This window comes from Lampetra fluviatilis, chromosome 33 (genome assembly GCF_964198595.1).
Source record: "Lampetra fluviatilis chromosome 33, kcLamFluv1.1, whole genome shotgun sequence".
Classification (NCBI taxonomy): Eukaryota; Metazoa; Chordata; class Hyperoartia; order Petromyzontiformes; family Petromyzontidae; genus Lampetra; species Lampetra fluviatilis.
This window is the reverse complement of record NC_136307.1, coordinates 9,454,157-9,597,773: the sequence shown is the minus strand read 5'-3', so window position 1 is coordinate 9,597,773 and position 143,617 is coordinate 9,454,157. Positions and strand designations below refer to the sequence as shown.

At 49.3% G+C, this 143,617-nt stretch overlaps 6 protein-coding genes across 10 annotated transcripts; 4 read left to right on the top strand and 2 right to left on the bottom strand.

The window, feature by feature from the left end:
- Positions 1–13,387: 13,387 nt before the first annotated feature.
- Positions 13,388–33,029, bottom strand: RBKS (ribokinase). Of its 4 annotated transcripts, XM_078872071.1 has the most exons (11): positions 32,862–32,964; positions 29,494–29,561; positions 28,646–28,696; positions 25,399–25,527; positions 23,221–23,353; positions 21,371–21,434; positions 19,732–19,794; positions 18,469–18,633; positions 17,246–17,337; positions 15,024–15,212; positions 13,388–14,316 (listed from the first exon to the last, which is right to left on the bottom strand). In XM_078872071.1, the coding sequence occupies exons 4-11, from the start codon at positions 25,455–25,457 to the stop codon at positions 14,134–14,136; spliced, it is 948 nt and encodes a 315-aa protein (XP_078728197.1). In that variant the 5' UTR covers positions 25,458–25,527; positions 28,646–28,696; positions 29,494–29,561; positions 32,862–32,964; the 3' UTR covers positions 13,388–14,133. The 4 variants fall into 4 exon arrangements, with proteins under 4 accessions (XP_078728197.1, XP_078728199.1, XP_078728198.1 ...); XM_078872073.1 differs by lacking the exons at positions 28,646–28,696; positions 29,494–29,561 and having other exon boundaries at positions 32,962–33,029; XM_078872072.1 differs by lacking the exons at positions 28,646–28,696; positions 29,494–29,561; positions 32,862–32,964 and having other exon boundaries at positions 25,399–25,891.
- A 509-nt stretch (positions 33,030–33,538) lies between these two features.
- LOC144944044 (uncharacterized) lies at positions 33,539–42,103 on the top strand. The gene is made up of 4 exons (XM_078872069.1): positions 33,539–33,942; positions 35,638–35,766; positions 37,834–37,941; positions 38,469–42,103. The coding sequence occupies exons 1-4, from the start codon at positions 33,811–33,813 to the stop codon at positions 39,195–39,197; spliced, it is 1,098 nt and encodes a 365-aa protein (XP_078728195.1). The 5' UTR covers positions 33,539–33,810; the 3' UTR covers positions 39,198–42,103.
- Positions 42,104–65,932: 23,829 nt separating this feature from the next.
- Positions 65,933–68,688, bottom strand: LOC144943885 (uncharacterized). The gene is made up of 3 exons (XM_078871723.1): positions 68,557–68,688; positions 68,157–68,258; positions 65,933–66,283 (listed from the first exon to the last, which is right to left on the bottom strand). The coding sequence occupies exons 1-3, from the start codon at positions 68,686–68,688 to the stop codon at positions 65,933–65,935; spliced, it is 585 nt and encodes a 194-aa protein (XP_078727849.1).
- An 18,172-nt stretch (positions 68,689–86,860) lies between these two features.
- LOC144944043 (solute carrier family 35 member F3-like) lies at positions 86,861–109,141 on the top strand. 2 transcript variants are annotated; one of them, XM_078872067.1, is made up of 9 exons: positions 86,861–87,114; positions 87,480–87,601; positions 88,557–88,678; positions 91,658–92,060; positions 97,054–97,273; positions 98,848–98,973; positions 100,758–100,947; positions 103,721–103,810; positions 106,669–109,141. In XM_078872067.1, the coding sequence occupies exons 1-9, from the start codon at positions 87,100–87,102 to the stop codon at positions 106,947–106,949; spliced, it is 1,569 nt and encodes a 522-aa protein (XP_078728193.1). In that variant the 5' UTR covers positions 86,861–87,099; the 3' UTR covers positions 106,950–109,141. The 2 variants fall into 2 exon arrangements, with proteins under 2 accessions (XP_078728193.1, XP_078728194.1); XM_078872068.1 differs by lacking the exon at positions 86,861–87,114 and having other exon boundaries at positions 87,419–87,615.
- A 1,457-nt stretch (positions 109,142–110,598) lies between these two features.
- On the top strand, positions 110,599–121,735 carry RBM34 (RNA binding motif protein 34). The gene is made up of 11 exons (XM_078872224.1): positions 110,599–110,768; positions 112,770–112,971; positions 114,440–114,609; positions 115,249–115,507; positions 115,707–115,766; positions 116,635–116,678; positions 117,311–117,394; positions 118,007–118,070; positions 118,612–118,654; positions 120,149–120,267; positions 121,151–121,735. The coding sequence occupies exons 1-11, from the start codon at positions 110,740–110,742 to the stop codon at positions 121,625–121,627; spliced, it is 1,551 nt and encodes a 516-aa protein (XP_078728350.1). The 5' UTR covers positions 110,599–110,739; the 3' UTR covers positions 121,628–121,735.
- Positions 121,736–133,270: 11,535 nt separating this feature from the next.
- LOC144943884 (uncharacterized) lies at positions 133,271–138,853 on the top strand. The gene is made up of 4 exons (XM_078871722.1): positions 133,271–133,477; positions 134,049–134,163; positions 134,326–134,505; positions 136,443–138,853. The coding sequence occupies exons 1-4, from the start codon at positions 133,271–133,273 to the stop codon at positions 138,062–138,064; spliced, it is 2,124 nt and encodes a 707-aa protein (XP_078727848.1). The 3' UTR covers positions 138,065–138,853.
- Positions 138,854–143,617: the final 4,764 nt, after the last annotated feature.

Sequence of the window (143,617 nt, the reverse complement as noted above, 5' to 3'; positions counted from 1 at the left end):
CACTAACCTGGTTGACCACGTATTTCAAAAGACTGCTAAATTTTGTGTTCATCTTCTGGGCCGATTTACTTAAATTTTATTTTATTTCTACATACGTGACTTTACCGAAAGAACCAATGAGTATAGTAATTCCTGCAGTCACGAAAGCTTCAATTCTGGATAGTAAGTTGTCTTCGATTGGAATAATTATGCTCTTGAGTAACAGCTTAACAACTAATGACTGATGTTAATGCGAATTGTGCAATTTAATTACTGCCGCATGGTATTAATGTGCAGTGGAATCGAATTGCATTATCTGTTGTTATTACTGATTACTCTAAACCAGGGGCTCGGCAACCAAGCTAAACAGGAGGAGCCAATTTATTTATTTTCGAATTCGGTAAGAAACTCAGTATTTCAAGAGCCGCAATGCACACGAAAACGAGACGGTGGTGGTCCTGTTTAAAGAGCTGAAGGCTACTGGCCCCCTGGTCTAAACTATAGACTCTGATTGAATGGCAATCTAGACTATGCAATCCAAATTCAGTGTAATTATAGACCGTGGATTGCAATAGCATGTTTCATGCGTGCATCATATTCATCATCAGCTGGTCATGAATATAAGGTTTCTGCTGGATTAAGGTTGATGCTGGACTTTAATGCCTTGCCAAACCGCTGCCACCTGTCACTTCATCTATAAATAAACTATAAACTAAAATGTTTTTATTTTACCAAGACCTACTGAGCTATATTTCTATTTTTCAGAAGCGACCTGGCCACAAATGATAACTCAACGAAGTGGCTTATCACGTGAAAATGTATAGCTGCCAAACACTCCGAACGCGTGATGTTGATTCCAAATGTGGAGGGAAAAATCGGAGGCTAATCCAATGAAACGAGAAAAATCCACGCGACCACGGGGCGAGAGACACAAATATACAGCAGCAGGCGTCAGGGTCGGGATCGACCACCACGACCTCCTGCATACCAGGCGAGGGAGTTAACATTTCGCCACCACAGCGCCCCTTGCACATGAGCTGCACCTGCACACGAGGTGGTTTCATCGCTACATTTCCACGGTGGATGTACTGTCGGGCATGGTTTTCCCTCCTTTGACTGCCACTTCGTCCTTAGTCTCGACCCCAGGCTATCATTCCTTACCAATTGAAAAAAAACCACGTAGATCCTTAGACAGGCACCATGTATCGTCGGCTTAATGGGCGATATTAATCCCCTAGATTAAATGTTGGGTTACAGGTGTAGTGACATAAATGATGTCACTACACCTGTAGCGACAGTACCGAGTGAAGAGTGTTACTGTATGTGTGGAGCCTCTCTCTAGCATCAGAGGGGGCGTCCATAAATGACGTCACGCACCTACAACATCAGAGTGCAGCCACGCATTAAATACGCACTACAATTACAATAGTTTTGTGACGTCATATTTGAGGGGGGGGGGGTCTGACTTTTTGTGACGCCGTGTGACGATGGGGGGGGGGGGGGGTTAAAAAATCGTCCAAAATCGCGTGACGTCATTTATGGACGGCCCCAAAGTGAGTATGCCATGGAAAGGCTCAATAGAAGGAATAGTCCCGGTGGCAGTGAGAGAGAGAGAGAGTTTGGGTGAGGACGTAACAGTCTGGGTGATCCCGAGAGGGCACGTGACCGGGCGAGGTGGCTAACGAGGGCCAAATAGGAGGTGAGAGGGACACGTGATGTGGTCCCTGAATCTCCCGAGAAGGATCTGGAAAGGCCGAGTCCCGAGAGTGATCGGAGCAATTCATATCTGGGAAGAAATCTGCTGTTCTGGTCCGATTGAGTAGTTATCCCGTCAAGTGTGTACTGTATATAGTTAGAGGCCGTCCATAAATGACGTCACGCACCTAGGGGGGGTGGGGGTCAGACATTTGTGACGATGTATGACGAGGGGGGGAGGGGGGATTTGAGAAATCTTTGTCGAACCAGACCTGGATAATTGTATTGACACGAGTTTGGAACGCGTCTTTCTTTCCTAGTGCATCTTTTAATGCGAATAATAACGGTAACCACAGCCGACACACACGCGCGTCAATCACATCCGTCAGCGTCGCCTATCGACAACAACAGCAGCAGTAACAGAAGCAAATTGCGTTCGGTCGAATTATTTCCGGCGATTTTAATTGATAAAAGGGTGCCAATTTGTCCGGAATTAAACAATAACAAAAAAAACAACCAACAACCGCGCAGAGCAATTATTGGCGTGCATTATCAATTGGTAAACAAATGTGTGTGTGCCTAAAAAGGCCGGTGGGGATTGTGTAGACTCAGCCACCATGAACAAAAACACATGGTCGGGGAAATTTATTAATTTCGAGCATAATTCAAGCGTCTACTTAGGTCAAGGGACTAATTAGGCCATTTAACGGCGTTACCGTTTATTAAAATAAAAAAAAACATGCGGTAATTAAGCTGAGACAAATTAAGTGCCAAATTACGCACTGCGGGCGGCTGTTAATTGATAAACTTGAACAGGAATCGTGGTTAACAAAAAAATATTCAGGAATTAAAAGCCGACGTTTATTGGACTGCAGAGGACAATAACAATCTACGGCCCTTTGTTAATCCACTGCTGGATGAAGCCCACCCCATGCCGTGCCAGTTGATGAGAGTTAGTTTTCAATTGAAGCTTTCGTGACTGCAGGAATTACGTAACTTTACCGAAAGAACCAAAGAGTGTGAGAGTTAGTTTGACCATATATTTCACCTCGCTGGCCGGTAACGGGTTGGTGAATGTGAAAGGCGAGCAGGCAGCCCAGAACCGGTTCAGACTTCACTCGCAACTGGCGTCAGCCGTGGCCAGGACTCTAACTCAGGTCTGCCAGGTTCGTCGTGCCGTGTGCCAACTACTGCGCCACCACTCCGGTCGAATGGCGTTGACATAGTTTGATGAATTCTACGTTTCTTAAGTCCGTCTCATCCAGGGGTCGGAAACCTTCGGCTCCGGAGTTACCATGCGGCTCTTTAAGGACCACCACCGTCTCGTCGTATTCACCACGTGGCATTGCGACTCTTTATATATTGATTATTTAAAAACATTTTTTTTACCGAATTAGAACAAAGATGGCTCTTCTTGTTATTTTGGTTGCCGACCGCTTGTCGAATACATGCGAACTAATTTCCTGCCGTCAAAATAATAACTGATTCCCTTATATGGGTTCGATACATCACGTCGCAGCTGAATATTGATAAACATGACAAGAAGACTATTTTTTGTCGAGATAGATGACTGACCAACCTGTAATTTGTCTTACAAACTTGCAAATAAATAACATTGAACGTTGGCAGTAATACGTGTTACGAGCGACATCACGTATCTTTGGGTGTTCAATTATTTTAAAGTTGTATTTCAATAGACATATTTTAAGTATTGATCCGAATGCATTTCCGATTAACGTGGCGGCCTCTAGTGGCTGGAAAGGTCACGCGAACCCCATAATCGCGTAACATATACGACATAAAAAGGCTGACTTTACAAACGAACTACTTTTATGCTTTCATCAGGAGCTTAATAAACACTGTGTAACAATCTTCTTGGTTCTTTCGGTAAAGTCACGTAGAATGGAAATAATAAAATAACACAAATAAACCAATAAAATAATTCTCACGACGTTTCGGCCACAACGCAAGCAGCCGTCCTCAGGTGGAGAGCAGGTCTGTCGAGGAGACAGAGTCTGAATGAATATTTTATTATGTTTTCTTTTTATTATTTTATTATTTCCATTCTACGTGACTTTACCGAAAGAACCAAGTAGATGATTCACTGTGTAACAAGACAGTATATTTTTTGTTCCTGGATAGTAAGTGTTATTTTCTAATTTCTTATGCCTCAAAAGTACAGAAAATGGCTATGACTCCCCACAAACTTTACTTTTGTGACCAGGCCAGTGATGTTTTGAAATGTATATATTTTCAATGAGAAAACGTGGTGTGCATTTGTGTCTTTTCGTTCAGATAAAGTCCTGGTCACAAAAGCAAAGTTTGTGGGGAATCATAGACATTTTCTATACTTTTGAGGCATAAGCAATTAGAAAATAATACTTACTACCCAGGAACAAAAATCGTGTTACATAGCGTAATCAATAGTAACCGATTATTAATCGACGGATCGTTACACCTCTTTGGTGTTCGGTTTGTGGTTGGGTTTACACCATGGACCAGCATATCTGAGATCTTGATTTGAAGTTTTCGTGACTGCAGGAATCCATACTCTTTGGTTCTTTCGGTAGAGTCACGTGGGTAGAAAATAAAATAAATCACGACGTTTCGGGCGCAACACAAGCGTCCGTCATCATGTGGGAAAGCATGCTTACCGAAAGATACAAAGAGTAAGGATATCTGAGTTTGAGTCCCGGTCACGGCGAACACCTGATGTGGTCTTAGACACATCCTCTTCATCTCTACCAACCCGCCCTGACCAACGTGGCGAAGTATGGTCACACAACCTCTGTCACCAACAATGCGTGGCGAGACCTTCATCCAGCAGTAGATTGACAAAGGGGTATGGGGCCGTCCATAAATGACGTCACGCGATTTTGGACGATGTTTTACCCCCCCCCCCCCCATCGTCACACGGCGTCACGAAAAGTCAGATCCCCCCTCAAATATGACGTCACAAAGCTCTGCCCCCCCCCCCCCAAAATATAAAACATGCTTCAAATCGCTTTAAACTATTGTCATTGTAGTGCGTATTTAATGTGGCGCTGTACTCTGATGTTGTAGGAGAAAACATGTATTAAAAAGTCCATTTAATTAAGTAGAACGTGTTGTCTATATTTATTTAAAGTTGCGCATTTTGACGTGACGTCACATTTCTCACACCCCCCACCCTCGTCACACATCGTCACAAATGTCTGACCCCCCCCCCCCCAGGTGCGTGACGTCATTTATGGACGGCCCCTATGAAGTACATTTAACTTAATCAACGGTCTGAGCTCTGTAAAATCGGCAAGTGCTTTGATGAAGATTCATAGCATAGCTCTCCGATGTGTGTTCGAGTTTAATCGCGTGTTGTTCGGCATGATGTCCGACGTTTCGCTTAACATGCTGGGGATCTTCTCCAGGAACTGAATAGCTCAACGGAACCATATGCAGTGGCAAAGCGAACGATATAATTAGTTTATGACCTCTTTTGGCCAGCAGGTGGCGATATTGCCATATATAAACTTCAGCCAAAATTTCCCATACGGAACCTTTGAGAAAATCCGACCACATTCGAATAAAAAGTTGTCCAAAATAAGTCGCGTGACTTTTACAGCTTTCTAATCACACTTCACCGCTGTCTTCGGTGCGGGTTTGTTGGAGGGGGGGGGGGGCATAGCATTACAGCACGGTAATACCCTGGTTTACGTCGGGGTATGCGTTCCTAAAAAGGGTCGTGACAAATATCAAAACGACGTAAATCAAAGCGATCCACAGGATGGGTGGAGGCGAAGGCTGGGGCGACGGGTCCGAGAAAGGGCGGATGATGCCGTCAGCGGACGTGCAAGCGTGGGATTGAGACGATGCACATCAGGTATTAATAATAAACTCAATCAAGTCTCAAGTCTTAATTTCTATAGCATGATTTCGTGCAAAGGATGCCATTCAAAGTGCTGTACAGATTAAAAAAAAAACATTGTTAATAGACTTAAGCACAACAAGAATAAAAGCAAATGCCATACAAAACAAAATTGCATTATAATGAATTACTATTGAAGGCATATGAATAAAAAAAACACTATTAAAGAATCTTAAGTAAAAGCAAGTTTAAAAAGGTGAGTTTTTTAATATTTAACTTAAAACTGCTAAATTATTGTGAAGCCCTCCGTGACGACGTATTTGCGAAACGACGTAAATACGACAATGGATTTTGCTGCACTGCCCACAGCGTTGTCTTGCAGTCTATAACAACCACAGTGATGCATGGTGATGGCCCGTCCAAACGTTACCAGGCTCAAACCTGCCTAGCTTCTGAGATGTGACGAGGCGGGCGGGCGGGGGGGGGGCATTCATGGTGAGTTCGTCGCGAGCGATTGAACACAATCGTGTGGATTATACCAGCAAAATGGTTACAACGTATTTTTAAAGTTTTAAAAAACTTTATTTATTTTACCAGGTCAGGTCCATTGAGCTATCTAGCTCTTTTTCAGAAGCTACCTGGCCACAAATGATAGCTCAACGAAGTGGCTTATGTGGAAATGTATAGCAGACAAATACCCTAAACGCATGTTTCTAAATGTGGAGGGAAAATTTTGAGGACCCGGAGAAAAAAAACCAACGCGGCCACGGGGAAAAGATGCAAACTCCAAATATACAGCAGGCGTCAGGGTCGGGATCGAATCCACGACCTCCTGTATATCAGGCGAGGTAGTTAACATCTCGCCACCGTGGCGCCCTGACATGGTCCTAGTGATAGCGCGTTCGCCACTTGTGGCAGATTCGAATCGCGCGGCCGCCCCGATTATTACTGCGGGTGTAATGATCACAGTGGAGTACTTGGCGCCGTTTGCTTCACGTTGGACGCTAAAGATCCGTTGACGTCATTCGCAAGAGGAGGCCTGGTGTGTGCCGGCATCAGGGTCCTAATTTTCCAAATTCGAGAATGACACCGCAAATTACTCCAGTTGGATTATGCATAGCTGCAGTCACCGCCCCCCGACGAGTAGACTCATGCCCCAGGTCACTCTTTCAAATTAGACTAATTATCGTCTCCTGAGTTCTCACCTAGTTAAACAAAATTCACTTTATTTTTAATGGACTTCAAACGACGTTGATAATAGTATAGTTTTGGCACATTTAGGTGGTGTGCTAACAACTTCAATACCACAATGCCAGTGGATGACTCTTCCCTGTAGTAGTAACAATACTACTAAAACGTAATGCTCTTTATTTATCCAGAAAAGCTTCACAGAGTCGCAAGACACGTGCTCAGGATGGTCTTCCTTCATCAGGATGCTTGACAAATTACATTCATGAGCAATTTTGGAGGAAACAGGATTACACGGAGAATCCCACCACACTCTGGATGATACAACTCAAAGCTCCACACAAATAGATTTAGGAATCTACGTCTCGACAACCATCTCGCGGCCACCTGGCGTTACGAAAGTCAGCAATGTTCGTTTAATGTACCACGCGTGGTTGACCACAACATTCGTCCATTGGGGTTATTTGTTTGACCGTTGTCCATCACGTGAGTGGTCTGTGCTGATTGGTGAAATGGATGTGGGGAGGGGTTGGTGGTGGAGGTGGTGGGGAGGGGTTGGTGGCGGAGGTGGTGGCGGCAGGACCGGTTCAGATATAAATTGCCACGGATGTTGACCGTGACCGATAACCAACCTCATTTTGAACAGTTCATAGCGCTGCGCCCGCCACTCCCAATCCATTAATTCATTATTACCATCCACAACGCCGCGCTTATATTTCCCAATAGGGTGCCGTCCATAAATGACGTCACACACCTGGGGGGGGGGGTCAGACATTTGTGACGATGTGTGACGAGGGGGGGGATTGAGAAATGTGATGTCACGTCAAAATGCACAACTTTAAAGAAATAGAGACAACACGTTCTACTTCATTAAATACATGTTTTCTCCTACAACATCAGAGTGTAGCGCCACATTTAATACGCAATACAATGACATTAGTTTAAAACGATTTTAAGCATGTTTTAGATTTTTTTTTGGTGGGGGGGGGGGCAAAGCTTTGTGACGTCATATTTGAGGGGGGGGGGGTCTGAATTTTTGTGACGCCGTGTGACGAGGGAGGGGGGGGCGGTCAAAAATCGTCCCAAATCGCGTGACGTCATTTATGGACGGCCCCTAAGTAAGTGCATGCTACGCGATCAGCTCGAATGAAATCACCGCGTGCCACACCACCACGCCCTAGTTCCAAGCGACCGGGCGGAAACGGCGGAGACATCGCGGACAGGATGGGGAGGTGAATCATTTGAGATGAAAAAAAACACGCGCGCAAAGAAATTCAGTCTCTCTGCACGTTGCAACCCTCCCTCTGATCCACGCCCACGAACCTCAAGACAACAGCAGCAATTGTCTCCGTTTTGACAGACACGATTGCCTTAAGGTGTTATGCAGTTCAAGGTTGCCTCTGTAATTTGTCACGCTCAGCGCACGATCTAATATCCACTGCTGGATTAAGGCCTCCAAACCGTTGCTAACATCGCACCGTCCCGAGATACAGCGATGCGTCAAGCTCCGTCTCTCGCGGACCTGTTGCACCTCCTTTGACTGCCACTCCATCAAGGCCGTAGCCATGGAGTCAACATTGGGGGGGGGGGGGGGCAAATCTTCCAGGGTGTCTGGGGGTCCCAACCCAGAAAAATATCTAATTTTGAAAACTAATTTCCTGCCTAAAATATTAAAAAATGCACTAACACATGGGATGGACTTTTTATTAATTGTTCACAAAGTCTAATAGTGTATTGCATTACATTGCTCTGTTTTGATTTTTTTTACCATTTCTTGTTTCATTGTATGTAATGGCAGAGATTAGGGATTAATAAAGTACAACCATAACCACAATCATATAAACAGAAATCTATGCATTGATTTATATGAAGACAAGTCCAGATATTGTGGCCAAGGTTTAGTAAATTGTTGTTTTTATTTACATAGCATAGCAATTATTTTATACTCTTTGGTTCTTTCGGTAAAGTCACGTAGGTATAAAATAAAATAGATCACGACGTTTCGGGCGCAACACAAGCGTCCGTCATCAGGTGGGAAAGCACGGTCTGCTGCTGATGCAGACTTTTAAAACAGTCTGCGGTGGATTTCACACCTGATGATGATTGCTTGTGTTGCAGTCGAAACGTCGTGAGAATTTGTATTGTTTCATATTCATATTATTTTATTATTTCCCTTCTACGCGACTTTACCGAAAGAACCAAGAATATGAATCCCTGCTGTCACGAAAGCTTTAAATCTAAATTTAGCCTGCGGACGCTTGTGTGTGGATTCCTGCAGTCACCAAAGCTTCAAATCAGCAACAAATTCTTTTTTATAGCAATATATTTGGGGGGGGGGGGTGGATGTGTATGTGTCCCAATATATATCTATACTAGCAGTAGTACCCGGCGTTGCCCGGGTGAAAAATATATTTCTTAATAACCTTACATATATACACACCCTCACCACTCACCCTCAGCATTCACCCTCACCACTCTCCCTCACCACTCTCCCTCACCACTCATCCTCACCAATCACACCCTCACCAATCACCACTCACCACTCACCCTCAACACTCACCCTCACCACTCTCCCTCACCACTCTCCCTCACCACTCATCCTCACCAATGACACGCTCACCAATCACCACTCACCACTCACCCTCAACACTCACTCTCACCACTCACCCTCAGCATTCACCCTCACCACTCTCCCTCACCACTCATCCTCACCAATCACACCCTCACCAATCACCACTCACCCTCAACACTCACCCTCACCACTCTCCCTCACCACTCATCCTCACCAATGACACGCTCACCAATCACCACTCACCACTCACCCTCAACACTCACCCTCACCACTCTCCCTCACCACTCATCCTCACCAATGACACGCTCACCAATCACCACTCACCACTCACCCTCACCACTCTCCCTCACCACTCATCCTCACCAATGACACGCTCACCAATCACCACTCACCACTCACCCTCAACACTCACTCTCACCACTCACCACTCACCCTCACCACTCTCCCTCACCACTCATCCTCACCAATGACACGCTCACCAATCACCACTCACCACTCACCCTCAACACTCACTCTCACCACTCACCACTCACCCTCACCACTCTCCCTCACCACTCATCCTCACCAATGACACGCTCACCAATCACCACTCACCCTCAACACTCACCCTCAGCACTCACCACTCACCCTCACCATTCACCCTCACCACTCTCCCTCACCACTCATCCTCACCAATCACACCCTCACCAATCACCACTCACCACTCACACTCAACACTCACCCTCACCACTCACCATTCACCCTCACCACTCTCCCTCACCACTCATCCTCACCAATGACACGCTCACCAATCACCACTCAACACTCACCCTCAACACTCACCCTCAGCACTCACCACTCACCCTCACCATTCACCCTCACCACTCTCCCTCACGACTCATCGTCACCAATCACACCCTCACCAATCACCACTCACCACTCACCCTCAACACTCACCCTCACCACTCACCCTCACCATTCACCCTCACCACTCTCCCTCACCACTCATCCTCACCAATCACACCCTCACCAATCACCACTCACCACTCACCCTCAACACTCACCCTCACCACTCACCACTCACCCTCACCACTCTCCCTCACCACTCATCCTCACCACTCTCCCTCACCACTCTCCCTCACGACTCATCCTCACCAATCACACCCTCACCAATCACCACTCACCCTCACCACTCACCCTCACCACTCACCCTCACCACTCTCCCTCACCACTCTCCCTCACCACTCATCCTCACCAATGACACGCTCACCAATCACCACTCACCACTCACCCTCAACACTCACCCTCAGCACTCACCATTCACCCTCACCACTCTCCCTCACCACTCTCCCTCACCACTCATCCTCACCAATCACCACTCACCACTCACCCTCAACACTCACCCTCACCACTCACCATTCACCCTCACCATTCACCCTCACCACTCTCCCTCACGACTCATCCTCACCAATCACCACTCACCACTCACCCTCAACACTCACCCTCACCACTCACCCTCACCATTCACCCTCACCACTCTCCCTCACCACTCATCCTCACCAATCACACCCTCACCAATCACCACTCACCACTCACCCTCAACACTCATCCTCACCACTCTCCCTCACCACTCTCCCTCACGACTCATCCTCACCAATCACACCCTCACCAATCACCACTCACCACTCACCCTCAACACTCACCCTCACCACTCTCCCTCACCACTCACCCTCACCAATCACCACTCACCACTCACCCTCAACACTCACCCTCACCACTCACCCTCACCAGTCACCCTCACCACTCAACCTCCCCTCACCACTCACTAATCACCACTCACAATCGCCACTCACAACCGCCCTCACCATTATATTTTTGCCCCAGTCAACGCCGGATTTTTCCCATTCGTAGCAGTTTATATCAACTCTATAAGCAACTTATATTAAACAGGAAGCGCGATCCTAAAGTAATTTACAACCTTCGATTAGTCCTTTGTGCGATTCAAAGAATCGATTCCTGGCATGTTGGGGGTTTACATTTTGAATGATAGAGTTTCATTTTCATTGTTATTTTATTTTTATATTTTTTCAGGAGTTTTTAATTACATTTTTGCCCCGGTCAACGCCGGATATTTCCCGTTCGTAGCAGTTTATATCGACTTTAAGCAACTTATAGTAAACGGGAATCGTCCGAATCTAAAACCTTCGATTCCTTTGCGCGATTCAGAGAATCGATTCTTGGCGCGTCGGGTTTAAAAGTAATTTCACAGTTGTTTTTTCATTGGTATGTAATGTTTGAAAGTTTTCATAAGATTTTAAATGTATTTTCCCCCCGGGCAACGCTGGGTATATCGAGTTTATACCACAAATGCGTGCGCATATTTTTAACGGGAATTAAAAATGGCGTCCACCCGGCAGCGAATGCGTCGCTACCCGTTGCCAGGGGCAACCGCCGTCCAATGAAACTGCGTATGGTCCGGCGACACACAGACACACACACAGACAGACAGATTTGCGATTTTATATATATAGATTACGGCCTTGCACTCCATCGTTCGTCTCGATCACCGGCCATCATCCCTTGACTATTATGTAACGCGTTTACATAAAACTACGCGTGGGCTATGGAGGTACATTTCTTTTCTTCTTCTTCCTCCAAACTGGGTTCACTGTTTCGCAATTGGCCAACCGTGGGACTGTGCTCACGGCGTCTGTACATGAATCACCGCCTTCCGCTACGGGCAGGTGAGAGCACAGGTGAGGTACGTACTGCATGCTGAACTTCTTTCGCACCGTACGCAGCCAACCGTGCTCATCTGCAAACGTCTACGCCTCCTCCCCCTGGGGGGCGGGGGGGGCACAGAGGGACGGGTGGAGTCTGGAGCTCTTCCTCGGGACATTTGCGCAACCACCGAGGGCTGAGTAACCCCCAGCCAACACCTCCATGGGCAGGGCCCCCGGATCCTGTCGGCCTGGCGTCTTACGCAAGGGCACCGGGGGTCAGTCGGCCATGTGGGGGCGCGGGGGGGGGGGCATGGGGGTGTGACAGGGATACGGGTTCAGGAGGATGGTAGCCCTATAGCGAGAGTAAAGTAAGCTAAAGCAAAGCGCCCCAGGTAGCTCAAGAGGATTCGCGTCAAATAGCTCAACATCATATCCTACGAAGCATAATTAATATGAACAAAATAACGAATTCATCTAATCTCTGTCTTCTCTGTAGCTCCCGTTTCTCGTCTAACATTTGTGTAAGGGGCCGTCCATAAATGACGTCACGCACCTGGGGGGGGGGGTCAGACATTTGTGACGATGTGTGACAAGGGGGGGGGGGGCTTGAGAAATGTGACGTCACATCAATATGCGTAACTTTAAATAAATATAGACACGTTCTACTTAATTAAACAGACTTTTTAATAAATGTTTTCTCCTACATCAGAGTGCAGCGCCACATTAAATACGCACTACAATGACAATAGTTGAAAGCGATTTGAAGCATGTTTTATTTGGGGGGAGGGGGGACAGAGCATTGTGACGTCATATTTGAGGGGGGGGGGTTGGCAAAAATCTTCCAAAATCGCGTGACGTCATTTATGGACGGCCCCTAAACAATAGATTCCCGCTCACGGCCAACAACCAGTGACGATCATCTGAACCGGTCCCGATGCTGCCCTAGGTCGACTCGGCCTCAAATGAGTACCTGGTGCGCACCTCCGATTAGCACGGTTGGCTACGTACGGTGCGAAAGAAGTTCAGCATACATTTCCATTTCGTGTCTACACCTCTTCTGTTTGTTTACCCTTTACTGTTTACTCTTTAGTTTAAAATGATTCATGCTCGTTTAGTGCCCTTCCCCTTTCGTTTTTAGCATTCCACTCACAATAACTTCCGAGGAGATTGAGTGATGAAATGAGTTTCGATTTAAAGCTTTCGTGACTGCAGGGATTCATCTTCTTGGTTCTTTCGGTAAAGTCACGTAGAAGGGAAATAATAAAATAATAAAAATAAAACATAATAAAAATAAAACAATAAAATAATTCTCACGACGTCTGAATGACTCTGTCTTCTTGACAGACCTGTTCTCCACCTGAGGACGGCTGCTTGCGTTGTGGCCGAAACGTCGTGAGAATTATTTTATTATGTTTTATTTTTATTATTTTATTATTTCCATTCTACGTGACTTTACTGAAAGAACCAAGAAGATGATGAAATGAGCTCGTGTGTGGGTGCTGCGTGGATTGTTACAATGACAGGATCTATAGAGTTGGTGGCGGCTTAGAGAGGCATTCATCCAGCAGTGGATAGACCATTGATGATGGGTAAGAAGTGACTTGTGAGTGACACGACGTCTTACTAAAGCGTTGTTCATGTCCAACCATCGTTCGGAGAGTGACGTGATGGCAAACCTCCCCCCACTTCACACAGACACTTTCAACCCTACTTTTAATGTATCTATGCATGTTGAACTTCTTTCGCACCGTACGTAGACAACCGTGCTCGTCGGAGGTGCGGGGGAAGGTCAACAAAAACAGTTGATACATTTCGATTTAAAGCTTTCGTGACTGCAGGGATTCATCTTCTTAGTTATTTCGGTAAAGTCACGTAGAAGGGAAATAATAAAAGAATAAATAATATATTATATTATTTTATTATGTTTTATTTTTATTATTTTATTATTTCCCTTTTAGTTGATACATTCACAAAAGCACCAGAACAAGCTTTTGCGCCTGACATTTATTCCTCAAATCTCAGGATAATGTCTCCATCCTCGCAATCCACCCTTTGCGCGAGCAAGCGGCGGTTGAGCGTGCGGTGGATGGATCGAGCAGTCGGGCGGACGGTTGACTGAGCGAGCGACCGGCCCGGGAGAGCTTCCTCCGCTTCCGTCACTGCTCCTGGAAGAGCGCGGCGGGGAGGGCGGCGCGCGCCGGGTAGCTGCTCTGCGTGCCGGCTGAGCGCACGCTCTCGGCCGCGATGTGGCACGCGCGCCGGGCCGCCTCCGCCAGCGGGAGGCCCGGGAGACGCGCCTGGAAGAACGCGAGCGAGCCCACGAAGCTGTCTCCGGCTCCCTGGGATGCCACGACGACGATGATGATGATGATGGGAGAAAGGGGGATGATGATGATGATGATGGAGATGGTGACGATGCGAAAAGGGGGATGTTGATGATGATGGTAACGATGATGATGGGAGAAGGGGGATGATGATGATGATGATGATGGAGATGATGGGAGAAGGGGGATGATGACGATGATGGAGATGATGATGGGAGAAGGGGGATCATGATGATGATGATGATGGAGATGACGTTGGGAGAAGGGGGATGATGATGTGAAGGAGAGAGTCAAACAAAGTCAGTCGCAGTTAACGCCAGGGGTCTCTGGAGCATCGAACAATTCGCGTGTCTCTTTATTTGTATTTACAATCTAAATGGTCCGTGACCAAATCACCTGGAATTCTCCCGATCTCCTCAGATCTCAGGGGCTAAGCAGGGTTGAGCCTGCACAGTGCTTGAACGGATCAGCACCATACATAAGGCAGGTGTTTACAGCAACCGCGTCCAATACACATTTAAGGCCGAGGGGACCTCGGGGGAGGCCCAGGACCGATTCAAACATTCGCCACTTGTTGATCGTGCGCGGGAATTGAAGGCAGGTCGCCACGCTAGCACCGCAGTGCGCTAACCGCTGCGCCACCGCTCCAAATCTAGTCGCAGCGATAAAGACGGGTGAGAGTGAGCGCGCGAGCGTGCGAGCAACAGCAGCATCCGGCTCACCGTGGTGTCCACAGCGGTGACGCTGGGCGAGGGGACATTGCGAGGAGACGGATCGGATCGGCTCGCGACCACCGCTCCACGGCGCCCTAGCGTGATGACGACGGCGCCGCAGCCTCGCTCGAGCAGCAGCGTGGCGGCACGGCCCGCCTCCTCCACTCCGCTCACCACCACGCCCGTCAGCAGCTCTGCCTGCCACCCCCCACCAACAACAACAACAACAGTAGTAGCAGAAGCTCTGCCTGCCACCCCCCACCAACAACAACAACAGCAGCAGCTCTGCTTGCCACCCCCCACCAACAACAACAACAGTAGCAGCAGGTCCGTCTGCCCCCACCAACCAAAGCAGTGAGCAGCGGCTCCGGCTGCCCCCCACTAACAACAAAAGCAACAATTTCAGCTACCCCCCCCCCCCCCACCAATAACAGCAGCAGCAACAGCCGCCGTTCGCCACTAAGTGGCGGTGACGTCGCCATGCTGTTTGTGCCAGCGTAGGTGCACGTTGAGGCCACGTGAAGCGTGGAAGGCTCGCTGCTGGCAGGAGGTCACAGGACACCCAGGTGCTATGGGTTGACTAACTTGGGATGAATGGAAGATGCACCACCTGTGCTCCCCACTGTGCCAACTTGCATTTATCTGCCCGGCGCTTCGGTCGTTGTTGTGAGCGTCACTCTTTTACTCTCTGCTGTTGTTGGAGGGTGACTGCCTCCAACTGGCCAGTAGCGTCCTTCACGAGCCTCCTCCCCAGAGGCCGATTTTGACACCGCTGATACCGGTCATCGGCAAGTTCACTCAGCTACACATCCTTCTGTACGGCATTTGTCCATCTCCTCTCTAGCCCATGCCGTGTCCATTTAGCGCCCTCTATCAGGCCAAACAAAAGCTGTTTGGGCATGCGGTGGCTGAGCTACATGCCCCAGCCAACGCAGCCTCGCCTGTACCCCCACCCCACACACTCACACACCGGCCCGATGTTTTTTTTTATAATTGTGAGCAGTTGTGGTGAACTGGGAAGCCCTACATTCAGCAGGGAATTGACCACTCCAATCGTCTACATTCCCCAGTTCCTATATTCCCCAGCACCTCTGATTAGCACGGTTGGCTACGTACGGTGCGAAAGAAGTTCAACACACATACAACGTACATAATCTTGCCCAATTCAAGACACGTGTCTTGTCATTAGTGACCCCAAGCGCCGGCCACAGGCCTTCTGGCTTGAACTCAGCAACCGGAATATAAACAAGTAGTATTAAATTTCGATTTAAAGCTTTCGTGACTGCAGGGATTCATCTTCTTGGTTCTTTCAGTAAAGTCACGTAGAAGAGAAATGATAAAATAATGAAAATAAAACATAATAAAATAATTCTCACGACGTTTTGGTCACAATGCAAGCAGCCGTCCTCAGGTGAAGAACAGAGAACAGGTCTGTCGGAAAGACAGACCTGTGAGAATTATTTTATTATGTTTTATTTTTATTATTTTATCATTTCCCTTGTACGTGACTTTACCGAAAGAACCAAGAAGAAGTAGTATTAAATATATAAGCAGATAAGCGGTGGCTCATTCCTGTAAACACGTTGGGGAGGGGGGGGGGCACTGTCCCTCGCTACCCCGTGTATTCCCACGCCAATGAGCAGGGGGCTCAGCCATAGTGTGGCAGAGTTCAAATCCCGGTTGGGGGTGGAGTTGTCCCATCATTCCTCCGGGGTCATTGTGGGGAAGTGAGCAGTGGTTCTCCTACGGAGTGACTCTCCGCCACCATTGCAATGTGAAATTTCCATCGCCGGCTCAGAGATGAGCAGCAATGCCTCAATGTTCTTAGCTTTTTTCGGTAAAGTCACGTAGGTAAAAACATTAAAATTTATAAAAGTAAAATAAAATAAAAATCACGACGTTTCGGAGGCAACACAAGCCTCCGTCTTCAGGTGGAACCGTCACAGCCACGACAGCTGTATCATTTACAGCCACGACAGCTGTATCATTTACTTGATACAGCTGTCGTGGCTGTGACGGTTCCACCTGAAGACGGAAGCTTGTGTTGCCTCCGAAACGTCGTGATTTTTATTTTATTTAACTTTTATTAATTTTAATGTTTTTACCTACGTGACTTTACCGAAAAAACCTAAGAATATGAATCCTTGCAGTCACGAAAGCTTCAAATCTAGAATTAATGCCTCAATGCTTATTTAAGGGTTGGGTGGGTGGGGGTGGGGGGCGTCACAAACCTCGGTCTCGTTTGGGCAGAAGATGTCAGACAGCTCGTAGAGTTCCGGGTCCAGGTCCGGCACGGCGGGCGCGGGGTTCAGGATGGTCCTCACTGCCGGCACCACGGACAGCAGCGGCGGGGCGGAACAGCGGAGTGAGGTCACAGTGGGACGGTCCAGCACATTGCAACATCGTCAGCCCCACCCAGCCACACGCGCGACTCCGCCGGTCACTAACGCGCATCGTGTGTGTGTGTGATTGTCCCACAACACCTGGAGCATGGTGGCGGTGGCGGTGGCGCAGCGGTCTGTGCGCTGTGCTACGAACCAGGCGACCCCGGGTTCGGTTTCCGCTCACGGCCATCAACACCTGTGACCAATATCCGAACTGGTCCTGGGCCTCTCCTAGGTCCACTCAGCCTCAACTGAGTACCTTGTGCAGTGTGTAAACATCAGCACTGGGGCGATAAGGTGGCCGGATGTGGTGCCAACCACCCACCCTCTCGTGTGTCGAGCTGGCCAACATAGGTGCTAATGAACAGCACTTGCCCCAATAGTCTGTTAAGGCTATATCGGTGATATTTGTATTTTGTGGCGTTGGTAATGGTGCTTAGAATGACGGCGGTAGTGCTAATGGTGGTGAGGTTAATAATAATTGTGGTGTTGGTGGTGGTCATCATCGCCAACCTCATCCATCAAAACGGGACGTGAGTTACAGGGAGGAGCAGGAATGCACGATGATGCACGGGGCGGTGTAGGCTTGTGCAGTGACTCGGCAGACACGGGCAGCATCTAAAGTGCACGTCATTTAAGTATTTAATTCCATTACTTTTGGTGAGGAACCTCAGACACCTTCCAGGTACGTGTGATGAGTTGCGGCGTGGTGTGCGTCCGTGCGGAGAGTTTCAGTGAGGTGCCAGCCTGTGCAGCGGGTTAAGGCGAGGTGTAGCGTCCGTGCGGTGAGATGCGGCGAGGTGCCGGTGAGGTGCGCACGTGCGGTGAGTTGCGGCGAGGTGCCGGTGAGGTGCGCACGTGCGGTGAGTTGCGGCGAGGTGCTGGTGAGGTGCGCACGTGCGGTGAGTTGTGGCGAGGTGCCGGCGAGGTGCGCACGTGCGGTGAGTTGCGGCGAGGTGCTGGTGAGGTGTGCACGTGCGGTGAGTTGTGGCGAGGTGCCGGCGAGGTGCACACGTGCGGTGAGTTGCGGCGAGGTGCTGGTGAGGTGTGCACGTGCGGGCGCCGCTCACCGCCGTGCTGGCGGGCGAGGCGCAGCGCCTGCGCCGTGGTCTCGGGCCGCACCTCGAGCTGCGCCAACACGACGCGAGCGCCCGCGATGGCCGCCCGCGCGAGCGCCACGTCCTCGGGGCCCAGCGACAGGTTCGCTCCGGGCACGATGACGATCGCGTTCCTCCCTGACACGTGACGCAGAGACGGGCCGTATCCCCCACCCGACCGTTTTACTTGCAATTACAAATATGTTGCCCCCATTACAAATTGCGGTTTTTGTGATCGGTAGCCGAGTATCCCGCACCTACGACTGGCAAGGTTGGCGACGTACGGTGCGAAAGAAGTTCAAGTTACACGTGTAATTAGAATATGTAGTTTCATTACAGCTGTAATTTGTAATTGTAATCCAACTGGTAACATGCATCTGAATTACAAATTGGTCCAGTAATTTGGGTTTCTAAATCTGATTACGCAAATTAATGCACCGTATGTTGCCCAGCAATGGCGGCCGTGGGGGGGCACGTGGACATTTGAACAAGGGGCGGGGAGAGGGGCAGGGGTGGCAGGCGCTACTCTACCTCAATAGACTTCATGGAACCCCTTGGCGACTTTTGACTTCGTTTTTTTTTTATTATCGTCTGCCACGATCAATCCACCGCTGGTGCATTCGTGCCTCCCGTCGCCGTGTGGCACGGTTCTGCCGATGCGACGGAGAGCGACGAGCACCTGCAAGCGCGGCGATCTCATCGCTCCGTCTCCTTGCACGAATGTCCCCTCCTTGGACGCCTTCCCCTCATTCGGCTGCCACCCCCGAAATAACGCGAAAGCTCAACGTGCCGGCACGATGAGACGCGTGAATTAACTCCGGCGTTCCCGCACGTGCCCGACTACTTCTGATGCAAACCAGGGGTCGGCAACCAAACTAACAAGAAGAGACAATTTTTTTTCGAATTCGATAAAAAAAACTCTATATTTCAAGAGCGGCAATGCATGGGAATACGAGATGGTGGTCCTTAACAAATGACGTCACCAAGCAGTTCTTGAAGAACCACGTGCGGCTCCTGAGCCGCAGGTTGCGCGACTTTTTGTCGACTTTTCAACCTCGTCCTATTCGGGGACCCAAAAGCTCTAAAACGCATCGCAACGGAAACGGCGAATCACGTCGCGGCGATTCACCCAACATCTGTCAGCGACGCAAACACCGGTACTTTTTAGTTTTATATCTATATATATGGGAAGCAGCCTGCGGGCACTAGCGGAGAGGCGACACGGGCGCACATCACCTTCATCGTCCACCGTGATGGGAGCCACGCCAGTGGCCGCCTCGGAAACTTGCCCCACGTGATCTGCGTGCTCGCGCCGCGCACAGGAAGAGACACACAGCCTCCCGCTGAGCAACGCGAAGCCACGCAGACTACACAGCGAGCCGGTGCTGTTGGTGAGCGGCCAGTGATGTACGTATACACGTACGTCATCGGGAATGATTACGCACGTGTACGTCATCGGAACGGATTCGAATTTTTTTTTTACTTTATCAGTACGTCTTCAGGTCGGATAGACATACCGAGGCTCCCACAAGGCCATGCCAGGAGAGCGTGTGGCACGGTTTTGGCGAACAACCATTGCAGAGTGTGGTCGTGTTGCTATGGTTATCAGTGGTGAGTACAATGTCTTTAAAAACGACGACGACGATACTACGACTCGAAATAAAATTGACGCTGAACCGCTTGCGTGTTCCGAAATTCAGCAGTGAACGGGACACCCGCCCTGCCACTCGCAGACGCCTTGGAACGGGAGAGGGTCAAGGTTGGCAGGGTGCACACCAGGGGCTGGCGTGTCCAATGGCACCACGCACGGTCGACCTCCTGCCTCCGCAGCGCTGTTTAACAAGTACTTATTTAAGGCTGAGTCGACCTAGGGGAGGCCAAAAGTTAAAGCCTTCAGATAGCGTAGCCACGCACGAGAATTGAACCTCGGGTATGTATGTAGGGCAGAAAGCAAACAACTGCACTATCACTCTACACACAAAGGCAAATATCCCCCATGTAGCCTTCAACAGGCTTTTGGTTCAAGTGCTTTACACGAGTAACTATGAAGGCAGACACGGCACACGAGGGGCTGGGTGGCCAGCACCACGCCCGACCACCTTAGCCATTTAAATGGTGGTATTTATACACCACATCAGCTAGTCATTGATGGCTGAGTCGACATAGAGGAGACCCAGCACCGATTCAGATATTTGTCTCCGATATTGATACCTAACCATGAGCAGGAATCAAACTCGTTTGGCCGGGTTCGTAGCGCAGCGTGCACAAAAGACAAATATCCCCTATATAGCCTGTAACAGACTGTTGGGGCAAGTTCTGTTAGCGAGCACCTATGAAGGCTGGCACGGCACACGAGGGGGTGGGTGGCCAGCATCACACCCGACCGCCTTTGTCTCCCCAGTGCCGATGTTTACACACCGCACCAGGTACTCATTTGAGGCTGAGTCGACCTAGGTGAGGCCCAAGAACGGTTGAGATAATCGTCACTGGGTGTTGGCCGTGAGCGGGGAATCGAACCCGGATCGCCGGGTTCACAGCGCGGCGCGCTAACCGCGACACCACCGCTCCCCACAATTGCACAATCACACACACCCAAGAGATAAACACAACGTATTGCGTTGATGCCACCACACCTTAACACATCACTTGCTCCCCGCTGCCAGAACCCTTGGGCTTGGCAATGTCAGCGAGAGTGCGGAGGTGGTGCAATTGCACCGGGAGCCATGGGCCAGAGTAGACCAGGTGCGTGGCTACGAATAGTGCGGAATGAATCGTGTAGGTGGGGATCCCGCCGCCCCCCCCCCCTCCCCCCATTTCATTCCTCGCACTGGGACCCACGCCGTCCACGCTATGGCACCACCGGGCCTTCACACACCTATGTTCACTCCGTTATCCTTGAAATTCTGAATGTAGTTGTCTCCGAATGTGTCCTTTCCGACCTGCGCACCGCAGGGTGGAGTGGAAAAGAGGACGAGGCAGGAGAGGGGTGGGTGGGGGGAGAGAGAGAGGACGTGAGCTGGCTCGACCCCGACTACTGGCTCAGCTCCTGACTTCTGGCTCGGCTCCTGACTCCCTGCTTGGCCCCGACTCCTGGATCATCCCTTGACTCCTGGCTCATCCCTTGACTCCTGGCTCAGCTCCTGACTCCTGGCTTGGGCAGTCGCGCAGCTACCGAGTGTGCACGCGGTGCAATTGCACCGGGGCTCCCCGTGGGCCGGGGGGGGGGGCTTGTTGGTGCCGGGGCTACGCAAAGTTGAACAGGGAGCCCCTTTTAAGTCCTTGCACCAGGGCCCTTGGCAACCGCGCTCCGCAACCGCTCTTGGGAAATGCGCGTTGCGCAAGTAACATTTTGCAGGCACATTGGAACGTGACAGAGCAAGGTACAGTTGTAATATTTACATTTCAAGTTTATGTAACAGGGAGAAGACTACAGGGCTTGTATGTTTAGCTTTAGTCTGCAGCCTTTTGTCAATCGACGGCGGGATGACGGCCTCCCCACTCCGTGCCAATTCATGGGGGCTTGACCATACTGCAGCATTCACATCTATTATGTACAGTTTGATAATAATTGAGTCTCACACACACACTTCGATGTGTGTATCGTGGGCCTAAGAATCGGCTTCATTCAACAAATCAATGCTTCGTTATTATTATTACGGCAAATGTCAATAGTTGATGTGACCCTTGCAGCCACTACCAATTCTACATCATCATCATCATCATCTGCCATGGTCAATCCACTGCTGGATGAAGGCCTCCCCAAGCCGCCTTGTCCCGGGGGTCAACACTTTAGCCGAGATGAAAGAGACGGGAGACAACAACAGTGGCACTATGTCTTCTTGGTTCTTTCGGTAAAGTCACGTAGAATGGAAATAATAAAATGATAAAAATAAAACATAATAAAATAATTCTCACGACGTTTCGGCCACAACGCAAGCAGCCGTCCTCAGGTGAAGACCTCTCCCCGACAGACCTGGTCTTCACCTGAGGACGGCTGCTTGCGTTGTGGCCGAAACGTCGTGAGAATTATTTTATTATGTTTTATTTTATTATTTTATTATTTCCATTCTACGTGACTTTACCGAAAGAACCAAGAAGATAAACCAATCTTGATTTGAAGCTTTCGTGACTGCAGGAATCCATACTCTTTGGTTCTTTCCGTAAAGTCACATAGGTAGAAAAAGAATCACGACGTTTCGAATGCAACACAACCGTTCGTCTTCAGGTGAAAATCGTCTCCTGCTCACAGCAGACATCGCAGCTATCACGATTTTCACCTGAGCACGAACGCTTGTGTTGCGTTCGAAACGTCGTGATTTATTTTATTTTATTTCTAAACTAAACCATCAAACAATGTTTTATTTTGCCAGGTAAGGTCCACTGAGCTATGCAGCTCCTTTCAGAAGCAACCTGGCAGCAAATGATAGCTCTTACGAAGTGTCTCATCGTGTGTAAGTGTACAGCAGCCAAATACTTGAAACGCATGTTGATTCTAAATGTGGAGGGTAAATCCGGAGAACCCGGAGAAAAATCCACGCGACCACCACGGGGAGAGAGAGAGAGAGACACTCAAACTCCAAATATACAGCAGCAGGCGTCAGGGGTCGGGATCAAACCCGCGACCTCCTGCACACCAGGCGAGGTAGTGAACATCTCGCCACCGCAGCGCCGAATTGGCAGAACAGAGTGAACCGCTGGTGACCTCGTGGGCGCGCGGCCCTGTACCTTGGCCACCATGGCCGTGCTGGCGCCGAGCCGTGCGGCCTGCACGCACTGGTTGGCGCCCTTGCCCCCGAAGCCCACGGCGAAGCGGTGTCCGTGAACCGTCTCCCCGACCCGCGGCAGCCGCGGGGCGTAGCTGGGCAAGGGGCGGCAGAAGGGGCGCGGGGTTTGCAAGGGATCGTTGGGTGTTCAAAGCAGAAGGGCACAGCGTGTCTATAGATGATTACGATGAGTGTGGTGTCAACAAGTGGGGTTATAACGAAGGTCTCGACAAAGAGAATTTTATTTGGATTTAAAGCTTTCGTGACTGCAGGGATTCATCTTCTTGGTTCTTTCGGTGAAGTCACGTAGAAGGGAAATAATAAAATAATAAAAATAAACGTCATGAGAATTATTTTATTATGTTTTATTTTTATTATTTTATTATTTCCCTTCTACGTGACTTTACCGAAAGAACCAAGAAAAAGATAATTTTACTAAAGAACATAACACAAGGAACCACGAAACTGTGATTACAGATTTTTGGTCAATAATCTTCAATCACATTTACAGTGTTATTTATGTCTCCATTGAGGCCTTATTGAGTCTCAATACTGGTTTTTTTTTCTGGAGGGTCCTGCCACAATGGAATGTTGAGCCAATTTTCATTTGGGATTAAATGAAACCCATACACCTAACAGGATTATGACACAAAGATTATTGTAAAATTGGCTCATAAACCCACTTGCTGTACTGCAGTTGTCCTGGCCAAATCGTGGCTTATTTGGTTCAGAAGTTCAAGACAAATCTCTCGGTGATTCGCCAACCCTTACCCCCAGCACTGGTTCACAGCAAGGCCATAGCCATGGAGTCAACATTGGGGGGGACCAAATATTCCAGGGGGTCTGGAGGTCCCAATCCAGAAAAAATAAATCTCAATTTGAAAACAAATTTCCTGCCTAAAATATTTTAAAAATCACTAACACATGGGATGGACTTTTTATTTATTTTTTTACAATAATGTCTAATAGTGTATTGTATTACATTGCTCTGTTTTTTATGTTTTACCTTTTCTTGTTTCAGTGTATGTAATGTCAGAGATTAGGGATTAATAAAGTACAACCCAAACCACAATCATATAAACAGAAATCTATTTTAAAGAACTATATTGGGGGGGGACATTTTGAGCATATTTGAATTGATTAACAGGCCGGCATAGCCGCCGCATCACAAAGCGACCAGCAAAGTTGAGTGCAGAGCTCATCGCGCGAAAGGCACAGGGCATAACACAGCTCCTCGACGCACAGCACTGACACGAAGATCAAAAAAACACTCAACACAATTGTCAATGACATTGTGGCCTTTTATGTAAAAGATATATAATAGGTGACGATTCGGGCAATGGACCCTTCTTCATGGCACATGTCATTGACGAATTTGTTGAGTTGTCGCTCGTTAGTTTTCAAGAAAAAAAACGTCTGGTCGTGTGATGTCGTGCAGGGTCATCGGTTAAAACGATAAGTAAATCAAAGTCCGTCTCACTGTGAACACGGTCAATCTCTAGAACATTGCTTTGTAAACATTTTACTGCAGCCTGCACCCCCTTTGGTTCACAACCGTTAAAAAATAATAATGTTAACACACACATCGGTTTGATAAAACAAAGTAGTTGGGTCTAACGGGCCCCGTGCCTAATTTGTCTTCTCGATTATTTACCTTCGAAAAAAAATCTGGCGACGTCTCGCACCCCCAGAAAGAACATATCGCACCCCCAAGGGGTGCGTGCACCCCAGGTTAAGAAGAACCACTGGTCTAGAGATAAGGGAGAGGCAGCCTTTTTTTTATATTTCACACATCATCAGAACATATTACAAATCGCAGGGCACTAAACGCATTTAATCACAGTCGCAACGTGGAACACAAAGTGCAGGGGGGGAGGGGGGCATCATAACACAGCCTATCGCACAGAACGCAAAAAAACATCTCATGGCGATCACAAATGCAACAAAACACACAGGACGACACAGCTCATCGCGTTGGGCAGCACAAAGTCAAGGGCACAACACTGCTCATCACAAATCACGCACGATGGGGAAAAAAGCACGGGCGATGTATGATACCGCTCATCATAATAAGCGAGGAACAAAAAAACGCACAGGGAATAAACGCGGCTCGTCGCCACGCGCAAGGGGCTTTCCGCACCTCACCAGATCCGTCATGCATGAGCCCACCACGACGATCTCCGCAGGTGCAGAAGCCATATCGAACCTCGCTCAGCGCGCCCGGGGTGTGGGGAGCCGCGGTCGAGCAGCGAGAGGAGGAAGCGGCTCTCTGTGCGGGGTGAGAGGAGAGGAGCCACGGGGAGAGAGATGAGACACAGGGAGAGAGAGAGGAGACGCAGGGAGAGAGATGAGACACAGGGAGAGACAGGAGCCACAGGGAGAGAGATGAGACACAGGGAGAGAGAGGAGACGCAGGGAACGAGATGAATCACTGGGAGAGAGAAGAGCAGAGAGCAAGGAGCCACAGTGGATTAAGAGGAGCCACGGGAAGAGAGAGGAGCCACTGGAAGTGAAACATTCGTCTGTCTCCCTCTCGGCCAGAGGTCATGCCTCTGTAGGGGGCAGAGTGCGCGGGGCGCGTCACTGACCACGCTCCCCACCCCCCAGGACACAGCGCCAATCTGTTGACACGAGAAGTATTGAACGGATTTGGTGCAGGGTGTGGTGAGTGAGAGGGCTGCTACTCGTGGCTCGTCGTTTAGTTGGTTAGGGTTAGGAGTAGAGCTAATACGGTCCTTGTGATTGAACGGAGAGTTGGTTACAGCTTATACGAGTGGCTTGTTCGCTCGTTGATTAGTTGTATGAGTAGTACACGTGACGTCTATGGGTATAAAGGTCGAGATAGTGTTTGGTTGATTAGTCTGGTTAGGGTTCGTGAAGCGAGTACTCTCAGTTGGATAGTTGGTTGGCGTTCTATTTCGTACTCGTGTTTGATTGGCTGACACCACACTCTGTAGACACCCGTGATCCCTTGTGAGCCCTGCGCCCTTCTGCTCTGAAGACCCAACGATCCGAGCAAGTGTTTACATCGCGGTGTTAGCACCACTCGTGTGCTGTACACTGACTAAACTGAATTATTTTTCATTTTACCAGGTAAGGCCCTTTGAGCTCTTTAGCTCTTTTTCAGAAGCGACCGGGCCACAAATTATAGCTCAACAATGCGGCTTAATGTGTACTCTGAATGCACGTTGATTCTAAATGTGTGTGGGGGGGGGGGGTGCGGAGGGCCCGGAGAGAAATGCACGCGACCACGGGGAGACAGACACGCAAACTCCAAATATTCAGGCGCCAGGGTCGGGATCGAATCCACGACCTCCTGTGTATCAGGCGAGGTAGTTAACATCTCACCACGCTGTCGCCTCGCGACGAGGGGGGTACAGAGGGAGCGCTAAGGTGTTATCAGTACAAGGAGCTCGTGTCGTAGGAAGGGCAAGGAGGGTGCCCCAGGCGAGCCTTCCAAACGGGGCCCACCGCCCTCGTGGGTAGTAGCCGAATACTCGGATGTGAGCAGTAGCGGCTCCAATGTTTAAGTGGGGTATAGTCCCGGTGTCTCGGAAGAGATGGGAGGGGGGCAATGGCTGAAGATGATGTCGATGAGACTTGGGTCGAGATAGTGTTTGGTTGATGAGACTTGGGTGTTTATATGGATCGTAATTATCATCCGAATTTTCCTGTGGCCAATGAATGGACGGAGGGCGAGGGGGGGGAGAGTGAGTCGGGATGAGTTAGAGGAAGAATAGGGAGTGCACAGGAGGTAGGGAGTGGGAAGGTGGGGAGAGTTCAAGGAGGGACTACGTTGGGACAGCGTGCGTGAGTGAATGGAGAAGGTGAAAAAGTGATGGAAGGAAATGGAATCATGGATATCGGGAGAACGGACGGATGTAAAGAAGGAACACAGACGGGGGGGGGGGATACGTGTGTGGGCGGATGAAAGTGAAGAAGGGGATGGGGAGGGAGGGGATGGGGTAGGGGAGGGAGGGGATGGGAAGGGGGGGGAGGGGCCGCTCGGGACGAGGTGAGCAGCATTGTTGTAAAACCCTACCCCGCCCTCGCACTCACGCACAGGCACGCGCAAGCCGACCGCAGCTCGTTCGCACTGGTTCAAACCCACCAAACCCTTCCCTCCCTCCCTCCCGAACAATCACCCCTCGAGGCGAGAGACGCCAGGAGAGAGAGGGAGAACGCTAATGAGCAAACATCGAGCGTAGCCTGTGATGTAAGCGGCGTGCCGAGAGCTCACGTCCTCACGTGCACAGTTCCGTCGTCAATACGCGACGGACACTGTTGACTTCCCGTACGAAGTGGTACTTTATCGACCGCGGAGGTGTAAGGGTTGGAGGAGGAAGGATGATGATGATGGGCTGTGAGGACCTCGATATTAACTCGGCACGGTTCAAATAATTACAGCAGCATTATTCACAATCATCATCGTCGTCGTCGTCGTCAGCCGTGATTAATCAACTGCTGGATTAAGGCATCCCTTGTCGAGGGCAACATTGGCGTCCGTTGCTTGATCATACTTCACCACGGTGGTCAAGTGCGAGTTCGGTAAAGATGAAGTTATCCCAAAACTGGTTCGTGAAATTCTGCATCATAATCATCGGAGGGCAATCCACTGCTGGATATCGGGCAGCCAACACGGTTGTTTGACAATGTCCCACGGTTCTGCCACGTAATCATCCGTGCACAGGGATTTATTTTTCGACTTAAAGCTTTCGTGACTACAGGGATTCATCTTCTTGGTTCTTTCGGTAAAGTCACGTAGAAGGGAAATAATAACATAAATAAATACAATTCTCACGACGTTTCGGCCACAACGCAAGGACGACTGCTTGCGTTGTGGCCGAAACGTCGTGAGAATTGTATTTGATTATGTTTTATTTTTATTATTTCCCTTCTACGTGACTTTACCAAAAGAACCAAGAAGAGGGATATATTTCATCGCTCCATCTCCGCTGCGGCCGCTAGCTCGGGTGCGTTCCCTCCTCTGGCTACCACTCCGTTCTTAGTCTCGACCGCCAACCATCATCTGGCCATCATCATCATTACACTAGCAACATACCCGGGTGGAGCGGTGGCGCAGTGGTGAGCGCATTTCACAAAAGAACCCGGCCACCTGAGTTCGATACCCGACCCACGCGGTGGTTAATATCAGTGCCGAGCGACATCTAAACCGGTGCTGGGTCCAACAACTCAATCAACACCCACTGACCAGCGTGGTGTAGTATAGTCAAACATTGCAGGATCCAGTAAACACAAGATACTCAGCGAGACAACACGTAAATATTACGTATTGGGGGGGGGGGGGGGAATTTTCGACTGCACTATTGCTGCGGCATCTGGCATGAGGAAGGAAGTGATGGTGCGGTTTTGTGCACGGCACCGACCGTTATAAACTCTTGAACTTGAGTGCAATCTCCGGCCACCACAAGCTCCTTCTAAAAAGGGGCACGCAAAGGGGGTTGCGGAGAGGGGGGGGCACTGCTAATCATTAGGGGGTGGGGGTGGGGGTGACACGGGTACCCACACAACCTCTATAGAATCGCCACCGGCGATATGGCAGAGACATTAACACGAGAGGACCTCGTCTCTCCACGGAACAAACCTCCCTTTTACACGATTTTATGTAACTCACACCGTATGTTGTCGTATCCTTAAAAAAATCTTGTAACTCAGCTTTTACCCACTTCCCAATGTGCTATTGACTGCAAACTTGGTATACTTATGTCATACTGATGACAATAATATATTCTATCATACAAAAATTAAAATTTATATATTTTTTACATTTTACACGCTTTGATTTAACTCACTCTGTTGTAGTATCCTCAAATCTTGTAACTATATTTCAACCGTCTTCCCAATGTCGTATCGACGGCAAACTCGGTATAGGTATGTCATACTGATGACAATACTATATTCTATCATTAAAAATTCAAAATATATATTTTTAAACAATCTTTTGTACGGGTCTAATTGTCCACGCTCAACTCACGTTGCCTGTAAATCACCACGGGCCCCTTACGCTGTGGCAAGCTGCGGGGCCACTTCCTGGAGTCGTGGAGTTCTGACTTCCAACAAAGTGGGGCACACATGTTTATCGAATCTGGCACGGGCGATGAGCTGCGTCAGAATTTCAATTCACGATGTGTGACCGCAACGTCGGTTTTCGGGTTCATTTACGCTATTTTGTGTGCTCGTCACCATCACCATAAACATTGCAACCTCGACTTACATTGGTTCCAAGTTTTGGCTTGCTATCGTCATCGTTTGCCCGAGTCGACTGGTAACGAAACCCGGACACTGGTAAAGAAACGGGAAACAACAGCTGTAAGTACGCACACGATGCACAAAGCGGTCGGTGAGCTTCTGCGAGCCACGCGAACAGAAAGAGGAACACGGACAGATAACGTGCGCATGTAGTGGCATCACGTGCGCGCCGTTCAGAAAGTTAAGTCAAAGCGTTCGTCAAAAACACTGCCCTAAATGGGCAAGGACAAAAACATACATATAGCTAGCAGGAGACGTTTCTGAAAATGTCACTTCTTCATTCAATAAGGGAGGGCTGCGCACGAAGGATCATTGTCCGAAATGTTGCCTGTTTTAAATATATACAAAAGAAGACAAAGATCCCCCCGTATAGCACCTCCGATTAACACGGTTGGCTACGTACGGTGCGAAAGAAGTTCGACACACAAACAGTACATGCATAGCCTTCACAGACACTTGGGGCAAGGGCTATTAGGGAGTAGCACCTATGAAGGCTGGCACGGCACACGAGGGGCTGGGGGGGGGGTGACCAGCACCATACACACTCGTGGTATTTACCAACATATTGAGTTCGTTGCCCGTTACCCGTGCTTACGCACCACGGCCAAAGCAGTATCAATCAAAACAATAACAAACATTGTTTCAAAGAAAACTTAGCGGACTGGGGCAGGCCACGTAATGCCTAGAAGGGATGGCGCGCCGCTGGTCGAGCCAAACGACGGAGTGGCAGCAAAGTCAGGAAGGTGGGGGGGGGGGTGGCAACGCGTCTCGAGATGACGAACACCGTGGAGGTGGCAGCGATGTAATCAGCTCGTGTGAAGGCGCGAGATTGGAAACGTTGCATGTGGCGAACCCTGAGAGATGGCGGTGGATTGGGGGAAGCCTCGTCCAGAAGTGGAGAGATTCTTGGCTGATGATTGTCGATAATGTTATCGCATTGCCTTCGTGTTTTGGTCGTTTACACGTGGCTGCCTGGCTTTAGGTATAAGCAATGTCTTGTGGTCAGTGTTGAATGTCAGCTGGAAGAGTCCGGAACGCTGTTACCGGGAATTAATTTCGCACGCCACATCCATCTCGCATAATAATTAATTAACTAAGCTATAAATTAAACTTTTATTTATTTTACCAGGTAAAGCCCACTGAGCTATATAGCTCTTTTTCAGACGCGACCTGGCCACAAATGATAGCCAAAAACAGGACTCTAAACGCACGTTTCTAAATGTGTAGGGAAAAACCGGAAGGACCCAGATAAAAATACACGCGACTACGGGGACAGAGACATGCAAACTCCAAATATACAGCGGGAGTCAGGGTCGGGATCGAACCCACGACCTCCTGTATACCAGGCGAGGTAGTTAACATCTCGCCACCGCAGCACCCAAAATCATCCAATTCCTCGAGTAAATCACGCGACTGCTGTGTGACCACCCCCACTGTGAACCCTGCTGGGACAGACGCCGAACCGGGCAGCTCACCCTCGGTTCCTCCTTCCTCGTCTCTCCCCTCTCATCCCCAAAAATCTTGGCCCGGTCACCATTCTCCCCCTGCTCCCATTCCTGCCCGGCGATCCATCTTCACCCTCGCCTTTCCCAACCCTTTGCTCCAGTTGTTCAATTCTTTGTCCACGCGTTCCCTCGTGTTTCTAATAATTTTTCCCGCTTCTTTTTAGTTTGTCCATACATCATTAACATCATTAACATCCTTAACTCTACTCCCCCTTCCCGTAGTATTCCACGGGTACAGTTTCATTGGGTACCATAATAATATCAGATTGTGGACAGGTGTATTATATACCCTGTCCTCTAGCAGTAGTAGTAGTACCTAATGCCGACAATCCCTACTCAAATCCAGCCTAGCAGCGTTCCGGAAAACACCGAGTGAGGAATGTAAGGCGTAATTTCTTGTGGTGGTTCTTGTGCCCTTCGGCCCGTGGTGTTAATTTCTAGACAAAGATCTCCCGTATAGCCTTAACACACTGTTGGGGCAAGTGCTGTTAGCGAAGACCTATGAAGGCCGGCACGGCACACGAGGGGGTGGGTGACCAGCACCACGCCGCCTTTGTCTCCCCAGTGGCGATGTTTAAACACACCGCAACCGGGGTACTCATTGAGGCTGAGTCGACCTTGGAGAGGCCCGGGACCGGTTCAGATAAGCCTCACTGGCGGTGGCCGTGAGCGGGAATCGAACCGGGGCTCGCAAAGGTTCGTAGCTCAGCGAGACAACTCAGTCGCTTGGCCTTTTGATCTCTCGGCCCGATCCACGTCACTCACTTCGGGGCGAGTTCACGTGGTGGTGGGGGTCCTGAATAATTCATCAGAGGACCATTCTGCTTCAGTTGTACACAGCGATCGTCGTCGTCATCATCATCAGCAGCAGCAGCAGCCGTGGTCTATATCCACTGCTGGATGAGCACCCCACGCAATCATCACGAGTAGCAAGCAGCAGGATTGACAGTCCATGGTCTATTCACTGCTGGATTCTCATAGAGCCTCCTCCATTGCTATCACGGTCAGCCATAATCTCTCCACTGCTGGATGAAGGACTCCCACCACGCCTTCCCTATCATCAGCAGCAGCAGCCAGTGTCTATTGAATGCTGGATGGATGCCTCCACGTGACGTAAGGGACCGTCCATAAATGACGTCACGCGATTTTGGACGATTTTTGACCCCCATCCCCCTCGTCACACGGCGTCACAAAAAGTCAGACCCCCCCTCAAATATAACGTCACAAAGCTCTGCCCCCCCAAAACATATATAAACATGTTTCAAATCGCTTTAAACTATTGTCATTGTAGTGCGTATTTAATGTGGCGCTGCACTCTGATGTTGTAGGAGAAAACGTTTATCAAAAAGTATATTTAAATAAATAGAACGTGTTTGTCTATATTTATTTAAAGTTGCGCATTTTGATGTGACGTCACATCTCTCACCCCCCCCCCCTAGGTGCGTGACGTCATTGATATACGGCCCCCTGATCACAATCATCACTACCAGCCGTGGTCTATCCACTGCTAGATGGAGGCCTCCCCACGGCGGTCACGGCGCGACAACTCCACCACCCTCCTGGCGCCATGAACAGCGATCTCGTGACGTTCAGTCCCCTTTCTCTGGCTGTGCCATTCCGAGCCCAGCGCCTTCTTCTAACCACGACACATCCTTCCACAAGTGCCACTCCGCGTCTCTTACTAAAGCGTCCCCCACACCACCCACACCACCGTCGTGTCAACTTGAGCTGTAACGCGCCTCGCATTTGAAACCGAAACTAACTTTACGCGCGGGGGCGAGAGAGCAAACGACTGCGTGTTCGTTTACCAAGGTGTGGGCCAATTTACCACGTGTCAACCAGACAGACAGACGACGATGTTGATGATGGAGGCTCTACACAGGAGCTGTGAGACACGTGGGGGGGGGGGGTAAGGGGGGCCCACGGACCACGGAGTGGCGAAGTTAAAAATTTCCTCTCCGGCGAGCAGCAGCTTCAACAAGCCGCCGGAAGGAACGATCCGTCGCCTGTACGTCACCGCCACTTGCTGTGGATACGGAAAAGCCCCCCCACCCCACCCCACCATCACCACCGAACGACAACGACTCCTTATATGGGCATGTACGTCAGAGGAACTTTCCTCTCTCACACACACACACAACATGGCTGTACCATTATCGCTTTCGAAACAGGGGTGGGGTGGGATGTGTGTCTGTGTGAAGGCGCGAATCTCCAAACGACGCGTTCGCTTTGTGCTCCCCTGCACCGTGGGGGATGCACCAGTCGCGCCGTCGTTTCGTTGAAGTTCGAAGCGTTCAGCGTGGACATGGTCTACGCGAACGTAGCCGCTTGGTTCCGGGCGCGTTTTCTCACTTTCGCTTAAACACCCCCGCCGCTGTTGGTACAGCCCAGACTCGTCTGACGTCATCGCACACCAACCTCCCTTGACCCCGCCCAGCGCCCCCCCCCCTTCACCACCCAGAGCCTCCTATATAAGAGAGGCGCGGTCGCTTCCACTTCACTCGGTGCACGATAGACGCTCTCTGTTTAGGTTTGTTGTGGTGTCGTGAGCGGGCTCTGTCGTTCACAGGCGGAGGAGGAGTGGGGGGTGAGGAGGTGATTTGTCAGGGTTAGAGCTCGTAAGTGTGCCAACCACACTCTCCCCGCGTCAAGTGATTCGAATTTTCTGAGCCAGAAACAGCAACAGGGAGTGGGGGGAGTTAATAGCAAACACACGCAAGGCAACCTTTGCCGGGCACGCGTGAGACGGCAAGTTTTGTTTTGAGTTGCGCTGGGGAATGTACCAGGGGTCGAGCGAAGTTCCTGGACCCACTTCAAGCAGCAGAGACTCGAGGCAGCAGGGCACGGATGAGCATCGATACCCTTCGGCGGTCGGAATGGGTGGTCCCAATGTTGTCATCACGAGCCGGGTAAGACGTCTTTGAGATCTCGTTCAGTGATCGTCTTTTTTATCCTTATTCTTCTTATTCTGTCTCCAGGTCGTCGGTGTTTCTGTACTCGAATTTGTGTGTGTACTACAAGCACGTCTTGTCTGTATGCTACGAAGAGAAGGGTCGTTACCCGAAACGTCGCCCGTTGTATACTGTTTCAATGTGTCGGGGCAGTGTTATTGAATAGTGTTTGGGGGTTTTTGTTGTTGTTGTTGTTGGTTTTTAGGTGCCACTGCCAACGCAGTATCGCAACAAAACGTGTTCAGTTCGTGATGAAAGACATAGTCGGGTGAGGCGGCCTTCATCCAGCAGTGGATTTACCATGGCTGATGATGATATTAGTGGTGATGAATGGTAGTGGATGTGTAACGCTTCCCGTAACTGACTGAAATCGTAAAAAAAAACATCGACGCAAAACTCGCTACCTTAAAATAGACGTGCATCGTAGGCTAACGTTTCGGGCGATGGGCCTTATTTAGCGCCAGGAGATGCGCCGCATTAGCATGACTCATTGTGTCACTCGCAATGCTCTTAAATACACTCGTCACGTCAGCAGTTGCCGGAGGGCTCTCTTAATCGCAGCTTCAAAAAAACTTTGTTTATAACCTAAGGTGTCGTCTAACTCCTGTCAAAACACACGCAACACACGCGCACGTTATATAACGTTAGATGGGTGGGATGATCGCTTGGCAGAGGCGACTACCAGTAAACGTTTTACTAACTCCTCTGCGAGAGGCTTTTCCTACTTATGTCGGGTGTCACTTAAAAAAAAAACACAAGTGGTGTCGCTTTATCGGCCACGTCGCGGAGTGATGATGGTGTGTTTTCCTCGTAGCTTTGTTGACACACAGTATCTCTCACTCTCTCTCTGCTACTGCTGCTGGCCCAGTGCCGCTCAAGCTTTGCGCATAGTTGGAACATGCTCGAAGACGCGGCCGCCGATGTTTTCTGTGCTGTTGCTATTTCACTTGCGAGAAAACCCCCACGGCACCCAAGTTGAATCGTTCTCCCGCGGCAGAGGGACGAGCTCTCGCCAGTATTTAAAACACCGCGCTCACCGTTTCACGACAGTACTGGCAGTCACCACCACCACCACCGCCAAGACTCATCACGTCTTAGCCTGCCCGAGCGCAGTGAATTCGCTCGGCAGTTTTGGGGGGGGGTCTTCCTACCCCCTCCTCCTAGAGACACTCACTCGCTTATCGATAATTTAGGAATCGCCCACAGTGCGACCACTGCTACCACCGGTCCTGTCATTTACGTTTTGAGTGTTTATGTGCTTGATGGAAGTCTCTCTGCACGTCTGTGGGTCTCTGTGTGTGTGTCGATGGGTCGATTCGTAAATCAATGGGCATCTATGTGATTTTATGGGTGTCTGTGCGTCTATGGGTCTATCTGTGTGTCGATGGGTCTCTATTGTGTGTCGATGGGTCCGTGTGTGCGTCGATGAGCGTATACGTGAGTTTACGGGCATCTGCTCCTCGATGGGTATCTGTGTGTGTGTGTCATTGGGTCTCTATGCGTGTCGATGGATCTCTGTGTAACGATGGCTGTCTATGTAACGATGGGTATTTGTCCATCTGTTAACTCGCCCTCCCGTACAATAGAGAGATTATCCCTGCAATAACGGTTACCCCCCCCACCCTTCTCTCTTTCTGTCTGCTTTTCTCTTAGGGTTTCAGCAGCGGAGGCAGTGGCGACGCTGGCGCTTCTGGCTGGGCGCCCAGCAGTGGGGGTCGTAGGGGTGCACCCCCTTACAGCCGGGCCGGGAGGCGTGGGGGGCGGCCATCCAGGGATGAGATGGTAAGAGCGACTGACTCGCACGTGCTGCACGCATACAACTTGAAATGTTCACGACCGGGTCGTTCGCTCATTTCTTTAATTCAATGTGGGGTTTTTTTTTTTAGTAAAAACTCACCCCCACGTCGCAATGGTTGACGGTGTAAATACAACTAAGGTAGTCGTAGCTATAAAATGAAGACGCATGCAAAAAATAGCAAAATGAGAGGACGCATTCAAGGAAAAGCTAAAAGGAAAAAATGAGTCTTGCAGAGTTTCCTGAACTGTTTAGTGCAATGCCTCGACTGATCGATTTCACGTCGATTGTAAGAGTCCTTTATACCGGTTTCTTTAGTTGGTATGTGGCGTAACCCCGACGGTGCAGCCTCTGGAGGCCGCTAAATTCACGAAGGCGTTTTAATTGGAATCGCGATGTCCAGCACGCTCTCTTTGACTCTTGTCGTTTGCCGTTAGCCGTGGCCTCGGAGTCGAACCCAGATGGCCGGGTTCGTACTTCGTAGTGGGGTGCGCTAACCACTACGCCAACGCTCCCCATAGCAAACGCACACCTTCACACCTTCACATAAACATACGCAGCTACATGCATACAGTACAAAAGACAAAGATATCCCGTATAGCCTTGAACAAACTGCTGGGGCAAGTGCTGTTAGCGAGTAAAACCTACGAACTCCAGCGCAGTACACAGAGGCGGGGGTGGTTTGCCACACCTTTGTCTCCCCAGTGCTCCTATTTAGACACTGCTCATTTTAGGCTGAGTCGACCTAGGGGGTGGGCCAACACCGGTTCAGATATTCAACACCGCACACATAACGTGACATGGGCATTACAGTACAGAGGAGGGGCACCTTTTATTGCTGTAACCGCATCCTGGGCATAAGACGCACGCTTGTGTACAAACGTAACCCAGCCAGCCGTGACCGAGCCCCGTTTATTAGATCCGCAGATCAAACTGGATCGCCTGCTTGCCCCGACTTATTGTTTGACATCGCAAACAAACAAACACCGTGCCGCATACGACGCGGCGGTCGTGAATGGTCGTGAATGTAGAAGCGCCGCCGCTGTGCAACCGGTTAGTCATGCAGCGAGCCGTGGGCACGCTGGTAGCCCTGCGATCGACAGGAACTGTCGTTGGTAGATGGTGCCGCTTACACACGCAATCGTACCCGCGCCTCCGATTAGCACGGTCGGCTACGTACGGTGCGAAAGAAGTTCAACGTGCGTACGTACATTGTACGGCGAAGTGGTCCATCGGTAGCGTGTCCGCCCGCTTGTTGCAGAGGTTCGCGGTTCGAATCCAGCCCTGGTTAATACTGCGGTTGCACATCAACCCCAGAATACCGTCACGTGCCGGCACGTTTCCACCACCGCATCGGTTTTCGCCGCTGTGCCGTACGGCTGTCCGTCATGCGTGTCCGGGATGTCTGGCACTGTGTCGGACGTTTTGTCTGACGTTTCGATCTCCACATGCTGGGAGATTCTCCCAGGGTTTGAATTCTGGCAGACACGTGGAACGAAATGTTAGACGATATGCGGCACGTTCGAAAAACACATCGCTGTGGATTTAATTGTCCACCTATTGTGGACTAAGAAGGGCCGATGGGGAAACAGGTCTGGGACCTGACATAGGACGAACTGGTTCGGCCGTCAATGGCTGGGTCTCGGACCAAAGGCTTTTTCGATCGCTCTTTGTATTTATGTCTTGGCAGTAAATAAATAAATAAAACGCTTCTTTCCTGTAGTACATTGATGGAAGAGTTCCACGGTGGTCTGACAGTCATCACAGCAACCTGTCAAGCCAAACACATTTATGTCACTGTCTTGACAAATAAATACAATTTATCCGTCGTTATTGTTGTTGCAAATCAGCCAGTTGTGGCAGATCTCTGATTTGGCCACTTCACTGGCCAAGACTTGTCAAGCCGTTCGACCATTCGGCATTTGCCAACCGCCGAGCGGGACGCCGAGGTTGCGATCCGGGTCGTTGAAATCGACCTCGGTCAACGTGGCCCCAGCTGAAATTGTTCGCTAACCCCCGCCGCGTCGTCCGTCTCTCTCTCCCTTCTCACGCAGCTCAACCCGGAGGAGGAGGAGAGGAGGATTGTCCGTCGGGAACGCAACCGGCAGGCCGCTGCCAAGTGTCGGAACCGGCGACGGGAACTCACGGACCAGCTGGAGGAGGTGAGGAGGAGGTCTCTGCTGCTCGTAGCGTAGGCTGCCGCTGCGGCCTTTGTTGTTGAAGGCCTGGGGCCTCTCTCTGTCTCCCTCGTGCTCATTTAAGGCCGAGTCAACCTAGGTGAGGCACAGGTCAGATTCGTGTCCCAATCGAATCCGACGTTGTGTGTGTCAGTTAGTATCGTAGAGCAGAGTGCGAAGCGAGGAGTCCTTGAAAGAAGTCTTTATTTGCGTTACAACAAATATTACAAAAACACCATAAGAGTGTCAAGTATAGGTACGCTAAACAAATCACACGAAAAATGTATGTACAAATAAAACGAAACTCGTTTTTTATCTTGCCATGTGAAGCCCATTGCCCTATCAACTTAGTTTTCAGAAGCCACCTGGCCACAAATGATAGCTTAACGAAATTGATTCGTCATAATGAAAATGTATAGTAGCCAAATACTCTAAATAATGTAAGTGCTGGGGCAGGAAAGGGATTGCAAAACCCTAACCCGGACTCGCCCCCACCTTCGTTTTCCCCACAGGAGACGGCCGAACTCCTTCAGCAGCAGGAGCTGATCAAGTCCGAGGTGGACAAACTGCGCCAGGTGAAGGACCAGCTGGAGCTCGTCCTCGCGACACACGAGCACTCGTGCATGCTCGTGCCGTCACGGGACGACCAGAACGTTCCGTCGTCATCCCCCTCCTACCTGGCCGCGACCGCCTCCTCGTCAATGTCATCGTTGTCGGCATCTTCTGCGGCGGTGGTGGCAGCGATGGCAGTGGCACCTTTGGCCACCGTCCCCCAAGTCCCATCGATAACGGTGACATCATCGACATCGTCATCGTCGCTGCTGCCACAGCCCATCCCCTACTCCTTCGACGGGGCGTTCGCGACTCGGGCTGGCGGTGTGGCCACCACGCAACGGCAGCAGCAGCAGCAGCAGCAGCTGCGACTGCCCACGTCCTACATGGACGCGACGGCCAGTGAATTCGCAGCCTTCCCCGACCTGCTCGAGTGCCTCAACACGCCGGTGGTGACCACCACGCCGGGCGGGGGGGGCCCCCCCTCGCTCATGTTCACCTACCCCAGCGTAGCCGGGCCCGAGATGCAGACGGCTACCACCATGGCCGCCTCCACCGCCGCCGCCACCACCACCGGCACGTCGTGCTCAACCGCCTCCACCAGCTGCGGCTGGGCCCAGCGGCTGAGCAGCAGCAGCAGCAGCACCGACCTGGACGTGCTGCTGTCCCCCACGCTGCTGTCCCTCTGAGAAGAAGAGTGACGCGTGTGCGTGTACGTCTGTGTGCTTGCTGTCCACGTTGTGGGGAGCGGTAGCGTAGCGGTTAGCGCGCTGCGCTACGAACCCGTCGACCCGAGTTCGAATCCCACTCGCGGATAATCGACACCGGTGACGATTATCTGAACTAGTCCTGGGCCTCCTCTCCAAGGTCGACTCGGCCTCAAATGAGGACCTGGTGCGGTGTGTAAACAACGCCACTGGGGAGACAAAGGCGGCCGGGCGTGGTGTTGGTCACCCACTCCCTTGTTTACCGTGCCGGCCTTCATAGGTGCTCGCGAACAGCACTTGCCCCAACAGTGTGTTAAGGCTATAGGGGGGATCTATACGGGGCATTGTTGTCTTTGTTTGCCCACGTGTATCTGTCCCGTGGCCTTAAAGTGCACATGGCCTGGCACAAGCACTTAGTGGCGAACGGCGGTTGTTGTTGTCCACGTGGGCCATCTTAATTTGTGTACGATAACATCGACTAGGCGTACGGCGTTTGCGAGGTGTGCTCTTGGACAGCGTAAAAAAAAAAATCTTGATCGTCGTTCTCGCCATCGTAGTTTCTGCCGTGCTGATGGAATTGTCGTTGTTGTTGGCGTTTCGCTCACCGGGCTGCGGGGAGCTTCAGTAGCAATGTGTGCGCAGGGCGTCAACGTGACGGAGACGTAGCGGTGGAGACGATGGCAGCTTTCCGTTCGAGCTGCTTGCTCGGCTTTCGCAACATGTTTTATTTAGTTGTACAAGTTGGAGCGTCGTGAAGATGTGAATTTCCCAAAACTTTATTATTTCTTTCTTACATTGGGCACTTGGTTGAGAGGACGCTCCTGATATTTCTGCCAGCGCTCGAGGTTGTTTGTTGGCAGAGTGTTGCTCTTCAGATCCCCTGCACCGTCGTGTGGGTCCCAACGCAGTTGCACCGCCTGCGTACTCTGTTGGGCTACGCCGCCGTTGGCGATGATGCCGACGGAGGGTGTGTTCGTGATGGTGTTGCATTTTATTTATTTCGGCACGTTTGTCGTTCGTGCACTGTATACTGCCAGGTGCTGCTAGTGACGGTGCCTGTCGGTTTGTGTTCGAGCCTCGAGAGTTAATCGTTTGTGCTGAGCGCGCCTGTATTATCTTGGACTTGCAGTTACCTGCGTGGGCTCGCGTACCTGCGTAATTCTGGAGAGCTACCACCCGTAATATTTGAGTAACGGCAGCGAAATGCCTGCAGATATTTTACAGAGATTTTTATATATTCCCCCCCCCCTCATCACCCCCCCCCCAAAAAAAAACTACTTTAAACCAAAGATTTATTGCAGCTTGTTAGTATATATATGAAATATATATGTGCACGTGAACTTTATCAAAGAAAATAATATATTAGACATAAGAGAGAATATAAATTATATTTGAAAGGAAAAGATTTTACGTATACTATTTTATTATGCTACTGGTTGGCACGTAGTGTTGAACACTATTTGCCGCATGCTGTGATTACTGAAACCCGTGGAAAGAAAAATGCCCTTTTCTCACGGGTTTTGTCTTTAAGAGGGGACTGTCGGGACTGGCTGGAACCATTCGCGTTAAATGGCACATGGCAATTTGCCCCCCAAAGTCATCAGTTGGTGAAAGGCGTGTGGGAGGGGGGGGGATGCAATAAAATAACGAGTGAAGGGTGAACCAAACGCTTTAAAAAAAAAAAGGGGGGGGGGGCGCTTGGTTAGAGGCTGGGATGGGGGCATTAATTGGAGATTGATTTTTAGCTGGAAACTTTGACCCGGATAATGCATCCAGACCCGCGACACCATGTCCAGTATGAACCCCTCGCTGTGGCTACGAGCTACGTGCCACCACCTCTCAAAATTTGGTACCAGCGACTTGGGAAATATTTGGTGAGAAATGTCAGGCCTGGTCGGAGATTCGTAAGTGTTTGGTTCACTGGTGTGGTTAGTGGAGGTGTTTTGCGTCTGGATGGCGAGTTGGGTGGCAATAGGTACCCAGGGATCTAGCAAATTATTGTGTTACTTGTGTTCTCCGCTTTAAGTATTGTATAGTTTTGCATCGAACTTGGACCCATTTCTGTCAGAGAGGGCCCTTGCTTTTTAAACATCAGGCAGTTCACGTACCTGTCAACCCCTTATCAGTGCCTACCCTATTACAGACCTTATTGGTCACCCCGTGCCCTTATAAATTTCAACGTTCATCCTACAAAGTGCCATCACGTGGGAGACACAAATAGACCCGTATTTCAACGGCTGTACGCTGTCTGGACCTGATCTCAATTTCCCTGTACAAGAATGCAGGTAGACCGTATGTATGGGTTGACAGGTATGAGTTCACCAGCATTTGGCTTAATTTGCTTATATTAAACCAATGCTGCTGAAAAGACGCACTCCCAACAGGGCTGTATGGTCAATGGGATGTTAAATATATATACACAAAGTACTTTAATATTTATTTCATGCGGAGAGGATATATGGTAAGGAGATATGAAACGTCTGCCCAGTTATTTCAAAGCCTATGTCCTGGCCAATTTCAGTTGCCCACTCGCCCGGCTGCCCCGACGATGACCATTGGCCCCAAGTATCCATGCGAATTGCCGTGTGATCACGGGAGTTTCCTGTGCGCGCCAACTGCCCCGACGATAAGTGACACCGACTGTAAGCTGTTGAGCGATGTAGCAGATGAGTCATTGCTGGCCCGCGTGTAGTTTACAATTTGCTCCGAGGCCAAGGCCAGTTGACACGGTATCGTGATCTATTTAATATATATTTTTTTGTGAGCATAAGCTTTCGTAAGAGTGAAGGCATATATTTGAAGAAGAGCATTATTTTTGTACCACGTTATACGGATATATAGTATTGTCTTCGTCTGATGAAATAAACAATGTTATTTGTAAAACTTTACCGGATGCCCCCTGGTGTTTTTTCACCGTCATTGCCGTAATGCTCGTCATTCCTCCAGGGTTTTTCATGCTGTGACATTCCACCAGTACCACAGGAACGTGAAGGCAGGATGTGATGATGATGGCGAGCATGATGATCATCTGCATCATTAAACACCTCCTTTGAAAGCTGCATCCCTGTGCCGGAGGAAGTGCTGATGATGGAGCCACTGGGAGGCATGTTCCAGTTACTAAAAGCCGAACTTGAATTTGACCAAGTAACGCCAACTGAGCTATTCGCATCTTTTTTAGAAGCGACCTGGCCACAAATGATAGCTCAACGAAGTGGCTAGTAATTTGGAAATTTACAGCCGCCACGTACTCGAAACGCATGTTTCTGAATGTGTGGAGGGGAAAACCGGAGGTCCCGGGGAAATGTTCACGCGACCACGGAGAGAGAGCCATACAATCTCTAAATAAACAGCAGGCGTCCGCCTCGGGATGGAACCCCCCACGACCTTCTGTATCTCAGGCGAGGGAGTTAACATCTCCCTCAGGTGAGCACTTCATCACATTCCAGCACGGGGCATCGCCTGACAATGGGAAACCCCGGGGTGGACTTTGTAGCCTCGGGAACATAGGGTGGAGCGGTGGCGCAGTGGTTAACGCGCTGCATCCCCTGAATGCTGCCACCTGAGTTCAATTCCCGGTCACGACTAACGCCGGTAGTCGAGTCATATCTGAACCGTTCCTGGAATTCCCCTCTTCAATAACCAGCAATAAGCCAGGGCGGTGAAGTATGGTCAACACAACCTACGTGACCAAACGGCATGGGGAGGTCTTCATCCAGCCGCGGATTCATCGAGGGACCGTACGACAATACGAAACATCCACCACGCGTGCCGACAGTGGGTCAAAGGGCTTGCTTGGTTCGCGCTGGGGGGAAAAAAAACTCTAAATCAAAACATGACTCGGCCAAAGGCAAGCTGCATTGCGCAATACCAGGGAGAGGCTGCGTCGTCGTCGGCTCCACGTGGCTTTTACGACGCGGTGACCACGTGAAATAAACAAATAAATGAACAAACAAACGGATGCAGTTAATTTCCAATACCGTACAGGAAAGCATGGATGAATCAGTCTCAATTATATTGTTTCCATGAGCGTCCAGCATTGCGATGTTTGGACAGTTTTTTCCTTACAGAACAAGATTGTTCATTTACCCGCAGCGAAAGTTGAAAGAATGGGCCAAGTTTCCTGAATCTCTCCGCGTCTGTCCACCCGGCAGTTATAAATGGGCACAACCACGGTGACTCGATCGGCAGAACGCGTATGATGGTGGTGGTGGGGTAAATTGTGGGTACCCCAAACGCGCGGAACAACGTGCCAAAAATACTCCCCAGAGCTCCGTCTCGAGTCATACAATAGCCGTGGTTCGCCACTAAGTGGCGGTGACGTCCCCACGGCGCTTGTGCCAAGCTAGGTGCACGCCTATAGGGTGAAGGCCCTTCCACCAGCAGTGCCGTCAGCAGGTGATTGCACTGCTGCGCTTTAAAAGCTGCACCTAACATCAGTGGCGAGGGAAACCTCACCGAGTCTCAAGATCCACTTTTTTTCAGGAGGGACCTGCCACATTCGGATATTTGGCCAATTCCTCGCATTTTGGAGGAAACGCGACTTATCGTTATCATCATCAGCCATGATCAATCTACTACTGGACTAATGCCTCTCCACGCCGCCTAAATCTCCCGCGATCATGCGATGTCCATGATTGAAAATCTAAGGAGTCGATTTCATCGCTCGATCTCCAAACTGAAAATAATCTTTGGACGGCATTCCATCTCCTTGGCTGTCATTCCGCCGGTATTCTTGTTTGTCCGCCCATCACCCGTTCCAGTGACGTGTCCTAACCCAAGCAGACCCACTTAATTTCAATGATCTCATGAACCAGCGTATCACGTTCTCTATAATCCGCGTGTTAAAACTGGAATCCCAACAGACGATCTGTACGTTTCGTTTTTTGTGACTTATACTCCCAATATGTTGCACTCCTATCGGCTTTTGTATTCTCTGTTGTTGTAACTTTCTGACCCGCCCCTGCTGGATATCTGTGAAAAAGAGCTTCATAGCTCATCGGATTCCTCCAGGAATAAATATTATGATTTTGATACACCCCCATCGCGGGACATTGATGTGAATATAACACTCAAAAGCTTCAAAATAGGGACACCACAACGGGCTCAAGAACCTACTTGCTGTACCGCCACAGCTGTCAGCATGATGCGGGTTTGGAAGTCAAACGCTCTTTGCATGATCCACCCACCACGCCTTCGAGAGAGATGGCTGCGTGATGAATCACGGGCATGCGCTGCTACCACGCCCGGATATTGAGATTCCAGATTTCTGCCGCTTACATCAGCGAGTGGGCAACGCAACGCAGCGGATTTGGGACGGTCGCATCTTGTGATGCCGCGTACGTGGTTTTAACCACGTGACACGTGGAGGGTAAACGCGGACATCATAATCTTTAAAAAAAAAATCTGAATCTATATTTAGACTGGAAGAATACGACGAGGCGATGCGCTCTTTATCACGTGCCCTGGAGCACATTAAGGGGAAGTGAAACTTTCAGGGAAGTTGACAAGGGTCATCCGTTTAGTACGTACGCATGGAGGGGGGAGGGGGGTTAACCTAAATGCGTACACTTGCGTATGGGGGGTCTACTGGCAATGTGCGTACGCATAGGACACGGGAGGGGGGGGGTGAAGCCTCGATAATAATTTGTCTACATTGGACTTCAAATGAGTTAGATAGTCCGGCGGTGGACTATCTGTTTGTTTAAACACGTTAATATTATTAATCCTAGATCGTTTCTGCGTGTATTAAATATCGGTCGTTCTATAGGATTGCAGGCGTCGTACGCAGGTGGGGTGGGGGGTGTAAAAAGTCCGCGTGCCTACAGGGAGGAGGGGAGGGGTCAATTGTTGACAGATGTTTGCGTACCTACTCAATGGATGGCGCCCAAGAACGCAAGGTAGCATCGACAGAGAGCGGCACGCGTACAATGACACCACAGCAGCAAGACGAACACGTGGATTAGAGAGCCATACGCAGCTTTACATAGATTTATTTTAACACGTTTTATTGTCTTAATAAATGTGTCAAGAACACTTTAGGCCCTTAAAGGAAACATAACATTTGACGTTTCGGGCCATGGCCCTTCTTCATAGCACACGAGATATAACATTGGTCTTCGTCCAGCAGTGGATAGAGACCGTGATGGTGAAATCAATTTTAGAGACGCGTGCTGGGGGATGACACGGAGAGACGGGGGGAGGCGCTGAACTTGATGTTAAATCTAGATTTGAAGCTTTCGTGACTGCAAGTATTCATATTCTTAGGTTTTTTCGGTAAAGTCACGTAGGTAAAACATTAAAATGAAAATTAATAAAAGTAAAATAAAAATCACGACGTTTCGGAGGCAGGTGGAACCGTCACAGCAAGCGTGCTGTGACGGTTCCACCTGAAGACGGAAGCTTGTGTTGCCTCCGAAACGTCGTGATTTTTATTTTACTTTTATTCATTTTGATGTTAACTACCTCGCCTGGTATACAGTAAGTCATGGTGAGTTCGATCCCGACCCTGACGCCGGCTGTATATTTTGAGTTCGCGTCTCTCTCGCTCTCTCTCCCCGTGATCGCGTGGATTTTTGTATCCGGCTACCCCGGTTTTTCCCCCTCCACATTTAGAATCAACATCACGCGTCTGAGAGTATTTGGGTTGCTGCAATACATGTCCACGTGATAAGCCACTTCGTTGAGATGTTATTCTGTGGCCAGGTCGCTTCTAGAAACTGAGCTGCAACAGATCAAGTGGGGCCTTGCCTGTGGGGGAAAAAAACCCCCACATAGTTTAGTTTCGTGTTCATACCTGTCAGCCCATAATCAGTGCCCGCCTTATTAAAGACCAATGCAGACCGTATTGGTCACCCCGTGCCCTTATAACTCCCCCCCCCCCGTATTGAAACGGCTGTACGGACCTGAATACTAAATATCCCCTGCACAAGAATACGGAGTAAGGAGCCGTCTATAAATGACGTCACGCGATTTTGAACGATTTTTGACCCCCCCCTCGTCACACGGCGTCACAAAAAGTCAGACCCCCCCTCAAATATGACGTCACAAAGCTCTGCCCCCCCCCCCCCCAAAATAAAACATGCTTCAAATCTCTTTAAACTATTGACATTGGAGTGCGTATTTAATGTGGCGCTGCACTCTGATGTTGTAGGAGAAAACATTTATTAAAGTTTAATTAAGTAGAACGTGTTGTCTATATTTATTTAAAGTTGCGCATTTTTATGTGACCCCCCCCCCCTCGTCACAAATGTCTGACCCCCCCCCCCCCTAGGTGCGTGACGTAATTTATGGACGGCCCCTAAGTAACCCCGTATGGGTTTGACGGGGGGATTCGATTTTAATTCAAACATGCCTCTGACGAGCGCGCGATTCGATTCCTCGTGTCGCGATTAGGCGTTGCGATTGTCGGCTGAAGAATCGATTCGTTAGAGTGGAGGTCCCTCCCAATTCAGTGAATTCACCGGACGCAACGCCTCCCGCAACTCCTGCCGGACGCAGCCGCCGACCTCAATTGGCCGCAATAAATGTAACGCACGCAACAAAAATACATCTATCGATACTTGAACCGATATCGTTGCATTCGATCGAGAAATCGATAGAATCGAGAAATCGTTTGAATCGCCGGGTTTCGCGAATCGTTCCGCCGACGGCGATGACGCGTGTGACAAGCGCATTGTCGTCAGTGTCTTGACGCGAATCTGCGTTACTGTACGCACGGTGGGACTTTCTTCGCGCCGTACGTAGCCAAAACCAACGCTCGCCGCATACCGTGTCAACCCCTACGGGTTTAGCCGTATTCTTGTGCAGGGAAATTGAGTAAAAAAATAAAATGTTTCGTCTATTTGTGTTTTTCCCCTTGCGATGGATTTGCATTGAGATGTTTAAGGGGCATTGGGGTGATCAATAAGGTCTGAATTGGTCTGTGATAAGGTTAAGGGACACTGCAGTACAAGGGTTTGATAGGCGTGTCATCGGACAATAACGAATTCCATCTCTTTCGCAGTAGCGTATTAAGTTCGTTGAGCGAGCTGGCAAAGGATTGGACACAACTTATGAGCCCACTTTTTCAGTTTATTTTTCATTTATTAGGTATAGCCCTGTGTGAGCCATTCGGCTCTTGAATCGGGTGCAACCGCAACAAACAAAAACACATGAACAAGAAAACATCTTCAAGTGACTATGCGCAAACAGAAAAATCCAGGAAAAAAATGCAAAGTCTTCCATAAAAAAAAAGTGTTCGTGACCTAACAGTGAAACTTGACAATACGGGAACCACGCGAAAGCCGAATGGCTCTTTGCACGCTCGCTGTGCAGTACTTGTACTGAACCTTCGTGTCACTCCACTGCTGGATGAGGACCTGCGAGTCGTGGGGAGTTAATTGGCAAACCTTTACGTCTGCTTCGTAAGGAACGATGTTATACTGGTATAGGAACCTCCTGGTTACACCAGCCCACAGGGGATTATTGTGTCCGTCCGTCCGTCGTGGATCAAAAAATGGGAGGGGTGGAGCTGGGTGGAGAGGGGAGGGTGGGGAGGGGCTGGGTGGGGAGGAGCTGGGTGTGGCTGGGTGGGGGGTGGGTAGGGTGGGGCTGGGTGGGGAGGGGCTAGTCACTCCGTGGTGCCCTTATAAAACTCAACGTTTAACCTACTCACGCCGGCTTGTGCCCGCCCTCACAGTCGGGCAAATTTGCGGAATACATCAATGGCCATTGACCGAGCAACCCAACGTTCCTACCAGCTCCCTCCGCAGGAATGTGTTGTACCCCATGTTGAATAGCAACCCACATCCCATGTTGCTTTTCCCTTCATTATTTATTTTCACATAGTTAACCGTGTAGCTACCCCTCGCAGTAGAACCAGTGGACGTTTAGTGTGTTACCCTGTTGGGGAGTAAATAAATAAACGTGTTCCATCAAACTCCAGTGTGTGCCTCCGTACAACACACTACACATACATGATGCCCCATCCTTCGTGTTTGTTAATAGGCCATTGAGTATAATTTGGAGTTTGCGGTGTCTCTGCCCGTGGTCGCGTGGGGTTTTCTCCTGATCCTCCGGTTTTTCCCTTTCACATTTAGAAACATGCGTTTTCGAGTATTTGACTGCAGCCAATTTTCACGTGGTGAGTCACTTCGTTGGGCTATCATTTGTGGCCAGGTCGCTAAAGGAAACAGAGCTACAATAACTCAGTAGGGGGCCTTACCTGGTGAAATAAAAACAAATAGTTTAAAGTACAGCACAATATACAGGTTTCATACTCGCTTAATGCGGGTTCGGTTTGTGAGATTTGACGTGTATGCGGCTAAACCTCTTTTTACACGCTTTTATTTAACTGTCTGTTGTTGTTGTATCCTCAAATCTTGAAACTCAATTTTAAACCACTTCCCGATGTGGTATCGACTGCAAACTTGGTATACTTATGTCATACTGATGACAATACTATATTCTATAATTAAAAACATATATTTTAAAAACATTGTTTTTTTAATATATTATGTTTCGGCTTGGGTCTAATTGTCCACTTCCTGGAGTCGTGGAATTCTTCCATTACTAGTACATTTCATTAAAGCGTGTTTTTAAAAAAGTTTTTTTTAACATTCGGCCTATCGGACTGATTTGTCTCAACCACTCACTCCACCCCACCACTCACTCGCTCACCAACTCACCCGATCACTCACCCAGTCACTCACCACACTACAAATCACAACAACAACACCCCACCACTCACTCGCTCACCAACTCACCCGATCACTCACCCAGGCTCCCACTCTACACCACGCTGCAGCTCACCTCACTTCTCTCTCTTCCCCCGTACTGCTCCGCTTTGGAATTCCTCCCATCCCCCCCCCCCCCGCAAAAGCTCTTATAAGAATAACCTCGCTCAAGTAAAAAAAAACGTGTTACACACTAACCCATCGCGACTTGTATAGCGGTGTTCGTTGTTGTTTGGGCCTTTGAGCCTGTGCTGCGTATAAACTGTTATTAACAAAAAACTAAAGAAATCGAGATTCTGGAATCGACTTTGTGATTCCAGGATCGTGGTTTAGATGTGGGGGGGGGGTTATGAAGGACGCTGCTGCTGCTACTGGGAAGTTGGAGGCAGTCGCCCTCCAGCAACAACGGAGGACAGAGGAGCGACGCTCACAACAACGAGCGGAGCGCAGGGGCGGATAAAACGCAGCAAGCTGGCACGCTAGGGGGTACAGCTGATGCATCTGCCGGTCGTCACAGCCAACCCATGGCACCTTGGTCTGCCCCGAGACATCCTGCCAGCCAGCGAGCACTTCGACACGTTCACGTGGCCTCAAAGTGCACCTAGCCTGGCACGTGGTGACGTCACCGTCACTTAGTGGCGAATGGCATTGATGGCGTTGCCGAGATTGAAACGACTCCCGAAATAAATGTTGTATTGGGTGGGGGGTAGGGTGAAGGGGGGGTAGGGTGAGGGTGGGGGTAGGGTGAGGGTGGGGGTAGGGTGAGGGGGGGGTAGGGTGAGGGTGGGGGTAGGGTGAGGGGGGGGGCACGTGAGTGCATCGGTGATTAATCAGTGACGCACGCTCACGTGCAGCTCGCAGTCTCGCCGGAAAAGGGCGGAGTCACGAAGCGCTCCCCGCTCACAATGCGGCATCACGTGCAGCTCACTGAGCGCTTCCGACTCGCCCCGTCGACTTGTTTTCTCTCCCGAGCGAGGCAGACGCGAGAGCCAAACGTGCGCGTGTGTTGGTGTTCAGGGGCCGTCCGTCAATGACGTCACGCGATTTTGGACGATTTGTGACCCCCTCCTCCTCGTCACACGGCGTCACAAAAAGTCAGACCCCCCCCCCTCAAATATGACGTCACAAAGCTCTGCCCCCCCCCCCCCCCGCTAAAAAAATAAAATGTGCTTGAAATCGCTTTAAACTATTGTCATTGTAGTGCGTGTTTAATGTGGCGCTGATGTTGTAGGAGAAAACATTTCTTAAAAAGTCTATTCAATTAAGTAGAACGTGTTGTCTATTTATTTAAAGTTGCGCATTTTGACGTGACGTCACATTTCTCACCCCCCCCCCCTCTCGTCACACATCGTCACAAATGTCTGGCGTCATATTTGAGGGGGGTCTGATTTTTTGTGACGCCGTGTGACGAGGGGGGAGGGGGGGTCAAAAATCGTCCAAAATCGCGTGACGTCATTTATGGACGGCCCCTTATACGTGGGATCTTTGTTATTTATGCGTTTGACTTTCAGACGGAAATTGTCGAGACATGTCGCTGCTTGTAAAAGTGCCGATGGATTGGGAAGCGAACCAAACCGCCTCTTGGTTGTTAAAAAAAATATTGAGGCCCGGCACAACAAAAAACGACCCTGAGCGGATGTGTTTAATATGGGGGAATTGTAGCGGTGTTCGATCCACCGCTGGATGAAGGCACAAGCCCATCGCTAGCTCGCGAGCCTGCTGCGATGTACGGTCATAATCCGCAGTATTTTAACTTATTTTGGGACCCCCCCCCCCACCGAGTAACCCCCATTCACCATCCCGGTCAAATGGCCCAACTTCACCATACTGCGTTGACCAGCGTGGTAAGGGGTCGGCCATAAATGACGTCACGCGATTTTGGACGATTTTTGCCCCCCCCCCCTTCGTCACACGGCGTCACAAAGTCAGACCCCCCCTCAAATTTGACGTCACAAATCTCTCCCCCCCCAAAAAAAAAATGAAACATCCTTCAAATCGCTTTAAACTACTGTCATTGTATAGCGCGTATTTAATGTGGCGCTGCACTCTGATGTTATATGAGAAAACATTTATTAAAAAGTCTATTGAATTAAGTAGAACGTGTTGTCTATATTTACTTAAAGTTGCGCATTTTTACGTGACGTCACATTTCTCAAACCCCCCCTCGTCACACATCTTCACAAATGTCTGACCCCCCCCCCCCTCCAGGTTCGTGACGTCATTTATGGACGGCCCCTAATGTATGGTCAGAGGCCTCCGTCAAGCAGTCTGCTAACAGTGTAACTCATCACGTGATGTTAATCACGTCACTATGGATTCTATTACACTGGTCTACAAAAAAAACTATTTCTGGCCTGGACTTTTGCAGCTGTTTTAGACTAGTTTCAGGGTGCTGATTCCAAATCTGATCTCAGATTTGCTCCATCACATCTCATTTTTATGCTATCGGCATACCCCATTTTCATTGATTTTACCCGAAATTAACTCCTGTCACTTATGATTGCAAGTTGTTGCGAGTCAGTGACTGCTTTAGTGTTAAAATATGGTGCTGTATTTTTAGGATAGTGTGTTTATAATATCATTTTATGTAGAAATCCACATTTATTTAATATTTTTCTTCTGTAGTTTTTATTGAAAATGCAATATTTGATATCTCAAAAACCTGATGTGATAGACAAAAACTGATGCCAGATTTGGAATCAGCACTCCAAAATTACATTGAAACCGTTGGAATACCTTATGCCAGAAAAAGTGTGTTGACCAGTGTTATAAGCGTATCGAATCGTATACTGTACACAATAACCGGTCACGTCCTGAATAAGAAGGCGTGTAAAAATTTAATTGATAGAAAAAATTGATTCTTGTGCCGAACCAACATTAATGGAATTGACTGAAACCGGACGGAACAGACGAGACTAATAGACAAACATCGATTATAATCGAATGTAGCCAATTCTTGCGGATTATAAGACGCGCAATTCCCCCCCTGCATTTGAAAGCAAAGTTAGTAGGTGCGTCTTATAATCTGGTAGGCGCGTGTGTGAGTGTGGCCAGCTGTGTTAAACTGTATTAACACCAAAGGGACACGGCGTTTTGGGTGCGTCTTATTTTCAGGTGCGTCTTACTTTTCACAGTGCGTCTTATAATCCGGAAAGGGAAATGCTCGAGGGAGCGCGAATTCTTAAAAGGCCGTCCATAAATGACGTCACGCGATTTTTGACGATTTTTGACCCCCCCCCCCCCCCCTTATCGTCACGGCGTCACGAAAAGTCAGACCCCCCCTCAAATATGACGTCACAAAGCTCTGCCCCTCCCCCCCCCAAAAAACGCTTTAAACTATTGTCATTATAGTGCGTATTTAATGTGGCGCTGCACTCTGATGTAGTAGAAGAAAACATTTATTTAAAAAAAGTCTATTCAATTAAGTAGAACGTGTTGTCTATTTATTTAAGGTTGCGCATTTTGACGTGACGTCACATTTCTCACCCCCCCCCCCTCTCGTCACACATCGTCACAAATGTCTGACTCCTCCCCCCCTCCTCAAGTGCGTGACGTCATTTATGGACGGCCCCTAAGCACACGAGTTGTGTGAGAGGACACCGTCTCGGCGCGTTACGTAACGAGCGGAAGGCGTGTCACGCCCATGTCCACTACAATCAGGTTGGGCGAGTCGCGAAGGGAACCCTCAACGGTAAGTAAACGTCACAAAACACAACTCCATATAAGGGCATTGTGAGGAAGGAAACACCCTCCCCCCACCCCCATTTCTTGGTCAAGCCCCGCCCCAGTCATGGGGGAACCCATCCCAAGTTCGGGGGCCAAACACAACCACGTGGTCTCGCGGCGACTTACGTAACCATCGTGGGCCCCGGAGTGGCAACCAAATAACAAACTCGTGCTTTGCACGCGTACTCCGTTGCCATGGGCGACGTTTAGATTTGGACGTGCTGAATAAATTATGTAGATTTTCATCGTGAAATAACAAAAAATCTTTGGGTTTAATAACGTGTTTTGCAAGAACACAGGGGCCGTCCATAAATGACGTCACGCACCTGGGGGGGGGGGTCAGACATTTTTGACGATGTGTGACGAGCGGGGGGGGGGGTGAGAAATGTGACGTCACATCAAAATGCGCAACTTTAAATAAATATTGACAACACGTTCTACTTAATTAAATATACTTTTTAATAAATGTTTTCTCCTACATCAGAGTGCAGCGCCACATTACATATGCACTATAATGACAATAGTTTAAAGCAATTTGAAGAAGCATGTTTTATTTTATTTGGGGGGGGGGGGGCGCAGAGCTTTGTGACGTCATATTTGAGGGGGGTCTGACTTTTTGACGCCGTGTGACGAGGGGGAGGGGGTAAAAAATGGTCCACAATCGCGTGACGTCATTTATGGACGGCCCCATACCTGTCAACTCCTTATCAGTGCCTGCTTTATTACAGACCAATTCAGACCGTATTGGTCACCCCGTGCCCTTATAAATCTCAACGTTCACCTTACAAAGTCCCATCACAAGGGAGAAACACAAACAAATAGACAAAAAAAATTGGCCCGTATTGAAACGGCTGTACACGCCGTGTGGACCTGAAAACGCAATTTCCCTGTATAAGAAAAGGGCTAAGGGGATGGAGCGTGATCGGTTCAGATGACGCCAAAAGGCGCACTATGACTGCAGGTATTGTGGTCTATGCAAACATGACTCCTTGTAAAAAGGTGCCAGTTTTGTTGCCAGATAGAAGGGTAAAAAAACATTTATCATATTTTTACTGGCAAATGAGGTTCTAATGGTGATCTTGGGTAGTTGGGATCATAGCCCGGGCGAGCCGACAACCACTCTCCTTGCGTCGCTCTTCAATAAATAGGTGGAGGATGTATAATGGATTGTAATGAACCATTGTGTAGATTAAGTGCACCCCGTACACTTCCGGAGATTTTGTCAATCCACTGCTGGATGAGGGGCTCTACCACGTCGTGTCAGGGCATTATTTGACCATTCTACCGCTGGTCATTGTGATTTACGTGCAAAAAAAAGGGCCATTTCTCAAAACGTCACCTGTTATATACTGTGTGGGTTGGTGAAGGTGGAGGGGGGAGGGTGCATAGGCGTGGTAGGATAGTAGAGTACAACAATAATTTGTCTTTGCCCTCAACGTGCACTGATGGAATGAGTTTTAAAATATAGAGGCGCAGCCCTGCAATTTCTGACTCGCGCCACTGCTGTACAAGGGGGAGCTCTAAAGAGCTCCTTAAGAGGATATTCTGGCGTACTTCACCATGATGGGTAGACGCCTTGCTTCAACACACTGCGTCAACTACCCTGCCACTCGCAATTCCATGTCCTCGGTTATGCGAATACGGCAGTAATGATTTTGGTCGCGATTACATTAAGAATCAACTCGTTAGTTGCCCGGTTTGTATTGTTTCGTAACTTTTCCTGTTGTAATTTATGTTCATTGTTTTGCGCGATTAGTGTAAATGTTACAAACGCATAATTCGTAAAAAAAAAAACACAAATCATTGTTAAACACAGCATCCGATGTATCGTGACCGTACGAGTCAATATAAATTGTATTAATCGATGCATCGATAAATACCTACAAATTCCAGAGCTCGTTCATAACTACAGTGTGCCACTATGAGACCTCCTTTACCAGTGGCAAAATATAGTAATCGTTTTTAACCCTTTCAACTGGTACAAAAACTGACACCTTTATACAAGGGATCATGTTTGCAATAACCACAACACAAGCAGTCAAAATGCAAACAAAAGAAACAACTCTGATAATGATATGCACTGTCCTTGAAGTTGATTGGTCCACACCCGAGACAGCTTTCCTTAGAGCATAGGGTGTGGACCAATAAACTTCAAGGACAGTGCATATCATTATCATTATCAGAGTTGTTTCTTTTGTTTGCATTTTGACTGCTTGTGTTGTGGTTATTGCAAACATGATCCCCTGTATAAAGGTGTCAGTTTTTGTACCAGTTGAAGGGTAAAAACCTACTACTACAGTGTGCCATTCACGGCACGGCGGTCGAAGCGAATGACGGACGGACAGAATTCGCAACGACGGGGGCCACCTTAACAAAAAGGGGCCGTCCATAAATGACGTCATGCACCTGGGGGGGGGGGGTCAGAGATTTGTGACGATGTGTGACGAGGGGGGAGGGGTTGAGAATGTGACGTCAAATCAAAATGCGCAACTTTAAATAAATATAGACAACACGTTCTACTTAATTAAATCGACTTTTTAATACATGTTTTCTCCTACAACATCAGAGTGCAGCGCCACATTAAATACGCACTACAATGACAATAGTTTAAAGCGATTTGAAGCATGTTTTATTTTTTGGGGGGGGGGGCAGAGCTTTGTGACGTCATATTTGAGGGGGGGTTCTGACTTTTTGTGACACCGTGTGACGAAGGGGGGGGGGGGTCAAAAAACGTCCAAAATCGCGTGAAGTCATTTATGGACGGTCCCTTTTACATCTCGGCGTGTTTCTCGACAGCCTCCGAACACCCAAAGGGGTTGTTGTTGGCTCCGACGTCCTGTCCCACTTCTCTGCCAATTCCCCTTTGGGGCGCCAGTTGGCCCCCTGACCGCGTGTGAACACGCGGTCTCCACGTGGCTAACACGTGGCCGACACGTGGCCAGCCGTGGCAGCTGAGGATTGAGTCATCCGGCAGCTCCGCCGAAGGTGACGGACGGACGACGGAGCCCCTTCTCTGCATAGACACCGCTACCCACATATTTGTCAGTAGGGGGCACTGCAAAGTCAAGCCAAAGCGATTTTCTGCTCAAATCTCTTGTTATCAACCAGAGGTCGCAAACGGGTTTTGATTCCTTACCCGTACCCGGCCGCACCAGGGTCGCAAATGGGTACCCGTACCCAACCCGTACCCGTACCCTACCCGAAATGAGTGACAAACGGTTACTCACCAGTGACTCACGGCCTACCCGTACCCGGCCGCACCAGGGTCGCAAACGGGTACCCGTACCTGGCCGGGTACGGGTAGCCGGGTATCGGGTAGGGTACTGGTATCGGGTACCCGGTTGCGACCTCTGTTATCAACCTCTGATTACGTGGTAGGAATACCACATTCCCATAGCGGTGTGGGTAGGTGGGGTCTAATCTATCCAAAGAACATTCACTGTTGGTATAAGTCACACAAAGTGGAACTCATTTTATCGACCATGGATGGGCTGAGTCCACCGACCAACTCGTATTCCTAATAACTGCGAAGCCGCTCGCTTTACCTCTTGGGACCAGGACACGTTCAGTGCAAGCTCTCAGATGCGGTTGTGGCGCGTGTCGTTCGGTTTGATGTCCGACGTTTCGCTCCGTGTGCTGGGGAGCTTCCTCAGGCCAGTTCCCGTGTCTTGGGCCCACAATAAACACATTGAAATGTGCGCGTAAGAATAGATTATTTACTGTTTAAGCAAGTAAATTATGCAAATCCTACACTCACATTACATGTAATTGGGGTAAACATTACTGTAGAATTCATAATAAAGGATGATCGCGTGAGTATCAATGTGTCGTAATCCTCCACCACCCGACACAGTAAGGTTTGTCAAGTAAACAAAACGCCAATTAGTTACTACTTCAGCTCACCGGTGTGTTGGAACGTAAACCCACAACATTTACAATTTGAGTACAACGTCGTGATTATGACCAGCTTCATCAGGCGATTTGCCAGAATTGCAAATTTCCAAAGGTAACACCAAACGCAGTCCAATACCCCCCCCCACCTCCTCCGCCTCTGACCTCTGCACCTGATGGGTTCAGGTGATGACGTCGTCCTGCTGCTCGATTTAAGACCGGAAGCACGTGGGTTGCTTCACTATTCTGGAAAATTTCCCGATGATGCTGGATGTAATTACCAGCGAAACGTCGGACTAAAATTTTGAATGTTGTGGGTTTACTCTCCAACACACCGGTGGGCTAAAGTAGTAACTAATTGGCGCATTATTTACGTGACAAACCTTAATGGATGTGTTGGGTGGTGGAGGGTTACGACGCATTTATACTTACGCGATCTAACCCCAAAAACCTTTATCATGAATAATACTGGTCGCGAAAGCCTCCGTGTTACAAACCGTACAAGTGAGCGAAGCAACGGACATGAGAAACTATGCGGTACAAACGAATCGTGACGACGATGATGAGATCGAACGATAAACGAACACATTCCGTGAATCGCAGGGGGCTGATACAGTGGAGCGTTCATCTCATGGAAGCGAAACTGATATATATAAATATTCTCAAAGCCATAATGTTGTGAAATTAAAGTGTAGTGAAACAACTATTTATACAGTCAACCCGCAGAAGTGAAATAAGGCAGCTGTCATGTTAACACTTTTCATACTCGGGAGCACTTAAAGTAATTGGCTTTTTAAATACAGTTGTAATAATAAAATGGAAAGATAATACGTACCGTTATGTGTGTTTTTGTATTCTCTATGGTTCAAAGAATATTCTGGCGGACGAATTACATTCAAAGGAGCACACATTAAACATTTATAGCGATTTTAAACGAACTGTTGTCAGCGTTCTGTGTTCGTTACTCCCACCTCTTAGGTGTCGCCATCTTATTATTACGGCTATTCTTCCGCTGTTTCAATTCAATGTTGATTTGTTATACGGAAAAAAGCCCCGTGTATCAAGTTACCCAGCTAGCTTCAGTGGCAATGTCTCGCAGAGAGGGCGGTTGACACCGGAGAGGAACCGAGCAGCCAGCCAGGAGACTCGAGGGCACACACAAATAAATATACCAAAAAGAGCATTGAATTGTTACTCGAGATTCTGACATGAATTTAACATGAATACGTGTGATAGACTTATAAGGTTGAGTTTATTTGTGTATGGTATTTATTAGGTATTCTCGAATTATCAATATTTTTTTTACATGTCGTCCATTCACTATAATCAATCTGATTCGGCGTTCAAAGCCTAAGAAGAACGTTTCCAACACAGCTGTCTGGATAGATGATGACACGGCAGCATTACCAATACGATATTTAAGTTCTTAGAGGTCTCTTGGTTAGCGAGTGTAGACTTTGAAAAAAAGTCGGGTGAATGGGCGGACTTGTCATATCAGAAAATGGGGTGTCTCCTGAAACAGAAATGAAGTACCAAACGATATTCACAACAAACTAAAACGTATGTCTAATGCACGTGTAGGACTTGGAATATGGCGCGCCACGCGTTCTCTTGCGCTGTTGCTATGCAAGAGAGCAGTGTACAGCGGGGGGGGGGTATTTGAGGACGATGTTGTTGTTGCTGAGGCACGAGGGAAACGCCGTTAAGTGACGTAACAGGTGTTAAGGGTAACCGGGGATACAGGCCGGTGATTGGCTAAGATGCTGAGGGCTTAATGACTGGCGTCGCCCAGGCGAGAACAACAAGGCCACGTGAGGCTGGGGGCCTGGGGGGCGAGGGGTAATCGGGGGGTGAGATAATTAATGTGGACTAATTGGGGTGGATATAAAAGGCACAGCATAACAGAGAAACGGGAGTCTTGGTCGGAGTCTTGGTGGAAGCTGGAGTCTTGGTTAGAGCTGGAGTCTTGGTTAGAGCTGGAGTCTGGATAGGAGTTGGAGTGATGGTGCCCGGAATAGCGAAGAGCAGAAGTAGAGAAGATACGATAAGGGTAGCAGTGGAGAGAGATAGGACAAAGTACGGTAGCAGTGGATAGAGACAGAGTGAGTGGTAGCAGTGGTAGCAGTGCATCGGAGAGATACAGAGTAGGGTAGGAGCGGAGTTACGGACTCTGGGAGAGCAGGAGAGAGAACGGAGAGACATAGAGCGCCGTTGATGGCGGATAGCGTGACGAAGCGAACGGGGAGACACGGAGCGGTGATGAGAAGGTGTGGACTTTAAGGAGCAAATAAACGGAACGAGAAAGCCAACCCGAGTACGAGTCCTACACATATATTCACATCAAATGTATGTCAGTACCTTGAATAACAGTAAATCTATTCAACTTTATTTTTGGTATATACATTTTCGGACACCCTGTATTTTATATATATCTTTTTTTTCGCAGAATGATTGGTGACCGGACCGAAACCATTAACTCACTGCACTGGAAAAGCAGGTTTCATCGTGGGTGGCTGAAACCCGGAAGTGAAACCTGAACATCATACGTAGCCGGCTCAAGTGGCTGTGGCTTTTGAGGCTTGCGGCCACTTCTGATAATTATCTTGGGTCCTGGCCACCTCCTATCTTCAAACATCTCTCGTGACCAACACGGCATCGGGGAGACCTGCATCCATCCATCCATTAGTGGATTGACATTGGGATTAAAAGCAGCGCTTACATTCTTACTCGATATTCTCCGGAACGCTGCTAGGCTGGTTTGAAGTAGGGATTATTGGCATAAGGCACTATCACGAGAGTACGTGGTACCCCTGTCCATAGAAAACCTATGTCATTGTACCCTGTAGTCATATAATAATAATATGAGCATGTGTACAACCAATATAATACTTCAAACATGATATTTCCAAAATAATTTCCCGAACAGTGCTCCAGAACTATTCTGGCAGAAAATACGCAACGGCTAACGCTGTATGCTGTACTGTAATACTTCTGTTTGCTTGGCGCATGCAAATATATGTTTGAAAGTTAAGATGGATTTAATGAAGAGTTAAATCGATGGATGGATTGCGGGAACGAATGGGACCATGGCCGAAGGAAGACATAATTGAAGAGTTCAATAGATGAATAGAGAGTAATAGAGAAAAATAAAACGAAAAATAAATTAACGTAATGAATAGCCTCCGCTTTGGGCCGGAGACAATGCTTTTTTGCTGCCCAAATAACACAACGTGCCTGCCGTGACGTCACGCAGAACCTGACGCAAACTCCCAAACATCACCGTCGGCATGGCAACGGCCGTCTGGTCCTCTCGCCTGGCCGTGGTTACTGCGCGAGACCCCCCCCCGCCCCCCCCCATGGGATTTGGGGCTGGAATCGTGGCAGTGTTTGGGGTCAGCTTAGGGTCAGCGTTTGGAGATTTGAGATGGCGCAGATTTGGGTTTTTATATATATAGGGAAAAAATGAGGATTTTGAATTTTAATGAGTTTAGACAATATTACAAATGAAGATTTGAGCATTCAAAACTGGACAACGGATTTAACAACAACAAAAAACTGACCTGCCAACGTAAAGCTGGAACATCACGTGACAGATGGGCGAGATTCAGCGCGGAATGGAAGCCGATGGAGGGAATAAGACAGAGAAGTGGACGGACAATGAACGAAAACTGACTACAAACCAAACTATTCTTATTTTACCAGGTAAGGCCCACTAAATATATAAGAGCCGTCCATAAATGACGTCACGTACCTAGGGGGGGGGGGTCAAACATTTGTGACGATGTGTGACGAGGGGGGGAGGGGTTGAGAAATGTGACGTCACGTAAAAAAGCGCAACTTTAAATAAATATAGACAACACGTTCTACTTAATTAAATCGACTTCTTAATAAATGTTTTCTCCTAAAACATCAGGGTGCAGCGCCACATTAAATACGCACTACAATGACAATAGTTTAAAGCGATTTGAAGCATATTTTTATGTTTTTTGGGTGGGGGGGGGGACAGAGCTTTGTGACGTCATATTTGAGGGAGGAGGTCTGACTTTTTGTGACGTCGGTTGACGAATGGGGGGGCGGGGGGGGGGTCAAAAATCGTCCAAGATCACGTGACGTCATTTATGGACGGACCCATAGCTCTTTTTCAGAAGTGACCTGGCCACAAACGGTAGCTGAGCGAAACGGCGTATCATGTGCAAATCTAGAGCAGCCAAATCCTCTAAACGAGTGTTTGTAAATGGTGACAATAAAACCGGAGGACCCGGAGAAAAATCCACGCGACTACGGGGAAAACATGCAAACTCCAAATATACAGCAGCAGGCGTCAAGGTCGGGATCGAACCCGCGACCTCCTGTATACCAGGTGAGGGAGTTAACATCTCGCCACCGTGGCGCCCCAATGTGATGGAGGTACGAGAGATAAGAAGATTTGGAGGGGCTCGCTGCGTGGAGGTGGCAGGAGATGGAGCAGAGCGGAAGACAACATTGCAGATGGCCGTTGTTCTGCACTGGAAATAGTCACGGTTCAAAAGGAGACGGAACAAAGTTTGGGGATGAGGAGAATTGAGGGTGGGGTGGGTTTATAACGAGGCGTGTCTGGGATGGGCTGGACTGAGTTAGGTCATAGGTGTTTTTAATCCTTTATATTAAGTTCGCTTGCTTGCGTGCTTGCTTGCGTGCTTGCTTGCTTGCTTACGACCGTGCAAATCTTTCGGTCGTTTTTTAACCCATTTCCCGTGATCCAATCGAGCTGACATTTTCCACACAGACTCGTTGTGCCAGGCAATTATTGTTCGTGAAAAAAAATTCCCAAAATCTTACACTTTTTAGGCAAAAACATTTTATTTTACATATATTTAAATAGAACTCATTCATGGCTTTGGCTGAACGTCACAGTGTAAGAGCCCAGAGCGTAACCCCTCCACAGGCCGTGGCGGAGTAGCGCAGTTGGTAGTGCCCTCGCTTCCCATGCCAAAGGTCGCGGGATCGATCCCCGCGTCCTCCACAGGCGAATATATTTTTAAATCCTTTATATTAAGTTCGCTGCCACGCATATAAAGGATTTATAGTGAAAAACTTTGTTTTTACGGGTTATACTTATTTATTTACCATAACCTCACCACGTTGGTTCGTGTGGAATGGTGAATGCGGGTGTTAGTGTACTATAATCAAGGTCGATTTAAAGCTTTCGTGACTGTAGGGATTCATATTCTTGGTTCTTTCGGTAAAGTCACGTAGAAGGGAAATAATAAAATAATAAAAATGAAACAGAATTAAATTCTCACGATCTTTCGGCCACAACGTGAGGACGGCTGCTTGCGTTGTGGCCGAAACGTCGTGAGGATTTTATTATGTTTAATTTGTATTATTTTATTATTTCCCTTCTACGTCACTTTACCGAAAGAACCAAGAATATAATAAAGGTATTTGTTGGGTTAGAAACCATAAATATAAATGTGTCGTTAACCTGCCCCCACGTGACAAAGCCCATTCGTAAGGTTTGTCCCATAAAGACAATTTGCCAATTAGTTACTACTTGAGCAAACCGGTGTGCTGGAAAGTAAACCCACAACGTTTACAATTTGAGTACAACGTTTCGCTGGTAATTGCGACCAGCTTAATCTGGCGATTTTGCCAGAATTTCCAAATTTCCAATTCGCATGTTGAAAATAGGAAGGGCCCCATGACGGGCCCCCTGTTCGTCGCCCAGCTTGACCACGATGCAGGTGTGTGACTCAGTCCAGCCCAGTGCCGCACCCGATACACCGAGCCTTGACATTAGCCGCCCCATGAGTATCGCATCGTCAAAGGTGAGAGAGAGATCGAGGCCAACCAACTGCACTTCTAGATTTGAAGCTTTCGTGACTGCAAGGATTCATATTTTTAGGTTTTTTTTTTATTTTATTTTTGACTTTACCGAAAAATCCTAAGAATATGAATATCAACTGCACTTCACCACGAAACCTGAGTTCAATTCCCAGCAACTGACTGACGTCAGTGGCTCCTGACATCTGCACCAGTCATGCCCCCCCCGCCACCGCTTCATCAACCCGCATTGACCAGCGTGGGAAAACGAATTTAATGAGACGGTGCTTTTTTTCCCTTGTGCGGTCATCGGTGTCTAGGCTGAGGGCCATCAACTCGCTACACTCCAGAGAAACCCCGGGTTGGGGGGGGGGATTTTTGTTGTTGTAGTTGTAACCACAACTTTTTTTTCATTGTTTTTCAAGAACCCAGAATGCAGTAGGAATATCAAAAGCAGGGAGGAACAATCCGAATGAGAATATTTCTGGACACTGGAGGAATCCGATGAGCCACAAAGCTCGTTTTCGCATTATAACGTTTAACAGACCAGGCGTAATGCACCATGAAAGTTCGGGAAATAGCGAGGGGTAACGAAGGGGAGGGGGAGAGAACCCAGTTTCAACCGCGGGCGGCGAAAACCCCAGTTTCGAATCCCCGGGATTTCAACAGCGCCGGCTCAGCGCTTCGTGTCACCTCTGGACCACACCACGATTGCCTGTCTCCGCGTGATCCACCCAAACCGTCCCTGCCGCCGAAGCATTGCGTCGCACGTGCTGCGCTTGAGCAAGGATGTCGCAATCTTGTGAGGACAAGAAGACCACGGGCCACTTGGCACGGATGGTGCAAGCTGCTGCTGTGGTGGCGGCGGCGGTGTGCAGCTGTCGCTCGTTTGCCCGCTATACTCCAGCGAGCAAGTGTCGTCGAAGTGGGAACTCGTCTCCAGAGTACGATTTCACCACGGGGCATCTGTGCGTGCGAACGTTACGCAACGCTCGCGCCCATAAATAGGACACACAAGCCACCGAAATGTTCAATGTAATATATTTAATTAATAATTCTTGTTATTATATTATCACAAGACACGTGATGCCGATTTGCAACGTTTTTTTTTGGGATGGGATTGTTCCTGTTTTGTTTAAAAAAAACAATACAGAACTCCGTTGAACAGCACACACTTTAAATCCCAATTGGCTGTAAAGTGGTTTAAATAAAGGATTGATAATCACAACGATAATGACGATGATCATCATGATGAGTGGACACGTCCACCAGTGGACAAACGGAACAAAACAGTCAATCAAACTTTATGTTTTTATTCTGCTTTCTTGTTATAATCGTCCCATATCTGGGCTGAGGCCTGCCTCAATGTTTTCCACTCTCCGTGACCCCTTGCCACCTCAATCTCCATCCAGTGCGGTCCTCCACATCCTCGAACTGCGTTTCTCTCCAACGTGTTTTTTTCGGCATGTACCGCTTGAGTTGTGGGCATGGTGTCCGACGTTTCGCTCCACGTTCTTCAGGAACTGAACGTTCGAGTTGTGCGTGTGTTAGAGACCGAGGACACATGGGGGACTTATAGCGGGACCGACACGTTTAACACGTGTAGGCTTTCGCGACGGATACAGTGTTATGATTCACATTATTAATCATAATCATAATAAATTACACTTATAAAGCGCGTTTCATCCAGAGGTCGCAAGGAGCTGGCACAGCGCAAAAAGCAAGTAAGTAAAAGATAACTCACGCAATTCTAAAACCTAATATAAGCACGCAGGCTCATGATTTAACCACGGATACAAATACCCCCCCCACCCCCCTCCCAAAACACATAACAACATTCACAGGGAGGAAAGGCCTTTAAGGAAAAAAATGTCTGAAGGCGGGATTTTAATAAACTGAGGGACTCAGCAGATCGAATATCGGACGAGGAGTGAATTCCACAGCGTAGGGATCACACGGAGAAAGGCCCCCATTGAGCTGAGGTGCGACCTCGGCACAGGCGATAGTAGCCCACACTCGAGACGACCCAAGACCTCGCGTTGGGCCGTACGGGTGGAGGAGGTCACGGATGAAAGAGGGAGGAGGCATCGTTGAGAGCCTTGTGGGCGAGACGTATGATCTTGAACTCCCACTCGTAAACTGACCGGTAACCAATGGAGAGACTCATGTGCAGAGGCAATGTGCTGCATTTTGCACGTGCTTGGAGACGGTTTTTAAAAGCTTGAGAGGGATGCCAGCTGATAATGCATTGCAAAAATCGATGCGTGAAAAGGCAACCGCCGGAACCAGCTTCTGAAGGTGCGATAACGAGAGAAATGGGGCGCAAACGTGGAGATATTTCCGAGGTGAAAGAAGGCAGCCTTAATGACTTTGTTCGTGTGCGGTTCGAAGGTTGGGGAGGGATCAAGGACAACACCGAGGTTGGCAAACTGTCTGAGCAGCACCCCCATTGTGGCCATCAATCAACACACTGATCGAGCCAGTCTTAGACAATTGATGGCGTCGGCCAACAAGAGCGATCCACAACAATCTACCGAATTGCGAAATGAATACTGGTAGGAACCTCCTGGTTCCACCAGCCCACAGGGGATTATTGTGTCCGTCCGTCCGTCGTGAATCCAAAAATGGGAGGGCTGGGTGGAGAGGGGAGGGTGGGGAGGGCCTGGGTGGGGAGGGGAGGGTGGGGAGGGGCTGGGTGGGGAGGGTGGGGCTGGGTGGGGGTGGGAGGGGTGGGACTGGGTGGGGAGGGGCTGGTCACCCCGTGGTGCCCTTATAAAACTCAACGTTTAACCTACTCACGCCGGCTTGTGCCCGCCCTCACAGTCGGCCATATTTGCGGAATACACCACGCCGCCGTTGACCCTGGCCATTGACCGAGCAACCCAACGTTCCTTCCTACCAGCTCCCTCCGCAGGACAATGTGTTAATGAAACGATCATGGGGCGGGGCTACCTGAGGAGTGGGCAGGTTAAAGGCCCGACACAGCAAATCCGCTCGCCCTGTGGGCGGTGCTAGTGGACCGAGTAGGCGTGGTTATGTAAAATGGGCGGGGCCAACGGTCGGCGGGACACTCCTCGTGTGGGCGGCGCCAGCAGGCGAGTGGGCGTGGTTATGTACAGGTGGGAAGGTGGCTTCCAGCTGGCCATGTGTTCCAGTTGAACCTCCCAGAAATGTTGAATGTAACTTTAAATGTAACTTTAGTTGTAACTTTAGTTGAACGTTACCCATAAACACGTCTAGCGGGATCATAAATGCACGTACCGAATTATCAGGATTATACGACGCACCCCCCACACCACACCCCTGCATTTTAAAGGAAACAAAGAGTGAAGGATGTGTCTTATAATACGGTCGCTGTCTGCGTGCATGACCAGAATGAGTGCCACTTTATTGACACGTGGCACACGTTTTTTTCCATGTTTCCTAGTTGTTGCCGGAGCGGGTGGCTGGGTGCGTAGCGCCTCGCTCACTGGAGCGTCTTACAATGCGGCGTTATACGTACGGTACAAATGCTCCCCCCCCCCACCACCACCACGGTGACTGCTCCATCCGCAAGTCGATGATGCTGCCATGGATGGCGCCTGCCTAACTGACGCCGCCGCCGCCGCCCTGCATGACCGCGAAGCTCCCCGCGGATTCGAGCCCCGCGGCCGAGTCAACATCAGCGGGCGCGTATCCCAAAGCAGCGCCCGGGGGGGCCATGAGGGGTGGTGCCAACAGGTGCGGCGACACGACGGGCTGGTAGTGGTGGTGGTGCTGCTGCTGGTGGTGGTGTTGGTGGTGTTGTTGGTGGTGGTGGTTGGGCCCCGCGGCTGTCAGGAGGCAGGAGCGGGCTTCGTGAGCGCGGATGACGCCGAACAGGATCTGCGCCTGCCTGCTCAGCGCGCGCACTTCGCGTCTCAGCGCCGCGTTCTCCTGCTCCAGAAACTCGCTCTCCTGCGCGACGGCGTGGGGGGGGGGGGATGAGTAGGTGGTGAGGACAGGAGGTGGGTACGGTGGTGAGTAGGTGGTGAGGACAGGAGGTGGGTACGGTGGTGAGTAGGTGGTGAGGACAGGAGGTGGGTACGGTGGTGAGTAGGTGGTGAGGACAGGAGGTGGGTACGGTGGTGAGTAGGTGGTGAGGACAGGAGGTGGGTACGGTGGTGAGGACAGGAGGTGGGTACTGTGGTGAGTAGGTGGTGAGGACAGGAGGTGGGTACGGTGGTGAGTAGGTGGTGAGGACAGGAGGTGGGTACGGTGGTGAGTAGGTGGTGAGGACAGGAGGTGGGTACGGTGGTGAGTAGGTGGTGAGGACAGGAGGTGGGTACGGTGGTGAGTAGGTGGTGAGGACAGGAGGTGGGTACGGTGGTGAGTAGGTGGTGAGGACAGGAGGTGGGTACGGTGGTGAGTAGGTGGTGAGGACAGGAGGTGGGTACGGTGGTGAGTAGGTGGTGAGGACAGGAGGTGGGTACGGTGGTGAGTAGGTGGTGAGGACAGGAGGTGGGTACGGTGGTGAGTAGGTGGTGAGGACAGGAGGTGGGTACGGTGGTGAGTAGGTGGTGAGGACAGGAGGTGGGTACGGTGGTGAGTAGGTGGTGAGGACAGGAGGTGCGTACGGTGGTGAGTAGGTGGTGAGGACAGGAGGTGGGTACGGTGGTGAGTAGGTGGTGAGGACAGGAGGTGGGTACGGTGGTGAGTAGGTGGTGAGGACAGGAGGTGGGTACGGTGGTGAGTAGGTGGTGAGGACAGGAGGTGGGTACGGTGGTGAGTAGGTGGTGAGGACAGGAGGTGGGTACGGTGGTGAGTAGGTGGTGAGGACAGGAGGTGGATAGGTGGTGAGTTGAGATTGTGAGGGTGATAAACACAATGACGTCGCGTTTTTCATCTGGAGGCGTGCTCGCGCGGTCGGCACGGTTGTTCGGGCACCCGCGCAACAAACCCAGCGACTAGGGTTCGATTCTCAGTCACGATCAACGTCAGTGTGCGAGAGATATCAGAGCCGATGGCCATTTGCCTCCGTGTCGCTCTTCTCTCGCTACTGCCACGGTTACTTTCGCCGTGAAAGTCACTCGTCGATTCCTCCGCCCATGTTACCGACTCGGTTAAACAAAAAACGATATTTCAAGACCCGCAATGCAGTGCGTGGTGAATACGAAACGGTGGTCCTCAATAAATAACGTCACGGAGTAGTCGATAATGAGCCGCATGCGGCTCCGGAGACTCAGATTGCCAAACCCCCTGGTCGTTTTTGTCTCATCAACAACCATGCACACTTTAGGTCGAAACAACACACTCACCCACTCACTCACTCACACACACACCCATTCACCCACTCACTAACCCACTCACTCACCCACTAACCCACTCACTCACCCACTCACTCACCCACTCACGCACCCACTCACCCACTCACTCACCCACACACTAACCCACTCACCCACACACTAACCCACTCACCCACACACTCACCCACTCACGTATCCACACACTCACCCACTTTCTCATCCACTTAATCATCACCCACACACTCACTCACTCGCCCACTTTCTCACCCACTTACTCGCGCACACACCCACCCACCACGCTGCAGATCACTGTATCTACTTCTTCCCACGCACTGCTCTACTCTCGAATTCCCTCTTCCCATCATCATTACCCAAGGTCTAATAATCATAACAACAACAACAACGATAACCTTTCTCAATCCAATAAACGTATTCGCCCGTAGCTTTTTGCAACTTCGAGAACGCCGCCGTTTGTTTCGTCGGCCTCTTGACACAGTTCGTGGGGGTCTCTTAGCTTGCGCCATGGCATTGGCGTTGCGGCTCACCTGGTGGAGGCTGTCGGCTCTCTGAGTCTGCTTCTCGCGGCTCTTCTGCGCAGCGATTCGGTTCTTCTCTCGCCTCGTCGCTCGCCTCTGCTCGTCCGGCTTCTGGTTTTGAGATAGAACGAGTGGGCAATTTGAGATTGTTTAGGTTATTCGATCCCGACCCTGACGCCTGCTGTATATTTGGAGTTTGCGTGTCTCTCTCTCCCCGTGGTCGCGTGGATTTATTCTGCGGGTCCTCCGGTTTTTCCCTCCACACTTAAAAGCATACGTTCAGAGTATTCGGCTGCTATACATTTCCACGTGATAAGCCACTTGCTTGAGCTATAATTTGTGGCCAGGTCGCTTCTGAAAAAAAGAAGCTAAGGGCTCAGTGGGCTGTAACTGGTAAAATCGCTCTCACCTGGGGGCAGCCGGAGTCTCTCCGGGGGCTGCCCTTGCTGCTGCCCTCGCTGCTGGTGCTGCTGCTGCCCCACTCTGTTTCCGAGCCGAGCGCAGTGGAGTCGGGGAACTCGCCACTCACGCAGTCGACCATGGCGCCTCACTGTCTCTGGGTCTCTCTGTCCGTGCCACTGCCCCGCGTCTCCCCACAGTGCCCCCGGCAGACGCCACTCATACGGGCTCGGCCGCGGCAGCGACTCTTGCAATCGGCTCTCTTTCTGTGCGCGAGGCTTCCCCATCGCGGCTTCCTTCTACGGACTCCTCCGTCCACCCCCCGCCCCCGCAAAATGCAACGCCGTGAACTCCCCCCCCTCCGCCGCTTGGAGCTTTGCGGTGCAGGAGACGAAGCGATGTCGGTGGCGAGGGCGTTGGAGTGGGGATTTTGGAGAGAGGGGGGAAGGAGAGGGACGAGGCGCGAGCAGGAGAATAGAATTGGAGAGGGAGGTGGAGTGGGAGGCTCGTGCAGAGAGTGTTGGTAGAGCGGGGTCGTGATGGAGACTTTTGACTTTTAAACAACTTTTATTGCCGCCAGCAGCAACAGCACTGGAGGCGATTTCGATATGAAATACACAAAGTCACCAGCAAACACGTGAAAATAAACGCTACAAATCCACGCGCTGTGGCGCTAAAAGCACCGCGCACAACACGAATGAAAAGTCACCTGGTGGTTGTGGTGGTCATCGCGCACGCCACGGTGACGAGCGAGCACTTCAGAAGGTGAACACGAGGGTGCCGTCCACGCTGGTACAGACAGGGGCTTGTCCGGCCCCCCAGCGTTCGAAGAGGACGTGCACATCACCGACATGTGTGTGGTATGCGTGATCCAGCCGGAGCCGCGCCTTAAGCAGGCCCCTGAACACTGGAAGCACAGAGCAGCCGTCAGTGTCACCTTCCAGCATCTTTTTTCTCGTTCTGTAGTGATGGAGGTGGTGGTGGTGATAGATGTTAGTGGATTTGCTGTTAGAGATGGTGGTGGTGGAGGTTGGTGGCGCAGAGGGTCGTGAAGAATGAATTGGAGAGAGTTGTGGAGCGGGGAGTGTTGGAGTGGGTCTGGAATATTGAGTGATGGGACAGTTGTGGAGAGAGTGGTGAAGTTTCCGTACCTTGACAGTCTGCTTATAACCAGCTCCAGTTTAGCAGCCGAGGTCTCACTCCGAATCAATGCAGCGGTATTATCTTTTCATCGGTTGCGTAACGCTGTATGGTAGCGATCTGGTCTGTCGCTCCACACTAAGCTTCAGGTCTTCTTGGCCACGATCATTCCCTTCAATATCTATGTCTGCGAAACGTGGAGCCCTCTAAAGGAACATCTGCGCCGGTTTGGAACATCCAGGCTAGCCTGCCTACGATCCATCCTGGATTTAACCAGACTGGATTGTGTGAGGAGCTCAGATCCATGAAATATCTGGACACAGACCCATCAGTGATCTCCTCCAGCAAACGAGGCTGTGTTGCCTGGGTCATGTAGCCCGCATGATCAGCCATTACATGCCCAAGCAGATTTTGTTTGGCCGGATAGATGGGGGTTAATGGGCTCGGCACGGGCTAGAGAATAGATGGACTGATGTGGTACAGATGTTGGAGTTGATTGGACTTGCCTGTGACTGGTACCAGCGGTGTCCAGATGGGCCTCTGTGGAGGAGGTACGTGCAGGATTCTACCGGGCAGTTGGAGGCAGTCACCATCCACCAATAACGGACGGCGGAAGAACGACGCTCATAACAAAGAGTGGAGCACCGGGCAGCTAAAGCACACAAAGTTGGCACAATGGGGAGCACAGTTGTTACATCTGTCAGTCATCTCATTCAGTCAACTCATGGCAGCTGGGTCTGTTCCATGACCTCCTGCCAGCGAGTCCTGGACACTTCACGTAGACTCAAAGTGCACCTAGCGTGGCACAATCTTTGTCTTATTAGAATTGTAGAGATAGAGTGAGCGAGAGGGAGTTGGTCTATAACTTAGTGAAGAACACTGCTGTAGAACTTAGTAAAGAACACTGCTCTAGAACTTAGTGAAGGACACTGCTGTAGAACATAGTGAAGAACACTGCTCCAGAACCTAGTGAAAAACTCTGCTGTAGAACTTAGTGAAGAACACTGCTCTAGAACTTAGTGAAGAACACTGCCCTAGAACTTAGTGAAGAACACTGCTCCAGAACCTAGTAAAGAACTCTGCTGTAGAACTTAGTGAAGAACACTGCACTAGAACTTATTGAAGAACACTGCTATAGAACTTAGTGAAGAACACTGCTCTATAACTTAGTGAAGAACACTGCTCTAGAACTTAGTGAAGAACACTGCTGTAGAACTTAGTGAAGAACACTGCTGTAGAACTTAGTGAAGAACACTGCTATAGAACTTAGTGAAGAACACTGCTGTAGAACTTAGTGAAGAACACTGCTGTAGAACTTAGTGAAGAACACTGCTGTAGAACTTGGTGAAGAACACTGCCCTAGAACTTAGTGAAGAACACTGCCCTAGAACTTAGTAAAGAACACTGCTGTAGGACTTAGTGAAGACCACTGCTGTAAAACTTAGTGAAGAACACTGCTGTAGAACTTAGTGAAGAACACTGCTGTAGAACTTAGTGAAGAACACTGCTGTAGAACTTAGTGAAGAACACTGCTCTAGAACTTAGTGAAGAACACTGCTGTAGAACTTAGTGAAGAACACTGCTGTAGAACTTAGTGAAGAACACTGCTGTAGAACTTAGTGAAGAACACTGCTGTAGAACTTAGTGAAGAACACTGCTGTAGAACTTAGTGAAGAACACTGTTGTAGAACTTAGTGAAGAACACTGCTCTATAACTTAGTGAAGAACACTGCTCTAGAACTTAGTGAAGAACACTGCCCTAGAACTTGGTGAAGAGTCGCGTGCGTGGAGTGGCGCTAGCGGTGGATGTTCGTGGAGAGTTCGCTGAGCGGCACAAGCTGGAGCTGTTTTTTAAATTTTTTATATTAAGTTCACTTGCTTGCTTGCGTGCTTACGACCGTGCAAATCTTTCGGTCGTTTTTTTAAACCCACTTCCCGTGATCCAATCGAGCTGACATTTTGCACACAGACTCATTGTGCGTGACAATTTATTTTCGTGAAAATTTTTTTCCAAAATTTTGCACTTTTTAGGAATTTTTTTTTTCATATTTAATTTAAAATACCAATGTGATAAAAAAATGAAACTCTTACTCAAGAAAAACATAAATGAATAATAAAATAAAACCGATGCCACGCATATAAAGGATTTATAGTGAAAAACTTTGTTTTTACGGGTAAATTTTTTCTGTTTCTCGATGAGGGTCTTCTAGGGGATTTTCTCGAATTCCGCGAGCGGCGCTTGCCAGGGGAGGACGGAGGCGTGGGGGCGTGAGGGGGCATCAGGGGTCTGCCAAAAAAAAGCTGCTCAAAATGTGGAACTGAAACCGATCGGATCACGCGCATTGCCTACGACGAGAGAAAGTCGCCATCATTGGCCGGTGACATCTATGAACTTGATGTGTCGTAATCAATTTGGTGGGATGGGTGCGGCGGCGGCGGCTGGGGGGGGGGACTTTTAGAAAGAATGTTTAGACAAATACGACTCTCACTCGCTCACCACACGCCGCGCAAGATCCCTGCACGATGTTTACCGCCACGTTTGGTACGCGCAATTTTTTTTTCTCCCTCGTGACATCGTGTTGGGAGCGAGAGCCCGCTCACGATTATGTTTTAAAAAAAAAGTCCTGGGCCTCCGCTAGGTCGACTCAGCCTTAACACAGTTGCCGATGATAATTGATTTGTTTTACCCTTTTATTTGGCAACAAAACTGACACCTTTTTTTACAAGGAGTCATGTTTGCATTGACCACAATACCTGCGGTCGGAATGCAAACAAAAAAACACAACTCTGATAATGTATGCACTGTCCTTGAAATTGATTGGTCCAAACCCGAGACAGCTTTTCTTAGAACCTCGTCTCACATGGTGTTGGACCAGATGACGCCAGTTGCCGATGTAGTTGTGTGAACATCGCCACTCGGGAGACAAAGTCGGTGCTGGCCACCCAACTCCCCCGTGTCCCGTGCCGACAACCTTCATCAGCGCTACGATCACTCGCACCAAAAACAAAAGTCTGTTAAGGCAACGAGGAGGATTACTTTGTCTTTTGTCTTGGTTCGTGGTGCACGAGCACACGTGACGAAAGCGTAACACAACTGTCACTAACACTGCCACGAAAAAGACACGATATATATCGGGGGGGTGGGGGGGTGACACGGCCCAGCAGTAGTGCATACCCCGCTTGGTGAAGAGGTTCGCGGTTCGCATCTATCGGCCGCCCTGATTAACACCGCGCGCGTAATGACCGCAAATCCCGTGGCGTCATTCGTAAGAGTAGGCCATCGTGTGCCCGCGTCATGGTCCACATTTGCCAATAACTCAATTTGGGATTACATCTGACAATCATCGCCCCATCTAGCGGAATCTTAAAACGATGCTAAACTATTTTTTTTTATTTGACAAGGCAAGGTCCCGATTTAAAGTTTTCGTGACTGCAGGGATTCATCTTCTTGGTTCTTTCGGTAAAGTCACGTAGAAGGGACGTAATAAAATAATAAAAATAAAACATAATAAAATAATTCTCACAACGTTTCGGCCACAGCGCAAGCAGACCTGGTTTCACCTGAGGACGGCTGCTTGCGTTGTGGCCGAAACGTCGTGATAATTATTTTATCATGTTTTATTTGTATTATTTTATTACTTCCCTTCTACGTGACTTTACCGAAAGAACCAAGAAGAAGGCAAGGTCCACTGAGCTGTACAGCTCTTTTTCAGAAGCGACCTGGCCACAAACGATAGCTCTACGACGTGGCTTACCACGTGGACATTTATGACAGCCAAATAATTTAAACGCGTGATGTTTATGATAAATGTGGAGGGAAAAACCGGAGGACCCGGATAAAAAATTATGCGACCACGGGGAGAGAGACACCGCAAACTCAGTTTTAGTTTCATTTCAGTTTCATTTATTAGGTATAGCCCTGTGCAGAGGTGGGACAAAGTCATTGTTATGCAAGTCCAAGTCGAGTCGCAAGTCATCAAATTCATGACTCGAGTCTGACTCGAGTCCAAGTCACATGACTCGAGTCCACATCTCAGAGGTGGGACAAAGTCATTGTTATGCAAGTCCAAGTCGAGTCGCAAGTCATCAAATTCATGACTCGAGTCTGACTCGAGTCCAAGTCACATGACTCGAGTCCACACCTCTGGCCCTGTGAGCCATTCGGCTCTTGAATCGAGTGCAACCGCAACAAACAAAAAACAAAAACATGAACAAGAAAACATCTTAAAGCGACTATGCGCAAACAGAAAAATCCAGGAAAAAACTGCAAAGTCTTCTAGAAAAAAGCACCAACGCTGTGCAAAAATCCCAGTGGGATCCAAATTTCGAGGTGTCAGGGTTGAGATCGAACCGACGACGTCCTCCATCACCAGGCGAGGTAGTTAACATCTCTCCATCGCGGCGCCCCCATGAACTTCCTGAATTAAAGAGTCGAGACCAAGCGAAGCTTTCCTGGGTACACGCGTGTAATCCTAATAATACCAGCGTAGTGTATGTCATACCAGCGATGTTAACGAGGAATGGCCATTCATTGCACAGGAGGGACGTAATTCGAATCGTCGACTAATTATTTCAACTTAAGTCACCGGTTTTTGTCGGACGTGTTGAGATTTAGTTTTGGTATATACTGTACCGAAGTTCACATCACCACCATCATCATGAGCCATCATTTCCATTCCTGGAAGTAACCCAGCAATGCCGTATCAGTAATTGATATTGCCTGCATTCGAAAAAGTGTCCTTTAGAGATGGGTTTTTTTTGCTGCGTGTGTGTGTTTAGTGGCGGGTTTTTTTGTTTGTTAAGTTTAATCATTTGGATTTTTTTTACAACCCTTGTTCTATCAACTGCTGGATGAAGGGGCATACCCACGCCTGTGTTGCTCATGGTGGGGTGGTGGGGGGGGTCTCAGGTTCGTTTTGGAGATGGCTTGCCACTGATGTGCTCCGGGTGTGGGAATCGAAACCGGCCAAGCCGGGAGATTACAGCGAGGGGCCATCACCAATTCCCCGTTAAATACCCTTGATGCGTTTAGGACGCAATGAGCACTATTAAAGATTCATGTAAGGGGCCGTCCATAAATGACGTCACGCACCTAGGGGGGGAGGTCAGACATTTGTGACGATGTGTGACGAGGGGAGGGGGGGGGGTTGAGAAATGTAACGTCACATCAAAATGCGCAACTTTAAATACATATCGACAACACGTTCTATTTAATTAAATATACTTTTTAATAAATGTTTTCTCCTACAACATCAGAGTGCAGCGCCACATTAAATATATACGCACTTCAATGACAATAGTTTAAAGCGATTTGAAGCATGTTTAAAAAAAAAATTGGGGGGGAGGGGCAGAGCTTTGTGACGTCATATTTGAGGGGGGGGGTCTGACTTTTTGTGACGTCGTGTGACGAAAGGGGGGGGGGGGTCAAAAATCGTCCAAAATCGCGTGACGTCATTTATGGACGGCCCCTAAGGTAACGTAGAACTATTTATATCGGTGATGCTGCTGCGATGGAAGAGGTGCACAAGCACGGTACAGTACAATATGTACGTACAGTATGTTGAACTTCTTTCGCACCGTACGTTGCCAAAAGTGCCAATCAGAGGTGCCGGGGTGGGGACAACACACAAACACACGCCGAAAAGCAGTTCTAAAGAAATGCGTTTTGAATCTAACGATAAAGACTCGACACATTCGTCAATCACCACTTCCTCAAAAGGAAAGGAAATGTATATATAGCAGTAGTAGGCGACGTTCTGGGAAATGACCCTTCGTGTGTTCTGAATACGGGTCACTGCCCGGAACGTCGCCTACATTATTTATATATTTTATTTTAAGGCCACACGCACTGTGATTGCCGAATACGTTAAAAAAAACAATTCTAGAAGTAAGAGCGGTCATTTGTTCAAATGTAAGTACGGTGCAATAAAGAAACACCAAGTCCACTGCTGGATGAACACCTCCCCACGCCGTGTTGGTCACGGGGGTAAGAAGTGGGGGGGCGGGTGCTTGACCATATTTCACCATTGCTGGCCGGGGGGGGGGGGTGTTCAGTAGGGGTCTGTATTGGACGTGAGAACGAGGCTGCACTGCATGCTGCGTAGACTGCGGGGTGGGGTGGGGGGCATCGCGAACTGGACCCCCATCGTGTCCCCTGAGCCGTGGAGAGACCCCCGGGTTCGCTGCCTTGTGGTGACCGCAGCTTTCGGCCTCTGGGGCTGAAGAGATCCGGAGCGATGGCTCACGGTCACCGTGGATTCTCGATGTTGTTGATGATGATGCTGTTTCGATTTAAAGCTTTCGTGACTGCAGGGATTCATCTTATTGGTTCTTTCTGTAAAGTCACGTAGAAGGGAAATCATGAAAGACGCTGTCTTTCCGACAGCCCTGTTCTTCGCCTGAGGACGGCTGCTTGCGTTGTGGCCGAAACGTCGTGAGAATTGTATTTTATTATGTTTTATTTTTATTATTTTATTATTTCCCTTCTACGTGACTTTTCCGAAAGAACCAAGAAGATGCTGTTGTTGATGATGTTGTTGTTGATGTTGTTGATGGTATTGCTGTTGCTGGTGATGATATTGTTGTTGTTGATTAGGCTATTGTTTTTGCTGTTGTTGTTGTTGATGATGATATTGTTGTTGATGATGATATTGTTGTTGCTGTTGTTGATGATGATGATGATGATATTGTTGTAGCTGTTGTTGATGATGATGTTGTTGTTGATGATGATGATGATAACATTGTTGTTGCTGTTGATGATGATAGTGTTGTAGCTGTTGTTGATGATGATGTTGTTGTTGATGATGATGATAACATTGTTGTTGCTGTTGATGATGATATTGTTGTAGCTGTTGTTGATGATGATGTTGTTGTTGATGATGATGATGATAACATTGTTGTTGCTGTTGATGATGATGATATTGTTGCTGTTAATGGTATTGTTGTTGCTGCTGTTGTCGGTGATGATAGTGTTGTTGTTGTTGTTGATGATGATGATTTTGTTGTTGATGATGATATTGTTGATGATGATATTGTTTGTAAATGATTTTGAAGATGTTGTTGACGTTTGTACGTTGACCTTCTTTCGCACCGTACGTAGGAAGGCCATCAAACTAGACACAAATAAATACACAGCATTGCTGTTGTTATTTGGTGGAATTGTTTCCTTTGTTTTTGCTGCTGTTTTGTGTTTAGAATGTTGTTGTTTGCTGCTGTCAATATTGGTAATGTCGTTGATGTTTGCTGACACTGATGTCGTAATTATGATGATGACAATGATCATCATGATGATGATCATGCTGCTGCTGTTGTTACTGTTGATCACGTGCTTGTTTCTGTTGTTGCAAGAGGAAGTTTCTTAGGTCAGGGGGATTTCGGAAACTCGCGCGGAGAAAAGAGGAAGCGTCCTTAAACATGCATGCTAACAAATTAAACATCAGCGGGCAAACGTCTCCTCCGCGGATTTGTCAATCCACATTAAAACATACACACGAAGTTTTTCTTTACACAACCCCGCAGGTGCACGGCCTCATGGGAGGGCACGATTTGAGCAGCAGTGATTCAAGGCGAGCGAAACTATAGGACCGGTTTTCAAATGCAGCGTCCCATCAGCAGAGTCACGTTTGCTTGAATCATCGGTTGACACGAGCGAAACTCTGGACCGGTTTCCACATGCAGCGTCTCATCAGCAGAGTCACGCTTGCTTGAATCATCGGTTGACACGAGCGAAACTATAGGACCGGTTTTCAAATGCAGCGTCCCATCAGCAGAGTCACGCTTGCTTGAATCATCGGTTGACACGAGCGAAACTATAGGACCGGTTTTCAAATGCAGCGTCCCATCAGCAGAGTCACGCTTGCTTGAATCATCGGTTGACACGAGCGAAACTCTGGACCGGTTTCCACATGCAGTGCTCTATCAGCAGAGGCAGGTTTGTTCGATTTAATCAATGTTGGTGAACTACCAGATGTTTGTGAGATTCCCGGTCACCGCTAATATCAGTGGCTCGAGGCCGCTATCCTTTCACCAACCAGAGTGGCGAAGTATGGCTCAACAACCGACACTGTGTTTGAGGATGTCGTCATCCAGCAGTGGATTGACAAAGGGGCTGTACAATAATGCAATTATAATTGTGCGTAACAGAAATAGGCAGTAACAAAACTTTTTTTAATACCACATCTTCCAACAATGCCGTGTATCAAATAGCAACAGCGGCATTGTAGTGTTGTTATTTCCAGGAGCGGCTCGATCATTCGAGAATGCGTGGTGGTCTTTAGTGCGGCCCCTCATCATCATCATCGTGCTGCTATCAAACCCCTTGACAATGGGTTCAAATGTGTGGCGGCCCTCACACTGATGATGTCTTATCGGCGAAAGTGACCCCCCACCACCCTCTTGACAATGAGTGAAGAACACCGCTGTAGAACTTAGTGAAGTACACTGCTCTAGAACGTAGTGAAGACCACTGCACGGCCGGGGTTAACTTTTTTGCGGACAGCGGAAGACATTTGCAGCAGCGCCCACCGTTGTACTGTACTTCTATACTGCCGTGTGCATCGCTCCGCGCCTTCACCAGCGGGCACTCGTCAGGGTGGTGAGGTGTGGGTCAACAACCCCACCCAATGTTCGACACGGCGTGGGGAAGTCTTCATTGACAACGGGGCTGTCATAGTCGCTCATCAATGGAAGTTAAACGACATTTGAACTTCATGGGGGGCCATCAGCCGTCACAGGAGCAAAATTTTATCCGGCAGCATTTCCAGAGCAGGCAAACCCAGGGCCGGTTTCCACCTACGCGTGTCTCATCGGCACGGTTGTGTCCTGCAACCCACGGGCACTGGCATTGCATGAAGCGGTAAACACAATTATGTAGTGGTGGTGATAATGATGATGCTGTGTTGCAAGGCCGTAGCCATGGAGTCAATATTGGGGGGGACCAAATCTTTTAGGGGGTCTGGGGGTCCCCCCCCCCAGAAAAAAAAAATCTAAATTTGAAAACTCATTTCCTGCCAAAAATATTAAAAAAATTCACTAACACGTGGAATAGACTTTTTATTTCTTTTTACAATAAAGTCTAATAGTGTATTGTATTACATTGCTCAGTTTTTTTCTCATTTACCTTTTCTTGTTTCATTGTATGTAATGGCAGAGATTAGGGATTCATAAAGTACAATCATAACCACAATCATATGAACAGAAATCTATGCATTGTTATATCCAGATATTGTGGCCAAGGTTAAGCAAGTTGTTGTTTTTATTTACATTACATCGCAATTATTATTTAAAAATGTTTTTTATAGCAATATATTGGGGAGGGCATTTTGAGCATATTTGAATATTGGGGGTGATGTGCCCCCCCCCAATATACATTATAATTACGGCTTTGCTGTGTTGGCAGTGGAGTGCAAAGCACAATGAACAACAACAACAACAACACACTCGTCAAAAAACACCGTGGCCTTGAAACGGGGTTAATAATAATAATCGTAAACGACGTTTCGAGCCATGGCCCTTTCTTGACGGAACGTTAATTAAAGTGTGAACGTGTGCCGGTGCGTTCGTGATGCGGACGAACTCCCAAACTCCCAAACTCGCTCGCGTCTGACAGAGCCCCCGGGGCGCCTGAGTGGGTGGCGCGGCGAACGAATGAATGAATTCATAATCAACGTTTTTGGGTTAAGATCGCGTTATTTATAAATGTGTCGTAACTCTCCACCACCCGACACGGCCAATCAGTAAAAAAGTGTCACGTTGACAAAAGACAAATAGTTCACTGCTTTAGCCCACCGGTGTGTTGAAGCGTGAAACTACAAAGAATTGTAAATGTTGTGGTTTCACGCTTCAACACACCGGTGGGCTAAAGCAGTGAACTATTTGTCTTTTGTCAACGTGACACTTTTTTACTGATTGGCCGTGTCGGGTGGTGGAGGGTTACGACACATTTATAAATAACGCGATCTAAACCCAAAAACGTTGATTATGAATAATATTGGTCGCGAAAGCCTACGTGTTAAACTGAATGAATGAATTGTCGGGGATTCGAATCAATAATTGATTCTTCTTACTTTTGTTCGCAACGTTGTGGTGATTGTAGGGCTTTTCCGGTGGCTGCAAGGCTCACGTGAACTCGTGAAGACAGTGGCGTGAACGAGCAATTGCAGGACTGCGCCTTCAGCACCTTTCTTTTAGCCGGGCAATACGTTACGAGATGACGGATCAGAAACACGTGGTTTAATAACGATTTCAAAAAATGGGAGAGACGCGTGCGTGAAATCACGTTCAAGCACAGGAAGAGGACCACGTGTGTCAGAGAACACACGCAGGTCAATGGCATCGTGGAGACTGTTAAACTAACTAAACTAAACGGTTTCTTTTACCAGGGAAGGCTCACTGAGCTACGTAGCCCTTTGTCAGAAGCCACCCGGCCACGAATGATAGCTCAACGAAGTGGCTTATCACGTGGCCACTTAGAGCAGCCAATTGTTCAAAACTCGTGATGTTGAATCGAAAATGTGAGGCGGAAAAAGAAAACGGAGAACCAGGAGAAAACATCTTAGCGACCACGGGGAAAGACACCTCCAACTCCAAATATACAGCAGACGTCAGGGTCGGGATCGAACCCACGACCTCCTGTATACCAGGCGAGGTTGCCAACATCTCCTCGCCACCGTGATGCCCTTAAGAAGAAGTCAGTGGGGTTTGGAGAGAACGCGATGACGACCCGCGGTCGAGAGTGATGACGAAGTGATAGCCAGGGGAGGGAACGCGTCCGAAAGCCATCCACCAAGGAGATGGAGCGATGAAATCAGCTCGTGTTCAGGTGCAAAGTGGACTGTAGCATGGAGGCATGTATGTTGAATTTCTTTCGCACCGTACGTAGCCACCGTGCTAATCGTATGTACGGGGGGAGGACAACACAACTAAACACAAAATTATCGCGGTATCCTGAGAAGGTGCATTGCGGATTGTGGAGGCCTTCGTCCAGCAGTGGATTGATCATGGCCTAGCGCGAGATCTTATCAATTTTCGGAAGCTAAGCAGCGATATGTTAACTGGCTCGTCTGGTATACAGGAGGTCATGGGCTCGATCCCGACCCTGACGCCTGCTGTATATTTGGAGTTTGCGGTGTCTTTCTCTCTCTCCCGTGGTCGCGTGGATTTTTCTCCGGGTCCTCCGCCTTTTCTGTCCACATTTAGAATCAACATCACGCGTTTAAGAGTGTTTGGCTGTTTTAAATGTCCACGTGATAAGTCATTTCGTTGAGCTATCATCTGTGGCCAGGGCGCTTCTGAAAATAGCTTTTTAGACGATAAACTACTATAAACTACGAACTATAAACGACGAATAGTTTAATGGTTTACAGTTTAGTTTGTAGATGGGCGAACATCATGCACAACAGGTTGTTGTAGATAAATTAACACAGACACAACTTCAACCGAGAGGATGGGTACAAACTGAGCAATCATTGGAAGGACGTTATTAACCAGGTAAAGTCTTAACTGACTGTGATGTTTCCATCCTACCTGCCTATGTCAGCTGTTATTTCCGACTCTCTGTGTGTCTCTATGCTTCTCTCTTAGATCTCCCATGCTCACATGTACTTTGCATTGCACTCTCTTGCCTTTGGATTGCACTCTCATGCTCTCATGTCTTTTGAATTGCACTCTCATACTCACAGGCCCTTTGGATTACACCCGTTGGGTTGCACTCCCTCGTCGAGGAGGTCGCTCTCCTCCTTTTCTACAGTTACATGCTAATTTCACACATTAACATCATGCTAATTTCTCACATTAACAGAGCCACTTCCGTGCCCTCTAATTTCTCACATTAACATCATGCTAATCTCTCACATTAACATAGCCACATCCGTGCCTTCTAATTTCTCACATTAACATCATGCTAATTTCACACATTAACAGCATGCTAATTTCTCACATTAACATCATGTTAATCTCTCACATTAACATCGTGCTAATTTCTCACATTAACAGAGCCACTTCCGTGCCTTCTAATTTCTCACATTAACATCATGCTCATTTTTCACATTAACAGAGCCACTTCCATGCCCTCTAATTTCTCACATTAACATCATGCTAATCTCTCACATTAACAGAGCCACTTCCGTGCCCTCTAATTTCTCACATTAACATCATGCTAATCTCTCACATTAACATAGCCACTTCCGTGCCCTCTAATTTCTCACATTAACATCATGCTAATCCCTCACATTAACATAGCCACTTCCGTGCCCTCTAATTTCTCACATTAACATCATGCTAATCCCTCACATTAACATAGCCACTTCCGTGCCCTCTAATTTCTCACATTAACATCATGCTAATCCCTCACATTAACATAGCCACTTCCGTGCCCTCTAATTTCTCACATTAACATCATGTTAATCTCTCACATTAACATCGTGCTAATCTCTCACATTAACATGGCCACTTTTGTGCCTTCTAATTTCTCACATTAACATCATGCTAATCTCTCACATTAACATGGCCACTTTCGTGCCTTCTAATTTCTCACATTAACATCATGGTAATCTCTCACATTAACATAGCCACTTCCGTGCTCTCTAATTTCTCACATTAACATCATGCTAATCTCTCACATTAATATAGCCACTTCTGTGCCTTCTAATGTCTCACATCAACATCATGCTAATCTCTCACATTAACATCACTAGCCCCGGCCACTGCTTTATGACCCTTGGGCTCCACCCATTTCAAACCTTTTAAAACAGTCTGCCTCAGCAGCAGACCAGCGCTTTCCCACCTGATGACGGACGCTTGTGTTGCGCCCGAAACGTCGTGATTTATTTGTATTTTATGTTATACCTACGTGACTTTACCGAAAGAACCAAAGAGTAAGGTTATTGTAGGTTATGCCCCACCCCCCACCGTCACACACTCGTGACAAATTATGCCCAAAAAAGCCGTCCACGGCTCGTGCGGCCTGAAGAGGGCCCTCATCCAGCAGTGGATTGACAAGAGGGGCGTCGGTACACACGTGCACGTTGCCTGCGAATTCACGTTGAGAATTCGCCAATTTCACTATGCTCTACTCCCCCTGCTGGCGATATGCTACCATTGCTGCTATCAATGCAATGCAACACCAGTGCCGTTAAACACGCTCGATTTGTGATCGTGCGATGCTCAGGAAGTTTCCATTTCTTCAGCAACCAGCGACCACCACTCATCCTTGCAGATCCGCACTGCTCTCCGAACGTCCGAACGACGTCTGCGGGTAAGCATTCTCATTCTCCGACGTGGGATGTTGTAGACGGTGGGAGTGGGCTGCCGCGTTCTCTCAGCTATACGGGAACAACTCCTCCGTCTCGCCAGGATATTTGGGGAGGTCTGTGACCGGGCGCCTGGCGCAGCCATAGCAGCTGCATGAGCCACGGTCCTGAACCTTGCCCATGTACCCTCGGCATCAGGAGAATACGGCTTACGATCGAAACAAAAAAAATGGAACAAAATCCTGACACGTGTGCGATCGAAGCATGCTTGGATTTACATTGAGAAACGAATAAAGAACAACGTGGATCACAGAGCACACGGTTGATAATGGTATCATCCAATCTTGCGGTGGCGAGATGCTATCGCCCTCACCTGGTATATGGGAGGTCGTGGGCTCGTTCCCGACCCTGACGCCTGTGCATGTGGAGTTTGCGTTTCTCTCTTCTCGCGGTCGCGTAGATTTTTCTCTGGGTCCTCCCGTTTGTCCCCTCCACATTTAAAATTTTCACGCGTTTAGAGTATTTGGCTGCTATACATTTCCATGTGATGAGCCTTTTCGTTGAGCTATCATTTGTGGCCAAGTCGCTTTTATTAAAAAAGCCATACAGCTCAGTGGGCCTTACCTGGTAAAATAAAAAAATAAAATAAAATAGTTTACAAATGCGCTTAAGGCAGGACACGTCACGGCTAGAAGTGATGATGATGGCCGATGGTCAAGGATAATAACGGAATGGCAGCCAATGGGTGGAACACGTTGGAGAGTACGTCCGCCGTGGAGATGGAGCAATGAAAACATTCCATATGCAGGTGCGACATGGATTGTTCGCGAATCGAAAGATCGTGAGAGGTGGTGGCGGCTTACGGAGGCCTTCATCCAGCAGTGGATTGATCATGGCTGATGATCAGTAGGATGTAAGGGACGCCATCATCAACTGCACCCTTTTCCGTACCCTGGGTTCAAAGCCCCAGTGCGCTCACCACTGCGCCACCGCTCCACCCCGGAGGCTATATTTGCCTAATTTAGTATGCGCCGTATTCGGGGAGAGTTGTGGGTAACAATAAAGAAGCAAGGACATCAATGCATGAATGGAAACAGGCATCCAACGTTTTGATGTGACACCACCAAAAGAATAAAACACAATAGCGTGTCGCTGCGTGAAGGAGACATCACTCCGCAGCTCCTGAAGCGGCTTTCTGGCTTGATCAACTAAATGTGAAATCGCAGCTGTAGCTCTGCCATCCACATCAGCCGTACGAAAGAAGAAGAAAGAGAAATAGAAGAATCGGCGTGAAGCCGCGTGTCTTGCGCGTGGCCTCAACCACGCTGACGAGCCTCGCAGAGATGGAAAACGGATCAAGTTTTTTTTTGAGCTTTAAACAAACGCTGCCGCAGGCCACATGCGGCGATCCCCCGATCAAGGTCGCATCGTTTGCACGGCAGAGCCCTTCGCTGCCGCTCGGCACAATGGGCGCGAGAGGAGGTCTCAGCGCCGACCGGCGGCGCGACGCGGTTGCTCGCACGGGCCCCGGGGGGCCACGGGGGATGCCACGAATTCACAGGGCTTCGTTAGGGGGGGTGGTGGGTTTTGGGAGGCCTTGACCCAGCGGTGGATTGGCCATGGCTGATGTGTGATTATGATGATTATGGTGGTGATGACGGTGGCGAGATGCTCACTGCGGTTGAAAAGACCCATCCCATTCCACGTGACCCACGCGGTAGTGGAGCCAAGAGGGAGTCCTCCATCCAGCAGTGGATTGACCATGGCTGATTGTGATTTTGATGATGGTGATGATCACGATGACGGTGGCGAGATTCCCAGTGCAGCTTAAAAGGCCCATACCACGTGACCCATGCAGCAGTGGAGCAGAGAGGCCACGCGCTGTGTTGACACCAGTGCGTGGCCCCCTTCATCATTGGACGTTAAAATCCTTTAACGTTAATCGCGCGTAATGCAGGACGAGGCGACGCATTGTTACACGCCTTCAATTATTAATGCGAGTAACGCGCATATTGCATTGTGTGTGTGTGTTTATCTCGACGTGTGTGTGTGCGTGCATGGATGTGTATGTCGTGGGGAGCGGTGGGTTGGCGGTAAGCGCTGCGCTGCGCTACGAACCGGCCACCCGAGTTCGATTCCCGCTCACCGTCAACATCAGTGACGATTATTTGAACCGGACCTGGGCCTCCCCTAGGTCAACTCAGCCTCAACTGAGTACCTGGTGCGGTGTGTCAACATTGTCACTCGGGAGACAAAGGCGGCCGGGCGTGGTGCTGGCCATCCACCCCCTCGTGTGGGGGTGGGTAACTAACAGTCCGTCAAGGCTATACGGGCGATCTTTGTCTTTGTAATTGTGTGTGTTTGTATCATCGTGTGGCCATTAGCGCGCTGCACTACGACCCGAGATCGATCTCCGCTCACGGCCAGCACCAGTGACGATTATCATGAGATCCTTGTTTGTTGAATTCCGGCTCTTAGAATTAAACAATATCGATTTGACTGCCGTGAAACGAATTATGTGCCAGAGCGTGTGGGCAAAGCGCTACCCTCTACTCACTTTGAATGAATCTCAGAAGTGGTTTTGTGGTATCTGCGTTCCGTGGGCTATTTTTCTAACACGGACCCGGACCCCCACGTGTGTGTTCCACTGCAATGGGAGAGTTCGGAATGGATTGGTCGTCGAATTGCGTGGTTTTGTTTTGCGTAATTTCATTCCAACAAAACAACTCACGGGCCCGTTACGGCCCATCGCGGGGTTCATATTTAATTTCCAGCGCACGCATTTGGTGCTGGGTGTGGGGGTCCAAACGACGTTCGCGCATTAGCCGACGTGTGGCCAGGGTAACCTGTACGTTCCGTGAGGTCTGCGGATGTCTTCTGTGGGACGTTACAAAGGGGGCGGGGAGGGGTGATGGCTCCGATGGATGATAAACTTCTTTCGCACCGTACGTAGCCGACCGTTGCTAATCGGCGTGACGCCGATAGCGCGGTCGGAATGAAATTGTGGGAAGTCGAAACAAAAAACAAAACACGTGAACAAGAAAAAGTGTCAACATAACCACAACAACAACAACTCATCCGATAGGGGAATTGATGGCTTTGAGCGGTGGGCGGGCGAGTGGGATTGTCTCGTTAGGTGTGTGAGAGCTGCACGCGATGGTTTTTGTTTCCCATTGGGGCTGGATCCGAGCCGTGGCCACCAGCTGCTGAACTCACCTGGGCGCCAGGTATCAATTAACGCCGCGACAACGACGCACCGTGCACGCGTAGACTTCGCGTCTAGTCTCGTGATGTATGCACTGCACTGGTATGCTGAACTTCTTTCGCACCGCACGTAGCCTACCGTGCTACACGCGAAGAGCCGAACGGCTGGATGTCCACGGGTTCCGTTTGGTGCTTCGTGTTGTTCGCGCTCTCGCGAATTTTTCCAGGATAAAGACAAATTCACTCCCTTTTCCTCGTCTCTCGCTCCCTCCAGATGATGCCTCCATCCTCCTCTCTCCTCCCTCCCTCCTTCCCTCCCGACCTCCCTCCCTGCAGGTGACAATTACCCTCCCTCCCTCCCATAGCTCCCCCCCCCATCTCTCTCCACCAACTCTCTTCCTCCCTCAACCGCCCAGGCCTCTCCCACTTACCTGCGTCATCCCCCCACCCCCCTCCCCTCGCATCAACCTCTCCCCCCACCTCCCTCCCCGCAGGTGGTGACTGAACGCGTGAATCCCCTGGGCAGGTGGGATCGACGACATAGAGCCTCTGATGTTGAACGCGCGGCGCTCGGATGAATGGGAACAGCAGCGAGACGGGGCAGTGAGAATGAGAGGGGCGGGAGAAGGAGTCGGGGGGAGGTGGGGGTATGAGAGAGTAGAGAGATAATGAGCGTGGTAGAGAGTTGGGGGGGGGGGAGAAGAGAATTCGGGAGTGTGCCGAGAGAGATAATGAGAGAATGAAAGTGGAGCAGAGAGAGAGAGAGTGTGCGGGAGTGGGGGAGAGATAGGGTATAGTGGGCGAAAGAGGCGAGCAAGAGAGTAAATGAATGAGAGAGGGTCGATATATAAACATGAGAGAGTGGATAGAGATGGTGTGTGCGTGTGTGCGTGTGGACGAGGAAATGGGATGGGAGAGTGGTTGAGAGTGGAGAGCAGAGAGGAGAGAGAGCGAATTGAGGGATGAGAGATACTGGAGTGAGTATTGAACAGGTGTAGTCTCGAGACATCGAGGAGAGTTAATTAGAGCGAATGAGAGAGAGAGAGAACGATATGATAGAGTGGAGCGGAGAGAGATAATGTGGAAGAGAGAGAGTCGGGAGAAGAGTGGAAGGAGAGTAGAGATCAGGAGGAGAGAGAGAGAGAGAGCGCGCGCAGGGGAGCATGAACGACAGCGAAAAGGAAGAGAGAGAGAGAAAGCGTGGAGAGAGATTGAATGAGAGAGTGGGGGGGAGAGTAGAGAGAGGGAGTGGAGAGAGAGAGGGGGGCGATGTTTGGATGATGCCACCGGGCCGTCTCGAATCTCACTGCCGCCCCAAATATTTTCTTCTCCGCGTTGGCAGCGAGAAGCGGAGACCCGGGCAGAGCCGTGGAGGCGAACTCCGACTGCGCTGAGCGCCAAGCTGCGTGGATTGATGAGACACAGACGCCCGGGCAGCAGCAGCAGAAGCAGCGAGCGGCATCGGTGAAAAATCAAGGGTGCGCGTGTGGGCGCGTGTGTCTTCCGTGTGTGTTGTGTGTGTGGGGAGCGGTGGCGCAGTGGTTCAGAAACGTGCGTTTGGGAGTATTTGGCTGCTATAAATTGCCACGTGATGAGCCACTTCATTGAGCTATCATCTGTGGTCAGTGGGGCCTTACCGGATTATATATAGAGTGGTTCGCGTGCTGCGCTACGGACCCCGGCGACCCGGGTTCGATTCCCGCTCACGGCCAACACCAGTGACCATTATCTGAACCGGTCCTGGGCCTCCCCAAGGTCGACTCAGCCTCATATGAGTACCTGGTGCGGTGCGTAAAAACATCGCCACTGGGGAGGCAAAGGCGGCCGGGCGTGGTGCTGGCCACCCACCCCCTCGTGTGCCGTTCCGGCCTTCATATGTGCTCGCTAACGGCACTTGCCCCTACAGTCTGTTCAGGCTATATGGGGGATCTTTATCTTTTTTGTCTGTGTGTGTGTATGTGTGTATGTAAGTGTGTGTCAGTGTTTGGTTTTTTCGTCCTTCCCCCGGAACCTCCGATAAGCACGGTTGGCTACGCACGGTGCAAAAAAAGTTATACAAACATAGAGGATTTGCCTGTTCGCGTGTGTGTGGCGATGATGATGATAATACTGCAAAAGTAATGATACCACCGATACGATGTTTGCATGTTGAATTTCTTTCGCACCGTACGCGCGTGGGAAGGACAACAAATGTCGCGTGTGTATGAGCATGCGTGTCTCTGTGTGGATGTGTGTGTGTGTGTGCATGTTGCGTGTTTAACGTATGCGGTATGCGTGGTGTGTATATGTATTGTTGGTGTATGGTGCTCGCTAACAGCACTTGCCCCAACAGTCTGTTAAGGCTATACGGGGGATCTTTGTCGTGTGTGTGTGTGTGTGGATTGTGCGTTGTGGTCGGCGCGTGCGGGGTCCGCTGAAGGAGACGTGGAGCGGAATCGCGGCGCGGATCGCGGTGGAGCCGGAGGATGAAGAAGCGGTGTGCGCGCGTGGCTCCGCTCAGCGCGTGTCGAACCCCCGTGCTGAGCCTCACCCGCTCGCCAGGTGTGTGTGGTGCCAGGTGTGTGTGTGTGTCAGGTGTGTGTGTGTGTCAGGTGTGTGTGGTGTGTGTGTGTCAGATGTGTGTGTGTGTAAGGTGTGTGTGTGTAAGGTGTGTGTGCGGTGTGTGCCAGGTGTGTGTGGTGCCAGGTGTTTGTGTGTAAGGTGTGTGTGTGGTGTGCCATGTGTATGTGTGTGTGTGTCAGGTGTGTGGTGCCAGGTGTGTGGTGTGTGTGTGGTGCCAGGTGTATGTGTGCGTATGTCAGGTGTGTGTGTGTGGTGTGTGTGTGGTGCCAGGTGTGTGTGTGTGTCAGGTGTGTGGTGTGGGTGTGGTGCCAGGTGTGTGTGTGTGTGTCAGGTGCGTGGTGTGGGTGTGGTGCCAGGTGTGTGTCAGGTGCGTGTGTGTCGTTGTGAGTGCATCAGGTGTGTGTGTGTGTTAGGGATGTGTGTGTGTATGGTGCCAGGTGTGGTGTGTGTGATGTACCAGGTGTACCAGGCACACCACATACAGGAACCCTGCGACCCGAGTTAAAAATCAGAATCAGTATTCATCCTGGAGAAATCCCATGAGTTATGAAGCTAGTGGCGAGTATTTGAACCGGTCCTGGGCATCCCTTAGGTCGACTCAGCCTTAAATGAGTACTAGGTGCGGTGTGTAAAACATCAGCATTGGGGAGACAAAGGCGGCCGCGCGTGGTCGATGCCGCGTGCATATATGTGAGACACACACACACACACATGCATGTGCACACACGCACCTTGAATCGCAATGGATTTCATGTCAAGGTCCTCTGCCTCTAAGCGCCTTCATTACTCTAAGTGCTTCTGTCTCCTAATGATTTTATTTGAATGCCTAAATACTTATTCTGCTACTACAGCGATTTCGTGCATTCGTTCGTGATGTCATCCAGGGGCATTCAACGCGCGTTTATTTATTTATTAACCAACACAAGGGACATTGCACAAAACGTCGCCGATTATATTTTTTCTCTCTTCAAGGCCGCAGTGTTGTTGTTGTTGTTGTTATTGACGAGTGCGTTGAGGTGTTGTTAATCATGCGTCTGCCAAACCAGCAGCAGCATCAACAACGCCATTAATTTGTTTAAGTTTGTTTTTGTAAGAGCGGCGGTACAGCAAACGATTCCGAGTTCAATGTCTTAGCCACGTCGATGATTTCATCAGTGGCAGGTGAGATCTAAAACCGACCGGAGCCGGGAATCGAACTCAGGTCGCCGGGTTCATAGCGTAGTGCGGTAACCGTTGCGCCACCGCTCCACCCCCCAGGTAGGTGCATAAATAAATACAATAACCTCATCACTCCAGTCATGAACACAGCCTTATTGCACAGAAGCGGTGGTGGCACAATCAGTGAGCCGATGGTCTCAGCCCGGTCACCGATGACTTGCATTGACACCCGCAGACTCGGAGAGATCCAAACGTATTCTCTGTTGACGTGACAGAATCAGAATGTTTATTTATCCCGGAGGAATCCGATGAGTTATGAAGCTCTTTCTTCACAGATGTCCAATAGGGGCGGGTGAGTAAAGTTACGACAACAAACAGTTTAAACAACGATCGGAGTGCAAAATATCGGAAAGGTAAGCAAAACCCAAAAAAATACAAACGTAAAAATAAATAAAACGTAAATCGGTACAAACAGCAAAAGTAATATTAGCGCGGTTGGCTACGTACGGTGCGAAAAAAGTTAAACACATGAAAAATAAGAATAGGTTTCACCCTTTCGTGCAAACACCAGATAGATTCCTTTTGCAAGGAATCAAGTCTGCATTAACCACACGAACTTGTGGTGAACATGCTAACAAAACATGCTGTGATCATATTTGCATTGGCCTACACCAGAGATAGCCTTCTTCACGGCCTAGTCTCACCACCAGTGTAAGACACAGAGAACGCCACGTGACGAACGATACACAGACAATGCACGTGTCAGAGCATTTATAGCTCTGGTTGAGCAGCTATATCATGGGACCTTTTTTTGGCAGGATTGCAAGAAAGGGTAAAACCTGTTCTTATTTTCAACATACACGAATGCGGACGTTAGCGAACTGTGCTATGAACACTGAGTGTGATTCCCAGTCCACCAAGGCCGAACTTCCCACAGTGGTGAAGTAACAGCCGAACACCGCTCTGTGACTGACACGTGGTGGAGAGGTCAACTTCCGTGACCTTTCCGTGATTGACTGCCACGTTCGTCCCCACTCCTCGGCCGTGATCCTCACCGCAGGTTACCGAACCCTCAATGATGGTGGCGTCATCTCTCACTCGATGTACAGGGTGCTTCAAAAACATGTTAACGCTTCTGAGAATTTGCAACAATACCACGAAAATGTGCTGCCTCCGAGCTCTGGAGACCCCCCTGGAGAAGATTCCAGGCACGCGTTGACAATGATGGCGAACAAGTGTAGACTCTTTGACTTTTTGAAGCCATAAACATACATTAGGTATCATGTCACAGTGTATTACCCGTTCTTTTTCCATTAAAAACGATAGTCCCATATAAGTGTTAACTTTGTTTTGAAGCACCCTGTATTCCCGGGAGGATACAATAGGCATGCTCGGAGTAGGGATCGTGTGCGTGTTGAACTTCTTTGGCACCGTACGTAGCCATCCGTGCTAATCGGAGGTGCGGGGGGAAGGACAACAAACTAAACACAAAAACAGTTCTAAATAAATTAGTTTCCAATAGAGATGATTTCAAAGTGCATAGCTCCAGTGGCTTCCAAATATCGGAAGGAAGAGCGTTCCAGATAGCCGCAGAAGTGCATCTGAAAGCGCGCGATGCCTCCACACACATTGCTGCTGCTGCTGCCATCACCACGCACAAGAACAGAACGGCAATGTCGGGCACAACTCGGGCGAGACGGATGCGGCGTGGCCGAATGTATCCCGGTGGAACGGCGTTGCTCGCCGGGCTGTTGCGGCGAGAACGCCGCGCGTCGTTCACAACGGATCGCGTTTGCGCAGACCTCGAATCGAGCCCCAAAGAACCCGCGGCGGCGGCGGCGGCTGCGGCGGCGACGACGAACGACCCCGAGACCGACTCGAACGGCAACGCCGTCCCACGCGTGGACCCCGCGGAGGGACCCGCGGGCTGGCGCTCGGTGCTCCGGCGCCTGGCCTGGGGGCTCCTCCTGCTGCCGGCGGTGACCGCCAGCTGGGCGGGCGTCTCGCAGATGAACCGCGTGGCCGCGCCGCGAGGAGCGGTCCCCACGGTCCTCACGGTCCCCACGGTGGCCGCGGCCCCCGCGACGCCCTTCCTCGCCGCCTGGTTCGCAGCCACTTGGAACGTGGCCGTGTTCCCCGCGTACTGCCTGTGCCACGCGGCGTGCGGCGCCGACGGGACGAGGGGCACGCTCCAGACGCTCAGGTGAGACGTCAGATTTTGGAGGCGGACGGGCGGGAGGGGGTGTGGGGTTCCAGATGTTTCGAACGCGGAGATGGTGCGAGGTGGATTGTTGCTCCGACGGGTATGCGATACGGGACCCCCGTAGATAATCGACGGTGAATATTTTCCGGGTCGCTCGTGAATTTTAATAAGCGGCACGCGATGACCGGTCGCCACGGCCATGGCGAGAGGTACATTGGACGTGGTGTGCCGAGTGCGGTACCAGCATCGACGTGAGAGCACATGGAGTGCAGCACAACGATGTGTTCGCTTCACACTGCCCTCTGCTCCGTGTCATGTAGCCCCCAACAGCAAGCTGTATTCACGCTGCTCGCCCAACCTGGAACTGTCCAGGCTCACACCTGCTTAGCTCCAGAGATCTGACGAGGCACCGCGGACGCATTCCCTGCCACCATCACTTTGCTGAAAATGTCCATTCACTCTTGACTTAACTTTTCGTGACTGCAGGAATTCATATTCTTTGGTTCTTTCGGTAAATTCAACCTGTTAATGTGACATCCGAGAGCCGACGCCACGGGGAATAAATAAATTCCAACATCGGAAGGTGGCAGGATGGGAACATCACAGCCAGTTAAGACTTAAACTGGTTGATAACGTCCTTCCAATGATTACTAAGTTTGTACCCATCTTCTCCGTTGAAGTTGTGTCTGTGTCCGTATATGTGGATGGCTTCATGAACGAATCTTTGTCGATAGCCAGTGGGTTTGCAAAGTACTTTCGTCTTAGAGAAATCAATATCGTGTTAGTCCACTGCATTAACAATGATCACCCACGGCCAAGGAATTGGTCCTACCGTGTTTCAAATCTGCCTTGTGTTCACGAACACGGTCCGAGACATGTCGCTTAGTTTCACCAATGTAACTCCTGCCGCAGACACAACTTAGTTTGTAGACACCGGGGTATTGCATGTCAGGGATCAGATCCTTCACAGATGGGAATAGATTTCGATTTAAAGCTTTCGTGACTGCAGGGATTCATATTCTTGGTTCTTTCGGCAAAGTCACGTAGAAGGGAAATTATAAAAATAAAATATATTTTATTATTATTTTATTATTTCCCTTCCAGGTTCGATTTAACACAGTATAACTCTCGGACTACTGTACACCCTATAAAACAGTCTGCATTCAGCAGATTCCCTCCTCTTTCCCCCTGATGACGATCGTTTGTGTTGTGATCGAAACGTCGCAGTTTTTTGTCATTTTCTTTGAACCATCTACGCGACTTTACCGAAAAACCCAAAGAAAATGACAATTAACTGTCAAATAACCTCGTGCTGTGCGCACACAACCGTGGGGAAGAATCGAGTTTTGTTGCAACTCGTCGGCCAACTGATGCCTCTATCCCAGCGGTCCTCGGGTGTCTCTGGAACGGCAATCGCCCCCAATTGAGGCCCACACAACTAAGCCTACTAATGCCACACCACGACGGGGAGATCCACGTGTCCACACCTCGAGTCAACGCTCCTCCGATGAGCGCTGTGGGCTACGTACGGTGCAAAAATTAAGTTCAACGCGCACACATACACACAAGGCGGCGTTAGCACGGCGTTTGTTCGTTAGCTTCACGGCGTTGCACGAGCGCGTTTTTGTTTTTGTGTCGCCGCAAAGTGGCGCCGGCGTTCCCGGCGGACAATCGAAATTTCTCCCGCACGGTATCCACGCCGCAGTCTCGGCGTCGTCACCCGGAAGCGTCGTGACCCACCGGTTGAGAGCGGCAGCCCAAGCGGCCGGTACAGTAATTAATTGTCGGCTTAAGCCCCGGGTAATTGAGTAGTTAATTATTTATTATTCTCATTTCATCCACAGACGGCTTAACGGTGCGGGATGACCCCCGTCATTGAGAAGTGGCTGAAGTAAACGTCGCATCGCTGGGCTTAAAGCCGTCTTCTCCCCACCGTCTGGTTTTCACGGAGCAATCCGTGAAGCGGGCCGGGGATAATCTGGATCGGATTTCTTTCCCAAGTCGTTTTTCCGCTTTGCAACGCGACCCCTTTCTTTCGATTTGATTTCAGATGTTCACTTACGTAAAACAAAAAAAAACCCGGTTGTGATCGACGCGTGGACGGGTGGCTCAGAGGTCATCGCGTCGAGCCGGCACTGCTGAGGTGCCTGGTTTGAATGCGGGTGGCAGCCACAAACTGCGATTAAACCCTGATCTCAAGATGGTTTGTGTGTGTGTTGAACTTCTTTCGCACCGTACGTAGCCAACCGTGCGGGGGAAGGACAATAAACTAAACACAAAAAAGTAGTTTTAAAAGAAATTAGTTTTCAATCGAGATTATGTAAAAGTGCATAGCTCCAGTGGCTTCCTAATATTGGAACGAAGAGCGTTCTAGACGGCCGTAGAAGCGCATCTGAAAGTGCGCGATGCAGTGACCGTCTGTGTTCGATGGCCAGCCAAAAGATGCTGCGAGGATTACCGTATGGGCTATGGGTTGGAGCCCATAGCCTAATACAGAGAAACCCATAGACTCGCATAGACTTACAGGGAGATCCGCGGACGCAGATAGGGAACCCTGTAACACTTGCAAAGATGTACTTCGTTGTGATTGAACGCAATTTTCGAGTGTAGTGAATTGACGGTCACAGCCCGGTCACCGATGACTTGCATGGAGACCCACAGACTCGGGAGAGATCTTTGTTCACGTGACAGAATCAGATTTACAGTAGCGGCGCGGGGCAAGAACTTTACAACAACAAGCACTACAACACGATAGTAGACACCAATACAATTCGGGGATTCTTATATTTTGTATAGACTTTAAATAAATAAAAAGCTCACGATTGCCATACTCGTGGTGTCATGCTGGCCCCAATGGAAACTCACCAGAGACAGTGTTCCCCTTCATGGTCTAAACACGATTCATATCTAATAATCAGAATAAATTACGTATTTATCCAGTCGCGCTGAGCCGCAGGTCCTTTTTCCAGCAAGGTCCTGCTGCTGCTGCTAGAGTGGGGGTTATTTATTTATTTAAAGATGTGTTCAGCCAATTAATGATGAGTTGTGTTTATTGTACAAAGTGGAATGAAACCGGAGCACCCGGAGAAAACCCACGACTCGTGCGAGAGGAGACAGCGCTCCATCCCCGTAGAGATGGCAACAGATGGTTATTAGTCCACTTGCTGTACTGCCTTACCATGGCGAATCAAGACGCCCTACGGAAAGGGAGTTTCACCACAACATCAGTGCGGTGGTGACCCAGCAACCCTCGATGCTGCCCCCACAGCGCTGGGTCACAGGCGCGCGCCACCCCAGTCCACTCCCGGGTGAAGGTTGAATGAAGGTTGTTTGACCATACGTCGCCACGCTGGTCAGCGTGGATTCATGACAGGGATTGGGGGTGTGCCAACACCGGTTCGGACATCACGTGACACTGATGTTAGCCGTGGCTGCGAGTCGAACTCAGGGAAGCACACGAGGTTCAGAGGCACCAGCGCTCCCCGGGGTCTGTGATTTAGGGGGAGCTGTGTGGTTCGAACTGATGCTTCTGGGGTGGTCCTGCATAAGTTCAAATCCCGGTCGGGGGTGTTGGAGGATAGGTGGCGCGGCCTCTCTCATCTCTCGGCGATCGATCAAATGAGCGACACCGCTTTCATGGGAAGTAATCAATCAATGAGTCGACCTCGTTTATGAAGAGGTGAGAGTCACGGAGACAGAGGGCTGTTTTGCGTGGCAGAGAGAGCGCTGCGCAGTGCACACAATACGACTATTATTCTATTATTATCAAGACTATTATTAAGCTTTAAATCAAAATTTACTATTATTCTTATTTCGTACGGCTGATGGTGTAGATGCAGAGCAACGACTTCAATTTTACATTCAGGTGGTCAAGCCAGACGACCGCGTCAGGGGCAGCGGAGTGCATCCATGTGATGTCACCAAAGTCATTATAATAGTCCAGCGTGCAAAGCAAACACAACCATTAAACACGAATCTGAACAAAATAGCCGAGTCGTCGGCAGGAAATGTGAATGTAACGTGAAAAATAACACGTCCTAAACAAATCAATCATAATCATAGCAGCACCAATTAAAGAGATGGCGGCGGCAATGTGAGGTGCCTTCATCTAGCAGGGGACAGACCACAGCTGGACATGTTGGTGACCACAACAAGGTGTGACCCCCCCCGCCCGCCCGCTCCTCGATGCTGCGTCGCTGGCGACCCCCCACCAAAAATGTGTCAATATTCGACCAACAGCCGTCACTGTTTGCGTCGTTCTGAACAATTCGGCTGCATATTTGTTTGGCGCCAGGTGCCCAGTGCCCACCACAGGAGGAGCGCCTGGTGCCTAGAGGGCCCGGTGCCCAGTGCCTGGTGCCCGGTGCTTGGTGCCCAGTGGCTCGCATCCCGAGCCCAGCGCCACGTAGCAAGGGCGTTCGGTGCCTGGTGCATGGGTGGAAAAAAACGATTTTTGCAGCGGCAGGCATCGTTTTTTTTAAATACAATTAACCCCGATTTCGGGGAATTAAAACCTGGTTTAATGAATACGAAACTCTGATCCAAGGCTTAGGCTGCTTCCTCGTCGGTGCTGCTATCGTACTCGGGGGGGCCGTCGGGCACGGGGTAGTCGTAGAATGCGGCGGGCAGGTTGGTCTTGATGAACACGAGCTTCTCCACAATCGTGGGCGCCAGTGAGTTCCTTCGCTTGGAATGGATGAAGCCCATCGTTGAGAAGCTGGCGAAGTGCGGTTCTGCAATTAGAACCAATTAAACCGGATTCCTCCCAATCTCAGATTATCGGGTTTAATATTAGAAGACGATTGTAAAAAACCCGACTGTGCCACCCTTGGCCTGGTGCCCAATGCCCGGCTCCCAGTGCCCACCCCAAGAGGGGGGGTGCGCAGTGTTCCCCGGTGTCCGCCACAGGGGAGGCGCACGGGTGCGGCCACATCCCGCGCGCGTTCCAACACCGGCACCGACCGCCGCTCCCGTTCCGCGCGCGCGCCACCAGGGCGTGCGGCCGCCTGTTTGGCGACGGCGGCGTGGGCGTGAGGCCGCTGCTGCAGACCGTGCTGCCCTTCTCGCTGCTGTGGACGGGCGCCACGTACCTGTACCTGCTCGCGCTGGCGCGCATCGCGCCCACGGACGCCGCGGCGCTCTTCTGCTGCAACAAAGCGTTCGTCTTCCTGCTCTCGTGGATCGTCCTCAACGACCGCTTCATGGGCGTGCGGGTGCGTGCGTGTGTGTGTGCGGGTGCGTGCGTGCGTGAGTATGCGTGCGTGTGTGTGTGCGTGCGGGTGCGTGCGTGCGTGTGTGTGTGCGTGCGTGAGTGTGCGTGCGTGCGTGTGTGAGTGTGCGTGCGTGTGTGAGTGAGTGTGCGTGCGCATGCGTGTGTGTGCGCGTGCGTGCGTGTGTGTGCGGGTGCGTGAGTGTGCGTGCGTGAGTGAGTGTGCGTGCGCGTGCGTGCGTGTGTGTGTGCGTGTGTGTGTGCGGGTGCGTGTGTGTGCGTGCGTGAGTGAGTGTGCGTGGGCGTGCGTGTGTCCGGACAGCCCGGCCGGCCGAGTCGGCTCCATCGCGAGTCGCAAATCCGCGATCGTAATGACTGCAACCGCGGTCGCAACCGTGACGACAACAACAACAACGGCCATTCGCCAATTTAGTGGCGGTGTCGACACCGCGGCGCCTGTGCCAGGCTAAGTGCACGTCAAGGCCACGTGAAGTGTCGAACGCCCGCCGGCAGGAGGTCACGGGGCAGACCCAGCAGGTGTCATGGGGTTGACTGGCTGAGATGAGTGGCAGATGCGCCGCCTGTGCACCCGACTATGCCAACACAACCACAACTGCAATTACCACCGCGATTATGACTAACAAAGACAAAAATCATTCGTATAGCACACAAGATAAAGATCCCCCATATAGCCTGAACAGACTGTTGGGGCAAGTGCTGTTAGCGAGCACCTATGAAGGCCGGAACGGCACACGAGGGGATGGGTGGCCAGCACCACGCCCGGCAGCCTTTGTCTCCCCAGTGGCGATGTTTTTTACGCACCGCACCAGGTACTCGTTTGAGGCTGAGTCGACCTAGGGGAGGCCCAGGACCGGTTCAGACAATCGTCACTGATGTTGGCCATGAGCGAGAATCGAACTCGGGTGGGCAGGTTCGTAGCGCAGCGCGCTACCCCCACAATCGCAACCGCGATCACGACCGCGATCACGACTAGAATCGCGATCACAATCACGGCCATCACCACGATTTTCATGACAACCGCGATCACGAATCGCGATCACAACAACGATCACCACCGGTATTACGACTACAACCGCGCTCATGACTGCAACCGTGATTTACAACCACAATCATCGCCACAACCGCGGACACAATTGGGACGATCCTGACCACAACCGCGATCTTCTTCACAGGAGGGGAGGGGGGGTAGCAAACAAACTCAGTGGGGTGTGGGGGATGTTACCGGACATAGTCGGCAACACAAATGGTGAACGCTATACGGAATGAAGGGGGTGGGGGGGGGCTGAGACCGCTGAAGTGAGGTTGGGGGGGGGGGGGTCTTGGCTGTGGTCGTTGCAAGCACTGCTGCTGTGTGTGCGATCGCTGTGGCGGTTGTGATCGCGGTTGTGATCGTGGTTGTGGTTATTATCGTGGTTGTGATTGTGGATGTGGTTGTGATCGTTGATGTGGTTGTGATCGTGGTTGTGATCGTGGTTGTGGCTATGATCGTGGTTGCGATCGTAGCTATCATCGTGGTTGTGGCTATGATCGTGGTTGTGATCGTGGTCGCGGTTGCAGATCGTGGCGGCGATCCTCGCCATCTCGGGCATCGTGATGACCGCGTACGCGGACGGCTTCCGCGGCGACTCCATCATCGGCGTGGCTTTGGCCGTGTGCGCCGCCTCTGCCTCTGCCTTCTACAAGGTGCGGGGCCCCCCCTCACCGGGACCCCCCTCACCGGGGCCTCGACTCGCCGTGCTCCCACGTGACCACCACCAACACCACCACCACCGTCGCGCGCTCTCGGATGCGCTTCCGCAGGCCGTCTGGAACGCTCTTCCTGTCCGATATTAGGAAGTCACCGGGAGCTACGCACGTTAAAATCATCATCTAAATTGACAAACTCATTTTTTGTCAAAAAAAATTACGTGTGTTTAGTTTTCTTGCCCTTCCCCCGCACCAACGATTCGTACGGTTGGCTAGGTACGGTGCGAAATAAGTATGATATACTTATGTAGTGACCCATTCTATGTCACTACACATACATCCACTGGTGAGCAGAGCCATGCCGGTCTGGGCCAGTCCATTAACATTGCCCAGTAAGTATCCGTGTATTGCCCCAACGCTTAAAGAGCCTCGTCGCTTCGTAGCCTCGGTGCCTTGAACCACAGCCTCACCAATTAACCCAGAGCTCGGCAAACCAGCGGCCATTCACACGTGTATTGTGACTCTGGGAATATTTAGTTTTCTTTTTCCGAATCCTATTTTTTTTTAAATGCCTGTTATTGTTATTTTGGTTGCCGACCCCTGACCTAACCCGAACCAGAGCCAACCATACTCTAAGATAAGCCCCCCCCCTCCTCCTCCTTAACGTGTATTTAAGAGCTTGCCTCTTGGAATTTTGCCTCACTTGATACAGTAATTTTAGCCGTGACGGTCCCACCTGATGACGGAGACTTGTGTTGCCTCCGAAACGTCGTGATTTATTATTTTATTTATATTACTATTTCTATTATCTTTATTATTTATTTTTACCTACGTGACTTTACCAAAATAAATCCTAAGAGTATGAATCCTTGCAGTCACGAAAGCTTCAAATTTAGAATCAGAGCCAACCTTCATCTCGCACCAACGCTACCCCGAACCACGCTCGCCAACATCTCCTCGTACGAGCCCATCTCCTCACCCCGTGGCGCTCTCTGCTTCACCCATCCCCCCCTCTTCACCTCTTGTGGACACGACACGTTTGGTGTCCACTGCTCCACGTGACCTCAATGCTTGAGGACGACTGTACCTCCCCCCTGCCGTGGGCTCACCCCTTCGCCCCCCCCCCTCCCCATCCACCCACCTCCACGTATTCCTCCTCCTGCTCTCATCCGATCACCTCCTACCATCTCCCATCCTCCTATTCCTCCTCCTCCTCTCTTACCTACACCCTCAATCGTCTCATCTACCCATATGCCTCCTCCTCTGATCCCATTTCCTCCTCCCAAGTGCCGTCTCATCCTGATATCCCATTTTCCTTGCCCCCCCCCTCACCTATTCATCTTCATCTCATCCTATCTCCTCCCATGCCCCATCTTATTCTCCTATTCTTCTTCCTCCTTTCCCAAATATTCTCCTCCCCATGTCCTCCTCCTCCATCACTCATCCCATCTCCTCCTCCACCCTCCTTCACCGCCCCTCGCCCCACCTTTCTCCCCCCACCCCCTCCCCCCACCTTTCTCCCCCACCCCCTCCCCCCACCTTTCTCCCCCCACCCCCTCCCCCCACCTTTCTCCCCCCACCCCCTCCCCCCACTTTTCTCCCCCCACCCCCTCCCCCCACCTTCCTCCCCCCACCCCCTCCCCCCACCTTTCTCTCCCCACCCCCTCCCCCCACCTTTCTCCCCCCACCCCCTCCCCCCACCTTTCTCCCCCCACCCCCTCCCCCCACCTTTCTCCCCCCACCCCCTCCCCCCACCTTTTTCCCCCCACCCGCTCCCCCAGGTGCTCTTTAAGAAGGTGCTGGGGAGCGCCCGTCTGGGCGAGGCCGCCCTCTTCCTGTCGGCGCTGGGCCTCGTGAACGCCGCGCTCGTCTCGTCCGCGTGCGCCGCGCTGCACTACTCGGGCCTCGAGCGGTGGCCGCACGGCGCCTCCGCGTGGGGCAACCTCTGCGCCACCGCGGCGCTGATCCTGAGTACGTGGGCGGGGGGGCGGGGCACAAGACCCCCCACCCACCCACCACCCACTCGCTGCCTGCTGATGTTGCTGCTGCGATTGCTGCTGCTGATAATTATGATGATTCATCTCATAGTGCTTTTGCTGACGATGAGTTATCCTTTACACCATTGGGACCTCATTTGACAGAAGAAGAAATATGATAATTGGTTTTTTACCCTTTTATCTGGCAACAAAACTGACACTTTTTTTTTTACAAGGAGTCATGTTTGCATAGACCACAATACCTGCAGTCGTAATGCAAACAAAAAACACAACTCTGATAATGTATGCACTGTCCTTGAAGTTGATTGGTCCACACCCGAGACAGCTTTTCTTAGAGCCTAGTCTCACATGGTGTTGGACCAGATGACGCCAAAAGGCGCGCCTTTTGGCGTCATCTGGTCCAACACCATGTGACTCCTTGTAAAAAAGGTGTCAGTTTTGTTGCCAGATAAAAGGGTAAAAAACCAATTATCATGAGTTATCCTTCTACTGCTGTCTGCTGATCGTACTGCTAATGATGATGCTGATTCACATGCTGTATGCTGTCGCGGATGATTCGCCTGCTGTTGCTGGTGATGATGATGATGAAGCAGCTATTTTCGTTGGGTTGCCACCTCTTAGGAACACAAATAAAACAGACGCATATCATGGAACTAAGGATGATAGCTCACAGTAGCTGCAGAAGGAAGGACTGCAGTACATAATCATTGTAGCGAGTGTAATGTTATTACAATTATTACCTAACTGACAGAAACCGGGCTTTTTATTGTACCGGGAATACTTACAGATTTCCCGAGACAGCTCCTTCAACTGAATGATGATGCTGGAGTAAAAACCAGGACAGGTGGCAACCCCAGGTCCGTGAGCCGTATGCAGCCAGTGGCTTGGTCGTACACGGCCTTTTGGCGTCATCTGGTCGAACACCTTATGAGACTAGGCTCGAAGAAAAGCTGTCTCTGGTGTGGACCAATCAATTTCAAGGACAATGCATACATTATCAGAGTGTGTTTTTTGTTTGCATTCTGACCGCAGGTATTGTGGTTAATGTAAACATGATTCCTGGTAAAAAGATTATTTATATGTCGCTGCAAGCTTCGTAGCTGCACTAATCAGGTACTAGAGGGGGGGTGGTATTTTGAATCTTGCAATGACAGTGGTTTTGACGGTGTGTGTGTGTGTTAATAGTTTAGAAAACAACGACTCATTCATATGCCTGTCTCTTTACATAAATATATATATATATTGTGCACAACCCCCCATAGGCCCCCATTGTTTTCTGGGGGTGAATAAATTCAGCAGCATTAATTCAGCTACAAGCAAACTCTCGACTGGTCTCAACAAAGAGTCTCTTCAGCATAGCCAGGCTCGCTTGTGAGTCGCCAGATATTTAACGGCAAGGACCCTTATCTTGAAGATACATTCGGTTTAACGTGTGGACTCTAACCAAATGTATTTAAAAGTCCTGTCCAGTGCTCCATAAAGAATATATCCCCAACCCTTGGTCTAGAGCATGAACACGTACAGCCCTGATAATTGGTGTTTTACCCTTCTATCTGGCAACAAAACTGACACCTTTTTTTTACAAGGAATCATGTTTGCATTGACCACAATATCTGCAGTCGGAATGCAAACCAAACACATAACTCTGACAATGTATGCACTGTCTTTGAAATTGAATGGTCCACACCGGAGACAGCTTTCTTTAGAGTCTCAAATGGTGTTGGACCAGATGACGCCAAAAGGCGCACAACTCAAGGACAATGAACCATCAGAGTATGAGAGCTCAGGGTAAGCATTTGCATTGACATGACTCCTTGTAAAAAAAGGTGTCAGTTTTGTTGCCAGATAAAAGGGTAAAACACCAATTATCATATTTTGTTACTGGCAAATGAGGTTCCAATGACGTACAGCCCTTTTGTCAATCCACTGCTGAATAAGGGCCTCACGCTGGCCATTGAGGACTGGCGGGGCAGTAAGGGTAGACGCCATCGCATCGAAAGTACTTAACAACAATTACACTGGTCAACAAAAAAAAAATTCTGGCCTGGACTTTTGCAGCTGTTTTAGACTAATTTCAGGGTGCTTATTCCAAATCTGATCTCAGATTTGCTCTATCACATCTCATTTTTATGCTATCGGCATACCCCATTTTCATTGATTTTACCCGAAATTAACTCTGTCACTTATGATTGCAAGTTGTTGCGAATCAGTGACTGCTTTAGTGTTAAAATATGGTGCTGTATTTTTAGGATAGTGTGTTTATAATATCATTTTATGTAGAAATCCACATTTATTTAATATTTTTCTTCTGTAGTTTTTATTGAAAATGCAATATTTGATATCTCAAAAACCTGATGTTATAGACAAAAACTGATGCCAGATTTGGAATCAGCACTCCAAAATTACCTTAAACCCGTTGGAATACCTTATGCCAGAAAAAGTGTGTTGACCAGTGTTATTGCAGCGCTGCCATCTGCCACCCATCACATAGTCCTGCATCAGCCTTCAACAACCTTGTGGTGTTGGCCCATCCACTTACTTACCAGTCTGAACACCTGCTTAGCCACCGCGTTCCGACGGAATTCATGGTGATTTTGCAACGGAAATTCATAATCTCGGCCATGCCACGTGTTGAATGAGCCTCATATCGTGCTCTCTATGAGTTCTCACCGAGTTATGTAACAAAAACAAACCTGGACTTCTCACCCTGCATCGTCGCTTGTCTTCCCCTCCGACTCCCCACGCAGTGTTCACGGCGCTCGTGAACTTCGGCGTGGCGCTCACCTACCCCAGCATCATCTCCCTCGGGGTCGTCCTCACAATCCCCCTCAACGCGGGTACAGCAGCATACAGCAAGCAGCATACAGCAAGCAGCAGACAGCAAGCAGCATCAGTATACAGCAAGCAGCATACAGCAAGCAGCATACAGCAAGCAGCATACAGCAAGCAGCATCAGTATACAGCAAGCAGCATACAGCAAGCAGCATACAGCAAGCAGCAGACAGCAAGCAGCATACAGCAAGCAGCAGACAGCAAGCAGCATACAGCAAGCAGCAGACAGCAAGCAGCATACAGCAAGCAGCATACAGCAAGCAGCAGACAGCAAGCAGCATACAGCAAGCAGCATACAGCAAGCAGCAGACAGCAAGCAGCATACAGCAAGCAGCAGACAGCAAGCAGCATACAGCAAGCAGCAGACAGCAAGCAGCATCAGCATACAGCAAGCAGCATACAGCAAGCAGCATCAGCATACAGCAAGCAGCAGCATACAGCAAGCAGCATACAGCAAGCAGCATCAGCATACAGCAAGCAGCAGCAGCAGCAAGCAGCATCAGCATACAGCAAGCAGCATCAGCATACAGCAAGCAGCATACAGCAAGCAGCATCAGCATACAGCAAGCAGCATACAGCAAGCAGCATCAGCATACAGCAAGCAGCATCAGCATACAGCAAGCAGCATACAGCAAGCAGCAGCAGCAGGCAGCAAGCATCAGCATACAGCAAGCAGCAGCAGCATACAGCAAGCAGCATACAACAAGCAGCAGCAGGCAGCAAGCATCAGCATACAGCAAGCAGCATACAACAAGCAGCAGCAGCAGACAGCAAGCAGCAGCAGCAAGCAGCATACAGCAAGCAGCAGCAGCATACAGCAAGCAGCATACAACAAGCAGCAGCAGCAGGCAGCAAGCATCAGCATACAGCAAGCAGCATACAACAAGCAGCAGCAGCAGACAGCAAGCAGCAGCAGCAAGCAGCATACAGCAAGCAGCAGCATACAGCAAGCAGCATACAGCAAGCAGCAGCAGCAGACAGCAAGCAGCAGCAGCAAGCAGCATACAGCAAGCAGCATACAGCAAGCAGCAGCAGCATACAGCAAGCAGCATACAGCAAGCAGCAGCAGACAGCAAGCATCAGCATACAGCAAGCAGCAGCAGCATACAGCAAGCATCAGCATACAGCAAGCAGCAGACAGCAAGCAGCAGCATACAGCAAGCAGCATACAGCAAGCAGCAGCAGCAGACAGCAAGCAGCAGCAGCAAGCAGCATACAGCAAGCAGCATACAACAAGCAGCAGCAGCAGACAGCAAGCAGCAGCAGCAAGCAGCATACAGCAAGCAGCAGCAGACAGCAAGCATCAGCATACAGCAAGCAGCAGCAGCAGACAGCAAGCATCAGCATACAGCAAGCATCAGCAGCAGACAGCAAGCATCAGCATACAGCAAGCAGCAGCAGCAGACAGCAAGCATCAGCATACAGCAAGCAGCAGACAGCAAGCATCAGACAGCAAGCAGCAGCAGACAGCAAGCATCAGCAAACAGCAAGCAGAATACAGCAAGCAGAATACAGCAAGCAACATACAGCAAGCAGCAGCAGACAGCAAGCAGAATACAGCAAGCAGACAGCAAGCATCAGCAGACAGCAAGCATCAGCAAACAGCAAGCAGAATACAGCAAGCAGAATACAGCAAGCAACATACAGCAAGCAGCAGACAGCAAGCATCAGACAGCAAGCAGCAGCAGACAGCAAGCAGCAGCAGCAGACAGCAAGCATCAGCAGACAGCAAGCAGAATACAGCAAGCAGAATACAGCAAGCAACATACAGCAAGCAGCAGCAGACAGCAAGCATCAGCATACAGCAAGCAGCAGCAGACAGCAAGCAGCAGCTGCAGACAGCAAGCATCAGCAGACAGCAAGCAGCATACAGCAAGCATCATACAGCAAGCAGCAGCAGACAGCAAGCATCAGCAGACAGCAAGCAGCATACAGCAAGCAGCATACAGCAAGCAGCAGACAGCAAGCATCAGCATACAGCAAGCAGCAGCAGACAGCAAGCAGCAGACAGCAAGCAGCATCATCATACAGCAAGCATCAGCATACAGCAAGCAGCAGCATACAGCAAGCAGCATCATCATACAGCAAGCATCAGCATACAGCAAGCATCAGCATACAGCAAGCAGCATCATCATACAGCAAGCAGCACACAACCCTGCTTGCTGCTTGATGCGTGGTGGTCATGTTGCAATTGCTACTGCTAATGTTGCTTATCATAATCAGGAAGGTCCTTTGCTTTAGTACCACACTCCACGGCAGGCGAATGACTTTGTGTTTATTTGTTATGCTTGTTTTAGCCCAGGAAACTCTATATATTCCGAATGAGAAAAAATCGCGGGTAAATCTATCGAATTTTACACATTTGTTGTTGCTGATGATGATGAATGTTTGTCTTCTATTCTTGTCATTGCTGCTGCTACCGCCTCTGCTGATGATGATTCCAGATCCTCCTCCCTTCTTTTTAAATCCTTTATATTAAGTTCACTTGCTTGCTTGCGCGCTTACGACCGTGCAAATCTTTCGGTCGTTTTTAACCCACTTCCCGTGATCCAATCGAGCTGACATTTTCCACACATACTCGTTGTGCGTGACAATTAATTTTCGTGAAAATTTTTTCCAAGATTTTACACTTTTTATGACAAAAATATTATATTTAATTACCAATTGCTTAATGGTGCAATGCAATCATCTGACCCATAGGTGGCAGCCATCTCAAGCCAGAGGACGAGATGACTCTAGCCGCCACGCATATAAAGGATTTATAGTGAAAAACTTTGTTTTTACGGGTTATACTTATTTCTGCTGCCGATGCTCACCCTCTTCTTCCGCTGCTGCTGATTCTCTTCCTCCTCCTCCACCACAGCGCTTGACGTGCGTCGAGGGGACACCACCCTCGGCGCAATCCGCCTCGCGGCCATGGGAGTCATCGTGAGCGCGTTCCTGCTCCTGCTGCTGCCCGACTACTGGGACGAGGATGCGCTGGAACTCGCCACCGCTGTGCGGGGCCGCCTGCTCAGCCCCTGGGCGCCAGAACCGCGCGAACAGCCTCCGACCGACGAGGGACTTTGCCTCGGCGCCGGTCCTGGGAACGCGACACAATCAGACCCCCCGGCTCTCGTGCTGGTGGCCAGTGGGCAGCAGTAGCAGCAGAGAGCGAACAACAACAGCAACAGAAAACGAAAACTGAAAATTGATCAAGATGTGAAAATGGGTGGCATGCCGAAGTAGAGCAGAGTTAAGTGGCTCGTTGATACGTTGGTTAGGGTTAGGGCTAGTGGTTGTGTTCCCTGCTTAGATGGGGTTAAGAGTAAGGCTTGCACGAGTGGCTGGTTTTGGCTATTACTCGTGCTTTGTTTCATCGTTGGTTACGGCAAACTGGATAGTTGGTTAGAGTTTGTGGGATGGTCAGGTTGGAGAGTTGGTTAGCGTCAGGGGCAGGGCTGTTTTCAGTGATTGGTTGTATAGTTGGTAAGATTACTCGTGGCGAACTGACTAGTTACTTAGATATTCTTGGTTCTTTCGGTAAAGTCACGTAGAAGGGAAATAATAAAAGAATAAAAATAAAACAATGCAATTCTCACGACGTTTCGATTGCAACACAAGCAATCATCATCAGGTGTGAAAACGACAGCATGATGATGATTGCTTGTGCTGCAATTGAAACGTCGTGAGAATGTTATTGTTTTATTTTTATTATTGTATTATTTCCCTTCTACGTGACTTTACCAAAATAACCAAGAATATGAATCCCTGCAGTCACGAAAGCTTTAAATCGAAATGTATAGTTACTTAGAGTAGGTGGCATGGTCAGGTTGGGTAGCTGGCTAGAGTTTTGGCATGGCTAGGATTGTGTGTTCGGGTTAGAGTTTGGTTGCACGGTGTGTTATGGCCATATACTGTACCAGTAGCTCGTCCTTACCATCACAACTTTTGTATCTTTCAGCTTTTATGTTCACTTTTCGTTCCTGGTGGTTTTGAGTCGTGGGGGGTAATGTCTCACTGAATATTTTCAGGGTCACTAATAGATTGGAGTTAAGGGCGTGGCTAGTAGCAACATTTCCTAGCGGGAGGGATACTGGACTACTAGGACGTGGATTAGCAGGGTTGGCTACGTACGGTGTGAAAGAAGTTCAACATACGTACATTAACTAACCATTTTTTTATTTTACCAGGTAAGGCCCAATTAGCTATATAGCTCCATCTTGAGTTGAAGCTTTCGTGACTGCAGGAATCCATACTCTTTGGTTCTTCCGGTAAAGTCACGTAGGTAGAAAAAATAATAGATCACGACGTTTCGAGCGCAACACAAGCAATCGTCATCAGGTGAGATGACTACAGCAAGAAAACTGCTGAAGTAGGCGTATATATATATAGCTCTTTGAGAAGCGACCTGGCCACAAATGATAGATCAACCAGTTGCGTATCATGTGGAAATGTATGGCAGCCAAATACTCTAACCGCTTGTTTCTAAATGTGAAGGGAAAACCCAGAGGACCCGGAGAAAAATCCACGCGACCACGGGGAGAACATGCAAACTTCAAATATACAGCAAGCGTCAAGGGTCGGGATCGAACCCACGACCTCCTATATACCAGGCGAGGTAGTTAACATCTCGCCACCACGGTGCCCCAATACATATGGGACGTGGTGTGCCAGAGGCAGAATTATTTTTGTGGTCGCCGATTTGGATGGATAAAGCTAAAGTTAAGCCCTGGCAATAACAATAACACTGGTCAACACACTTTTTCTGACATAGGGTATTCCAACTGTTTTAAGGTAATTTTGGGGTGCTGATTCCAAATCTGGCATCAGTTTGTGACGTCATATTTGAGGGGGGGTCTGACTTTTTGTGACGCCGTGTGACGACGGGGGGGGGGGGGGTCAAAAATCGTCCAAAATCACGTGATGTCATTTATGGACGGCCCCTAAACGACGCCACTGGGGAGACAAAGGCGGCCGGGCGTGGTATTGGCCACCCCACCGTCGTGTGCCGTGCCAGCCTTCATAGGTGCTCGCTAACAGCACTTTCTGCTGCAGTCTGTTAATGCTACACGAGGGATCTTTAATCTTTGGTGCCGACATCGCTCGTCACTGATGTTTGCCGTGGCCGAGAATCAAACCCAGATCGCAGTGCGGGAATGACTGCATCACCGCACCCCCTAGTGAACGTCAATGGATAACGCAGTGTTTTTTTCATAAATATGCGTTAAAATAGGATATTGTATTTTCTGCGCTGTATGTAGATACGAAATGAATTCAATCGATTTAAATTATTTTGTGTTAAATGTTTGCCTAAGCGACAGAGTTTGTGGTATTTTATCTTTGGAATAAAATAAAGTTTGTTTCTGATTGGTCTTCATTATTTGTGTTCATCCTTAATAGTTTTATTTTTTAGCCAAACCATTGTTTCTTGTATTTAATATTTTTCTTCGGATCGTGCGAGAAAAACAAACACATTGGTTAACGTCTTATTGGTTCACGCTTCTAAAAGGTGTATACTTCCTTTATACATGTATTTTTTTCATCTCAATGGGTTCTTCTCTTATAACTATAAAAAAAATACTTGAGACTTTGTAGTAGAACGAAGAAAAATGGAGAGTACAATTATAACAATCACATATTCATTCCACAGAATTAAAAACCTTGGTAAAATCATTAAAATAAAAATGTTTAATAACAATCATTACAAAAAATTACTAAATGTATGCTTCTCCATTCTCCCATGGGGAAGCAAAATGCTTCTTCATGGAATAAATAAAAGGTGACCTTAGTAAATTTAAACAACAAAATAGTTAATAATGAAAATGAGTGTTGTTATAACAATTTTATTGTTTATATTTATTTTAAGTTGCGCATTTTGATGTGACGTCACATTTCTCCAACCCCCCTCCCCCCGTCGTCACACATCGTCACAAATGTCTGATCCCCCCCCGCCCGAGGTGCGTGACGTCATTTATGGACGGCCCCTATGCATTCCCCATCGTCTCTCACGTACGATATAAATTTCACACTTTCATAAATCACCGTACCCCCCTCGCCCGCCCGCCCGCCTCCTGGTTGAGAACCCACTGCTCTAGAGCTCGCTCCAGCTTTGGGGGGTTGAGCCTTCTGCCAGCAGTGACGTTTACAAAGCAATTGCAGGGCTGCGCCTTGTACCACCTTCGAGTGGGGGAGGGAGGGAAGGGGGGTCGATTGTGGGGAGGGTGAGGGTCGAGTGGAGGAGGGTGGGTGGGGGTCGAGTGGGGGAGGGTGGGTGGGGGTCGAGTGGGGGAGGGTGGGTGGGGGTCGAGTGGGGGTGGGTGGGGGTCGAGTGGGGGAGGGTGGGGGTCCAGTGGGGGAGGGTGGGTGGGGGTCGAGTGGGGGAGGGTGGGTGGGGGTCGAGTGGGTGAGGGTGGGGGGTCGAGTTGGTGAGGGTGGGGGGGGGGGTCGAGTGGGTGAGGGTGGGGGTCGAGTGGGGGAGGGTGGGTGGGGGTCGAGTGGGGGAGGGTGGGTGGGGGTCGAGTGGGGGAGGGTGGGGGGGGGTGTCGAGTGGGTGAGGGTGGGGGTCGAGTGGGGGAGGGTGAGGGAGGGTGAGGGTGGGGGTCGAGTGGGGGGTCGAGTGGGGGGTCGAGTGTGGGGAGGGTGGGTGGGGGTCGAGTGTGGGGAGGGTGGGTGGGGGTCGAGTGTGGGGAGGGTGGGTGGGGGTCGAGTGTGGGGAGGGTGGGTGGGGGTCGAGTGTGGGGAGGGTGGGTGGGGGTCGAGTGTGTGGAGGGTAGGTGGGGGTCGAGTGGGGGAGGGTGGGAGGGGGGTCTCACGTGGTTGTAAAAGAAGCCTAAGGACCCTAAAGCGCAACTGATAAAGTTTATTCAAAAACGAAACCACGATCTTGCGCTGCGTGGTGTGTGGGGTCCACATCGCGTCTCGAAGAGCCGAATAAGCACGCATCTTTTCGAGCATGAAGCCAAAAGCGAAGAAAACACGGGGGTAAGTCGTTCATAGTCAAGTCTCCTTGATCGTTTTCGTTACAGTCACCCGAGCAGCCGAGATAATCCCGAGGCCTAAATGCGCACCGGTCTCGGCTACATTCCGTGCGGTTGCCTCCGACTCCTTGCCCGGCCGGATTTTCCAGCCCAGACCGGTGTCGGTCTTCGGAGGCCTACGCGTCCATCCACCAGTGTGTGTTCCCAGAGGTTATCTTGAACACAGTTATTTTGTACGTCTGCTCGGCAAAGAGCCTCGTATTGGTGGTAGGTTTAATACGTGTTGAGTGTGTTTTTGTTGTATTATTGATGCTTTCATATCCCCATGGCATACCTCCACAGTATAGCCTCCAGTCAATCTCATGCAATTCTAACATCGACTTGGTGCAGCCAAATCAACAGTTATCCGTCCACCTACGTGACTTTGCCGAAAGAACCAGATGGTATGCGTCCCTGCAGTCACGAAAGCTTCAAATCAAGACCAAATTATCCGTCTGTTGTACCCCGCGTTCGCCGTCCACAAGTGACCGGCGTGGTGAAGTATGGTCACACAACCCACACGGCTTCGTACGGCATGGAGGTGGAGGGGCCTTCGTCTCGCAATGGGTTGAATAATCGACTGTATGCAAGTCATTTTGCGAAATTAACAACTCTTTTTAAATCCTTTATATTAAGTTCACTTGCTTGCTTGCGCGCTTACGACCGTGCAAATCTTTCGGTCGTTTTTTAACCCACTTCCCGTGATCCAATCGAGCTGACATTTTGCACACAGACTCGTTGTGCATGACAATTTATTTTCGTGAAATTTTTTTTCCATAACTTTACACTTTTTAGGGAAAAAAAATTATATTAAATTACCAATTGCTTAATGGTGGCAGGCAATCATCTGACCCATAGGTGGCAGCCATCTCAAGCCAGAGGACGAGAGGACTCTAGCGGCCACGCATATAAAGGATTTATAGTGAAAAACTTTGTTTTTACGGGTTAATTTTTTTACCGTGGGTTACCATTAGCAGTTTGGTCAAATTGGCTCCTCTGACCTGTTTATTTTGCTTCATGTGAAATGTGATGTGACTTGCATCCACTGCTGGATGAGCGCCTGGGAGCGGTGGGGGGGGGGAGGTGGTCGTTGGGGTAATTTAACCATACTTCACCAAGCTGGTCAATGCGGTTTGGTGAAGAAGGCGGGGGGAGCACAGACGCGGAAGCATAGAAATACAGCACAACCACATAAATTCACTGCCTTCTGCTGCCTACAAAGCAGCGCCACATCAACCAACAACGCCCGTGTGTTTATGTATGGTGGTTGCCATTCCAAGCAATGTCCAGGCTCAAAGACTGCTTAGCTTCCGATAACCCTCAAGATCGGGTACATTGCAGGTGATTTGGTCCTAGGCACTGCTTCACCGGGGCTTGCAAATTAGAAAAAAAAGATTCTACCCATCCCTAAGTACTTGCTGCTGTAATTACATCTGATCATTACATGCCACGAATTTGCTGAGTCCAATGGCGCAACTGTTGGGTGTGCAGGTAGTGCAACTGCCGGGGGGAGGACCAGGAACCGGGCTACAAAGTCGGGGGGAAGGCAGACATGGAGCCCTATTTTATTTCAGAATCATCAGAATCTTTATTGAGACTACAGGAGGAATTTGATTAGCTATGGAGCTCTTTTTCATAGATGTCCAGTATTGGCGGGTCAACAAGTACGGCAAACAATACCACAAACGATAGGGGTGCAAAATAGAGAAAATGTCAAGCAATTAACAAAAATAAAAAATACATTCATTATATAAGTCCAAAGTATCAAGGTTGGGCAAGGCAGCAAAAACAACAAACCAGTCACAAACCACAGCAAGATAATGCACAGTACCTTAATAAAATGGCGCGTCAACATTTGATTGCACCATGACCTACGACAACCATGCCACTCGATTGGCACAGTGTCTCGTAGCCGGGCCTCGACGCGCACGTATCCCCCAGTTTATCTCTCGTGTTGTCTTCCCAGGAGCGACGCCGAGAAGACCACCCTGTGTGCGGACGATGGATACGTGGCGGGGCAGCTCTGTGGCGCCGTCTTCCAGCGCAAGTCCGATGGTGGCGGTGGGCCCTCCAAGAAGTCTGGTCTCGCTGCCCTCTTCTCGCAAGGCCCGGCAGCGGCTCCACGACGCCCGCTCTTCGTTTCGCCCGAAGCGGTTCGGGCTCAAAGAGTACGAGATGGCTTAAGCTAGTGTTTTACAAACTCCAGTCCGTTTTTTTTATTATTATTGGCGAGCAGCCCCGCGCGTCTGGACGTGACTGTAACGTCCCTCCAGCCAACCAGCAGATGTGCGCCGTGACTTCATCACCATGAAATTTCGATTTAAAGCTTTCGTGACTGCAGGGATTCATCTTCTTGGTTCTTTCGGTAAAGTCACGTAGAAGGGAAATAATAAAATAATAAAAATAAAACATAAAAATAATAAAATATATATATATTTTTTATTATTTCCCTTCTACGTGACTTTACCGAAAAAACCAAGAAGATTCATCACCATGCACTTGTGCGCCCACCAGTCGGCAAAGCGTTTTATAATATAGTATCATGTGATAGCACTACTTGGCCAAGGTGGGGGGTTGGTGGGTGGGGAGGCATGACGTCAGGATGCAAAAAACCCGGCTCAACGCTCTGGGAGGGCTGCAGTTTACATCATCATGCAGATGTGCATGCTGACAACATCACTGCGCACATGCCTACATGCCAGCCAGTCGGCAAAGCTTGTTTTCTAATATAGTATCACACAGGTTTTCATAGTCACTCATGGTTTACTGGGTCGGGCTGCGTGTTGGGCATATCTTCTCTCAAGCTTTTATCCCGACACACTACATTAGGCATCTTCTCCTGGAGATACCCACACTAGTGCATGGAAAAAGCTTACAAGACTTCAACTAATTATTTGGTGATACTGTGCTGACAGTGGTGCAGTTGATAAAAAATCAACACATTCGTCACAAACAAGGCCTTTAAAATGAATTGGGGGATAACGATATGTAATAGGAAACGGTTTAGGCAATGGACTTTTACGTGCTATATAGAAGGGCGATTGTCCGAAACTTTGGCTGTTATTTGTAAAAAAAAATTGAGGCAGCGATATTGACTTACCTCTCATTTTCATTCGATAAATAGTCTTGTCAAAAGGGACTGGCTGAGGGCAATCTTTTGTAAACCTTGCGTGGTGTGAAAGCAGCATCTAGCCCCTCACCTTATCACGTGCTGCTTTGGGATGCGTTTCTGCGGCCGTCTGGAACGCTCTCCCTTTCGATATTAGGAAGCCACTGGAGCTATGCACTTTCAATTCCAGATTGAAAACTAATTTCTTGAACTGCCTTTTGTGTTTAGTTTATTGTCCTTCCCCCGCACCTCCGATTCATTTCTCACTGAAAATGTTCACGGTCACTAATAGACTGGAGTTAAGTGCGTGACTAGCAGCAGCATCCCGTAGCGAGCGGGATACTGGACTATTGGGATGAGGATTAGCACGGTTGGCTACGCACGGTGCGACAGGAGTTTAACATGCGTACAAAGTGCCGTGCGAAACGGGCTCGGCAGAGCCCACGCACAGCGAGGCTGAGATGTGTCGCCGCTCACGTCGTGAACACGATCGGCGCGGGTTTCTTAACTTTGGCTTGTCCCAACAGAAGGCGGATGCGGAGGAAGCGGCTGCCCAAAAGGAGAAGGAGAACTTGGACAAAGTTCAAGCGATGAAGGCTCTCTGGTCGAAGGCACAGGAGGAGAAGAGCAAGGAGAAGGAGGAACGGAGTCGGCTCAAGCCCTCCGACGACAACGACGCTTCTAAACTCTTTACGAGGTAGCAGACATTTTCGTTTGAGCTCGTGGGCAGCCAGTGTTATGCATGGCAGTGGTTCTCAACCGGGGGTACGTGGACCCCTGGTGGTACGTGGCAACGTCACGGGAGGTGCATGAGGTGATTTATAAAAGTGTGAAATGATATCACACATTAATCATTGGTGAATAATCACGTATGAATCTGCCAATAGAAAATGACTATGATAACATTTAAATCCATATGCTAACCTAGAATGATATAAAAGATCTTTTCTAAATTCATTGATCGTAAACAATGCTGTTTACAAGAGTAACCAGCCAGTACCAATACATCACGTCATGCATGCAGGGCTTCCGTTGATTCATTTTTTTTTATTCACTTGCAGTTACTAGTTATGATACCTCACGAAATGGACAATTGGTTCAAATATTGATGTTCATTATTCGTACATTTATTTCTCAGAACCATGTTGGGTCAGGCCAGGGGGATGTACTCGGTTGAAAAAAAAAATCCTACAAGGGGTACAGCAGCCAAAAAAGGTTGAACCACTGTTGTATGGGATGACGTGACACGTGGCACCCACTGGACCCTTGTCAGACATGAGCACGCCAGTTGACGCGCCAGTTGACGCGCCAGTTGACGCCGTTTGCGTCTTGACAGGGAGAACGCGCTGGACAATGCCGACAAGGTGGAGCGGCACAAAGAGGAGAAGAGCAGAAGCAAGAGGGAGGAGAAAAAGCGCAAGCACGCCGAGGATGTGGGCGACAAGGGGAGTGAGCCAAAGCCCGCGGAGAACAAGTCCGGGTGGTCGGAGCGACCGCCGAAAAAAGCCAAATCGGACGTCTTCGCCGCCGAAGATGAGGAGAAGCGCAAAAGGACAGTGTTTGTCGGCAATTTGCCGATGAGCCTCACGAAGGAGGTAAACTTATTCGCGATTCGCGAGCTCTTGCTCGGTTTGTTCTGCTCCGCTCTAATGTGCACAGATGCCTACTTTATTGAGGGCGATGTTGTTGGCACGTGATATAATGATCGATCGATTGATTATGAAGCTGTAGCTTCACCGGTGCAGGTTCGCTGACCTTTGAGTGCTGCTGCTGCTGTACCGCGGTGTGTTTCAGGCTGTAAAGAAGTTCTTCCGGCCGTGCGGGGTGATCGAGTCCGTTCGCCTGCGATGCATTGTGAGTACAAAAGAATCGGCGATGTCCACCTGCTTACCCGGCTCCCTTCGTTGCGTTGAGCGCCCTTTACGTGCGCGCCTGCAACGATTCGCCGCCCTCCTCTTGATGTGTCACCATTCAGGGGGTCAGGATGAGATTTAAGAATCGATTTTTTTTGTTCAAACATTTTGAGGTATTTCTAATCCTAACTCCAGTCCTCACGCCCAGCTTTCCGTGATTACCAACCACCAGGTGCATGCAGTGCTAATTGATTTTCCATTTAACTTTTTTTACGTGTACCCAGGAAAGCCTCTTAGACACTTTTCAGGAGGGTCCTGCTCAGTTTCACAGTAGGGGGCGACGATTGCTTTGTGTTATCCCCATTTGGAATATTTTTTGATTGCCAATTTATCAAATTTTGCAAATATGGACCGTGACGCTCGCGCATGGCGGCCGACTCTTTTTCAAATGACGTCACCGTATCGTAGCCGTCCACCGCTTAGCGGACGGTGCGCATTGCCGCCGTCAATGCCATGCTGCAGTATTAACCAGGGCGGTCATTGAGCTCGAACCCGCGCGCACCTCCGCGACGAGCGACGAACGCGCGACCTAACCGCTCGGCAACGTCACCGTGCCGCGAGTAGAAACGACCGGTAATCGGGAAAACCCGGAGGAGCGTGGCGGGGCTGTGAGCACAGGAGTGGTGGAGTATCATTGCTCTCGTGGTTCTATCGGTCGCGTGAACCGATTGCGATAAAACACGAGCTCAAAGATAATCGATTCACGTGCGCACGACTCGTTGCAATACGAATGGACACATTCTTACTCTGTAGACTTTTCGTCCCTTGTGAATGACTCGGTGGTGAAACATTGTACTTCTTTATTGCAGGCACGAGCCGATCCCGACATGTCACTCAGGCAGGCCGCCATACAGTAAGTGCACATGCCGGTGCACGCACAATCACACCCGTTCATTCAGTATGTTCGTTGAAGCCTTGCAATGTTTTGGGCCGGAGTGTTGGGGAGCTTCTTGTGGCTGTACAAACGTAGCAACCCGCAGGTTGCGCTCCTGCGGCCGTCTGGAACGCTGTTCCTTCCGATATTAGGAAGCCACTGGAGCTGTGCACTTTTAAATCATCATCATCATCTAGATTGAAACCTCATTTCTTCAGGACTGCTTTTTTGTTTAAGTTCGTTGTCCTTCCTCCGTCACTTCCGATTAGCACAGTCGTCTGCGTACGGTGCGAAAGAAGTTAAACGTACGTACGTTCATACGTGCAACTCGCTGCTGCCTTGTACAGTAAAATCTTGGATTGCGAGTAACTTGGTCTGCGAGTGTTTTGCAAGACAAGCACACATTTTTTAATTAATATGAATTTGTTAAACGAGCGAGGTCTTGCAATACGAGTAGTACGTGTATACGCTTTGTCTGCCGAGCGTCACGTGATCACAACTGATATGAGTGCTTTGATATACGAGTGCTTTGGATTACAAACACGGAATGAATTATGCTCGCAATCCAAGGTTTTACTGTATATTAATCTGCATCTGTGTTGCCTCGTCAGAGGAAAAACGCATCCCCAGAGGAACAACAAGAATGCCTACGTGGTCTTCAAGGAAGAGCAGGGGGCTGTGCAAGCGCTGAGCAGGTGTGTACGTGTACGTTGAACTTCTTTCGCACCGTACATAGCCAACCGTGCTAATCGGAGGTGCGGAGGGAAGGACAACAAATGGAGGTTTGTTAGGATGTGCTTGTGGCTTGCTCACGTGTGCGGCCCCTCTTTGTCGTTCCGCTGCTGGATGAGGGCCTCCTTGCCACGCCGTGTGGATCGGCGGGGGTGGTTATTTGACCGCGCGCTTGTCGGTGTCAGTTGGTGATGGCTTGGAGCATAGCTGTGGGAGGATAGGAGTACTGTACAACGATTGTTTCTTTCTGCGCTGCCGTCTATTAACGGACTCGTGGCCCCACGGCCGATAACGACCAGTTGTGTACAGTGGTCACTCGTCCAAGTACAAGGATGCAGCCGCAACCCAGCTTAGCTTCCGAAATCGACTTATTGTACAGATCCAAGCTTATTACCTTGATTTATACAGGTCTGAAGTGCAAAGTTATACGTTGCAGTTTTATACCAAATTGTACTGTAGCCACACTCGGATTTTTGCATAACACGTCAATGCACAGCATATCCAAAGCTAATGGGGTTGCGTGTGTGCATTTGCATGCTTGTGCGTGCGCGCACATGTGCTTCCGTGTGTCGCAGAAACGGAGAGGAGATACAGAGTGGATTTCACATACGAGTAGATGCAGCGTCTGGAGAAAAAAATGTAAGTTTATTTTTTACACTCGCCGTTAAATACCAAGCGAAGCCTGTTTAACACACACGGGTTAACGGTCAACACATTTGAATGAGACGGGCAAGTGTTCCTTGCGTTTTCACCATTGGAACCTCATTTGCCAGTAAAAAATATGATAATTGTTTTTTTACCCTTCTATCTGGCAACAAAACTGACACCTTTTTTACAAGGAGTCATGTTTACATAGACCACAATACCTGCAGTCAATGCAAACAAAAGGTGCGCCTTTTGGCGTCATCTGGTCCAACCCATGTGAGACTAGGCTCTAAGGAAAGCTGTCTCGGGTGTGGACCAATCAACTTCAAGGACAGTGCATACATTATCAGAGTTATGTTTTTTGTTTGCATTATGACTGCAGGTATTGTGGTCTATGTAAACATGACTCCTTGTAAAAAAGGTGTCAGTTTTGTTGCCAGATAGAAGGGTAAAAAAAACAATTATCGTTCCTTGTGTTTTCGCGATATGTTTAAACGCTTTGGGTTCATTTCTTGATGGTTTCCGTTTTTCACAGCATGACCACAAGAGGTCGGTGTTCATCGGAAACCTTCCCTACGGTATGGCTCCCAAGTGATCGTTGCACGGCAGCGGCGTTTGTGCGCGCGCGTGCGTGCGTGTGTGTCTCTGCAGCTTAACGGTGAACGTGGTCACCTGAAATTCGATTCCCAGCCCACAGCGCAAGGGGACAGCTCACGTTATAAACAGCGTTATGGTTGGCGGTGGGCTTTGAAACCTGGCGAGTGGTTTGCGCGACTAGCCGTGAACCCGGTGGTGACCCGAGTTCCCGTTCCCGGCTACGGTCGGGGCGAGTGATACCCAAACCGGTCCCGGCAGGGGTCGGCGGCCAAAATGACGAGGAGCCCATTTTTTTTCTAATTCGTAAAAAAATAAATCAACATATCCAAGAGCTGCAGTGCGCTGTGTGGTGAATAGGAGACGGTCGTCCTTAATAAACCAACGTCACGAAGCGGCCCTTGAAGAGCCGCATGTGGCTCCGGGAGCCCCAGGTTGGCGAACCTTGGGTCCTTTGTTTTCCGACCCACCCTCACCAGCCCACGCTCACCGGCGTGGCGAAGTATGGTCGGACAACCCCCATGACAGTGTGGGCGAGGCGTTCATCCAGCAGTGGATTGACAAAGAGGCTGTACATTTAATAGTGATTATCTTATTCTTGGTTCTTTCGGTAAAGTCACGTAGAAGGGATTTTCTTTTTTCAAATTTTCTTGCTGTGGTTTTCACAGCTGATGATGATTGCTTGTGTTGCAATAAACGTCGTGAAAATTGTATTGTTTTATTGTTATTATTTTATTGTTTTTCCCTTCTACGTGACTAAGAACCAAGAATATTAATCCCTGCAGTCACGAAAGCTTTAAATAGAAATGATTATCTTGACGTTGCTTAAATTGTCGTAATTTTTCACCGTGTGGCAGGGGCTGCAGCGCTGGAGAAACAAACTGGCACATGGCTCAAAGTTGATTAAAAATCTGTTTAGACTTAGGCTTTATTGCGACTGATCCACAATACCTTGCTGATCTCGTCAAGGAGTATATATCACGACGTGAACTCCGGTCATCCTCACAGCGGCTCTTGGCTAACCGTCGAACAAAGACATTCACTGTATCGCGCGCTTTCAGATGCGCTTCTGCGGCCGTCTGGAACGCTCTTCCTTTCAATATTAGGAAGCCACTGGAGCTATGCACTTTTAAATCATCATCCAGATTGAAAACTAATTTCTTTAGAACTACTTTTTGTGTTTAGTTTGTTCTTCCACCACAGCTCCTATTAGTACGGTCGGCTACGTACAGTGCGAAATAAGTTTTAACATACGTAACAAAAATAAAGCAAAGCAATATGGGATGTATGTACGTGTGTATGTATGTTGAAAATCTTTTACACCGGATGTAGCCAACCGTGCAAAAATCGCAGGTGGGATATCACGTGACATTTGAAGAATACGACGACGAAACAAGTTTGCTTACCATTTAAAGCTTTCTCCGTTTACCCTTCAGCTGGTGGTGTGCCTGTGTGCGTGTGATGTTTGCACCGCGCAGACGTGGAGGAGGACCGAATCAGGAGCCACTTTGAGCCGTGCGGCCCCGTCGAGTCGGTGCGCGTGGTACGCGACCGGGATTCCGGCATGGGCAAGGGCTTCGGCTACATCCTCTTCAAGGTACAGGACGACCTCCCGGCACAGGTTGGCCAGGCAACTCGGAAGGTCGGGCGCTGAGCTGAGCCGGGAACCGCTGAAGAAAACTTGCTTCGATTCCTGATTTCAACCGCGTGTTGATTAACGTGTCCGGGGGAGTTGATGTTCTCTGACCGGTCGCCGGTGACACGCTCGCAACGGAGATGTTCCATCTCAATGCGTTTTTCAGGGGAAATATTTTCGTTTCCAAAAAGTTACGGCGACCCTTACATGCTCGTAGTAAGCCTGCATCTTCTTGGTTCTTTCGGTAAAGTCACGTAGAAGGGAAATAATAAAATAATATAAATATAAAAATTCTCACGACGTTTCGACTGCAACACAAGCAATCATCATCAGATGTGAAATCCACAGCAAGAAAAAATTTTGCTGTCGATTTCACACCTGAAATCCACACCTGATGATGATTGCTTGTGTTGCAGTCGAAACGTCGTGAGAATTTTTATTGTTTTATATTTATATTATTTCCCTTCTACGTGACTTTACCGAAAGAACCAAGAATATAAATCCCTGCAGTCACGAAAGTTTTAAATCAAAATTTAAACTTGCATCGATAACTCGTAGACTTACGCAGACATCCATAGACTCCTGTCGACCGAGTTGGGATTAAACCGGGTTCTCAATTACAGTGGGTTAATGCTCTCAATTCACTTTCATTTGACAAAATTCCAAGTACTGACAGTTTAAAATATAATTTTGGCTCTTTTACGCGATTAACCTGAATCTCACATGGCAACGCGAGTGGGAAAGCGCCGCCCTTACTGCGTTGTAACAGAGGTCGCTTGCATGAAGTCCGCTTTCGTGGGGCCATTCTCTAACAGCGGGTTGCTCTGCGATCCCCTCGCTCCAGGGCGCCGACGCAGTGCTGTTGGCGCTACACCTGGACGGCTCCGAGATGGCCGGGCGGAAGGTGCGGGTGAAGCGCTCCGTCAAAAAGGAGAAGATCAAGCCGGGGAGGGCTGGCCGCCCGGCGAACTCCAGGCGGCCAGGGAATTCCGGCAGACCAGGGAACGCCGGAAAGGCAGGCAACGCCGGAAGGCCGGGGAACTCCGGGAGACCGGGGAACTCCGGGAAACCGGGGATTTCCGGGAAACCGGGGATTTCCGGGAGACCGGGGAATGCTGTGAGGCCAGGGAACGCCGGGCCGAAGGGGCGCGGTGACCTATTGCCGCCAGCGGCCAAAGCAGCCAACTGGCAGCCCAAGGGGCCCAGGAACTTTATGGGCGAAATGGCCGAGAAGCCGGTGAAGAAACCCAAGGTGAGAAGCAAGCCCGGCCAGAGCAAGGTGAACAAGAAGGGCAAGCTGGGCCGGCCCGCAAAGAAATAGCCGCCATGGGGGGGGGGGGAGGTGGTCGTCGGGTGTTTCAGCACATGTGGGGCTTGATGTAGGAAAATGTTCGGATCGTTTTTTGGTGAAATAAAAAAGCTAACGTCGTATTTGTCCGGTGCTTGTTTTACACTACGCATGCATAAGCGGTTTTTTTATATATACAAGTAATTCTTATACGGGGTGGAGTGGTTAGTGTACCGCTGCTGGTGGATGAAGGCCTCCTTTGGTCAAAAAGGTTTGCTTCACCACGCTGGTCTGTGTGGGTTGAAGAGGAGGGGAGAAGCGTGAATATTCTATCTTTACAAATATTTAATTCCCAGCCTATCTGTTGTAATGTCCTTAGCGAAACAAATTCAGTCGAACATTATCTAAAACTCCAGCCCTTTGTCAGTCCACTGCCGGATGAAGGCTGTCCCCGGGAGAAGGAGACCCAGGACATCGCTCACCACTCGTGTAACCAACCCGTCCCACGGTCTCAAACTCGGGCCGCCGGGTTCATAGCGCAGCGCCTTAAACCGTTTCACCATTCTCCAGCGGAGGTGCTGAATCCGCAAATGGCGGCGTTGGAGGTGTCAAAGCCGCCCAGCGCACTTGAACAGCCGTGCCCGGGTTGCCCTGGAGGAGGAGGCGTTTTGGCCGCACAGCTGCGACGGCGGAAATCCCGGAAAACGATGCGAGGGTTCTTTTAATTACTAAGGGGCCGTCCATAAATGACGTCACGCGATTTTGGACGATTTTTGACCCCCACCCCACACGGCGTCACAAAGTTAGACCCCCCCCTCAAATATGACGTCACAAAGCTCTGCCCCCAAACAAAAAAACATGCTTCAAATCGCTTTAAATTATTGTCATTGTAGTGCGTATTTAATGTGGCGCTGCACTCTGATGCCGGAGAAAACATTTCTTAAAAATTATATTTAATGAAGTAGAACGTGTTGTCTATATTTAAGGTTGCGCATTTTGATGTGACGTCACATTTCTCAACCTCCCCCCCCCCCCCATCGTCACACAGTCACAAATGTCTGACCCCCACCCTAGGATGCGTGACGTCATTTATGGACGGCCCTTCAGTCTTTGGATAAATTAATCGGCGTTCGCAGATGCGCCACCCAGCGGTGTTGTTCCTTGTTTGCTCGTCACCTCCGCTGTGGTGGAGGCTTTCGTTTGCCAAGGATCAGAATCTTTCAGACTGCAGGAGGAATCCAATGAGCGATGAAGCGCTTTGTCACGGGTGTCCAGCGTGGTGGGGTCGGCAATGATGCCGATCCGAGTTGGGTCCTCTGTCCTTGGTGCTGGGACATTGGACTTGGTGAATTAGCTAAAACCAACCCTGGCTGATTCATGCAAGCACTGGCGGAGCCAATGGGGGGCGGGGTGGCACGTGCCCCCCCCCCTCCCCCCCAATGATCCGATCAAAAGCCCTAATGTCGATCGGATCATTGGGGTTTATTAGTAATAAATCGGCATTTGGCGACCCCCACTGCCACTGTGTAGCATATTATTACGTGCCAGGGACAATAGTCTGAGTCCATAATTGGCAATAAGTAACGGCAAAGCGGTTATAAGTGACTTAGAATTGTGCGCAGTTGCGTGTACAGTACACGACTTCCCTGAAGCGCGATGCCGATCACACAGCGCGGTTCGAATTCGACCCTCGATCGATGGCTGCGCCATCGCCGCAAACGCGTCGAATAAAAAGCAAGGGACTAGTCCTTACTTGCTAACAACTCCTCTATCATTTTTTCATTGCTGGAGGGGTTGCCCCCCACCCCTACCTGAAAATCCTGGCTCCGCCATTGGATGCAAGTTGCCTATTGTAATTGACTCTGTTAATTTGTTGGGTTAATGTGTTGCCGTGTTATGGTAACTTCCCTGACTGAGTGTCAGGAGTGTCCAAGTAAAGGGCACTTTGTCAGTCCACTGTTGGAGGAGGGCCTTAGCACACGCCACGTGCATGACTGCTGGTCATACTTCACCGGTCAGTGCTGATTGAAGGCGGGTAGCGTAGCCATGGGGACAACAATAGATGTTGCTGCACTATCAACTATATGTAACACGGAGGCTTTCGCGACAAATATTGTTCATAATCAAGGTTTTTTTGGGTTAGATTGCATAAGCTTAAATTTGTCGTAACCCTCCACCACCCGACACAGCCAATCGGTAAGGGATTTGTCACGTCAACAAAATGCGCCAAACACGTTCCTTCGGAATGGGCAGGTAGGAACTTGGTTGGACAGCGCATTCGTGCATGACAGACACATGCACGACAGACAGACAAATAATCCCTGGTGGGCAGTGTGGAACCTGTTGTTCCTACCTGTATTAGTTACTGCTTCAGCCCACCGGTGTGTTGGAGAGTAGTTCCACAACATTTTAACTTTAAGTAGTGCGACGTTTCGCTGGCAATTACATCCAGCATCATCGGGCGATTTGCCAGTATAGTGAAGCAACCCACGTGCTTCCGGTCTTAAAGAGAGCAGCAGCATGACGTCATCACCTGAACCCATCAGGTACAGAGATCAGAGGGGGAGGGAGTATTGTAATTATATAATAGATTATTAATCATAATTAGTATGTGTTTCCTCTATTAAGGATTTGTAATTGTAAGATGTCTTCTTCTTCCACGCGTGTGTCCCACTCTTGTGGGGTCCGCTGTTCGTCCTCTTGAGGTCCTCTTGAGGAAGCGTCGTCGTGTGGTGGAGGGTTACGACACATTTCGACTTCACTATTCTGGCAAATCGCCCGATGGTGCTGGATGTAATTACCAGCGAAACGTCGCACTACTCAAATTGTAAATGTTGTGGGGTTACTCTCAAACACACCGGTGGGCTGAAGTAGTAACTAATTGGCGTTTTGTTGACGTGACAAATCCCTTACTAATTGGCTGTGTCGGGTGGTGGAGGGTTACGACACATTTATACTTACGCGATCTTACCCAAAAACCTTTATTACGACCAAAAACCTGTATTATTAAAAACACTATGTTTGTATGTAAAGGAAAATTACTGAGATTAATGTGAAATCTGAGCAAACCAAATAATTTTCACTTGTTTCAACATTTTCAGCATGTTCTGATATGCTCCAAATTGTGAAAACAGTGATTTTACTCGTGAGATGTTCCGGACATTTTCAAGTCAATTTCGTTAAATTCATCATCAGCCATGATCAATCCACTGCTGGATGAAGGCCTCCCCTAAACTGTCGGCAACTGTCGCTATTTTTCCCTGTCCTGCAATGCAGCAAACTATTCAGTATCCACACAAGTTGATTGCATCGTTCCATCTCTACATTTGACGTCGTTTCAGGCGCGTTATCAAATTTACCCCAACATTTTGAAAGTTTACTATTTAACTATCTGACTTTTTATTTTACCAGGTAAGGCCTACTGAGGTATATCGCTCTTTCTCATAAGCCACCTGGCCACAAATGAGAGCCCATTGAAGTGGCTTACGTGGAAATGTGATGTACATATGAATGTTCAGCTTATTTCGCAACGTACATAACCAACCATGCTAATCGGTGGTGCGGGAAAAGTACAACGAACTAAACACAAAAAATGTATTCCAAAAGAAATTCGTTTTAAATAAATTAGTTCATAGCAACCAAATACTCTAAACGCATGTTTCTAAATGTGGAGGGAAAACCCGGATGGCTTGGAGAATAAAAATCCACATACGACCACGAGGAGAGAGACCTGCAAACTCCAAACACACAGGCGTCGGGGTAGGGATCGAACCCACGACCTCCTGCATACCAAGCGAGGTAGTGAACATCTCCAAGCCACCGTGATGATGATGAGAGAGAGAGAGAGACGCAAACTCCAAATATACAGCAGCAGGCGTGAGGGTCGGGGTCCGAACCCACGACCTCCTGCATACCAGGCGAGGTAGTGAACATCTAGCCACCGTGATGCTGATGACAGAGAGAGAGACGCAAACTCCAAATACACAGCAGGCGTCAGGGTAGGGATCGAACCCACGACCTCCTGCATACCAGGCGAGGTAGTGAACATCTCCTAGCCACCGTGATGATGATAGAGAGAGAGAGAGACGCAAACTCCAAATATACAGCAGGCGTCAGGGTCGGGGTCCGAACCCACGACCTCCTGCATACCAGGCGAGGTAGTGAACATCTCCTAGCCACCGTGATGATGATAGAGAGAGAGGGAGAGACGCAAACTCCAAATATACAGCAGCAGGCGTCAGGGTCCGGGTCCGAACCCACGACCTCCTGCACACCAGGCGAGGTAGTGAACATCTAGCCACCGTGATGATGATGACAGAGAGAGAGACGCAAACTCCACCCCGGCATCAATCCGCTGCTGCGTCTCGGTCGCCTCGCGTCGCACTCGCCCGCTGAGCTTTGCTCGCAGCGTCGGGGCCACGCTAACCCCGGGGGCGTCCACGCACGAGACGTCGTGAGCGAGCGAGCGACAACAACGTTTGGTGCGAGCAGCGTGCGAGCCTGGCAGGGGGTCATCAACCCCTTCGCTTTGTAGTCCCGCATGGGGTGGAGGAGGGGGGGGCTGTGGGACATGGCAGAAGTGGCGAGGGGCGGTGGAGAGGGGACGGGGTTATGATTCAAGGGGCTGTTGGCGAGTGGCTTCGGGGATGGATGAGAGGTCGTGGTTCGAGCCGCCCGTCGTGTTAGCCGCAGTGTTCTTCACTGATTTGCAGAGGCGGGGAGCTTTCGCCGATGAGACATCGTCAGTGCGAGGCACGCCACACATTTGAAACCATTGTTGGGGTTTGACAGCAGCAGTAGCAGCACGACGATGATGATGGTGCGGTGTTTTCCCATGTGTGCACTGTCGGGGGCCGCACTAAAGGCCACCATGGGCCGTCGACGGCCCACGGGCCCTGCAATGAAGAGAGCACCGCGCTCGTGGGTTCGGAGTCTCCGGTGCGTCCCGCGTGGGTTGACTGCGGGTCACGTGATCGGCGGCGGCGTGGGACCGACTCGCGGTGTCGTCTGCGGAGTCACGTGATGCGTTGTAGAAGCGTTGCACTGCGACGTGGACCGACTGCTGTGGTTCGATCACGATTCGATCATAGTAAGGGGAAAGACGTTCAACATACATACAATCATACATACATACAATCATACATACATACATACAATCATACATACATTCAATCATACATTCATACAATCATACATACAATCATACATACATTCAATCATACATACATTCAATCATACATACAATCATACATACATACAATCATACATACAATCATACATACATTCAATCATACATACATTCAATCATACATACAATCATACATACATACAATCATACATTCATTCAATCATACGTACATTCATACAATCATACATACATACAATCATACTTTCATTCAATCACCGACGCAAAGGAGAACGCGTCACGTCTAACGGCTTATCTGAGATATTCTTAATCGCTTTGCGTAAAGGCATGTCACAGTGCATAGATTCGCTGACAAATAAACACAACGAGCTTTGTACGCGCACCGATATATGGGGCATCGAATCGTGTGTGTCAAATATTTATAACACTGGTCAACAAAAAACAAAATTCTGGCTTGGACTTTTGCAGCTGTTTTAGACTAATTTCAGGGTGCTGATTGCAAATCTGATCTCAGATTTGCTTTATCACATCATTTTTATGCTATCGGCATACCCCATTTTCATTGATTTTACCCGAAATTAACTCTGTCACTTATGATTGCAAGTTGTTGCGAGTCAGTGACTGCTTTAGTGTTAAAATATGGTGCTGTATTTTTAGGATAGTGTGTTTATAATATCATTTTATGTAGATATCCACATTTATTTAATATTTTTCTTCTGCAGTTTTTATTGAAAATGCAATATTTGATATCTCAAAAACCTGATGTGATAGACAAAAACTGATGCCAGATTTGGAATCAGCACCCCAAAATTACCTTAAACCCGTTGGAATATCTTATGCCAGAAAAAGTTTGTTGACCAGTGTAATCGTTGAGGAGGCCGGGTGGCTCAGAGGTCGGAGTGCTGATCCGGCACCGCTTAGATCCTGCGTTCGAGTCGAGGTTTCAGCCACTGCCCGTGATCAAATCGCCTTTTCAAGTGTAGTGGGCTCGCGGTCTCATCCCGATGATCAACGCCTGCACAAATAAACCATCGCATTAGGTTTCGTGTCTACACTTAATCTGGTTAAATTCCAACTCTGAGAACGAATCTATCGGTTTGGCTTAAATCGAGATTGAAAACTCCTTCCCCCGCCCCTCCGATTAGCGCGGTTGGCGAAATCACTCTTTGGTTCTTTCGGTAAAGTCACGTAGAAATTAAATTAAATAATAATAGAATACGACGTTTCGATTGCAGCACAAGCAACCATCACCAGGTACAAATGAATGAGACAACAAACATAGTAAACTTGGAAATATAATGCAATACAACACAGAGTTTCGGCCAACACAACAGTCAACACCCCACCTGGTTGAATACATTCTTCCAACGATTGCTAAATTTGAGAGAGAGACAACACACAGACACGGAGACACACAGACAGACACACAAGCAGAGAGAGAGAGAGAGACTCACACAGAGACAAACAGAGAGAGACACACACATGGGCACACAGCGAAATAAATTCAACATGTTCTTGGTTCTTTTGGTAAAGTCACGTAGAAGGGACATAATAAAATAAAATAAATATAAAACAATAAAATTGTTTTACGACGTTTCGTCTGCAACACAAGCAATCGTCATCAGGTGTGAAATCCATAGCAATATTTCACACCTGATGATGATTGCTTGTGTTGCAGTCGAAACGTCGTGAGAATTTTGTATTGTTTTATATTTTTATTATTTTATTATTTCACTTCTACGTGACTTTACCTAAAGAACCAATAATATGAATCCCTGTAGTCACGAAAGCTTTAAATCAAAGTTCAACATGCATTCAGAAACGCAAAGCGGGGTTGGGCAGGACGCATCACTGGACGACGCACGATTGCCCGTGGTCGAGACTAGCAACAGAGTTGCAGCCAAAGGAGTGAACACGGCGGAGAGAACGTACAACCACAGAGACGAAGCCATTGGAATCAGCTCTTGATGGATTACTATCTCGCGGTACCGTTGGATATGGCGATGGTTAGATGAGGCCTTCTATCAATACATCCAGCAGTGAATCGATTTCGACTGATGAATGACAATGATTAAGCAAATTTAATTAACACAAACATACAGAGACAAAGATCTCCCGTATCGCCTTCGCAGTCTGTTGGGGAAAATGTTGTTAGAGAGCACCTAATAATGGCCAGCACCACGCCCGACCGCTTTTGTCTCCCCAGTGGCGATGTTTACACACCGCACCAGGTACTCATTTGAGGCTGAGTCGACCTAGGGGAGGCCCAGGATCGGTTCAGATAATCGTTACCGATGTTGGCCGTGAGCGGAAATCGAACCCGGGTTGCCAGGTTCGTAGCGCAGCTCCCCACCAGACACACATACAGACACAACGATCAAAGATCTCCCGTATAGCCTTAATAGACTATAGGGGCAAGTGCTGTTAGCGAGCACCTATGAAGGCCAGAACGGTACACGAGGGGGTGAGTGGCCAGCACCACGCCCGACCGCCTTTGGCTCCTGAGTGGCATGTTTACACACCGCACCAGGTACTCATTTGAGGCTGAGTCGACCTAGGGGAGGCCCGGGACCGGTTCAGATAATCGTCACTGATGTTGGCCGTGAGCGGGAATCGAACCCGGGTCGCCGGGTTCATAGCATACAGACAGACACACACAGACACACACATAGACACAGTCAGTGACGAACGGCGCGGGACCTCCAGCTGAGACGAGAGCCCAAGGAAAACTGGTCCCGTGAGAAAGTTGGCAGGGGTCCGTGTCGTTTGGAACACGTCGATGTTTGTGCTTCTCTCTCGGGGGTGGTTGGGGGGGGCAAAAGAAAACACAAACAGGAAACAGACTCCAGGCAAACACACAAAGCTTCGTATAACGCAGCGCACGCTTACAACAGCTGTTATCTAGAGCAGGGGACTTCGTTGAACAGGCGTCTTGCGTGTTCGGGCTATACGGCTTGGATGGGTGGCGTGGGCCAGTGGTTTGGTGTGGGGGGGTGGGTGATGCAAGAGGGCCTTAATCTCAGCCAGGTCCGTTTGGCTTGGCCAAGCTGCGGTATATTTCGGCACACAGCACACCACGTCCAGGATGACTTCTCGCCGTGGCTGTGGCTGCTGGTCACGTGCCACCTGCTTCAGTCGACACAAGCGAAGAATTGGGAGGGGGGGGGCAGTTATAGGGGTGGGGGGGGTCAGTGCCCCAGTCACGAAAGCTTCAAATCTAGAACCGCTTTAGAGTTTCCGAGGCTCATCATTTCAGTTTCATTAATTAGGAATAACCCTGTGAGCCATGCGGCTCTTGACTCGGGTGCACCCGCAACAAAAAAAACATGAACAAGAAGCATCTTAAAGTGACGACGCGCAACAGAAACATCCAGGAAAAAACAGCAAAGTTTTCCAGAAAAGCACCGTATATCAATGCTCTGTGCAAAAACCCCAGTGGGATACAAGTGAAACAATAACAACCATAAGACAATTTAGATTAAAGTTATCAGTCTAACGCTGTACTACAACAAACAAATATGGCTAAACCAAAACGTTTTCGAAATCGCCAAAATAAAGCTATACAAGCAACGCAAGAGTGATCATAGGAACTGTGATTCAAATTTAACAATAAACGATATACATAACATGTACGACGAAACTTTGCATCAGCAGGGCGTGGATGCTGAAACTTTGTCCGCAGTTTTGCCAGCTTTGACACCTGCCTGCTTTGATCATTAAGATCGTCAGATTGTGAATTGCTCACTGTCCCACGGTCTCGGCTACACACTTGGGGGGGGGGGTGATCGTTGCCTTTTGTAATTGCGGCAGCTAAACTCTGTTATATGTTTAAAACGGCTTTTGCTATTTAATTATTTTAAAATGCCTTTCTCGCTTCTTATTTCCTTGGTTGATGCTAAAATATTTCCGCCTTTCCATGCATAGCGCCCTGAGAACGATTGTTTAAGGGGGGCTTTATAACTTAAAATGGGTATTATGTGCTATGAATAAGGACCATTGCCAAAACGTCGCCTATCATATATGTTTTACGTTAATGTCATAGCGTTGTTAACGAATGTGTTGCGTTTGTTGCTACCTCTGAGATTAACTTCTAAGTAAACCCCTGTTCCCACAAAAAAGGGAAAACGCATTTTCCCAACCGTCCTGCCACTTTATATTCTTAGGTTTGTTTCGGTAAAGTCACATTTTCACCGCACATGACAGTCAACCCGATAGATTCGTTTTTGTTGTTAAATTGTGCTTGTGCATCACTCCCAACGCAGCATAAGCAGCAGTTGCAGCATCACCAAATAATGCGGATAACATTCATAATCTATCTTTCGGTGTCAGATCGCTTAAGTAACTGCGTGCCGTACCACTCGCCTCCACTCGAAACTGGTTGTTCATGTAACATTTTTTTTTAATTCATTCGCTGCGTTGGATGGAGACGGGTGTACGACACACATTTTACTGAACGTGATCTGGCCCTGAAGCCTGCACGCGTTAAATGTGGATATCATTGGTCGGGCAAGCCCATGTAGGCTGATGGCCTGAAGAAACATCTCAAATTCACGTCAAGAGACGGGCGAGGGGAGGGGGGTTTGATATAATTGATTTGATATCCACGAATGAGTGGCTGACGTAGGGGGCCCTGGCAGGTGCGGTGCTGGATGTGTATTGGCCGCTCCGTGCGAGATGTGTCGTGCAGGCGAGAGAAGTGTTCCGAGATTAGAGTCCAGTGGGAGGTGAGAGCGAGTGGCAGCACCGTGCCAATTTCACTCCTCCTCATCTCCCCCACTCATCATCTGCACATTCCTTTGTCATCATCGTCATCATAATCATCCTTCTGCTCATCCTCCCCCCCACCCCCCACTTATTTTCCTTTTCATTCTCCCATCCCTTCCTTCTCTCGTCATGCTCATATCCACCTCCCTCCGCCTCCTGTTTCTCATCCTCATCTCTCTCCTCATTGTCTCCCTCCTCCTCTATTCTGTTCCACCTCTTCTGCTCATCCTCATATTCATCTCACTCCACCCCCTCTCCTCATCATTACCCCACCCACCCACACTTATTCTTTTCTTCTACCTCCTCCCCTCATCCTCGTATTCATTTCCGTTCAACTCCACCTCCTCTACCTTCTCTTTCCCATCCTCATCTCCTCCTCGTTACGCGGCCAAAGTAATCAGCTCACGACGGCAGAACGCGTGTCCAGAGGCGTTGAGCCCTGATGGATCAAGGCACGGACGTAGAGGATCAGCGAAGAGGGGTTGACAAATATTTGGGACTTCACCTGGGATTTAATCCCGTGTTAATGGCGCTGCAGACGCTGCTATTGTGCCGTGTGCACGCGCGCGTGTGTGTGTGTACGTGTGCAATTACTAAAACGGCATTAATCATGTTTGCTTGCGTTTCTTAATTCATTGACGCCCCCGATGGTCGTGACGATTACGGTGGTCGATTATAACACTGTGTTATTGGCTTCTGATGACGGTGGCAGTGTTGGTGGTAAGGATAAGTTGAGCGCTGTTAATGATGCTGGTGATGGTGGGGTTGGTAATGATTGATGCCGGTGGTGATGACAATGGTGATAACGGTGGTCGCGTTAATGAAGACGATGACTGCGATGAGACTAGTGGCGATGATTGAGTGATTATAACGAAGGTATTGTTTATTGTTGGTGTTTATATTGTTGATGTCATGGTGATGATGACGGTGGTGGTGGTGATTATGATTATAGTAGTGGCACTGATGATGTTGATAGTGATGTAATTACGTGTAGTAACGATAACGATGTTGGTGGTAGTGATAATGACTAGTGTAGTGATAATGATGGCGCGTGACCCATCATTCCATTGTGCAATTTGGCCTGAACTGAATGTTCACCGGGGGCTCGTGGAATGTTTACACTTGGTCACGTGGCTACGCCCTCAATTACCGCTGGCCAATCGGGTAACGAGGAGCGCACGTATAAGCACGTGCGGCACCGCGGTTACGTGGAACGCTGCACTATAATCAGCACCATCGTCAGCACCATCAGCCATACCATCACTGCTATTATTAGAACAACCACCATCATCATCAGCAGTAGCACCATCATCATCATCACCATCAATACCGTCACTACCATAACCAGCATTTTCAACTATGCTATCACTGCTATCATCAGCACCATCATTAGCACAATCATTATCAGCACCATCATTCATACCATCGCTACCATCACCAGCAGCCATACCATCATCAATACCATCAATACCATCATCAACATCATCACCACCACCAGGACAATAATCGGTCAATCTTGACATCAGTATTAATACCGACATCATCACCATCACGCTCGCCACACACACCGCTATCTTCACCATCACTATCACCACCACCATCGCCAAATCTCCCACAATCATAAATACATTAATGTTTAAACCGCAACCAAAACTACTTTCAGCACTATCGCCAACATCATCAATCATCATCAATCATTTACCAGCACTAATACCACCACCACCACCACCACCGATACAATCACCATCACTCCAATGTCCCCAGTGATGGAGGCATCTCTCCGTGTCCCTGTCACGGACCCCGGGGGGTCCCCGCTCTGCACCCGGCACGAGCGGCAGAGGCAGCTGGTGCTGGGGGTCCTGGGGGTGTCGAGGGCGCTGGGGATGAGGGCGACCCATGGGGTCGGCGAGCAGAGGAGTGGCGACGGCGAGGGGGAACCCGACCCGGGCTCGGAGCGACGCGAGAGAGAGCGGGTGAGTGTCGCGTGGTTACGGGATAGATGATTGTAGACAGACGGGCAGACCCACTGACTGATAGACGTATCCACGACAATAGACTTTTGACTTTTCAACAACTTTTATTGCGGCCAGCAGCAGCAACAGCACTGGAGGCGATTTCGATATGAAATACACAGTCACCAGCAAACAAATGAAAATAAACGCTACAAATCCACGCGCTGTGGCGCTAAAAGCACCGCGCACAACACGAAAGAAAAGTCACGTGGTGGTGGTCAACGCGCACGCCACGGTGACGAGCGAGCGCTTCAGAAGGTGAACACGAGGGTGCCGTCCACGCTGCGACAAGCGAGAGAGACGTACAAACACAGACATACCGATTGCCAGACAGAAACGAGGACACAAGGACGCAGAGACGTGAACACTCTGACAGAGAGGCTGACGGAGAGATACATGGACAATAAACACATTCAGATGATACATCGGTGATGTAGTGCTGTCATATGTAGCGATGTGTTCATGGAATGACGTAATGATGTGTGGACGTGATGTATGGTGATGATGTACGATGCGATGGTGACTTTGGCAGGACCGAGGGGATGACGCTTGGACCCCCCTTCTCCCTGTGGGATGGGGTCCCCTCGACTTCAGGGGTCGATTCGGTGAGGGTATCATCAGCGGCGACTTATCCAGACCCAGCTCGGGTGAGTAGAGTCACTCGCAGTGTCACCCCACTCACCTGTACACCGCTCAACCACATCGCTCAGGTGCCACGCACGTTACGGGCACACGTGTTGGTTGGGAAACGGTACAGGACTTCCATGCGTGTGCATGAGTTTTCCCTCCTTGTTTTCGTTCACCCCCAGGATTCTACGAGCCCAGCGAGAGCGGCTCTGCGTCTCTCAGCGACACGGGGGGCTCCGGGAGCAGCGGTTGCGAAATTGTAATCACTCCCGAAAGCGGGGGGCTCCGAGAGGGATCCGGACCGGGAATTGAACCTAACAGCTTGGGTGAGGAACGGCAGGGCCCAGCGAGTGGCAATGAAGGTGCGACATTCAACATCCCATCTCATCGCACGCACTCACGGTGACTGAGAAGATTATTGGCAGATTATCAGAATCAGAATTTCTTTGTTTGGACTGGGAAGAATCCGATGAGCTACAAAGCTCTTTTTCACAGGTGTCCAGATTATATGTCAAAAGGCAAACTGGCCTTCTTTCCTTTGGATTAATAGGAGCAGATTAAAAATGTAATTTTAGATTTGTTATCCACTCAATTGTGTGTTCAGACGTAGAGTGGATCTCGTCCATTCCTCCATCACAGGAGTTGAAGACCGCAGTAGCGGAGTTTGTACGATGCGGGTCGATGGTTTGGGAATCGTGGCCGCACTCGCAGGCCGCCGAATCTTTGATGCGCCGTTTTGCGCATCGGGGGTGACCGCATCGGCCATGCCCGGTCCTGATTCGGTTGATGGTCGACAGTTGGCTGCGTGGAAGGTTGAAACTGTGCGGTTCGATGGTAGGATCCTGTACGAGATGTTTATCTTTGACGTCGGCCACAGAACAGACTCGCTTCCGTCTCTCGCCTTCATTTGTGGCGTGGAGTGAGGCTGCTATGATGCAGAAGGGGTGGCGTGATTTTTTAGGTCCACCACACATCCAGACAGAGGACATTCTCATAGAATTTATATCGACAAATAAATAATTTCTTAATACCTTCATGTTATATGGTGCAAGTGATGCTCTTGTTCAAATGAGCATTGAGGTAGTCGCTCATCTACCATTTACAGTCCAGAGTCGGTGGTGGAAAAATTCCCACGGACATAACGTGGGGTGGGAATAACCGTGGGCCGCATGCTTTATGGGGGAACCCATAAAAAACGGCTCTGACGTTCAAAGTGGACTGCGACCCTCAAAGGAATAGCGTCGTCCACGTGCTCGTCACCCCTCCCCCCACCCCCCGTGATCCGTGGATCAAACAAATCACTCGAGACGCCGGTGCATGGCAGCCGAGTGAAGTCTACGCCGATGCTGTCGCAAGAGGTCACACGTTTGGCTCAACGGTCCTTCGACGACTGTGCGTGATGAATGAATAAATAAAAATTGTAGGAATTTTTTGTTTGTTTACGTAAGAATCGCACTCCCCAACTTTAAAATCTAAACGGCGAACAGTGAGGCAACTCTGTGACTTGATTCGTAGCCAGCCGCGTTTCCACGCCGCGCGGAAACTCCCCGTGCCAGCCAGTCCCAGATGAGTCGATGAGTCCTGTGCTGAAACGTACTGCCCAGAAAGTACTGCTCCACCACCCCAACATCCCGAGGCGGGGGGAAGGGGGGGGGGTAGTGCATATGCATATATTAAGCTTTGTAAGTAATTATGTAATTAATACATAAAACAAGAATATTTTTCGATTTAAAGCTTTCGTGACTGCAGGGATTCATCTTCTTGGTTCTTTCGGTAAAGTCACGTAGAATGGAAATAATAAAAAACTTTATATTTTATTATTATTTATTATTTCCCTTCTACGTGACTTTACCGAAAGAATCAAGAAGAAAAACAAGAGTTTCAATGTATTCTGGTAAATATGAATAAAATCGCAGTATTCAGCGTATCAAGGGGAAAGGGTGGAGACGATCGTCTCCAATGCACCCTCCCCACCCCCTCGGATCCGCACTGCCAACCACACATCCAGAAAAAGGACATTCTCAATAGATGTGTTTGTATAACATGTCTTGATACCTAAATGTTATATGGTACAATTTATGTGTTTTATTATAAAAAAAAACACGTGTTGAGCACTAAAACAATAAACCAAAATCTTAAAACTTTTGGTATTCATGGAAATAATGGGAGGAGGTATTAATAACAAAAAACCTGGTATACCAGGGTAGGCCATGCCTGAATTGGCCTGGTATTCTGAGCACGCACTGTGGTTAACCTGCGAATAATATAAACTCGGCATAACGTAATTTATTTTATGCAGGAAAACATCAGGAAATGTGGACCCTGAACTTGGGGAGTCCCCGTGAGACGCGGCCTCGAGAAATGAACGTGGAACGAGCAATCTTCTACATTCGTGGGCTCCTGCAACATCAACAACATCATCGGCAGCAGCATCTGCAGCAAAAGCATCAGCAGCATGAACCGCAGAATCATCATCAGCCACAGCATCAGCATCAACATCATAATCAGCAGCAGCATGATCATCAGCAGCAACAACAGCAGGATCAACCTCAGCAGCAGCATGATCATCATCATCAACAGCAAGGACATGTGCACCCATCATCCCGTCCACGAGTCAGCCTCGGGGTGGCGGGCAGTGCGCAGTACAGGAGGCGAACGAGGTACGGCAACCCGGAGTCACCGCCAACGGAGAGACGCAAACTTCTACAGGGCGAGAACGACACGGAGCTGGGGTCTCAGGAGGTCGAGGAGCAGGTGGGGGTTGGGCGAGCGGCGGTCTCGGCACGATACTCGCTCGTCCTGAGCGGCGTCCCCGTTCCGTCGCGATGCAGACGCCGCAACTCCATCAAATCGATGCTCATCAGCAAGGCGGGAGCCACTGCGAATGGTGCCGCCGCTTCTCCCGCGAACGATGGCTCAGCCGCGGCGGTCTCAGTTGTGCGACCCAAGTGCGATTTGACGCCGGACGGGGAATCGAACCGAACTGGCAAATTCGATGGGTTGTACTTACCGCGGCGGTCAGAGTTGGTTCAATGTCATCCAACAGCCGGCGAAAAATCCACACAGGTCACCCACGGGGATGGAGTCGTCACTCATCAGAAGCTGCTCACCGGTTGGTTGGGCGGCCCTCTGTGCGAGAGCCAGAGAAAGGGTGACGGTCAGAGTATGACTCAAGGTGAGCGGGTGGGTGAGGGTGAGCGACTATGTGAGAGTGGCCGGGTGTGTGAGAGTGGGTGGCTGATCGAGGGTGAGGTGACAGGTGAGGGCAAGCAAGCGTGTGAGGAGGGTGAGCGGGCGCATGAAGGTCAGAGGTCGATCGAGGGTGAATGGGTGGGTGAGGTGCAGAGGTTGATCCAGGATACGCAGCGGGGTGGTGAGCGGTTTGGTGAGGGTGACTGGCCGGTCTCCACCGGTGAGTCGAGACTGCTGCTGCGGCAGTGGCGGCGACAGCAGCAGCAGAAGAAGTATCGGCAGAGGTGGCTCCCAGCGACGTCGGACAGTGACGCGGACGTCGACAGCGCTGAGCGGCAGTGGCGGCGCCAGGGAGCAGTCCGGATCCGGCGCAAGAGAAGACCCGGCGAGGATCGGGGCACAAGGCTGAGTGGCAATAACAACATCAACAACAACTCCTGGGACAGGCATCGGACTCGCGTCGGGAAATGCGACCCGGCGGTGGTGGCTGTGGCCGATGACCACTCGACGATCCCAGCATCGTTTCCGGGGACTCGAATCGCGGAAGGGGGCAGCAACGGTGTCGAGCCGGTGCTGGGGTCACCTCGGCCTGGAATCGAACTCGGGTCCACAGTCCCCGCGGGGTTCAACGTGCCCCCCGGTGGGATCCGCATAAGAGTGTCGCAGTCGCTCAGCCGGAAGATTCGGACCTTCCGGCCGGAGCGGATGATCTTCATCGCCACGGTGTGAGATGGGGGGAATGTGGCCTCTACCGAATGGGGGCAGGTGGCGAGGGTGAGAGGTCACGTGAAAGTCAGCTGTTGTGGTCGGGGTGTGGGGAGTGGGGAGCGGTGGTGCAGCGGTAAGCGCGCCGCGCTACCAACCTGGCGAACCGGAGTTCGATTCCCGCTCATGGCCAACACCAGTGACGAATATTTAAACCAGTCCTGGGCCTCCCCTAGGTCGACTCAGCCTCAAATGAGTACCTGGTGCGGTGTGTAAACATCGCCACTTAGGGAGACAAAGGCGGCCGGGCGTGGAGCTGGCCATCCAACCCCTTCGTGTGCCGTGCTGGCCTTCATAGGTGCTCGCTAGCAGCACTTGCCCCAAACGGTCTGCTAAGGCTATACAGGAGGATCTTTGTCTTTTTTGAGGTCGGGGTAAGGAAAATTGTGGTGAGGAATCCATGCATTGCCAACAACAGCAATAACTAAGCTCTGTTATGCGTTTTCGGGTCCTCCCACGTTTTATTCGGCACGATATCTGACGTTTCGCTCCACGTGCGGGCAGCTTCTTCAGTTGTGGTCGGGGTGAACACAAAACGTCGGACATCATGCAGAACAGCACGCGGTCCAATTGGAAAGTACAACCGGGAGCTATAGTTTTCATACGTATCAGAAAAAACCAATGTGCCTTGGCAATTTGACTGATGCTTGTTGATGCGAAATACTGTATAATCTTAATTTGAAGCTTTCGTGACTGCAGGAATCCATACTCTTTGGTTCTTTCGGTAAAGTCACGTAGGTATAAACATAATAGATCACGACGTTTCGATCGCAACACAAGCAATCGTCATCAGGTTGGACAACCACAGCAAGAAAAACTGCTGATGGACTTCAGCAGTTTTTTTCTGCTGATGAACTTCAGCAGTGATGTGAAATACGTTTTGGCGTAAATAAACGATGAAATAATGTTGATGCAAATAATATAATAAGCAAGTGTTTGTGCACGTGTCTGTCGGTTGTATATTCATGCATTACGAGTCTTTTTCCACAAGATGGCGCGATGGAGCTTTGGAAATTGTGACGACAGTATTTCCAACTGGTAAGAGTTTTAAAAGTACAACGTCGGTAAGTGTTCTAATAGTTGACGGCGAATTGGATAATCGACTAACGAGCAACAACTGTGTTTACTTGTCGTGGTACTTTCGGCATAAGTTTTGCATTCTTTGTTTTGAAAACTGGGTTTTTATACACAATACATGTATTAAAGGGAGCACAGATTGAGAAATGTGATGCGTCTTGTATGTGTGTGAGACACATTGAAACGTTCGCTTCATCACCTACATCACGATACACGCTCACAGCAATATACATCCATCCACCACATCACAATCCACCAACACTCCCACATCATCCGGAGGATTGCTACATCTGCAGCACAAATAAAACGGGACATATCATGGAAAGACAAATTGGCGCATACCTGAAGAGGGGAGAACTAAATTTCGATTTAATTCAGACGTCTTTCCGACAGACCTGTTCTTCACCTGAGAACGGCTGCTTGCGTTGTGGCCGAAACGTCGTGAGAATGATATTTTATGATGTTTTATTTTTATTATTTTATTATTTCCCTTCTACGTGACTTTACCGAAAGAACCAAGAAGAGGGGAGAACTACACACAACTGAAAAAAAACTGGATAGATCAGAATATGTATTTATATCGAAGGAATCTGATGAGCTATGAAGCTCTTTTTCACAGATGTCCAGTAGGGGCAGGTCAGAACGTTTCAACATCAAACGATTAACAAAAACATGGCATGAGTGCAACGTATAGGAAAGGTAAACAAATCACAGCCACCTTAAAGAGAGGATAATCTTGGGAATCGTAGGACAGGTGGCAACCGAAACCATAATTCAATCTCCTGAATTACCGTCCATCTCTTTCCCACATCTTCATCCATCAGCCTCTCACAACATCATCATTCATCTCATCACGATTTCACGTCACTGTCATAATTATAATTATTTCAACTTGTAACACAATTGTCGCTGATGCTCAAAGACACAACAAATCAGAGATGTATAAGGGCACGTGGTGACCAACGTGGTCTGGATTCGTCTGTAATAAGATACGCGCTGATAAGGGGTTGACAGTTATGTGACCCTTCCCTACCACTGTGGACGATCACATAATTACATCCTTGACAATCTATGACATATTCTTGGTTCTTTCGGTAAAGTCACGTAGAAGGAAAATAATAAAATAATAAAAATATAAAAAAACTAAAAATATATATGTTTTTAATATTTCTCCCTTCTACGTGACTTTACCGAAAGAACCAAGAAAATGAATCCCTGCAGTCACGAAAGCTTTAAATCCAAATCTGACATCTCAGACGGTTTACAATCACAAATGTTCACACCATCCAGCAGATGGCGCCCGGTGCACTTTCAACTGCTTCATTAAAGTATTTTTTACAGCCTTTCGTCGTGTAGTACAGTTCTGTCGTGATAGTACAACCCTTTGCTTATCCACTGCTGGATGAACACCGACTTCACGCCGTGCTGGTCGTGGGGTTTATTTGACCTTACTTCACCACGCTGGTCATTCGAGTGAAGGCGGGGAGCACATCCGTTGGAGCACAGCCGTATAGTACAATATCATAAGTCATCTGCTACACACATTGACGTAGCCCACGTAGCAGCTGCAGCCTATAATACCTGTTTATGTATTACGGTCACCCATCCCAGGCACTTATCCAGGTTCAACTCTGCTTAGATAATTGATTTTTTACCCTTTTATCTGGCAACAAAACTGACACCTTTTTTAAAATAGGGTAAAAAACCAATTATCATATTTTTTTACTGGCAAATGAGGTTCCAATGGTGTAAACTCTGCTTAGCTTCAGAGATTGCTCGCATTCTCCTGACTCTATTTATTCAGTTTGTGGGGGGGGGGGGGGGGGTTTACACTTTGTGAAATGCATCTGTTCATCAACCCTGCACTGACCAGCGTGGTGAAGTATGGTCAAATAACCTGCATGCCCAACACGGTGTGGGAGAGGCCTTCATCCAGCAGTGGATTGACAAAAGGGTTTCCAGGTAAACTGTTTTGGGGTAGCGTTGCATTTCTGAAACTCTGACCCAGACAACAGTCCTGTTGACCTCTCACTCTGCCTACCGGGCCCTCTCTAAATGTGCTCTAAAGGGTCATTGCCCAAAACGTCGCCTTTTATTTTTAAGGCAATGTTATTGACGAATGTGTTGACTTTGTGTGTTTTTTCTGGCTACTGTGTTACCCACACTCTCTGAAGTTTCTTTCCAAATATATACCAAGTGAATAATAATAATGGTGACAGCCACGGGCAGACTTGTGGAAACAAAAACACACAAATAAGTGCATAATATTGGATGTTTAAAACCATATTGAGTTTAGTTTTTTTGTGTTTTTTAAAGTGTTCACTTAATAAACTTTGCCAACCTGTTATGGATTACGAATAGGATTATGTATCGGTGAAAATGCAATCAACACATTCATTATATTGTTCATCGACCCAATTTTATCCAGATTTATGCTATCGGCGTCATAAATATAATCCATTTGGAACTCTCTGTTCGAGGATGGCCCGCGGAAGCTGATATCACGTAACTTCTGAGAACTCTTCAAGGGGACCTGTGGGCCCCATAGTATGCGGATGACATTTCCTTCTAAACCTGGGCCACCCCCCTTCCTTCAGCAACCCGCAAATGACCAGCGTGGTGAAGTATGGTCAAACAACCCCCCCCCCTCCCCCCACGACTGAGTGTGGCGAGTCCTTCAACCAGCAGTGGCTTGACAAAGGGCAAGTCAGTGGTTTAGGTAACAGAACGGACGGTCCCCTCGTCTTAGTATTCAATTCCTCCCAGTTGATGGTGGGTGAGCGATGAGCAGAGGTTGCAAACGGGTTTTGATTCCTTACCCGTACCCGTACCCGGCCGCACCAGGGTCGTTCCCTACCCGTACCCTACCCGAAATGAGTGACAAACGGTTACTCACCAGTGACTCACGGCCTACCCGTACCCGGCCGCACCAGAGTCGCAAATGGCTACCCGTACCCATATCCGGCCGGGTACGGGTAGCCGGGTATCGGGTAGGGTACGGGTATCGGGTACCCGGTTGCGACCTCTGGCGATGAGTGAGATTAGGAGAGTGGGTGAGGGAGAGAAGACGGTGGTAGTTGTACAGGGTTCCCCAGGGTTGGAAGGAAATGTCAGCCTCGTACTTTGTGGCCCACAAGTTGTTACAGCAGGTGGGCATCGCAGCTGATATATCCGCCAAGTCACTGCAAGTGGCTCAACCCCATGGTCACCTAAGCTTTGTGTCCCGCGACTTCCTTTGTCAGCGAGCCTTCGACAACTTCGCGTGCCCTCAAAGGTTGCACCTAGACCTGGCACAGACAATGTCGCCCATGATTTCGTGGCGAATGGCGTCTGTTTGGTATTTTTCGATTTAAAGCTTTCGTGACTGCAGGGATTCATCCTCTTGGTTCTTTCGGTAAAGTCACGTAGAAGGGAAATAATAAAATAATAAAAATAAAACATAAGAAAATACAATTCTCACGACGTTTTGGCCACAACGCAAGCAGCCGTCCTCAGGTGAAGAACAGGTCTGTCAGAAAGACAGCGTCTGAATGAGCACCACCAAGCTTGGCAGCGCGTATAGTTAACCCAGCTTAAATATACGCTGCCAAGCTTGGTGGTGCTCATTCAGATGCTGTCTTTCCGATAGACCTGTTCTTCACCTGAGGACGGCTGCTTGCGTTGTAGCCAAAACGTCGTGAGAATTGTATTTTATTGTTTTATTTTTATTATTTTATTATTTCCCTTCTACGTGACTTTACCGAAAGAACCAAGAAGATGCTTGGTATTTGTTGCGCGTAGATTGGTGACGCCGTGACTTGGGGGGGGGAGAAATGTCTTAGCATTATACTCTTTGGGTCTTTCGGTAAAGTCACGTAGATAGAAAGATAATAGATCACGACGTTTCGATCGCAACACAAGCACTCGTTTTCGGGTGAGTGAAAGCTACTGAAACAAAGTCTTATATAGGCCTGAGATGGGAGCAGCCTCAGGGTAAGAGGGCGGGGCTAGAGATGGTCTCCCTGAGGCTGTGGAAGTGGCCATTGTATTGTGAGAGATTAGCATGTCAATGTACGAACTTAGTATGTCAATGCATCGGTGACTTGCCTAGTATATCAATGCATCGGTGACTGAACGAGTAGGACATCCAGCCTGTCAATACAAAGACATCCAACCTAGTAATGCAACTCAAAGAGTCAGCTAAAATCGCAGGAAGGATGGAAACATCACAGCAGGTTAAGACTTTACCTGGTTAATCACGTCCTTCTAATGATTGCTCAATTTGTACCCATCTTCTCGGTTGAAGTTGTGTCTGTGTTTATATATGTAGATGGCTTCATGAACAAATCTTTGATGATAGCCAGTGGGTTTGCAGAGTACCTTCGTCTTGGAAAATTCTATTTCGTGTGAGCCCAGTGTTAAAACAATGATCAGCCACGGCCGAGGTATTGGTCCTACCGT

What these genes read in the sequence shown, in the direction of transcription:
- LOC144943885 (XM_078871723.1), bottom strand. Translation starts at nt 68,688, where the DNA reads ATGGTCGACTGCGTGAGTGGCGAGTTCCCCGACTCCACTGCGCTCGGC. An exon ending in GAGACTCCGGCTGCCCCCAG is followed by an intron (nt 68,259 to 68,556) that starts GTGAGAGCGATT and finishes TCTCAAAACCAG; the next exon opens with AAGCCGGACGAGCAGAGGCG. An exon ending in GAGCCGACAGCCTCCACCAG is followed by an intron (nt 66,284 to 68,156) that starts GTGAGCCGCAAC and finishes GCCGTCGCGCAG; the next exon opens with GAGAGCGAGTTTCTGGAGCA.
- LOC144944044 (XM_078872069.1), top strand. Translation starts at nt 33,811, where the DNA reads ATGTACCAGGGGTCGAGCGAAGTTCCTGGACCCACTTCAAGCAGCAGA. An exon ending in ATGTTGTCATCACGAGCCGG is followed by an intron (nt 33,943 to 35,637) that starts GTAAGACGTCTT and finishes CTTTTCTCTTAG; the next exon opens with GGTTTCAGCAGCGGAGGCAG. An exon ending in TCACGGACCAGCTGGAGGAG is followed by an intron (nt 37,942 to 38,468) that starts GTGAGGAGGAGG and finishes TTTTCCCCACAG; the next exon opens with GAGACGGCCGAACTCCTTCA.
- LOC144944043 (XM_078872067.1), top strand. An exon ending in AGAAGCAGCGAGCGGCATCG is followed by an intron (nt 87,602 to 88,556) that starts GTGAAAAATCAA and finishes GGTCCGCTGAAG; the next exon opens with GAGACGTGGAGCGGAATCGC. An exon ending in CACAATCCCCCTCAACGCGG is followed by an intron (nt 103,811 to 106,668) that starts GTACAGCAGCAT and finishes CCTCCACCACAG; the next exon opens with CGCTTGACGTGCGTCGAGGG.
- RBM34 (XM_078872224.1), top strand. Translation starts at nt 110,740, where the DNA reads ATGAAGCCAAAAGCGAAGAAAACACGGGG. An exon ending in AAAGCGAAGAAAACACGGGG is followed by an intron (nt 110,769 to 112,769) that starts GTAAGTCGTTCA and finishes TTGTCTTCCCAG; the next exon opens with GAGCGACGCCGAGAAGACCA. An exon ending in CTCAGGCAGGCCGCCATACA is followed by an intron (nt 116,679 to 117,310) that starts GTAAGTGCACAT and finishes TTGCCTCGTCAG; the next exon opens with AGGAAAAACGCATCCCCAGA.
- RBKS (XM_078872073.1), bottom strand. Translation starts at nt 25,457, where the DNA reads ATGGCTTCTGCACCTGCGGAGATCGTCGTGGTGGGCTCATGCATGACG. An exon ending in TGCATGACGGATCTGGTGAG is followed by an intron (nt 23,354 to 25,398) that starts GTGCGGAAAGCC and finishes CCCCTTGCCCAG; the next exon opens with CTACGCCCCGCGGCTGCCGC. An exon ending in TCACCGCTGTGGACACCACG is followed by an intron (nt 14,317 to 15,023) that starts GTGAGCCGGATG and finishes GTGGCATCCCAG; the next exon opens with GGAGCCGGAGACAGCTTCGT.
- LOC144943884 (XM_078871722.1), top strand. Translation starts at nt 133,271, where the DNA reads ATGGAGGCATCTCTCCGTGTCCCTGTCACGGACCCCGGGGGGTCCCCG. An exon ending in AGCGACGCGAGAGAGAGCGG is followed by an intron (nt 133,478 to 134,048) that starts GTGAGTGTCGCG and finishes TGACTTTGGCAG; the next exon opens with GACCGAGGGGATGACGCTTG. An exon ending in CCCAGCGAGTGGCAATGAAG is followed by an intron (nt 134,506 to 136,442) that starts GTGCGACATTCA and finishes TATTTTATGCAG; the next exon opens with GAAAACATCAGGAAATGTGG.